Consider the following 144,179-nt stretch of genomic DNA (forward strand, 5'->3'; position numbering starts at 1 on the left):
GAGAGATCATCCCAAGCAAAACATGCATTACCGTTTTCTTAATTTGTTTTGTATGATTTAGATATGAGAGGAAAGAGGAGGGGGGATGGCTTCGAATAGAAAAAAAAAGGTTACTTGTACTTGAAAAAAAAAAGGTAGTGAAAAAAAGTTTTAATTAGTGGTTTTTTTATATCATATATGAAAGGTTCTGTTTTTCTCTAATATATATCTGATTCCTGGACAAGAAGAACATGGGGCTTTTCATATATGTGGCATATAATGGGAAAGCTTCTACAATTTTTTGAATGGTTTTTCTTTTGTTGTTGATAATTTCATAGTTTTTTATTTTTTATTTTTTTAATTTTTATAAATTTAGGAAAGTTACAACAATGGGAAGGGGTGATTCGAGTTTTGATTCTCCTTATTAAGAGAAGAACATGCAATGCAATTGAACTATAAGGCTCTTAGCACTTTTTTAAATGGTTAATAATCCATTTGGATGTGGAAAATGTTATGTCTCTCTCACCTGGCAAATATGGCTGAAAAATATTTTACTATGATATGTGAAGTTCATAGTAGAACCTATGGCATTCGCTCCATATCCAAGATAATTACTCTTTATTATAAGATCAAGAACCCAATTAGTTTTGATGTAGACAAAGATTGAATCTTAGCTTCTTATTCAACATCAATACAGTTTACTATTTGAGCTAAATAAAAATCACCTCCCTAGTACATTTTAAGGAGCACAAAGATGGTAAATGGACTTGCATTCTAATACTTCTTAATCTATATATACATTAACAAATCAAATTCAGTCTAAACCACTTGTGAATAAAGTGTGATTATCCATTTGTTTTATTGTCTAAGCTTGATAGTTTCACTCTAGCTAAAGACTATTTTTGTAACTAACATATTCCCAGTTCTCCAAACACGTACAGATACTATCAGCATCCTCTTGTTTAGTGCTTTGCGGGTTGGTAAAGCATCCCATTCTATTTTCTAGACCAATAACTTTAACCTAAATTTCATGCATCTTTATCTTCCTTAAATTTTCCTCTCGCTGGGAAAGTAGGGGACTAGTTTGCAGAAATCGGGTTCTTTGCTCTAAAAGGTAAGTTGATCTTACAGTGAAACCTTTTGCTTTTGTTAGGACATATGTGGTTCACTTGTTAAGAACATATGTCACTATTTTATGTAATTGGCTAATCCTTTGACAAGACACACTTTACTTATATTTGAGTAGATCTAGGATGTATTGAAATATTTCAAGAAACCATGTTTCAAGATCAAGTGTTGAAGCCTTCAAGTCTGTCCAAGAAAACAAACTGAAAGTGCAAAGTTACTAAAGCTCGACAGCTAGCATGTGTCGAGATTTAAAGAAACTGTTTTGCCCGTGGCTCGACAGTTGTCACGATAGATGCTCGACAGCTTCTATCTGTCGAGGTTTATAAAATCAGAATTTCTGATCTGATTTCTTGGGATCTGTGGATGTGTCTTTGGGTCTTCTTTTCTCCTAACCTTATACATATAAAAGGATTGTTTTAGGGCCGTCAAAGTGGTCACAAGTTGCACAAGCATTGAGTAAATTTTGTTCAAGCAAATTGTGACAAGAGACAAAGTTTTGCCCTAGTTCATCTCTTCTGAAGAAGTTGCTGTGTATGTGTACCTTTGGGTTTTGTGACCAAGCATCTTTTTGATTATCATCGTGGATGAACTGAAGCCGTCAAAGTGGTCACAAGTTGCATAAGCATTGAGCAAACTCTGTTCAAGCAAATTATGAGCGGAGACAAAGTTTTGCCCTAGTTCATCTCTTCTGAAGAAGTTGCTGTGTATGTGTAATTTTGGGTTTTGTGACCAAGCATCTTTTTGATCATCATCGTGGATGAACTGAAGAACTTTGTAGCCAACAAACTTTCTCTAGTTTGTGATTGAAGTTGCGTACTGGGATCCGTGCAATTGGTTAGTCGCGTACTTGAGAGCCGTGCATAAAAAGGTGAAACTGTCACTACAGAACATGTCCAATTAGTATTGGGGTAAGGGTTCAACTGTAGGTTGTTAAGGTACTTGAGATTCCTTTACTTGTAACTGCTTGTTGTGATAATAGTGGAGTTTCGGGAGTGGTGACTTGAAAATCACCTGGTGTGGTTTTTGCCGTCAGCTTTTCCCTATTCGTAAACAAATCACTATGTTATTTATTTTTCGCTGCATAATTAGTTTATTGGTAATTTGTTTGTGCTACCACGCCTTTACATATTAAATTGATCAATTAATAACTTGGCTAATTAATTAATTTAATCACAAGAGGTCAATACGTTTTTGGCCTATCAAGTGATATCAGAGTAGGCACACTCTGATTAGATTTAATCCTTGCTGTGTTGATCCATTGACCCCTGTTTGTCATGGATAGAGGACAGTCATTAATCATATCTTCTTTATTTGATAGTACTAACTATACATATTGGAAAATACACATGAGAGCTTTTTTGCAGTCTTTAGATGAAAATGTGTGGCAAGCTATAGAGATTGGCTGGACCAAGCCAAAGGAAGCACCAGCCGATAATTTAAAGTGAACATAAGTCTCTATTTATACCATAGGGCTATGTTTCATGAAAAGGCATGTATGGAGAGTTAGTTATTTTTTCAAGTAAACATAAGCCTCTATTCATACCCATAGAGTTATGTTTCATGAAAAGGTATGTATGGAGAATTAGTTATTTTTTCATAAAACAGTTAACAAAGATTGAAACCTCTTCAACCTTTCTGAATAGTCACCAGAAAATTTTGCAAAAATTCTAGAAAATTTCAAAAATTCAGATTTTTGAATTTTCACTTAGAAATTCTAGAACTTGAATTTTCATTTTATGAAACCATATTCTCCAAACTCAAACATCATTATTACACCCTATCCTTATATATACATATATACAACATATATATATATATATAGAATTTCAAAAATAGTTATACAAACAAATGAACGTAAATGTCTTATTAATACAAGTGTTTATTTTTCCATAAATTTACACCAACTTGTAGTAATATTTTTTTAATAATATATGTCAAACCAAATGACAAATTTCTTTAGAAACTTTTACTTGCAACATGACAAAAACTCTTACTATCTTTATTGTACTTGTAAATTGAGAAGAATGACCTGAAAAAAAATACTATCTGACATTAATAGTAGTAATTTATAATCCAACAACTCATTCTATATGAATCCAACAGTCCCTAATCAAACTATCTCTTTATAGTGACTTTCATCTCACACTGCCTTCCCTCTCTTTCATTCTCAACCATAATTAATTCTCTATTTCCCTTCCCCTTTTTTTCCTCTCAACCAGACCTGGTTCTCTCTCTCTCTCAAACTCAGATTCTAACTCTCTCTTTAAAGTTTAGATTTCATTTATGGGTTTGAATATTTGTTGCTAACAATTAGATACGAGATTGCAAGAGATTCAGAGAGAAGAATTGAAGAAATGAGGGAACAAAAAATCAATTTTTAAATCTAGATTTTTTCTTTTTTGAGAAACTTGTTATCTGGATTTGTGATTTGTTTTATACATATATATATTTTTGTTTGTCTAAGGTTCTCTAGGAAATTCAGCAATTCCAAATGTTTTCTTTTTTGGTTCCATGGGTCAGTTTGTAATTTTTTGGGGAGGGGGCAAGTGTATATATTTGGGGGTAAAATTGTAAAACTTTTGTGCACATATATATAATAGTAAAATTTTTTAAAAATTGGGAGGGCCATAGCCCCCAAGACCAATACATGGCTCCGTCCTTGACAAAGGGTAGTGCAATAGCCAAGAAGGTGGAGGATAAAACAAAGAAGACAACTATTGGGTTATAGATTGATCTTAGTTAATTAATCCAATCACCCAAGTTGATTAATTAGCCAAATTACATGCAAATCAGATTAAGATACAATCAAATCATCAAACCCAAAAGTGTAGTAGAAATTAAATTATATGATGATTTTATTATGATAGGATAAACCCTCACAAGCAAAACCCCACCAAGTGAATTTCAGGTCACCAATCTTGAAGAATCTACTAATCAAGAAAGAAACGGTTACACATATAAGGAATTTTACCCTACAGCCTATTCCAAAGTACCTACCTAGAGTAGAATTTACTGAGCTATACTAGTCTCAGCTCCAATACCCAATTGGACTTGATCTTATAGAAAACTTCTTTGTTTCACTAATTTCCCTATCTATGACTAACTCCACAACAATCTTTTTATTATGTTGTAGTTTTGTAGAGTTCTTCAATCTATGCTTGGATGAACTTGATGTAGCTTGGCACAAAACCCTAGGTGAACAAATGTCGCAACAACTCTTGTTATGTATGTGTCTCTTGTCTCTTTGATGACGGTTGTTAAATCTGTCTGTTAAGTGTTCTAGAACCCTAATAAACAAATCCCTAGAAAGCCTTGTCATCATGGGCAGAAAACTAAACTTGGAATTTAATTTACCTAAGGATCGATAGATCAAGAGGTGTCGAGAAGGTATTGAGATTCACTAAATCTCGATAGATCGACATGTATTAAGTAGGTGATGAGATGTACAGTTTCAACTTTTCTTGAGCAGTTTCTTGAGTATTCTTGTGTTTTCAATAACACCACTTGTTAATCACTTGTTGTACTTCTTGAACACACTCAAAACTATTACTCAATTACATATAAAGTGCATTTTGATTTTGAATATGCCAACACATAAAATATGACCCTTACAACAACAAAGAACAAGATTAAGGAGTGAGGACTTTACTAATTTGGGATTAAAGGAGGCCAAGTATTTTGTGGCAAAGGTGTTTATGTGGTGACAAATAAGGAGCAAGAGGGGGAGGGATGATTATCTTAGGGGTGAGCAGTTAGGGGAGAGATTTGAATATGAATGAGTAGCTAGCAAATAACTAGGCTGTATTTTTAACTAGATTTAGTACAAGTTCAAGACACATAAGAGCTCTAACCATATTTTGACTTGTAATTAAGCCATAGATACCAATAGAAAATAAATAGGCACTCACAACAAGTACATGTTCAAGCATCATTGAACAAGGGAATACTAGTATTGGTAATAGATTGAATAAAAGAATTTCATTTTTAGACAAAAAATCTTCAAATAAATGGAAGTGGGGGAAATTGATGTGATAACATAGAACAAAGTTTAATTTGAACTTTTTTTTTATTTTTTTATTTTTTTTATTTTTTTTATTGTAGTAGTAGTTCGAAAGATTTATTATTGATGAGCCATAGCAATTGTGCCTGTGGGTGAGTTGGGCCTGGGCGACCATGTCAGCCCACTTGATCAACCCCAAAACAAAGCCTGAGACCCATCGGACGAATTATACTTGGTGCGCGGGGAGACAGTTAGCCTTGGGCCTTATCACAATGGGCCTAGTCCTGAGTTTGGGATCGTAGCCAAGGGGACGCAACTTGAGGGACTCCCGAATGGTTAGTTAAACACTGACTAATAACGAAGGTAGTCAGGGTGAAACACGAACCAAGTGGGATAGGTAGCTGAGGACTAACAGTGTTATGGGGAACCACCCTGAACACAATTCGACATCTGGAACAAGTTCCAAGGGAATCCTCTAAAGTCGTGAGGATCCCTTAGGATTTAGAGGGATATAGAATATGTGTGTGAAGTGGGGAGATAATGATTAAGACCCCACTAATGAGAGGCTATAAGAAGGGAAGAAGGTGGAGGCAAAGGGCTGGAAAAATGGGGGAGTGAAGGAGCAATAGAGAAAAAACATAGGGAAACATTGGGATTTGAGAGGGACCAAGGGAAGTTTGAGGCCTCATCTATAGGATTAAGCCTTAACCCACGTATAAATAGATTGTGACCCAAATACTATCACTAACATCAGTATTCTGTTGCCATAATTGGCACCATCTATGGGATTTACTCTACTCGAGACTTGAACAAGCTTAGTACAGTACAACTATAGAAGGTTCACATGTTGAAGAGGTTTTGGGGGAGGAAATCAATCAAAGGACTTTTCAAGGGGTTATAAGAGGTAGGAAAGGCAGTGTAGAAGGGAATAGTAGCACATGCATGATGGGTAGGAGATGAGGCCAAACTCTGATGAGGGATCTTCCCATGGGGAACGAACTGTGTTATATATCCTTAAGCGGCCACATCGTAGTGATAGGCTGAAGGAGTTGGAGAATCTATGGAAGCAAGTTAATGATTTGAGATTGAGCTGAGATGACGAAACCGCAAAAGAGATTGGGAGATTCATCTGACGATCCTAACTATGTTGCTGATGGGTATTCTCGAGGTAGTGGCCTGCGTCGATTGAGAAACCGATCGTGTGAAACTGTGGGGCGTTATCACGAATCCCCCCATCATGAGAGGCACGGACACCGTAATGCCGCTCTAGATGTAATAAGCCGAGCATTGAGGAAAGCTGCCCAAACACTGTTCACCGATGAGATCAAGCACATGAAAATGTTGAGGTGCTTTGCACGACCTCCACTCACCATCTATAATGGTAAAACGACATTTAGAACATGTAAGTCATTATATACAGATGATGTTGCTCTATTCTCAGAATAACGAGTTGATGTGCAAAGTATTCTTATCTAGCTTGGGGCCGATAGCCATGAAGTGGTTCAACGATTTGAGGAAGGGGTCTATCTGAAATTTTAGGGAGTTGATGCAAGCGTTGGGGTCCGATTCATAACATGTAGCAAAGTTCCACAACCGATAGGTTCCTTGTTGTCCATGAGGATGAGAAGTGGCAAAACCCTCTGATCTTATACGAAAAGATATTGGAACTTTACAATGAGATAGGGGAGTGAGTAGGTGGTAACCAGCACTTTCCTAATGGGCCTCCCCGAAGAGTCGGCGTTGAGAGATTCTCTAACCATGCGGCCCCCGAAGACATGCATTAACTAATGAGAAAAATTAAGAAGCATAAGAGACTGGAAGATAAGTGACTGCAAGGTAAAGGTAAAGCCCCAACCTCATCGCAGTATCGTAAAGAATATCATCCTAAAAAATTCTAGCAGAGGACTAGGAGAAAGCCGAGAGCCCTTGGAGAGGGCTCAAAATTATGTGCCAAGGAGTTAATGCATCAAGAGCGAGCCTTACTTCCGATGGCCTGGAAAGATGGGTGAAGACCCAAAGAAGGAATTATAGCTTATACTGCACCTACCACAAAGAGAAGGGGCACAATACTGAGCAATGTTGTGAGTTGAAGGATCACCTGGAGAAGTTGGTGAAGGCTGGGCATCTTAAGGAGTTCTTAGTCAGGCAGGAAGCAGTGAATGTAGGTCAAGGTCGAGAAGCCGAAACGACTGAACTCTCCACCTCCTTTGGGAATTATAGAGGTTATTTATGCAACTTCTCAGGGCGTAAGCTTGAATAGCTAGAGGGGAGTACTTAGCATAGTATCCCCCTCTAAAGCAGATGCCACGAACTGGCCTGAGAACAGCCCTAGAGGATCTTCGCCTTAATCACTTTAGCGAAGTAGATTTGGAAGGAACGTCGTAGCTACACGATTATGCTTTAGTAGTGACTTCTCGAATTAAAGGTTTCTTAGTAAAGAGGTCATGGTAGATCAAGGATGGTGTTGAGATAATGTACCCCGATTTGTACAAGGGTTTGGGGTTGAAACCAGAGGATTTGAGTAAGTATGATACCCCACTCATAAGGTTCGATGGGAGAATTGTGATGCTCAAAGGGCAATAAAGTTGCCGGTGTGACTACGGGGAAAGAGGTACAAGTGAATTTTATCGTGGTTAATGCTTTCTCACCCTACACAGTGATCTTGGGGCGACCTTGGATCCATGCCATGGAGGCAGTTCCATCAACCTTACACTAGAAAATTAAATTTCCTACTAAAGACAGTGTCGTGGTGGTTCGGGCCGATCAGAAGATGGCCAGGCAATGCCTGGTGGCAGTAATTAACCATGAAATTAAACAGAAGGAACAAGTTGACTGTGAGCCTTTATAGTAATTAATGGAGCTTGAAGGCTCGGTAGGGGTTGACAGTGTCGAGGAGTTAATTCAAATAACAATCTTGCCATATCCTGACAAGTGGTTCCGAATCGAGAAAAGTTTGTCTACTGAAGATCGAGTAGAATTTTGTTAACGCTAGTTTAGAACATGGATGTGTTTGCCTGGAGTCCATACGGGGTACCCGGGGTTGACCCAAATTTTATTATGCTTGAGTTAAATGTAGATCCTTGAATCCTGCCAAAAAAAAAAAAAAAAGAAACTAAGGAGATTCGCGAAACCCACGTGGATGTAGTAAAGGAGGAGGTGGCGAAGTTAAAACACTCAAGGGCCATAAGGGAGGTATTTCCCCGAGTGGTTAGCTAATATGGTGGTGGTTAAGAAGAAGATTGGAAAATGGAGAATGTGTCGATTTCACTAATCTTAACCGAGTGTGCTTGAAGGACCCCTTTCCAATGCCTAAAATAGACCAATTGGTAGACGCCACAGTCTGACACCAACAGATGAGTTTTTTAGATGCATTTTAGGGTTATCATCAAATGGCTCTGGCTCTCGAGGATCAAGAAAAAACTTCCTTTATAACGCCCGAGGGGAATTATCATTACACAGTGATGCGTTTGGATAGAAGAATGCGAGGGCTACATATCAACGAATGGTTACACACATGTTCAAGGAGATGATTGGCAAAACAATGGAGGTTTATATTGATGACATGGTGGTGAAGATGAACGAAAAAAAGGGGGAGGGCATGCTCGCAACCTGAAGGGGTATTTGATATTTAAGGCAACACAAGTTATGCCATAATGCAGAAAAGTATGCCTTTGGAGTAGGATAGGGTAATTTCTTGGGATACATGATCACCACCCGCGGCATAGAGGTGGACCCCGACCAAATAATGGCCATCCAACAGCTACGCCTGTTTAACAATCCTAAGGAGGTCCAAAAGTTTACTGGCATGATTACTGCGCTGAATAGGTTCGAATCAAGATTAGCAGATAGATGCCAACCATTTATCAGTTGTTGAAGAAATAGAGGGGTTTTCGTTGGACAAAAGAGTGCGATTCGGCATTTAAAGACCTAAAATCCTATCTTGCCAGCCCACCTATTTTATCCCAACCAACCTAGAGGAGGATTTATGCATGTACTTGGCAGTGTCTGATCACATCGTTAATTCGACGTTGGTTAGGCAACAACAGGGGATCCAAGGCCTATGTACTATCTTAGCAAAACCTTAGTGGACGTGGGAACTCGATATTTGCCATTGGAGAAAATGGCCTGGCTCTAGTACAGCCACAAGGAAATTACCCTACTACTTTCAGGCTCACACCTTATGGGTATTAACCGAGTACCCTTTAGAGCCATTGTTGAGAAGATTGGATTTCACAGGAAGGATAAAAAGTAGGGGACGAGATTGGGATGTTTGACGCACACTATAAACAGAGGAATTCCATTAAGGGCAGGTGCTACAAACTCTATGGCTGAATTTACCCTTCCTTTCCTGGGCTCAGTGGAATAAGCCAGTTCAAGGTGGGTCAATGGAAGGTATTCGTGGATGGAGCCTCTAATGCTAAGGTGTTGGCGGTCGGAATAGTGTTGGTATCACCGAAGGAGTTAAGTTGGAAAGGTTGCTCAGGCTGGGCTTCCGAGCCTCAAACAACGAAGCAGAATATGAGGCCCTTATTGCGGGGCTCCGGTAGCGAAGGAGGTGGAGATGTTCTCAGATTCAAGACTGGTGGTAAGTCAAATCGAGGGGAGCTTTGAGATAAGGATTACCGATGTCACAATACTTAAGGATGTTCGAGAGTTTGCGAGCAGATCTCCAGAAAGTAGCATGGTTAAAGTGTTGAGAAGCCATAATAGCCATGCCAATTCTTTAGCCACACTGGTGTCTTCTTTAAAAAAAAAAAAAAAAAAAGTTTGAGAGAAACACAAGAAATCCTATGGTCATTCTCTAAAATTGCTATCTGTAGAACCCAACATCTTAGTTGTATCTTGAGGACAAATTTATGATAACCTTTTAGCAACAAAAGTGATAGGCCACAAACTGAATTGATCCCTTGTGATTAAATTAATTAATTACTTAGCCAAGTTATTAATTAATTAATTTAACATGCAAACGCGTGGTAGCACAAACAAATCATCAATAAACTAATTATGCAGTAGAAAATAAATAACACGGTGATTTGTTTACAAATGGAGAAAACCTGACGGCAAAAACTCCACCGGGTGATTTTCAAGTCACCACTCCCGAAACTCCACTATTATCACAACAAGTGGTTACAAGTAAATGAATCACAAGTACCTTACCAACCTACAGTTGAACCCTTACCCCAATACCCAATTTGACTTATTCTATAGTGACAGTTTCCCTCTTTTGATGCATGGCTCCCAAGTACGTGACTAACCAATGCGTGGATCCCAGTATGCAACTTCAATCACCAACTAGAAAGAGTTGTTGGCTGCAAGGTTCTTTAGTTCATCCACGATAAAGATCAAGAAGATACTTGGTCACAAAACCCAAAGGTGCACATACACAGCAACTTCTTCAGAAGAGATGAACTAGGGCAAAACTTTATGTAAAACAGAAATATTAGATTGCATACAAGTATAAGAAACATGTGTATAAAGATAGAAAAGAAACAACACATATAGAGGTAGGTGAAAGAAACATATATCCACATATAGAGAAAATAAGCACAATGTACGTAAAAACTAGTCACAAAACCCAATATACAAGAACAATGTATCTAATAAGGTAGAAAAGAAAAAGATCCATCATATCCTCACTACATCCCTCATATTAACACTCTTTCCCTAACAAAATGTCCTACACTAACTCTCCCCCTAAGAATGACTATTCTCAATATCCAAAACTACTTTCCCTTTTTGTCACGAGTGACAAAGGGTAAAAGTGTTAAGTAGACATCTCATCGGTAGAGTTAGCATCTCTATCATCATCCGTAGTGTCATCGTCATCACCATCATCGTCATCATCCTCAGCATCAGAATCAGAAGCCACTGGAGAAGGTGGTGGAGGAGAAGCCACAGGAGCAAAACCACCCATAGTCGCCTGTCGTCATGCAATACGACTGACATATTCACCTGATATAACTCAGTAGAGAGTGTATCAAGGCAAGCATCCATACGTTGCAGTTGTGCCATGATGTCTCCAAGTGATACATTGCCCATAGAGGTGGAGGAAGCGGATGTGGATGGAGCTGAACGAGATTGAGCCGAACGAGAGGGAGGAGTGGAATCTGGCTGTCACGACCTAAACTGCGCTGCTCTACGTTTTACGATAGCGGTATGGTACAAATGTGTGTGAAGTGGTCGGACACAAGAAAAGGGACAGAAAATTGGCGTAAGAACCTCGTGATAGTGGAAGGAAAGATAAGCTTATCACGGACGCCGAATCTAAATAAACATCTATGATAGAAAGAATGAAATGAGAAGGGAAGTCTATGGTAAGATGCTCAAGAAGAGATAACAAAAACTGAGCACGAGGCTCTGTTGTGGAGTTGTAGTGAGAGAGAGGATGGAGTACAAAGGTCATCACCATGTTCATGAAGCAAGGGTCTTTAGCAAAAGGCTTACATGATGTATACTAATGCTCACCCCAGTCAACAGGGCGCTCACAAAAAGCAGCCGTGAGCTCATCTTTGGACACAGTCCGCAGACGCTCACAGCTAGGATAGTCAGTATGCTCTATCCTAAAAACCCGAAGCACATCTGTAACAAGCTGCAGTGTGACAGGAATGCGCATACCTCAAACACGAGTGAAGAAAAAAGGTACTGAACAATTAATCCCATGCATGTTGGAGTAGAACTCCTAAATAAGCACGAAAGGACAAGTGACCGGGACATCACACAGTGACTCCCATCCCCGACTGTGAATGATAAAGGAAAGGTCAATGTCGGCGAAGTCCGCCAAAATGACTTGGCGTTCCGAATGAACACTTCATTGAGAGAAGTTCTCTAAGAAAGCCTTTCGAACATCCTCATCATGGAACCGAATGTTAAAAGGAGTAGGATCAGAAGATGAAGATGTCCTAGAATGCAGAGAGTTCTGGGACGGAGCAGACTTACGTTTAAGTGCCATAGACAAAACTAACGTAAATAGAGAGAGAGAGAGAGAGAGAGAGAGAGAGAGAGAGAGAGAAACACTTAGAAAAGTCCCAAGCAATTCAAATATATCAAATATATTGAAAAGAGAGTACGTATGCATGGAGAATGCATGAACATGTGACATGCAAAGTAAAAAGCATCATGGACTCAGCCCAATCTAATCCTACTAGCACACAAGCAAATTTCACACATCTAAATGCAGGAAAATACCATTATAATGCAAATGTGATGCAATATATGAGGTTTTAATCACATTTAAATGAAAACCCAGCCCAAAATTTTAGTAAACACTCATCAATTTTGAAAAACCCCAAAAATTTTCAAATACCCCAAAACCTAGGTTTCAAAACATGAAATGCATGAATAATAAGAGATTAGAAGCTTACCAAGTGTAGAAAAACTTGAAAAAGCTTGAAGAAACCTTAAGGAGCACGATTGGAGTGAGATGAGAGTGTTTGGGAGAGAAAAAGAGAGAGCTATCGAGAAGGAGATCGACAGAAATGAAAGGCGGATCGCACGAAGGGTTTATATAGAAACCTCAGTAAATCTCGACAGCTGAGGTGTCGAGAGGTGTTGAGCCATCTGTCGAGGTAGGTGTCGAGAAAAATGGCCTTCGACAGATGCAAGTGTTGAGGAGGTGTCGAGGAACAAAACATCAGACACAAGAAGTGAAGCACTATCGATCTACCAGGTGTCGAGAAGCTATCGAGGAGGCAAGAACTTTCTCGATCGATCCACCAAGTGTCGAGAAGGTCTCGAGATTGCGATAAGAAAAAGTTTGAGAAGCTCAACAGATAGCTAGGTATCGAAGAGGTTGATAGGCCACAAATTGAATTGACCCCTTATGATAGAAATTAATTATTAATTAACCAAGTTATTAATTAATCAATTTATCATGCAAACGCGTGGTAGTACAAACAAATCACCAAATAACTAAATATGTGGGGAAATTAAATAACACGGTGATTTGTTTACAAATGGGGAAAAATCTCGCGGCAAAAACCCCACCGGGTGATTTTAAGGTCACTACTCCTGAAATTTCACTATTATCAAATCAAGCGGTTACAAGTAAATGAATCTCAAGTACCTTACCAACCTACAGTTGAACCTTTACCTCAATACCCAATTGGACTTAATTTTGTAGTGACAGTTCCCACCTTTGATGCACAGCTCCTAAGTACGTGACTAACCAATGCGCGGATCCCAGTACGCAACTTTAAACACTAACTTAAAGGAGAGGTTGGCTGCAAAGTTCTTCAGTTCATCCTACACGATGAAGATGGAGAAGATGCTTGGTCACAAAACCCTTTGGTGCAAAATACACAGCAACTTCTTCAGAAGAGATGAACTAGGGCAAAAACTTTGTCTCTTGTCACAATTTGCTTGAACAGAGTTTGCTCAATGCTTGTGCAACTTGTGAAAACTTTGACGGCCCTAAAAAGAATCCTTTTATATGTTTAGGGTTAGGAGAAAAGAATGCCCAAAACTATATTCACAGATTCCAAGAAATTAAATCAGAAAATCTGATTTTATAATTCTCGACAGATAGCAGGTGCCGAGGAGCTATCAAGCAGGTGTCGAGATTTAATGAATTTGCACTTCAGCTTGTTTTTCTTGGACAGACTTGATGACTTCAACACTTGATCTTAAAACCTTGTTTCTTGAAGTATTTAAAACACCTAGAACTACCCAATTACAAGTAGAGTGCGTTTTGTCAAAGGATTAGCCAATTTACATAAATGAATGACATATGTTCTTAACAAGTGAAACACATATGTCCTAACAAAGGTGTCGAGACAGCTTTTCAAAACAGTTTTTCGAGAAGAGAAAAACACAGACATGAATGCAATCCAACATGCAACTTAACCAATGATCCAATCAACATATTAATCTCTCAAAAATATCTCTCAACAGAAATTTTAAGCACATGGATCCTCAAAAACACACACACACTAAACAAGTCTAACTAATTTTATATTTCAAAAATAAATCAAGACAGTTTAGTACGCATACATTAGCACATGTAAAAGCTTGTGATGGCCAAATCACATTGTACTTGCACATGTATCAAGAGTAGCAAAGAATATTGCGTGTTGTGTGTGAAAAAATCGCAAGATTGCATATGTGTATACATGTTATGACGATTTGAAATATGAGAAAATCACTTTAACTCACACACAATCATAACTGTTTGATGGAGACTATCACCTTCGAGGTACATCCTATAACTCCCACATCTCCTAGAATACACGCCTGCAATCATATTTAAAGCATTTTTGATCTTTTTGCTTTTTATTTTCTTTGCATATTTTCTTTTATTTAGTATATCATGCATAGGCATACAAGAAAGAGAAAAGAAATACCCAAGATGTTAAGCATTTGACACTGCACTTTTGCTATGCCGAAGCATACAGGTGTCTTTGACACTGCACTTTCGCTATGCCGAAGCATACAGGTGTCTTATTATGATTGGCGGGCAATAGTGGTGAGATGGTTATTTATGCCTTTCTCTTAGAATTTTCTAATCCTACCCATCAAAAAGAGTGATACGAATGTTAAGTTCAAGAGACAACTTAATCTTACTCATCACAAACAAAAGTCACAAAACTCACTTACTTAGTTGTGCATAAAGATGCTCATCTAAGCTACAAAAGATACAAAGTTTAGAAAACTTTGTTTCAATGGCCATCCAAGGTACACAAGTACCAAAGTACACAAAACACACATTGTTTTTGTATTTTTTTTTTATTTTTCAAATTTTTTTATTTCAAAAAAAAAAACTAAACTAAAAACAAACAAACAAAAACATGTTAAATAAAGCAAAGCATAAAACTAGATGCAAATGCATGAGGGAGAAGGACGAGAGAAGGAGATCAATCCATGGAGATGACACCAATGTTTTGACGAATGAACTCAAAACGTTTACTGTCAAGAGGTTTAGTAAACAAGTCAGCCTTTTGATTATCAGTATGGATAAACTCAAGAGTGAGAGTACCATCTTCGACAAGCTCCCTAATAAAGTGATGACGAATCTCTATGTGTTTGGTTCGAGAATGTTGAACCGGGTTCTTAAAAATATTGATGGCACTAGTATTGTCACAGTAAATAGTGAGATGCTCTTGACAAATACCATAATTATAAAGGAGTTTTTGCATCCAGAAGAGTTGGGTGCAACAGCTAATGGCAACAATGTACTCAGCTTCTGCAGTGAATAAAGATATGAAGTTCTGCTTTTTGCTCATCCAGGAGACAAGATTGTTACCCATATAAAAACAACCCCCCGAAGTACTCTTTCTATCATCAGCATTACCAACCCAATCAGCATCAGAGTACCCAGCTATGACATCATTTGTGTCTTTGCTATACCACACACCAAACTCAACAGTGGTTTTGACATACTTTATAATTCCTTTTAAAGCAATCATGTGTGATTCTTTAGGGTTAGCCTGATATCTGGCACACACTCCAATACTGTAACTAATGTCAAGTCTACTAGAAGTAAGGTAAAGAAGACTACTTATCATGCTTCTATAAAGAGAAGGATCAACACTCTCGCCTAACAAGTCCACAATGAGTTTAACATCTGGGTTCATAGGGGTTCTAATAGAACTAGCAGATTCCAAATTAAACTTTTTTCACAAGATTCTTAGCATATTTAAATTGAGATAGAAATATACCTGAATCTTGTTGACGAATCTTTAATCCAAGGAAGTGAGTCAGTTCTCCAATCATGCTCATCTCGAACTTGGCTTGCATGAGTTTTGAGAAGCCATGAGGAAGTTCATCTTTAGTCCACCCAAAGATGATATCATCAACATAGACTTAAGCAACTATCAACTCACCATCTTCCTTTTTAATGAAGAGAGTTTGATCAGCCTTTCCTCTTGTGAATCCATGTGACACCAGATATTGTGTGAGTCTATCATACCAAACTCTAGGGGCTTGCTTCAACCCATAAAGTGCCTTCTTGAGGTACAACACATGATCCAGAAAGTGTGGATCAATAAATCCTTTTGGATGAGCCACATAGATGTCCTCTTTAAGTAGCCTATTCAAAAAAGTAGTCTTCACATCCATCTGATAAAGTTTGAACTTCAGATGACATGCTAGGGCAAGGAGAATTCTGATCAACTCTATTCGGGCAACTAGGGCAAATGTTTTATCATAGTCTACTTCTTCCATTTGTGAGTATCCTTGAGCTACAAGCTGAGCCTTGTTGCAAATCACATTGCCCTCCTCATCAGTCTTGTTACAGAATATCCACTTTGTGCCAATGATGTGCTCACCCTCTAGTCTAGGTACTAAGGTCCAGACATCATTTTTCTGAAACTGAAGCAGTTCATCATGCATTGCTTCAACCTAACTTTCATCCTGAAGAGCTTCCTCAACTTTTGTGGGTTCAACTTGTGACATATAACAAGAATAAGACATAAAGTTAGCAACACATTTATCAACTATACGTTTCCTTAATGTGAGTTCATTCATGTTTCCCACAATAACTTCTGGAGGATGATTTAATTTAATCCTAAAGGAAGGTCATTTCTCTTTATGAGATTTAGAATCTGGTGAAGTGGGTATGTCTACAAATTTTTCCACAACTCTAGAAGTACCAAGAGTACTTGGAAATGCAGGTTCTTGTCCAACGATGTCTTGAACTTCCGTAGGCTCAGGAGGAAGAATTTCTTTGGGGAGTTCCTCAATGCCTTTCTCAGAACTAGAATCTGAAGACTCATCAATGACAACATTTACTGTCTCCAATACCTTTATAGTTCTTTTGTTGTATACCCGATAAGCCTTTCTTGTAGCAGAGTAACCCAAAAATATACCTTCATCGCTCTAAGAGTCAACTTTCCCACATTCTCTGTATCTTTGAGAATGAAACAAGTACTTCCAAAGATTTTGAAATACTTCACATTTGGCTTCCTTCATTTTCATAACTCATAGGGAGTCTTTTTGGTACTGGGTCTGAAGTACACCCTATTAATCGTATGACATGCAGTGTTTATGGCTTCTCTCCACAAGTTTCTAGCCACATATTTGTGATGCAACATGGCTCTGGCTATCTCTTGAATAACCCTATTCTTCCTTTCAACCACACCATTCTGCTGAGGTGTAATAGGAGCAAAGAATTCTTGAGATATACCTGATCTTGTGCAAAAGGACTCCATACATGAGTTCTCGAATTCTTTACCATGGTCACTTCGAATTTGGTCAATCTTTAGGCTCTTTTCATTCTACAGTGTTGTGCACAAAGCCTCAATGTGCTCAAGAGCATCAGACTTGGATCGTAGGAGAATGACTCAAGTATATCTAGTGAAGTCGTCTACCACAACCATGATGTATCTCTTACCACCAAGAGACTCGGTTCTGGTTGGACCCATAAGATCTAAATGTAGAAGCTCCAATAGCCTAAACGTAGCTAATGTCTGAGTACCTGGATGCTTAGCTTTTGTTTGTTTTCCAAGCTGACATGGTCCACATACCACGTTGCTCATCCTACTAAGTTTTGGTATCCCCAAAACTGATTCATGCTTAGATACAATAGAAAGATGCTTGTAACAAGCATGTCCCATTCGTTGATGCCATAGATCATCATTAGGCAAACGAATGCTATTGCATACAATATCAGCATCAGGAACCAATCCATAACAATTGTCTAAAGTTCGAACACTACTAATGAGCTTCTTTCCAGACTCGTCCATGACAAAACACTTTCTTTTTAAGAATAGTACCATGAAGTCTTGATCACATATCTAACTTATGCTTAACAGGTTCACCCTTAGACCTTCTACATAAAGAACATTTGCAATGTCAAGCAGTCTAGGTAGAGATATGATTCCTTTTCCTTTAATCTGTGACTTGCTCCCATCACCAAAAGTGACATTGCCACCTTTCTTTAACTCGAAAATCTTGAAGAGAGATCAGTCTTCAGTCATGTGTCTTGAGCAACCACTGTCAACGTACCACAAACATGTGTCCATCACTTTGAATGTAGACTTCATCATGAAACACACTTCGTGCTTAGATAATAAATCAATGGAAATGGTACTTTCTTTCAACTGCCTTCTATGAGCTAAGCCTTGAACTTTCACTCTTCTCAGACGAACTCCTTTGCACATTTTTATTCTGAGATAGTCTAGTTTCTTCTTAGCCAAACTGAGATCTTTTCCAATAGTCATCATAAGATAATTCAAATAACTTTTAGACTTGTATTTTCTGAGACACTCAAACAAATAGTGATTAGAAAAACAAGATGTATTTGAAAACAAAGATCTCTTTGAGCCGGTTACAGTCATGACAACAGGGGTCAATGGATCAACACAGCAAAGATAAACCTATTCAGAGTGTGCCTACTCTGATACCACTTGATAGGCACAAACTGAGTTAACCCCTTGTGATTAAGTTAATTAATTACTTACCCAAGTTATTAATTTATCAATTTAACATGCAAACGCGTGATAGTACAAACAAATCACTAATAAACTAATTATGTAGCGAAAAATAAATAACACAGTGATCTGTTTACGAATGGGAAAAACCTAACGGCAAAAACCCCACCGGGTGATTTTCAGGTCACCACTCCCGAAACTCCACTATTATTATAATAAGCGGTTACAAGTAAAGGAATCCCAAGTACCTTACCAACCTACAGTTGAACCCTTATTCCAATACCCAATTGGACTTATTCTGTAGTGACAGTTTCTCCCTTTTGATGCACGGCTCCTAAGTACGTGACTAACCAATCGGATCCCAGTACACGACTTCAATCACCAACTAGAACAAGTTGTTGGCTGCAAAGTTCTTCAGTTCATCCATGATGAAGATCAAGAAGATGCTTGGTCACAAAACCCAAAGGTACACATACACAGCAACTTCTTCAGAAGAGATGAACTAGGGCAAAACTTTGTCTCCGGTCACAATTTGCTTGAACAGAGTTTGCTCAATGCTTGTGCAACTTTTGAACACTATAACGGCCCTTAAAACAATCCTTTTATATGCCTAGGGTTAGAAGAAAAGAAGGCCCAAAGACACATTCATGAATCCCAAGATAGATCAGAATTTCTAATTTTAGTAAATTTCGACAGATAGAAGCTGTTAAGCAGGTGTCGAGCTTTAATGATTCAGCACTTCTTCAGCTTGTTTCTTGGACAGACTTGATGACTTCAACACTTGATCTTGAAACCTCGTTTCTTGAAGTATTAAAAACATCTAGAACTACACAATTACGAGTTAAGTGCATTTTCTCAAAGGATTAGCCAATTACATAAAAGAATGACGTATGTTCTTCAACAGGTAAACCACATATGTCCTAACAAAATGTGTGAGGGCAAATATTGTCTAAGGAAAACAATATAGTGCTCTAAGTTATCTATTTTATGTTTTTCTTTTGTACTAACGTTGTTCTTATATTATTACTTTGTGTAATATCCTCAACAATCTTAGACAATATTTGACTACAAGACAAGAAGTAAATGATGGTATAACTTTGAAGATGTTGAACTATGGTTTGGTGAAATTGGATCGTTTTGATATAGCCAATTTTACACAGTAGAAAGAGCAATTGGCTTGGATTTGAAGAGTTCTTCAAATGATGAATCAATCATAAAGAAGATTCAATGGAATAAGGCTTAAAGAAACAAGTTTCTTTGTTGGCAAGACAAGTTGATGATTCTTTCACATTATGAATGCATTAAAAGCCATGTTCATAGTTTGAACATTGAAAGTACGAATTTCTTGTTTATGGGCAATTTGAATTTGAATTTGATTGATGAGTTTCTTTGTTAGAATATTTGCATGTGTTGCGTATTTATTTGAATTGAGATATAAGAATGAAATTTTAACATGTTTAAATGTTATAAGGTGAAATAGAAAATCTAAAGGATGAGAATTTAAACTCTTAAATTGATAAAGTATATGAATATTTTCCTAAGTAATTTTTTAAACTATGTGAAGACATTGAGGAACATGTCAGAAGATCTCACTTTAGATCAATTCAGACCACATCATTGAATTGAAGAGGAAAGTCTAGTTAGAGGTGTATCTAACATCGATTCTAAAGTGAATGTGAACAATGTTAAAATTGGAAGTTCTAGTAAGAACAATAAACACTTGAATGTAAATAAGAGTGTGAATGGTTTTAGAAGAACAACTCTAAGAATCCTAACAATGACAAGTAGAATGTCATGTTTCCTTTGTGGAAAGAAAGACCATTACTTTTGAGAATATAAATTCTTAAAAAATAAGAAGGATGAAGATGGAAACGCTAATGAAGCAATTTTCATTAAGGACATTATTGCTATGGTGAGTGATGTATGTAATAAAGATCATTATATTTCATATGGCTGTAATTACAAATCATTTCGATAAGTGTTTTGATTTAGGTGCAATGTTGCATGTGTGCAACTACAAGGTACAATTCAAGACTTATAAAGAGTCTTCCATAGAACTAGAGGTGCTTGTGGACATCCACAGTAAGGCAAAAGTTCATGGAATGTGCATTGTTGAAGTGAAATTGAGTTTTGGCAAAAAGTTCTCTTGACTAATGCTATGTTTTTCACATACCTAATATCAAGAGAGGCCAATTTGTTATTTAAGAATGGTCTTGTTCAAGTATGGGACATTAGTAGGCAATTGATATGCTACTAATGATATATTCAAATTAAGTGCTGTTTATCAATATGTTTTGGTTGTGCTTATATTGTTGATTCTTTATTTGTGGCATGCTAGATTGAGACTTTTAAATTTCAAATTCTTAAAATTTGTGTCAAAGCATGATATAATTTATATAAGCATGATAATTTGAATTGAATGGTGTATTAACTAGAAATGATGAATATTTCTAAATGTATATTATTCTTTGTGAGGAACATGTCATAATACATCAAAATGCAATCCCTTATACACCTTAATAAAATGGTTTGGTCAAAAGAGAGCATTTTTTTTTATATGGTGAATATCATAAATTTGAGTGCAATCAGCTAAGTCCCTATCTGATCAATAGGAAGAAGCTTTGCTTTGTATATATTATGTGCATAGTTGAGTTTCATCTTAAATGTATTTCATATGTGTTATGAAATGAGCAGGTGACCAAATGCTTATCATTTTAAATTATAGGAGTGTTTAACCTTTTGTAAATGATAGACCAAAGAGGACTAATTAGTCAAAGAGCTATATAAAGTGTATATGTAGGTTTTAAGTAAATTCGAGGATATGTATTTTATTAGACTTAATGTCTAATATAAGATTGAAATCAAAGGATATTGAATTTATTGAGTTTAAATTCAAAAATGATTTCAAGAATACCCTGATGCCTACTTAAACATGAGAAATAGACTCTAATGTTGAATACGACATTAAGTGATATTAAAGATATAAATGTGATTCACTAAGTGAACAAAGGTGGAGTCAAAGTGTGAGAAATAAAAAGGATTTTAATCCGAATTTTTATTTCATTTGAAACTCCTGTTTACCTTGTTAAAGGTAATAAAAGTATAGTCCTAATTAAATACCCATAATATTCTTTGAGGGAAGTGATCCTAAAGTTTGAGAAAGTTTTGTGCTTCTAAAAGATGTAGCTTTCTATTGTAAAAGATATTAATGATGAGATAGATTCAATATTATTAAATAATAATTGGGTTTTAATGGATCTACCTCTAGTTTCTAAACCAATCGGTTATGATAAGTATTAGAATAAATTATAAAATCTTTTGGTCTAAGGTTAATAGTAAAAGGTTTGAAACAAAGGGAAAAAGATAGATTTTGATATCTATACATTAGTAATTATTTGTGTTATTAGTTTAATATCTTTAAAACCATTCATATAATTTTAAATAAATTCACTATATTCTATAATTACATTTTTGTTATATGTAATTACAGTGTGTGTATATATGTGAATTTTGAAATGGTTGAGAACCCAAACTATGGAGTTTAGAAACTCAAATTGTGGAATTATGATATCCAAGAAATATGGGAGTATAACCCTTAAACAAGTCATGGACTCATAAGAATGCTAATGTGCATCAAAGATGTGCTTGTTAAAGGTATTGAGAATTAACAGCGAGAGATGTTAAATTCATTGTGATTAAATTCTGCCATGTGTGGTAGATGTCTCAAGTTTAAACAAGCACATATTGTGATCCTATTTTGGAAGTAGCTCTTTGTGAAATAAAGAGAGTGCAAGTGAGTTCATTAACTGAATATTCAAGGATCAATAATGAAATATTGGATTGTGTTTCCATGCATCATATAGATGTGAAGTAACTTTGATTAAAAAAAAAAAGATCTTGGTAAGGAAGTTTGCTTGAACGACCTGTGGGTTTGTACTTCCTTAATTGATTAAGTGAAAGTATTTTATGAATGAGAATCAAGTAAAGAAATATAGTGGAGATGTGCACTATATTAATCTCATTTTGAGATTTATGTTATCTTATTTTGTTGAGATTAGTGATTTCTCATTCTATTGAAAATTGTGTTATCTCATTGTGTTGAGATTAGTGTTGAGAACTTGCTTCTTAGATTTTTAATATCTTTAAATGGGCAAAGACACTTTAATTCCAATAATAAATAAAGAAATTACTGGAAGGGTGGATGCACAGCTCAAGTTTGCTAGTGAATTAAGTACATGTTGCACATCATGTATGGAACTAAACTAGACATTGCCTTCACAGTATGTAGACTTTCAAAATTTCTAAAACTTAAGGTTGATCACTAGAAAGTACTTAATTGTGATGAATATCTTGTATATAGAATATTCAAGTTTAATTCTATTATTAATGTGAGTGATAATATCTATGTCTAGTTAGATAATCATTACATGTGGGGATGTTATGTGTAAGCATTAAAGAAATAAGGTGTATTTATTACTCTACTATAGAATTAAATTGAGAGCATTGATTATAATGGTAACAGGCAAGGAAAGTAAATGGCTAAGGTTTTGATAAAGTGTCATGGCCACGACCATAGTGAACCATTCCTTGTACTGTAATTGTGAAATCACAATGCATATGGTATACTTGAATTGTATACAATGTGAACTTAGACTTAAAAGTTTAGGACAAGAATACGTAAGGCAAGTCAAGTATGGTTGGACTAGTCCATTGTCTACGTAATTCTATATATAAAATAGGTCTTTTACTAAAGTGTGTCTCGAGACTTGGTAAGGATAACATTTATTGGAATGGGACTAAAACCCTTCTTTTAAGAGCACTAAATTTGTGTCTCATTCAGGATGGATTACTGCAGACTGTTACGACTAAATTGAGGATGAGTTTTAAACTCTTAATGAAATTCATAAATCAAAAATGCCTGTGTAAGTGTAACAGGGACATAAGAAGGAACTCCACCTTTATGAACATAGGAGTGGTGCCGCTTCTAGCAAGAGTACAAGGGTTTTCTCTTGTAAATGTTCACTAAACTAGGAAAAGTACAAGGCCATAATAGTGCTAACAACAGTGGATTTCTAAATGTGTTGTAGGTGTTCTCATGTGTGTGTTATTTCCGATTTTAACACATAAGAGTTTTGGTTTAAGCACCAAGCCACCATTAACTCGGTTGATTTCTTGAGCAATTACACTAAAGGGAGGTTTAAGTTGAAAGACACATTCCATTATGCATGATAGGATATCAATCAAGTGAGACATATATTATTACAATTTAGTGAGAGATTGTTGTATACAAGGATCAGTTGTAATAATGATATTTGAGTTTGAAGAATATTGTTTCATAAAGTGAAAATTCAAGTTCTGGAATTTTCTAAGTGAAAATTCAAAAATCTGAATTTTTTGAAATTTTCTAGAATTTTCTGCAGAATTTTCTGGTGACTATTCAGAAAGGTTGAAGAGGTTTCAATCTTTGTTAACCATTTTATGAAAAAATAACAACTCTCCATACTTGTCTTTTCATGAAACATAACCCTATGTATATGAATATAGGTGTATGTTCACTTGAAAAAAGAACTAACTCTCCATACATGTCTTTTCATGAAACATAACCTTATAGATATAAATAAAGGCTTATATTCACTTAAAAAAAAGTTTGAGAGAAACACAAGAAATATCCTGTAGCCACTCTCTAGAATTGTTATCTGTAGAACCCAACATTTTGGTTATATCCTGGGGACAAATTTGCAATAACCCTTTAGCAACAAAAGTGTAGGGGCAAATATTGCCTAAGGAAAACAATATAGTACCTCTAAGTTATCCATTTTTTGTTTGTCTTTTGTGTTAACCTTATTCTTCCATTATTACTTTGTGTAATATCCCCAACAATATATATATATATATATATATATACATGGTGCGTAATTCGGAATTGTATATACAAATGTGAGTTTATATTAAGCTTGTCCCCTCTAAGGTTCAAACCCTGGCTCCATCCTTACCTTTTGTTATACCTCCTTCAATCCTTACCAGTATACCACCCCATCTGCAATATCATAACCATCATTTTTTAGAGTCTCTGTGATGCCAAACCAATTTAACCAAAACAATGTACTGAAATAAGGTTCATAATTGATAATACCATCAATATTTAAGCAGGATTTGGTGAAATAATCTCTTTTTTGAAAATGCACCACCTACTCACGTCTTGATATAAAGCTTTTAAGGCAAAAAGGCAGACTTATTCTCTACCACACGATTGAGTTAGCAATTCTAACAGCGAAAAGTGTTTTTCTACGTGGGAAAAAAAGCGTTTTAAATGGGCACACTTACTATACCTTATTTTAAGATTGAATTGGATTTTCTAAATCTTAGTCTATTATTATGAAAACTAGCCGCAAATCCGCGCGTTGCGCGTGATAATTATTTTTATGGTGGTTTTATTGATTTTTTTTTTTTAACAATTTAAACTAATCTAATAATGAGTAATGTATTTTGTAATTATATTTGTATTTATTATAGGAACAATTATAAATGTAATATAGGAACAATCCAAAACACCAAAAAAAATGTAAACTAAAAAAAATTAATAAAACTTAACAATGATTATTTGAACCAATATTAGGATAAAATTTTGTTTTTGATAATCTATTAAGGTTATTTTCTTTGTAAAAATTATAATTTCGGCCACTCAAAACATATTATCAAAAAAACAATTATTAGCAAAACCTAAGAATTAAAATTCTATACATGCATTGTTATAAAATAATAATAATTAAAATAAAATTGCAAAAGTTAAAATCTGTCACCTATTCAATTATTTTCATTTGGCTAACCTTTACTTTTCTTTAAATGAATGGCATTATAGAGTACTTCTAATACAACTATTAAAAGTACTTTGTTCACCACAAAGGATTAGAAAATAAACAAAAATTAGTAAAGTCTTATAGTTTAACATCTAAACTGAGCACTATAAAAAAAATCATGATATGTAACAGAATAAATACCAAATTATCTAAATCATGCTATGTAATAGAATAATATTATATTTTTATATGTTATATTTAATTCTTTAGAATGTAATAGGATAACAAAAAAAAAAAAAAAAAACAACAACAACAACAACAACAATTTAAAAACAAAACTAAATTGCATTAACCCAAAATAGAGTTTTAAAGAATATAAAAAATTATCAACCTAAAGTAGAGATGCAAAAAAAAAAAAAAAAAAAAAAAAAAAAAAAAAAAAGAAATCCACCAAAAAATTTAGAGAGAGAGAGAGAGAGAGAGAGAGAGAGAGAGAGAGAGAGAGAGAGAATCATTTTTTTTTTTTTTTGTGAGGGAAAACTATGTATAGAATAGAAGAGATAGTGACAAATTTATAGTAAGAATGTGTGAATAAGAAAAGACAAAAATAAAGAAAGATGAAGGAAAGAGGAAGAATGATATTAATGTAGAGGTAGTGAGGAGATGAAAAGGTAAGGGAGGGAGAAAGATTGAAGAAGTAGTGGGAGATGAAATGCTAAGGGAGAGAGAAATGTTAGAAAAGTGTAAATATTAAAAAAAAAAAAAAAAAAAAAAACCTAAAGCTTGAAAGGCTTCAACGTTTTTTTTTTTTTTTTTTTCCCCCTCCTTTAAGTTGAAAATGCTCACACAAAACCCTAAAGCTGAACTGAAAAAGTTTTGAGTTGGGCTTGATAGTGAAATTAATAAATAAGAGATTGACTGGATTAATTATACAGATTTATTATAGGGTGATAGTGGAAGTAAATAAATAAGTAATGGGCTGAATTTATTATAGAGTGACAGTGGAAGTAAATAAATAAGTAGTGGGTTGCATTTATAGGGCTGAAAATTGTAAAAACCATTTTAAAATTGTAGGACAAATTATATTTAAAAAAAAAAAAAAAAATGATGTCGCAGCTGATGTGGCGCAACGTGAAAACAGCAGTATTAAACGCTACGCTTCAACTTTAGTAATATATAGATTGCAAAGAAAACTAATATAGGAGATGAAACCTACCTCATGTAACGGTTACACGTGAGGTTTATAAGCATGGATTGAGGTTTATAAGCATGGATTAATGTGTGTTAAATAAATTGTAGGAGATAGAAAAATATTTTAGTGAGTAGAAGCTTAAAGAAGAATATAGAGAATTACATGGTTTGGTCTTGACAACCCACGTCCACTAAAGAAACTCTTAAGAATTACATCTTTGATATATATATATATATATATATATATATATATGAATGAAGTTCAAATCATGTGTTACAATAAACCTAATATGGGTATTTATATAAGGCTAAATTCTAGACTAATTAATGCATTAATTACAGTCAATTGACAGCTTGTAGTTCAAGTACAATACTTTACTTGCACGCTAAATAGGATTGAGCTTGGGCCTTGACTATTGGGCTAGAATATTTCTAACGTCCCCCTCAAACTCAGAGCATAAACTCAAGGAGGAAGCTTGATAGAGCCTTGAATTTGGAATAAACTTGTAAAGATTAGGAACGGTTTGGATAAGCGATTTAGAGAATGACTTAGTTTAATGTGATAGGTAATGTGCAAGTGACATGTGGCATGGCAATGATGTCATGTTGTACTAAGAGTCTCCAAAAGAGAGCTTTACAAATATATACTTAGATTAAACTAAAGTATTATTTCTATCTTAAAATTAAAAATTAAAAAGAAGAAAGAAAAGAAAAGAAGGACCTATTGGAGGAAACTTGTGGGGCCCACCCTTATATGAGTGTGAGAATGCATACATCCGAAACACCTTATATCACCTCCTGTTGGAGAGTGTGAATATTTGTTTAGGGCTTAATATCCACAAATTATATAAATTATCTTGCAGAGAATCATCACAAAACAAAACTATATGAAGCCGAAATGACTAGAGATCGATATTGAGAACAACTTTATGGTGATATTGAGCATATATCTAGTTTAGGCAAGCATATTATAATCTTCTTTTCATTAAGCATATATGTGTTGTGCATGTTATATATATAAGGACAACAAATAGCATTTCTTGCTCATAAGCTAACAACTATTGGATACTCCAAAAGCATACAAAAGATGGAATTCAGATTTCCTAGTTATTCGAAGGCACTTAGGAGAAGTTTCTCATACTCTACGAAAGAGGTCCCTGACTCTCTTCCCTGAGTTTGTAGAAGTGATTGTCCCTTCTTGTAAGGCTTTGTGTTCCCTAAGGTAACACAGTTACCGGTAGGGCTAGTGGGGTTTTTTTCTGTGGGGTTTGGGAAACACTAGGACGAGGAATGGAGAGCCTTTCGAATCAATGGCGCAATTTGTCTCTTGATGAGAGGGAAGGAGGTAAATTGTCAATAAAGAAAAATAGAGCAAACTCTGAGTTTACCATTGCAGCAAAATTTCTAACGACTCGAGTTCTAAACACGGAGGCAATTGTTAGAACTTTCAGCCCCCTATGGCGATCCAGGAATGGATTTAAGGTTAGAGAGGCAGGGGAACATCTCAGGCTTTTTGTTTTCGATAATGCAGAAGAGGTTGACAGAATCATGGCTAGTGAACCCTGGAGTTTTGATAGGCATCTTGTCGTTCTCCACAGGTTAGAAAATGCAGTACCAGTTCAAGAGGTGGCGTTCAATACGGTGTCTCTTTGGGTCCAAGTTCACGATATCCCGGTTAGTTATTTGAACAGAGAGGTAGCGGAAGAGCTGTGTGATGTTATTGGAGTAGTAGACCGAAACTATAAGGATGAAGAAGTGGATGGGGGAAGCTTTATTAGAGTTCGTGTAAAGGTAGATATTACAGTGCCTCTATGCAGGGGTCGGGTGCTTTCTATTGAGGATGGGGAAGAGTGGTGGGTGTCATTCAGGTACGAGCGGCTGCCCAATATTTGCTACTGGTGTGGTTGCTTAAACCACTCAGACAGGGACTGTGATAAGTGGATTGACAGCGATGGAACCCTAGACAGCAGCAACAAGGAATATGGACCTTGGATTCGGGCTCTTACACCTCAGATAAGGCGCAAACCAGTGGTTGTGGTACCGGGTTTCTATGAAACTAGGAAAAAAGGTGAATCGAGGGGCTTCAGGCCGGAGGAAAAGAAAGCGGCGCCGTTGTCCAGGGAGGCTAGGGTTCCGGGTAGCCATGCAAACCAACGGGTGGGGAAAGAAACGGATGTGGCTGAAGCGCAATTTGTGGAAACTTTAAATGCTCTTGATGACATAAGGTTGAAACCGACAGAATTAAAGGGAGATATTGACGGAAATAAAGGAGATTTGATGGAGAAGCAAATTAGGGAGATTGATAAGGAATTAAATGATTTTGATATCTCAGGGATTAAAGTAAGGGAAGTGGCAGCCAATCACTCTGAGGCAGACGTGGGGACCTGTTTTAATGAAATAATTGTTGACTTAGCTGGTGAGACCGAATCAAGTCATGAGGCTGGTGGAGGTCACGTGGATCACTTAAATCCACAAAACTCAGGCACAAAAGAAAAACTTCAGCCCGATGCCAAGGATGCTTCAACTGGCCGTGCATGCAAGGGGGGCTCCCAAACAAGAACATGGACAAGGGTTGCAAGGGTGGCTCAAAGTGTTGAAGTATGCAATACAGGTGAGGTCGCTCTTTCCTCTAAACGGGGTATGATGGAGGTTGATAATGGTGAGATCACTAAGAAAAGAAAGTTGGTTGCTCAAACCAGTCAAAAAAATTTTACAATGGTGGAGGCTGCTGGGCAGCCCCGCCAAGGGCAATGAATCTCCTATGTTGGAACTGTCGGGGGCTTGGGAACCGACCGACAGAGCAAGAGCTTGGTGATTTGATCTGGGCACAAGATCCCTCAGTTGTGTTTTTAGCCGAAACATGGCTCGATAAAGCAAGGCTAGATGATATTCGAATTAAATTAAATTTTGGTGGTATGATTGAAGTTTGTCAAGAAACGAGAGGTGGGGGGATTGTCATATTTTGGAAGAAGGAGATTGATTTCTCTTTAGGTACTTTTTCTCCAAATCATATAGATGGTATTGTGAATAAAGGGAAGGAGGATGAGTGGAGGTTCACGGGTTTTTATGGAGAGTCTAAAACAGAAAATCACCATTTATCATGGTCCTGCCTACGAAGCTTAAAAAGGAGAAATTCTATTCCTTGGCTTTGTGCTGGGGATTTCAATGAGATAACAAGAAGTCATGAGAAAATCGGGGGCAGACAAAGACCTGCACGACAGATGGAAGATTTTAGAGATGTGTTGGATGAATGTGGATTTAGGGATCTTGGGTTTGTGGGTGGGAAATTTACTTGGTGTAATGGGCACCCTGATGGCTTCACAATATGGGAAAGGTTGGATAGAGCAGTAGCTACTATGGAGTGGTTAGAAAAATTTCCAGCAACCAAGGTGGTTCATTTAGAGTGTGGTTCGTCTGACCACAAGCCTATCCTCATTTGTCTAAATGGAATTCCTAAGATTAGGAATAAACCTTGGAGATTTGAGCACATGTGGCTAGAGGAAGAGGGGTGTAGGGATACAGTGGAGGCAGCTTGGCTTTTTGATGCTCCTGGTCAAGCCATGGCTCGAGTAGAAGGGAAGATTAGCCATTGCCAAGCAAAGCTAAAATGGTGGAGCCGAGTGGAGATTGGGAATATCACCCGGTTATTGAAGGAGAAAAAAGAATTATTACGAAAGGCGGATGAGGCGGCAATTGCGGGTAGGTCTATGGATCGGGTACTTAGGCTGAAAAAAGAAATAAATGATCTTTTATCAAAAGAAGAAAAAATGTGGAAACAGAGATCCCGGGCTTTGTGGCTACATGAGGGTGATAATAACACTCGCTATTTCCATAGTCGTGCTACTCACAGGTTCAGGAGAAACAGGATTGAGGCGTTGGAGAATTCTAGTGGAGAAAGGTGTGTGGATGAGAATGGTATAGCAAATATTCTGGTGGATTTTTATCAGAATCTTTTTTCTTCTTCCTCACCAAATCAGATTGAGGAAGCCCTATTAGCTACTCCTGTGGTGGTAACGGAGGAGATGAACCTTGAACTTGTGGCCCCTTTTGAGAGAGCCGAGGTGGATATGGCCTTAAAACAGATGGATCCTTTAAAAGCACCTGGACCAGACGGGATGCCTCCACTTTTTTTTCAACAATTTTGGTCGACAATTGGTGATGAAGTGGCAGAAGCGGTGCTCACTTGCCTCAACACAGCCTCTATACCATCATCTATAAACCGGACTTTTATCTCTCTCATTCCAAAGGTCAAATGTCCGGTAAGAGTTTCAGATTACCGCCCTATTGCTCTATGTAACATTCTCTATAAGCTTATTTCTAAGGTGCTTGCAAATAGACTCAAAAAAATTTTACCTTGTATTATTTCTGAATCTCAAAGTGCTTTTCAGTCTAGTAAAGCTATTACTGATAATATTCTAGTTGCCTTTGAGACTTTGCACCATATGAAGAATCAAAAATCCAAGAGGGGGGGTTTTATGGCTTTGAAGTTAGACATGAGTAAGGCGTACGATCGGGTGGAGTGGATTTATTTGGTGAAAATTTTGGAGAAGTTGGGTTTTTGTGAGAAGTGGGTGTCTCTTGTTTTGGAGTGTATTAGCACTGTGTCTTACTCAATATTGGTGAATGGAGAGCCGAGGGGAGATATTAGACCTTCAAGGGGTCTAAGGCAGGGAGACCCTTTGTCTCCATACCTTTTTTTGATTTGTTCAGAAGGATTGAATAGGATGCTTCAAAAGGCATCAGCTGATGATGGTATAAGGGGCTTTTCTTTATGTAGGAGGGGGCCAAAAATCTCACATTTATTTTTTGCAGATGATAGCTTATTGTTTTGCAGAGCCTCTTTGTCAGATTTACAGGTCATTCAAAATATTTTATCATTGTATGAGAAAGCTTCTGGGCAAAAGTTGAACCGGGAGAAGACAACCATTTTCTTCAGTAAAGCCGTAAAAGAAGACACCAAGACCCAAATCTCCAATTATTTAGCGGTACCTGAGATAAAAGAATATGAAAAGTATCTTGGCTTACCGGCTGTGGTGGGGAGGAAGAAGAAAGACAGTCTCAACTATATAAAAGAGAGAGTATGGAGCAAACTCCAAGGGTGGAAAGAGAAGCTCTTGTCCCAAGCAGGTAGAGAGATTTTGCTCAAAGCGGTAGTGCAAGCAATTCCCACTTTTGCGATGGGATGTTTCAAATTACCTGGGGGTCTTTGTGATGAAATTGAAGCTTTAATCCGAAAATTTTTTTGGGGACAAAAGGGGGAGCAAAGGAAAATTCACTGGAAAAAATGGGAGGTTTTATGTAAGCCTAAATCCGAAGGTGGGATGGGATTCAAAGACTTGAGAAAATTTAACGATGCAATGTTGGCAAAACAGGTTTGGAGACTACTAAAAGACCAAAACTCCCTCTTTTTTCGGGTGTTCAAAGCAAAATATTTTCCAAGGGGGTCGATCTTTGAAGCTAAAGTGGCAGGAGGGTCATTTGCTTGGCAGAGTATTCTCAAAGCTAGGAAGGTGATTTCGGGGGGTATGAGATGGAGGATAGGGGATGGAAAAAGCATAAATATCTACAACGACAACTGGCTACCTGGGATGGGCTCGGCCAAAGTAGTTTCTCCACTTGTGCCTACATTGGTTGGTACTCATGTTGCTGCTCTCATAAACCTGGACACAAGGACCTGGAATCAAAATATGATACGACAAAATTTTCTGAGTTTTGAGGCTGAACGCATACAAGCCATACCACTTTGTTGGACTGATCAGAAAGATTGTCTAATATGGCCGGCCTGTTGCAGTGGGGAATACTCAGTAAAAACGGGTTACAAGCTCCTGTGTGAAGAAGTTGACTCTAGTGCCGCGTCGAGCTCAGACGGTTCAGAGCAGTCTCTCTTTTGGAAACGTATTTGGAGATTGCGTGTTCCAAACAAAATAAAACTGTTCCTTTGGCGAGTATGTTCAAATGCTTTGCCAACAAAGGAAAATTTGAAAAGGAGGAAGATTCTTGATGATGCAAAATGCTGTGCTTGCCTCTCGGCCCAGGAGTCTACGTTTCACGCCATCTGGAGTTGCGAGATGTTACTTCAAATTTGGACCCCCTGTTTCGGCTGGGTCCGAACAGAGCATCCTCAAATTCAAGACATGCAGGAGCTTATTCATCTTGTTGGGCAGCGGAAGGAAAGTCTGGAGCTATTTGCAGTTGTGGCGTGGTATATTTGGAACCACAGAAATAGGTTGAGACTGAATGAGAAGGGCATGGCGATTGAAAGAATTTTCACAGCAGCCAAGGAGTACCTTTCGGACTTCCAGTTGAAACTTCCAAGGCCCGCAGTTAAACAATCCAAGGCGAGGATTAGGTGGAGGCCTCCGTTGGGTGAGTTATATAAGACAAACTATGATGGGGCGGTGTTCAGTGAGTCGGGCGAGGCTGGTATCGGAGTTGTAGTCCGGGATGTAAAAGGGGAGGTCATTGCAGCTCTTGCTGAAAAAATTTCCTATCCGGGGTCAGTGGTGCTGTTAGAAGCATTAGCTGCAAGAAGGGCTGTAAAATTTATTGTGGAGCTGGGCATCTTGTTGTCTGAATTTGAGGGGGACTCGGAGGTGGTGTACAAGGCATTGCGGACAAGGGATTGGAGCCAACCTTCCTTTGGTCAGATTATCAAAGACATTATGTCTATAGCGGGTTCGCTTAGAACCTTTTCTTTCTCTCATACTAGGCGGCAGGGTAACTGTGTTGCTCATGCTTTGGCTAAGAGAGCAATTGTTTCTTTTCCTTTAATTGTGTGGATGGAGCATGTTCCATCGGACATAGAACAACTTGTTATTTCAGATGCTGTAATTTCTTAATAATAGCTTTTGAAGTTGATTCTCAAAAAAAAAAAAAAGATTTCCTAGTTATTCATCTTTTCAGAAATTATGAACTACAGTCCCAACTATTTAATTTTCCCATAAGAAATTGTCCTTGGTTTATGCTGTGTTCCCTATCTACAACCATGCTTTCGCTTTTGTTCTTCATCTCTGCCTTTCTTATTCAACCTTCTTTGATCTCCATGATGGACCCTATCACCTTCTCTTTCCCCTCATTCAATTCCAAAAGCTGCAGCAATATGGGTTCAGTGACTGCAGGCGATGGATACTTGAGCATTACACCTGAGCTACAAAACGAGGTTGGCCGGGTTCCATATTCCCACCCCGTGCTTGCATGGCCAGCCAATATCTCAACCATTTTCACTGTTAGAATTTCTACCTTCCCGAATTCAACTGGTTCAGGAGATGGAATGGCGTTTATATTTGCACAAAATAATGATCCCTCGCCACCAAATAGCCAGGGCTTCTATCTTGGACTTCTTGATCGGTCAACCGAAGGTAAGTATATGGTAGAATAAAAAAACATATAGTTTACTATTTTAATGTTTGTGTTTGCATGAATTTGGAATAGAAAAATACATCAAACAAGCCTAGAATTGATAGAAAGACGCCTAAAATTGATAAAAAGAACATGACAACTAGGTAAATAGGTCATAAAAAAGGAAAATATTCTTACGCTTGTTATGTATTATACACTTACATATACAATATTCATTATTTCACATCCGTTGTTCATATTTTTTATATATTTTTATGCATGTTTACATGAAACATACAAAATAAGAGATGTGTACAAACGATATATACTAACAAATGTGCAATAATCAATGCAAATTGACATTCTCATACTAATTAGTTGCGAGATTTTTTTTAAGGATTTTTTAATTTTGGTACATTGTTTTTATTTCATTTAATGATAAAACTTAGTTGTATATATTAGGTCTTCCAATTAAATTCAAATTCATATTGCATTGAATTTAATCTCCTCTTTTTACAATTTTTTTTTTTTTTCTATGTGTAAAACTTGGCTGCATTGAAAATGAAACACAAATGGTAGTAGGGGACAAGTTTTAGCTCCAAAATCTACTACTATGGATGAAAAACAAAAACCAATTCTTGACTTCGTTATAGACCTGGAATTTAAGCATATACTAGCTCCCTAGAGACAACGAATTTGGAGGTTTATATCACAAGGAACTGAGCCAATTGATCAGTTTAATTTGTTAGGAAAATTCATTTGAAAACATATTTTAAAGTGTCAAATAAAATGGAAATGTAGGTGGTATTGTTCGGCAACTAGCTGTGGAGCTTGACACCTACAAGAACGAATTTGATCCAGACGAAAACCATATTGGCATTGACACAACAAGCATGACAAATCTAGTTGCAGCAAAGAGTCTTGACAACACTAACATTAAGTATTAACCTCAAAAGTGGACAAGATATCGAGGTCCAAATTGACTACGATGGTTGGAAAAATATGCTTCATATTTCACTGGGATATTCTGGGAATCCATTAGTGACTGTTCTCGAACAATCAATAATCATGTCTATCACAGTTCCAAACTCCGTTTTTGTGGGCTTTACGGCTTCAACAGGGCTCGTCTCAGAAAGCCATAAGGTCATTGATTGGGCATTCACATCAGTGCCATTGCCATTCCCACCAATAAAAGGTTTGAAAAAAAGGACAATATCAAGACCATAGTTATCATTGTAACAACGAATTTCATGGTTTTGTTGGTTATATTGATCAGTTGCATGTTTCTTCCATCTGTTTTAAGAAAACTAAGGATTAAAAATCAGAGAGATCTGGATATAGAAAGTCGATCTAGGAATGCAGCAAATGCCCCTAAGATGTTTACGTACAAGCAGCTTTCAAAAGCTACTCGCAACTTCAGCAAGGAAAACTTGTTGGGTAAGGGTGGATTCGGAAGTGTTTACAAAGGTATTATCTCGGTTCCTCCGAAAGTCATAGCTGTGAAGAAGATTTCAGCAACCTCAAAACAAAGCTTGTTCTACTTCTATTGCATTGTTTCTTGATTTTATGCTTTAATTTGTAAGTATTAGGATCCTCTCCTTTTGAAATAGATCAATTTCAGTCCATATTAAATATTATAAATTTAAAGATATATCTAGTATCACATAATTGAAATACATTATTGGATTTATAAAATAAAATATTAACTGTAAAATAGACAATCTCCAGAGGATTCTAACAAAATGCTACACCTTGAGTGGATCACATGTAATTTGAAACAATATTTAACTTGTAATATAGTTCCTATAATTTTTTGCAAATGATTCCTAATTTTTTTTTTTTTTTGTGCTTACATTTCTTTTTAAGAACTCTCTAAAACTATAGGCGAAAGAGAGTACATGGCAGAAATATGCACTATAGGACGCATGAGGCACACAAATATTGTGCAACTCCAAGGTTGGTGCCATCAGTGCCGGCTCAATGGTATAAGCCATTGATGCGGTCGCCTAAGGCCCAAAGTGAAAAAAAAAAAAAAAAAAAAATGCCCCCTAAATTTTAACCAATGGTATTAATTAAGCTGAAATATTAACAAATAAATAAAATAATATTTTCTCATCTAATGAAAAACAAATAAAAAATAGAAGAAATGCTATGTCCACAATATTTTTCACAACATTTTTACAAAAAATCCTAAATAGAAAATTGTTAAGGGTTGTTATTGACAACAAAAAAATAATTTTAGTGGTAGGTTCAAATAGAAAACAAAAGTAACTTAACACCTAAGATCTGTTATGAAAAACATTGTGAATGTAGCACTTCTAAAAAAAAAAAAACAATCCACACAAAATTCACAACATTTTCATAATAGTCGAGTTAGCAAACTTTTACTAGTTTTTAACTAAATTCACCATTAACATAATTCTTTTACTTACTACCATCAATCTGCTACATCAAATATAAAAAGTTTTGTCAAATTTTTGTGTTTTAAACTATAAAAAAAAAAAAAAAAAAAAAAAAAATCTACGAAATTTATGTTAATTAATAGTAATTTTCCATATGAAACAAGATAATTAATTTTTGCCTTAGACCCCCAAATGCATCAAGCCGCCCCTAGGTGCCATGAGGGAGAGAATCTGCTCCTAGTGTATGAATTTATGCCAAATGGTAGCCTAGACCATTTCAAAGGAAAGGAGTTTCTTGACTGGAGAACTAGGTACAAAATATTAACAGGGTTGGCCTTGGCATTACTGTACCTGCACGAAGAACGTGGTAACCCTGTGGTTCATCAAGACATTAAGCCTAACAATGTAATGTTAGATTCTGATTTTGATGCTCATCTTGGTGATTTTGGTCTTGCAAGAATGCTCCAAAATGATGCCTCAGTTACAACAACGCTAACTGGGACTCCAGGATATTTAGCACCAGAAATAGGTTTCATAGGAAAGGCTACACCAGAATCTGATGTGTATAGCTTTGGCATGGTAGTAATTGAAGTTGTGTGTGGGAAAAGAGCAAAGGGTATCATGGATAAACATAGCCTATTAGACCATGTATGGAATTTATATGGGGAAAATGTATTGCTCGAGTGTGTGGACCAAAAGCTTGAAGGCAAATTTGATGAGGAGCAAGTGAAGAGGACATTGATTGTTGGGCTTGCATGTTTGCACCCAGATTCAATGTTCAGGCCCAAGATGAGAAAAGTGGTGAATATTCTTATGAACCCAAACGAGCCCATAATGAACTTACCAGGAAATCGACCTAGTGGAGTATACTTATTGGTCTCTTCTAATTGTTCTACTTCTACTTCGACAACCACTAATTTTGGCTCTAACAGTGGCTCTGCATTGCTTCAATCATCTATGGCATCGGTAGATGAGATTGAGGTCCAATATGACTTGCTGTGACATAGACATAATGAGGTCCAATAATGGCTCTTTTAAAATTTACACATAATATTTTTGTTTCCGCATGATCGATTCTCCAGTTAAAGTATAGATCTGTACTTAATGTAAAATCTATGACTCTGTAATGCAAAGGTTCTTTAAGACGTCAAAAGGATACAAACGCATTTTAGTGTCTCAAAGCCAAAAAGAAATACATTTGAAAACAAAATCCAAGCATGCGTTTGCCGGGAGTCGAACCCGGGTCTATTGCTTGGAAGGCAATTATCCTAACCGTTGGACTACAAACGCTGCTGTTATGCTAGAGCATAATTGTTCTTATATAACTGAATTTACAGGAATTTATGAAAAACCGCATTTAAAGTGTTATTATAATATCATCTACTCTGTAAACAAGACCCAAATAAAACCATGTGAGCTCCAAATGGCCGAACCCAAACTGCAATTTTCTCCATTAGGATTCAATCCAAGCCTTTTGTGAAATCAGTAATGCAAGGAAAAGATCTTTTTCTAACTAGTTCAAATGAAATTTTGTTCCCCTCGCAAGAATAAAGGAAAACCCATAATAATAATAATAATAATAATAATTTTTTTTTTTTTGCATATATCACAAAATAACAAAAATATCCCCAAAGAAGTAGCATAATTGATTTATGAAAACTTGGCGAATCCCAATCTAGCCAACTAAGATCATGAGAGTGATTCTCACAGCGACTAAAAATAGTTGGAGTTGGAAAATTTTCATTTTTTAAATTCATGGCTAGATCACATTGTTAAGATTTCAAATCCCTTCTCACTTGTAAAAAATTATCTTATGAGATGGTCTTCTAAGATATATTTCTCACAAAATATGTTGCGAAAGAAATGTCTCATATGACCATCTTGCATACAACCACTTAAAATGGATAGCTACAACTCATAAAAACCAAGAGTATGAATGACTTATCATTTGGATATTCAACATGATGAACTCATTAGCACCATGTGAATATTGCAAATTTGACTGTCAATCACGAAAAATAGGAAGAAGGAGTTGAGGAACTGAGATAGAACTTATCCACTAGAAAAATATATCATCAAAAAAGAAAAAAAAAAAAATCCATGGTGACAGAGAAGGTTAGGGACCCTGGGGATTCCCATATAGTGATGCTGAGTGTTATAACGCGCACCAGGGTGAGAATGGGTCCAAAATGTTGGTTTTGACGTAGTAAATGTTGACCTAGAACTTCAAGCAACAACCATTTCCATATATACATGGCAAGTAATGTTACCACTTTAATGTCCTAAAAATATCCAACAAAATAATGAGCCTCATAATTTAGATTTTGGACTCTCTCTTTTGAATTCAGCTTAAAAGTGAAAATGGTAGGCATCGATCTTACTTGGGTAGGTGTGAGTTTTGAAATTGACTCTAAAAAACAAACCTAAAGTCCAATAAGGCCAACCATGAACCATCTAAAAATTGACACTTGGTCACCACAAGGACCCCAACAACCTGGAAAATTGTTGTTTATTCTCTACTTTCATTATTATAACAAGTCTTCACTTAACAAAATTTTTAAATTTTCTTTTGAACCACATGCACTGTTTCTACTCATGTTGAAAGATTCTTGTAATGTTCCCTTCGTATGTTGTGAATACTAGCAGCAAAAATAATCTAACCACTGACAGATAGAAGGTGTTACCTAAGTTAGAATGCAATCAAATGAAACTCAAATAATGGAAAATTTAGATCCAAAGTCGTATTGGTGATATGTGAATTGACATGGCTGGAATATTTTATAGATATCTTGAAGAACCCACAATTTTTTTTTTTTTTCATTTTCTAATATTGTATGATTAGTAAATGACCATAAAAATATTGTGATAATTACAGAACTGCCACATTTTCTTGTTCAAATCTTGTTTCTATTCCATCAAGTCTTTGTTTTTAAACCGGTGAAGAGTCATACCGCTCAACTAGCACTTTTTGATATTTTCAACATACGTAATTAGAATTGAAATCTTCTCTCTTCAACTATCAAATTATCAAAAATAATAATAACAATAATGTAAATAATACCATTATCATATTCTATGACTTTTTTAGTTATAGGGAGTACTTAATAAGCATGTGTAACTGTGTATGGATCCAAATTACAAGAAATGAAAACTTTTTTTTTCTTTTGAGAGAGAGGAGAATTTCAATCTATGGCATCTGCTCTTGATGATAGCTCTTTATCATCAGATCAATACACGAATCGGTTTTTGATATAAGCAGTGATTAAATCCTAGATCTCTTATTCAACCATTAAGGGCTTTATCAATTGAGTTAAATGAAACTATTAGAACCTAATTGATGGAAAACATAGAAAGTATTGAGTCACCAAGAAAGTGAAATAAAATAATTCCAGTCAAATATGGTAATGAACTCCAGATCCTTGTGCTGCCGCTACGGCCGGTCACCCATCATAAACATACACAATTAAAGTTATTAAACACATATCAATAATCTAATTCCTTTACTGTGTAAGTAACAACGTCACTTTCGCTAATTGAAAATGTTGGATTTGTCCGCACACGCAGAAAGATGATTTTACTCATAAAAATATTTCAAGATCAAGATGCATTAGAGACTTAATTTTTTGTAAACAATAGTATTTATTAAAGGCACCATTGATTTTTGTGTAAAATGTTTATTAATGTTTTTTTATTTCTAAGAAGCACGTAGATTCCGAAACTTTCAACGTGCCTATGTCCAACAAGTGTTTGTATTTAACACGTTGAGTAACCCATACACATTTTTTTTTTTGCTGAATAATAACTCATATACATATGTGATTATTCCTTTCACCTTATATTGTTATGTTAATCCTCTGTTCTATTTTGAGAAATTTAAAATTGAAATCCTTTTTTAATAGTCTTTTTTTGTTTTTTAAAACAAATAAATTTTTTAACATACCCTTCAATTTATTTAAAAAACCAAAATACCCCATTTTCACTAAAGTTTAAATTAAGGAGGGTAGTGTTGAAAACCTGTTCTATACACACACACGCACATATATATATATATATATATAACAATGATTAATTGATGTTCTATTAAAAAGTTTGATTTTTTTTATTATTAAACATGCCTAACAAAATGAGATGGAAGGAATATATATTTGAAGGAAAAAAAATTATAAAAAATTCCTTTATGTGTCTTGAACTTATACTAAACGCAGTTAAAAATACAGCCTAGCTATTTGCCAGCCACTCATTCATATTCAAATCTCTTCCCCTAACTTCTCACCCCGTCTCCTCCCCCTCTTGCTCCTTATTTGTCACCACATAAACACCTTTGCCACAAAATACCTGGCCTCCTTTAATCCCAAATTAGTAAAGTGCTCTCTTCCTTAATCTTGTTCTTTGTTGTTCTATGGGTCATATTTTATGTGTTGGCATATTCAAAATCAAAACACACTTTATATGTAATTGAGTAATAGTTTTTAGTGTGTTCAAGAAGTAAAACAAGTGATTAACAAGTGGTATTATTGAAAACACAAGAATACTCAAGAAACTGCTCAAGAAAAGTTAAAACTATAGATCTCAACACCTTCTCAATACCTGTCGATCTATCGAGATTTAATGGATCTCAATACCTTCTCGACACCTCTCGATCTATCAAACCTTAGGTAAATTAAATTCCAAGTTTAGTTTTCTGCCCATGATGGCAAGGCTTTCTAGGGATTCGTTTATTAGGGTTCCAAAACACTTAAAAGACAAATTTAACAACCGTCATCAAAGAGACAAAGAGACATATACATGATAGGAGTTGTTGGCACATTTGTGCGCCTAGAGTTTTGTGCCAAGCTACATCTAGTTCATCCAAGCGTAGATTGAAGAACTCTACAAAGCTACAACAATAAATAAAAAGATTGTTGTGGAATTAGTATAGATAGGGAGATTCGTGAAAAAGAGAAGTTTTCTATAAGATCAAGTCCAATTGTGTATTGGAGTTGAGACTAGTATAGCTCAATAAATTCTACAGTAGGTAGGTACTTCGAAATAGGCCTGTAGGGTAGGATTCCTTGTACGTGTAACTGTTTCTTTCTTGCTTAGTAGATTCTTCAAGAGTGGTAACTTAAAATTTACCCAGTGGGGTTTTGCTTGTGAGGGTTTATCCTATCGTAATCAAATCGTCATATAACTTAATTTCTGCTGCACTCTATTAGGTTTGATGATTTGATTGTGTCTTAATATGATTTGCATGTAATTTGGCTAATTAATCAACTTGGGTGATTGGATTAATTAATTGAGATCAATCTATAACCCAATAGTTGTCTTCTTTGTTTTATCTTCCACCTTCTTGGCTATTGCACTACGCTTCATTAGGGACGGAGCCATGTATTGGTCTTGGGGGGTTGAGGTCCTCCCAAATTTTTAAAAAATTTGACTATATATGCAAAAAGTTTTACAATTTTATCCCCAAAATATATACACTTGCCCCCCTCCCAAAAAAATTACAAACTGACCCATGGAACCAAAAATGAAAACATTTGGAATTTCCGAATTTCCCAGAGAAACCTTTAGACAACAACAAAATATATGAACAAAACAAATCACAAATCCAGATAACAAGTTTCTCAAAAAAGAAAAAATCCATATTTAAAAATTTGATTTTTTGTTCCCTCATTTCTTCAATTCTTCTCTCTGAATCTCTTGCAATCTCGTATCTAATTGTTAGCAACAAATATTCAAACTCATAAATAAAATCTGAACTTTAAAGAGAGAGTCAAAATTTGAGTTTGAGAGAGACAGAACCAGGTCTAGTTGAGAAAAACAAAAAAAAGAAAAAAAAGTGGGAAGAGAAAGAGAGAATTAGTTATGGTTGAGAATGAAAGAGAGAGAAGGTAGAGTAAGATGAAAGTCGCCATAAAGAGATAGTTTCGTTTGGGACCGTTGGATTCATACACAATGAGCTGTTGGATTATAATAATTACTATTATTAATGTTAGATAATATTTTTTCACGTCATTTCTTCTCAATTTACAAGTACAATAAAGATAGTAATTAAGAGTTTTTGTCATGTTACAAGTAAAAGTTGCTAAAGAAATTTGTCATTAGGTTTTGACATATATTATTAAAAAAAATATTACTGCAAGTTGGTGCAAATTTATGGAAAAATAAACACTTGTATTAATAAGACATTTACGCTGTTATATTATTTCATTTGTTCGTATAACTAGCTATTTTGAAATTCTGTGTGTGTGTGGAGTGCGTAATTCGGAATTGTATTTGCAAATATGAGATATTAATGTTAATGAACATGAGTTTATATTAAGCTTGCCCCCTAAGGTTCAAACCGTAGTTCCATCCCTGACTTTTGTTATACCTCCTTCAATCCTTACCACTATACCACCCCATCTGCGATATCATAACCATCATTTTTTAGAATCTCTGTGATGCACCAAACCAATTTAACCAAAACAATGTACTGAAATAAGGCTCATAATATGATAATACTATCAATATTTAAGCGAGATTTGGAGAAATAATCTCTTTTTTGAAAATGCATCACCTACTCACGTCTTGATTTAGAGCTTTTAAAGCGAAAAGGCAGACTTATTCTTTTCTTACCATACGATTGAGTTAGCAATTCTAACAGCCAAAAGTGTTTTTCTACGTGGGAAAAAAAGCGTTTTAAATGGGCACGCTTACTATACCTTATTTTAAGATTGAATTGGATTTTCTAAATCTTAGTTTATCATTATGAAAATTGCAAAGAAAACTGATAAAGGTGATGAAACCTCATGTAACGGTTACACACGAGGTTTATAAGCGCATGGATTAATGTGTGTTAAATAAATTGTAGGAGATAGAAAAATATTGTAGTGAGCAGAAGCATAAAGAAGGATACAAGAGAATCACATGGTTTGGTCTTGATGACCCACGTCCACCAAAGAAACCCTCAAGAATTACATTACATCTTTGATATATGAATGAAGTTCAAATCATGTGTTACAATAAAACTAATATGGGTATTTATATGAGGCTAAATTGTAGACTAATTAACCATGCATTAATTACATTCAATTGACAGCTTGTAGTTCAAGTTCAATACTTTGCTTGCATGCTAAATAGGATTGAGCTTGGGCCTTGACTATTGGGTTAGAATATCTCTAGCATCCCCCTCAAACTCAAAGCATAAACTCAAGGAGGAAACTTGATAGAGCCTTGAGTTTGGAATAAACTTGTAAGGATTAGGAACGGTTTGGATAAGCGATTTAGAGAATGACTTAGTTTAACGTGTTAGGTAGTGTGCAAGTGACATGTGGCATGATGATGATGATGTCATGTTGTATTAAGAGTCTCCAGAGGAGAGTTTCACATATATACATTTAGATTAGGTTAAAATATAATTTCTATCTTAATTTAAAATTTTAAAAAAATAAAAATAAAAAGGACCTATTGGAGAGTGTGAATATTTGTTTTGGGCTTAATTTCAAACAATGTCTTTTGTCGTGGAATTATTGGCAAGGTGGGTTCTTCTAGTCCAAAAGAGAAGTTGAGTTTGATGGTTGTGACAGATGAAAATTTGGCACAAGAGAAATGAAAATGAAAATTTATTTTATTTTTGGGTGCCAAGATGTATATCTCTGATATTATGTTAAATAAAATGTAGGAGATCAAAAAATATTATAGTGAACAGAAGCATAAAAAGAACATAAGAGAATTACATGATTCAGTTTTGACGACCTACATTTACGAAGGAAACCTTTAACCCCTTAAGGACTACATCTTAGATATATGAGTAAGGACAAATTATGTAATACAATGAACCTAATATGGATATTTGTAGAAAACTAAACCCTAGACTAACCATACCTAAAATACAGTTAATTGATTTGTAGTACAAGTACAATAGTTTGCTTCACACCAAATATGATTGGGATATTGGGCCTTGATTATTGGCCTTAAATATTTCTAAAAATACAAAAGACTTGTATTTATCCATTACATAAAATAATTTCTACTAATTTTAAGAGCATGATATCTTAGAGAAAGAAAGGAAATATTACTAACAACATAACATTCAACAAAACTTAATGCACAAATTATATAAATTATCTTGCAGTGGATCATTACAAAACAAAACTTTATGAAGCCGAAATGAGTAGAGATCGATATTGAGAACAACTTTATGGTGATATTGAGTATATATCTAGTTTAGGCAAGCATATTATATTCTTCTTTTCATTTAGCATATATGTGTTGTGCATGTTATATATATAAGGACAACAATTAATAGCATTTCTTGCTCATAAGCTAACAACTATTGGATACTCCAAAAGCATACAAAAGATGGAATTCAGATTTCCTAGTTATTCATCTTTTCAGAAATTATGAACCACATTCCCAACTATTTAATATGCCCATAAGAAATTGTCCTTGGTTTATGCTGTGTCCCTTATCTACAACTATGCTTTCGCTTTTGTTCTTCTCTACCTTTCTTATTCAACCTTCTTTGAGCTCCATGATGGACCCTATCACCTTCTCTTTCCCCTCATTCAATTCCAAAAGCTGCAGCAATGGATCGCTTATTTGCATGGGTTCAGTGACTGCAGGCGATGGATACTTGAGCATTACACCTGAGCTACAAAACCAGGTTGGCCGGGTTCTATATTCCCACCCCGTTCTTGCATGGCCAGCCAATATCTCAACCATTTTCACTGTTAGAATTTCTACCTTCCCGAATTCAACTGGTTCAGGAGATGGAATGGTGTTTATATTTGCACAAAATAATGATCCCTAGCCACCAAATAGCCAGGGCTTCTATCTTGGACTCCTTGATCGGTCAACCGAAGGTAAGTATATGGTAGAATAAAAAAACATATAGTTTACTATTTTAATGTATGTGTTTGCATTAATTTGGAATAGAAAAATACATCAAACAAGCCTAGAATTGATAGAAAGACGCCTAAAATTGATAAAAAGAACATGACAACTAGGTCATAAAAAAGGAAAATATTATTACGCTTGTTATGTATTATATACATACATATGCAATATTCATAATTTCACATCTGTTATTCATATTTTTTTATATATTTTTAAGCATGTTTACATGTAACATACAAAATAAAGGATGTGTACAAACAATACATACTCACAAATGTGCAATAATCAATGCCAATTGACATTCTCGTACTAATTAGTTGCGAGATTTTTTTTAAGGATTTTTTAATTTTGGTACATTTTTTTTATTTCATTTAATGATAAAACTTAGTTGTATAAATTAGGTCTTCCAATTAAATTCAAATTCATATTGCATTGCATTTAACTCCTTTTTTTACAATGTTTTTTTTATGTGTAAAACTTGGCTGCATTGAAAATGAAACACAAATAGTAGTAGGGGAAAAGTTTTAGCTCCAAAATCTACTACTATTGATGAAAACAAAAATCAATTCTTGACTTCATTATAGACCTGGAATTTAAGCATATACTAGCTCCCTGACAACGAATTTGGAGGTTTATATCACAAGGAACTGAGAGTGAGAATTGATCAGTTTAATTTGTTAGGAAAAATCATTTGAAAACATATTTTATAGTGTCAAATAAAATGGAAATGTAGGTGGTGTTGTTCGGCAACTAGCTGTGGAGCTTGACACCTACAAGAATGAATTTGATCCAGACGAAAACCATATTGGCATTGACACAACAAGCATGACAAATCCAGTTGCAGCAAAGAGTCTTGACAAGACTAACATTAACCTCAAAAGTGGACAAGATATCAAGGTCCAAATTGACTACGATGGTTGGAAAAATATGCTTTATATTTCACTAGGATATTCTGGGAATCCATTAGGGGTTGTTTGGTTGCAAATTTTTCATCACTCAATTTTCGTCACTCATCACTCATTACTCATTACTCATCACTCATCACTTAAAATACCTTACCCGTTTGGCACCATCACTTACTTGTCATCACTCAATATTTTTCACACTGTTTGTGGGCCCCATACCTGTCACTCGGTGCAGCTTTTTTTTTTTCCCAATACCCAAACTCACCGAACCCAGTGATTTTTTTTTTTCTTTTTTAAAAAGAAGCATGAACTGAAGACCGAACTAGTGAAAGAAGAAGGAAAAAAGAAGAAGAAGCAAGAATTGAAGATCGAACCTAGTGAAAGAAGAAGGAAGAACTGAAGATTGAACCCAACGAAAGAAGAAGAAAAAAAAAAGAAAAAAAAAAAGGAAGAACTGAAGACCGAACCTAGGAGAAGAAAGGAAAAAAAAAAGGGGTCAAAAGGTGCGGCTGTGGGTCCCTCCATGTGTGTTTAATTACAAAAATGCTATTGAGTTATGAGTTATGGAAACTGAAAACAGCTAAAATGTGTTTTCAGTTTCCATAACTCATAACTCAAAAATCAGAGAATTGAGTGATGGAAACAGAGTTATGGAAACAGAGTTATGGTGGTGCCAAACGGACTTCTAATTATAGGTCCCACCATTTTTGAGTTATGAGTTATGGAAACAAAGATATGAGTTATGGAAATTGATGAACCAAACAGCCTCTTAGTGATTGTTCTCGAACAATCAATAATCATGTCTAACACAGTTCCAAACTCCGTTTTTGTGGGCTTTACGGCTTCAACGAGGCTCGTCTCAGAAAGCCATAAGGTCATTGATTGGGCATTCACATCAGTGCCATTGCCATTCCTTCCCACCAATAAAGGGTTTGAAAAAAAGGACAATATCAAGACCATAGTGATCATTGTAACAACGAATTTCATGGTTTTGTTGGTTATATTGATCAGTTGCATGTTTCTTCCATCTGTTTTAAGAAAACTAAGGAATAAAAATCAGAGAGATCTGGATATAGAAAGTCGATCTAGGAATGCAACAAATGCCCCTAAGATGTTTACGTACAAGCAGCTTTCAAAAGCTGCTCGCAACTTCAGCAAGGAAAACTTGTTAGTTAAGGGTGGATTCGGAATTGTTTACAAAGGTATTATCTTGGTTCCTCCAAAAGTCATAGCTGTGAAGAAGATTTCAGCAACCTCAAAACAAGGTTTGTTCTACTTCTATTGCATTGTTTCTTGATTATATGCTTTTGTTAAGTATTAGGACCCTCTCCCTTTGAAATAGATCAATTTCAGTCCATATTAAATATTATAAATCTAAAGATATATCTAGTGTGCACATCCAGAACGGACTTAAAAGGCTAGCTCACTGTTGGGCTCACAATATATTTATAATGTGGGGTTTGGATTTCCTACTTTATGTGTTTCTAGTCTAGAGACCCAACGATATCTCTCAAACTTCTGTATTGTTTCCCTCTCACTCCTGTGACTCTTATTGCCCTCAACTCTTAACTTTCTTCAAAGCGCCCCCATCCAACCCTTTTCCCTTCCTCAGCTTCTCATATTTATAGCCCAAAATTAGTAGAGGGATTATGATGGCCTTCAAAGTTAGTGCAATAGGAGGTCTAATATTGTTAATCGTAAGTGGGTGTTTAGGTGGGAGTGGGGCGTGGTGAAAGTAGCATTGGAACTGGTTTCCCACTTCAAGAGAGATGTTCGGCAGCATAGTGTCGAATAACCAGGGTGTAATGTCTCTGAGCAATCATGTTTCCGCCCGAGATTTACTTTATCGAGTAATTCCTAGACGATGATCGACAATGTATATGTATTATAGTGACCCGCTCGACAGGTTTTGGGCCAAGCATAATGTCATGAGGCTTGGTTTCAGACAAGTAAATCGGGACCCATGGGCCACATTGTAAAGCGGGAATTCAAAGTGCAAGGCCCAAACGGCCCCGAGGGAATCTCGTGCCATACATCTAGTATCACATAATTTAAATACATTATTGGATTTATAAAATAAAATATTAACCATAAAATAGACAATCTCCAAAGGATTCTAACAAAATGCTACACCTTGAGTGGATCACATGTAATTTGAAACAATATTTAACTTGTAATATAGTTCCTATAATTTTTTGCAAATGAATTCCTAAATTTTTTTTTTGTGCTTACATTTTTTTTTTTAAACTCTCTAAAACTATAGGTGAAAGAGAGTTCATGGCAAAAATATGCACTATAGGACGCATGAGGCACAAAAATATTGTGCAACTCCAAAGTTGGTGCCATGAGGGAGAGAATCTGCTCCTAGTGTATGAATTTATGCCAAATGGTAGCCTAGACCGTTTCATAGGAAAGGAGCTTCTTGACTGGAGAACTAGGTACAAAATATTAACTGGGTTGGCCTCGGCATTACTGTACCTGGACGAAGAATGTGGTAACCCTGTGGTTCATCGAGACATTAAGCCTAACAATGTAATGTTAGATTCTGATTTTGATGCTCATCTTGGTGATTTTGGTCTCGCAAGAATGCTCCAAAATGATGCCTCAGTTACAACAACGCTAGCTGGGACTCCAAGATATTTAGCACCAGAAATAGGCTTCATAGGAAAGGCTACCCCAGAATCTGGCGTGTATAGCTTTGGCATGGTAGTAATTGAAGTTGTGTGTGGGAAAAGAGCAAAGGGTATCATGGATGAACATAGCCTACTAGACCATGTATGGAATTTATATGGGGAAAATGTATTGTTCGAGTGTGGACCAAAAGCGTGAAGGCAAATTTGATGAGGAGCAAGTGAAAAGGACATTGATTGTTGGGCTTGCATGTTTGCACCCAGATTCAATGTTCAGGCCCAAGATAAGTAAAGTGGTGAATATTCTTATGAATCCAAATGAGCCCATAATGAACTTACCAGGAAATCGACCTAGTAGAGTATACTTATTGGTCTCTTCTAATTGTTCTACTTCTACTTCCACAACCACTAATTTTGGCTCTAACAGTGGCTCTGCATTGCTTCAATCATCTATGGCATCGGTAGATGAGATTGAGGTCCAATATGACTTGCTGTGTCATAGACATAATGAGGTCCAATAATGGCTCTTTTACAATTTACACATAATATTTTTGCTTCCGCATGATCGATTCTCCAATGAAAGTATAGATCTGTACTTAATGTAAAATCTATGACTCTGTAATGCAAAGGTTCTTTAAGATGTACAAACGCATTTTAGTGTCTCAACGCCAAAAAGAAATACATTTGAAAACAAAATCAAAGCATGCGTTTGCCGGGAGTCAAACCCGGGTCTATTGCTTGGAAGGCAATTATCCTAACCGTTGGACTACAAACGCTGCTGTTATGTTAGAACATAATTGTTCTAATATAAACTGAATTTACAGGAATTTAAGAAAACCCGGATTTAAGGTGTTATTATCTACTCTGTAAACAAGACCAAAATAAAACCATGTGAGCTCCAAATGGCCGAACCCAAACTGCAATTTTCTCCATTAGGATTCAATCCAAGCCTTTTGTGAATCAGTAATGCAAGGAAAAGATCTTTTTCTAACTAGTTCAAATGAAATTTTGTTCCCCTCGCAAGAATAAAGGAAAACCCATAATAATAATAATAATAATAATAATAATAATTTTTTTTTTTTGGGCATATATCACAAAATAACAAAAATATCCCCAAAGAAGTAGCATAATTGATTTATGAAAACTTGGTGAATCCCAATCTAGCCAACTAAGATCATGAGAGTGATTCCCACAACGACTAAAAATAGTTGGAGTTGGAAAATTTTCATTTTTTAAGTTCGTGACTAGATCACATTGTTAAAATTTCAAATCCCTTCTCACTTGTAAAAAATTATCTTATGAGATGGTCTTCTAAGATATTTTTCTCACAAAATATGTTGCGAAAGAAATGTCTCATATGACCATCTTGCATATAACCACTTAAAATGGATAGCTACTACTCATAAAAGCCAAGAGTATGAATGACTTATCATTTGGATATTCAACATGATGAACTCATTAGCACCATGTGAATATTGCAAATTTGACTGTCAATCACGAAAAATAGGAAGAAGGAGTTGAGGAACTGAGATAGAACTTATCCACTAGAAAAATATATCATCAAAAAAGAAAAGAAAAGAAAAAATCCATGGTGACAGAGAAGGCTAGGGACCTTAGGGATTCCCATACGGTGATGCTGAGTGTTATCACGCGCACCAAGGTGAGAATGGGTCCAAAGAGTTGGTTTTGACGTAGTAAATGTTGACCTAGAACTTCAAGCAACAACTATTTTCATAGATACATGGCAAGTAATGTTACCACTTTAATGTCCTAATAATATCCAACAAAATAATGAGCCTCATAATTTAGATTTTGGACTCTCTCTTTTGAATTCAGCTTAAAAGTGAAAATGGTAGGCATCGATCTTACTTGGGTAGGTGTGAGTTTTGAAATTGACTCTAAAAAACAAACCTAAAGGCCAATAAGGCCAACCATGAACCATTTAAAAATTGACACTTGGTCACCACAAGGACCCTAACAACCTGGAAAATTGTTGTTTATTCTCTACTTTCATTATTATAACAAGTCTTCACTTAACACAATTTTTAAATCGTCTTTTGAACCACATGCCCTGTTTCTACTCATGTTGAAAGATTCTTGTAATGTTCCCTTCGTATGTTATGAATACTAGCAGCAAAAATAATCTAACCACTGACAGATAGAAGGTGTTACCTAAGTTAGAATGCAATCAAATGAAACTCAAATAATGGAAAATTTAGATCCAAAGTCGTATTGGTGATATGTGAATTGACATGGCTGGAATATTTTATAGATATCTTGAAGAACCCACAATTTTTTTTTTTTTTCATTTTCTAATATTGTATGATTAGTAAATGACCATAAAAATATTGTGATAATTACAGAACTGCCACATTTTCTTGTTCAAATCTTGTTTCTATTCCATCAAGTCTTTGTTTTTAAACCGGTGAAGAGTCATACCGCTCAACTAGCACTTTTTGATATTTTCAACATACGTAATTAGAATTGAAATCTTCTCTCTTCAACTATCAAATTATCAAAAATAATAATAACAATAATGTAAATAATACCATTATCATATTCTATGACTTTTTTAGTTATAGGGAGTACTTAATAAGCATGTGTAACTGTGTATGGATCCAAATTACAAGAAATGAAAACTTTTTTTTTCTTTTGAGAGAGAGGAGAATTTCAATCTATGGCTCTGCTCTTGATGATAGCTCTTTATCATCAGATCAATACACGAATCGGTTTTTGATATAAGCAGTGATTAAATCCTAGATCTCTTATTCACCATAAGGCTTTATCAATTGAGTTAAATGAAACTATTAGAACCTAATTGATGGAAAACATAGAAAGTATTGAGTCACTAAGAAAGTGAAATAAAATAATTCCAGTCAAATATGGTAATGAACTCCAGATCCTTGTGCTGCCGCTACGGCCGGTCACCCATCATAAACATACACAATTAAAGTTATTAAACACATATCAATAATCTAATTCCTTTACTGTGTAAGTAACAACGTCACTTTCGCTAATTGAAAATGTTGGATTTGTCCGCACACGCAGAAAGATGATTTTACTCATAAAAATATTTCAAGATCAAGATGCATTAGAGACTTAATTTTTTGTAAACAATAGTATTTATTAAAGGCACCATTGATTTTTGTGTAAAATGTTTATTAATGTTTTTTTATTTCTAAGAAGCACGTAGATTCCGAAACTTTCAACGTGTCTATGTCCAACAAGTGTTTGTATTTAACACGTTGAGTAACCCATACACATTTTTTTTTTGCTGAATAATAACTCATATACATATGTGATTATTCCTTTCACCTTATATTGTTATGTTAATCCTCTATTCTATTTTGAGAAATTTAAAATTGAAATCCTTTTTTAATAGTCTTTTTTTGTTTTTTAAAACAAATAAATTTCTTAACATACCCTTCAATTTATTTAAAAAACCAAAATACCCCATTTTCACTAAAGTTTAAATTAAGGAGGGTAGTGTTGAAAACCTGTTCTATACACACACACACACACACATATATATATATAACAATGCATTAATTGATGTTCTATTAAAAAGTTTGATTTTTTTTTATTAAACATGCCTAACAAAATGAGATGGAAGGAATATATATTTGAAGGAAAAAAAATTATAAAAAATTCCTTTGATTGTAGAATTTTCTTAAAGAATTTTGATTGTTGTTATCTATTTTAAAAACTTAAAATAAATATAGAATGTGCCTATAAATAATTAAATATATCTAAAAGATTATATATTAATTAATTATTGTATCCCCACCGTGTTGTGTCTTAATTTCTTAATAATTGCTGTGTTACCATGTCTCTATCACGCCGTGGCCATTTTAGTTTCCATATATGTCCATGCTTCTTAGATTTTTTGGGGTTTTGATGTTCCTTCAAATGTTAGTAAACACAAAACATTTTTGTATGTCAACACAGAAATTTACACTAAGTTGTTTGAAAATATTTGTTACGATTTTAAAAATTGTAAAAAAATTTATGAGAAAAAGTGTTGAATTCATGCCTGCCAGGTTTTACCCCATTTTAACCCTTCTGTATGTAACTACTGACACCTTCTTACATCATTGGTGGTCCTTACCTGTTCACTAAATTTCTCTATCGATCTAGCCACTTCTGCTAACCATCCTCACTATCTACTAGCTACCACTCGATCCTCCCTCTACTCGACCACCTTTGCCATTTTGCCCATCGCTGACAACCACTGGTTTTGCCCATCAATTTCTGATCACCATTTGTTGTCAAACCCATTGTCACTATTCATTAGCAACTAATATTGTCATTGTCACTAATCATTAACACTAGAAATTATTTTTTTGGGTCTCAAGCAAATAATAGAAAACATGTAATTTTTCTCGAAATCATTTACCACTAAATATATTCTTTTAGAAAAATATTTTATGTTCAAATATACCAAACCTCAAATATTTAAATACATATTATTATGTAAAATCAAGGGTCTAGAGTCTAGACAACCCGTGAACATACATAGTTGAAACAGTTTTCACTTTTCATAGTAGCAATACAATATTGTGGCGATTGAGTGGTATAAAAGCCTCTTTTAGCTACAGATGCATCCAATAAATTTTAAATCCATAATTTTATCCTTCGTCTCACTAAACTATTTTTTAAATAGTATAATAATTGGGGCAAAAGAAATTTGAATCATAAATGTCTCTTTTAAAAACATCAGGTATCAATTAATTGAACTATAAAACTCTTAACTACATCTCTATAAATTTGTACTAAAATTTTTTGATTTTGGCATAAGAAGCTATTTTACTTTGAATGTAATGCATAATTCATTGGCTAGCTTAGCATATCTAATACATGAAATTGCACAGTGAACAAAATATAGACTTATTGTTACCATTTAATTATAATTAATCTTTTTTTTTTTTACCTTGCAAAATGTGAAATCCAATTTTAAGAGGCTAGCAAAATCAACAAGAAATTGGGAAAGAAGTTTTTGGGTTGGCAATTATCATCGAAGTTGTCAATATAAAAATAATTGGTTACAAGTTGGACTAATTGGACCAAACCAATCTATGAACATGTGATACATTCATAAAGTGTTACATCTCTTGGTCTATATTTTTTATTCTTAATATGACATTTTTTTTTATATATCGATATTTAAGGGTACGAATTTAAATCTCAAATATCTCTATTAAAAACTTCAAAAAAATATTAATTAATTAAGTTATGAGACTCTTGGCTTAATATATCAATTTTTTTTAAGTCATATAATTCATGACTAAAGCTATGATTAGGTGAGGTAACATAATATCCTAATTTACATTCCACCAACCTATCTATTTTGTATATTTATAATAATTATAATATTATCATTAATTATCACTCAGATGCAACCTTCTTCTCAAAAAATAATAATAATAATAATAATTCAGATGCAGCCTATGAGCCAGCTGGAATCAAAATTGACTTCGCACCTTCACACTAGTCACTACCCAACTTGCAATTATCTGTGAACAAAAAAACAAAGAGAAAACAACAAATAGATAAACGAGTATAGCGTATGCATTATCTCAAAACTCGGATAATAGGTAATATTCTATCAAAATCCCACTCGATCTATCTACCAAGTCAAACTTTGCAAAATAACAAAAAACTACGTATGCTATTGTTTGATTAGTCAATTTCCAATAACCTAATTATCAGGAGATTATCTCTTTTCTTTTCTCTTTATTCTCAACCTCTAGAATCTAGATACCAACAATTTTGATAACCAGTAAGTAGATCCCACACTTTGAGTGTAAATAATATTTAAATAGCAATAATACCTAGCATATGTATTATATACCTTAGCTTCAACATGATTGGTTTGGTGAGGAATAAGTGGATTATTGTGCCTGTAAAATGCAGAACATAAGTGAATTATTTAAATAGCATAAGTGATTTATTTAAGTGAATTATGTGTTGTATATATCCCATAGACTCATAGTACTTCTAATCGTACAGACATACACAGAACATTTTACTAATAAGTGATCTAATAAGCGAAAGTTTGAACTGTCGGTGGCCCTTTTTGGTGTCTAGTGTGTAGGATTCGAATGGTACCTCCTATTCCCTCTATTTACCTAATAATAAAATAAAATGACCATTGAATATGTGTTTTCATCATCTTCTATTTGTTTTAGGAAATGGTTAGAAATCTACACTATGATGCAGTCTCTGCTGCTTGACCCAGCTAGCCCTCCCTTAGACCCTCATGCAGTTAGTGCATGGGGGAGGTATCACTTGGACTAACATATCTGGTGGTGTGTTTTCGTTGGAAGATGTGTATCCCATCGAGTCCCTAGTTCTTGTTTTAAATTCAACATTTCCTTTTGAGCACCTTCTTGTACTTGTATGCTCCATTTGGCACTTATGCTCGGATCTTGAGCTTAGAATCAACTTGTTTAACTCAATTGACTTTTTGATAGATCTCTAGTAGCTGTAGTTAGACTCCAAAAAATGAAGAAAAAATAATTTTAGATTGACAAATATTTTTGAACAATTCAAAAGTAAAAATATTTAGGTTAAATTATTATTTTGGTCCTCCAAGTAAAGTTTGATTTGATCATTCAACTATTACTGATGGCTGATGCTAATTTAATCCCTCAATTTTCAAAACTAAGTTTATATCATTCTTGTATCTTCTATCCACTTAAATATAAAATCCATGTTGTTTATGTTGACATTTTGATATATAATATTCTAAAATACTTTAACATCTTCCCTCGAGGTGAAGATGTAACAAAAACTTATGTTCGGAAAGAAAGTTTCAACACCCATCAAATGAATCGAGACTCACTGTGAAAAAAAAAAAAAAAAAAGAGAAGATCATCGTTGAAGAGAAAGAAGTGCATGATGCAATGGCGGCTAGCTCTAGAATATTTTTTTTTAGGGAGGTCAGTAATGGCAGAGCCAGCAATTTGTGAGTTGGGGGGAGGGGGGTAAGCAAGTAAAAAAATAAGATTATCATTTTTTTTTTTTGGTACATACAACTTTCACATTATATACAATACAACTATATTGTAAAATAGTCTAAAAAAATTATTAATAGTTTAAAGATCGTTAAGACAACAATCATTGGATACACAAACAATTAGGGTTAGGGTGTTCAAATTTTTATTGTAGGAGTCAAAACAATAAAAATTTTAAAAATTAAAAATTATATATAATTTTTTATATTTTGGGCCAAGTTAGGGGATTCATTTGAACCCCTAGGCTGGTCATGGGGCTACCCCCTGCATGATGCACATGAAAAATGTGAAAAGAGTTTTGACATGAGAGCGTATGTATAGGCTAATTTATATTATATGTACTGTGTAAAGACCAATTAAAGTCAAATAATAAGCAAGACACATAATCAAGATCAAACTAGTGTGTGACATCTCTAAAGTGACATTTAGCATGGGGTAATGTTTTAGTATTTCTAGGAATGTTGAAAAACTCTCATATTTTGTTGCAAACCATACAAGGGAATCATATGCTTGGAGTAGTATTGCATTTCACTCAATGCCATTTTTGTAGGAATGTGGATCCCCTTTAAAAAATGTGGGTATCCACACCTCCATACCTAAATAGAGTTACATTTTGTATAATTGAAAATTTTACCAATTTCCCCTACTCTTTAACCAATAGAAATAAAATAAAAATATTATTATAAATTGACAATTTAAATAATTTTTTTTTGAATTATAAATGTCATTTAAAAAATTGTTATACTGTAATTTTATTGAATTTTTCATGATTTATAGTTTATATTTTGTTTCTCATAATTTATTTGGAAGAAGATTAAAAAAAAAAACTTAATATTATATTTAGGAATCAAATGGTATTTTAGGAACATAAATAATTCTTCTAAGATTCTTAAAAATAAACCAAATATACGCATCTCATATTCTTAGGATTCTTATTAGATTCCAAATCAAACCAAATATATAATAGTTACTTTCCTAGAGATTAAAATTTTTAGTCATCACATTCCTAAGAATTTGGATGTCTGAGATTATATGAGTTCTCCAATACCAAACACCTACTAAAAGCATGTAGGAGTTGCGGAGGGTGTCTTCAAATTAGAGAGTGGTGTGTACAACACCATGGAAGCTTAAAATAGGGATTGTAGGGTGTGTTAGGGAATGTGCAATGTGCTAAATGGAAAATTTGAGAGAACCTTTATGCATATCTAAGGAGTATAGCAGTTATAGATGAGATCCCCATGAATCTAGACTTCAGGTGTGGGGTTTGATGTTGGCAGCAAAAGCAACAATATTGAAGATTAACAAGGTTTAAAGATTTTGGTTATGGTACCCATTAACATAGTAAGAAGAAAATATATTGATGTAAAAACAAAAGGAGCAAAAACAAGAGAATTAACATGCTTTCACCTGACGAATTTTTTTCCACATCAAAAGACTATAATCAACTATTTGTTTGGGAACATCTTATTATTTAGATTTTTGCAAAAAAAAAAATTTGTTGAAAATGTGTTAAAGTATACCTATACTTTGAAAAAGTAAAAAAATGAAGTTTTAAAAAGCTATACATAAAAGCTAAAAAGCAAAAAACTGGCTTATAAGCTAGTGTCACACACATACATCTATACTATATTGAACTATATACTGTGTTATAATAAACACAAGGCCAAAATGCAAAACTCACCCTCTAAGTTTCATCATTTTTCATTTCAGTCCTCTAAGTTTGTATTTTGTCATTTTAGTCTTTTAAGTTTCACTCATTCTCAATTAAGTCCTCCGTTAAAACTCTGTCAATTGCTGCCGTTAACTTATTTAATATTTATTTATTTATTTATTTTAATCTTAATTAAAAAGAACCAGAAAAATACCTCAAACAAGGTTGCTCCCCCACATCCGAAGAACTCAAAATTGAAACCCCACCCATGATGAAATCATCATTATGTTTACTCATAAAATAAAATGATGTATCTGTCATGAAAATTTAAAATAAATAAATTTTGGAAAAGAAAGAATTGACATTGCAAATCCCTGGAATCATTCGATGGCTTGTTTGGTGTGGAAGGTGTCATTCTTTCCTTTGATGCCTTGGCAGATGACGCGAGTGTTCTTGTCCACGAAAACTACCGGTGGAGGATGCATAGCCGCGGCGGCATATTGCTGAGTCTGAGTCCATGAAGAAGAAGAAGAAGCTCTAGAGATGAGCCAATCAGCTTGGCGACCCATCTAATTCCTTCTTTCACATTTTTTAAATAGCAAAGATTCCATTCGTGTCTACTGTCTGCCTTGCCTTCCTCTATTATTGCTAGCTCTCTTTCTTTCCCTAATACTTTGGCGGGTGGGGTTTCAATCTTGTGTTCTTCAGAAGTAGAGAGCGACGTTCTGGTGTTTTTTTTTTTTTTTTTTTTTTTTTTTTTTTTTTTTTAAATAAGTTAACGGCAGCAATTGACAGAGTCTTAACAGAGGACTTAATTGAGAATGAGTGAAACTTAAAAGACTGAAATGACAAAATGCAAACTTAGAGGACTGAAATGAAAAATGATGAAACTTAGAGGGTGAGTTTTGCATTTTGGCCTAAACACAATATAGGGTTTACATATGTACATTAAGAGTGTGTTTGACTTTTGCTTATTTTTGGTAGTTTATTTTATTTATTTTTTTTTTTTTTTGAGAAGGACTATTTTGGTAGTTTATTTGTATAGTGTTTATCAAATGATTTGGTTTTTGGTAACTTTTATGTTAAATGTGTTACAAATAAAAGTTAGATTATGTACATTAAATGTTAAAAATAAAAGTTAGATTATTTGCTAAAAAGCATAGAAAAAAGTAAAAAAGCAAAAGGCAAAACTTTTTTAAATAGATCCCAAGTGCACACTTAGATCATCCACAGCAGTGGAGCTAAAAATTTAGCAATTTAGCTCCACTAAAAGTTATTTTATCTATTTTATTTACACACATACTGTAGTAGTGGATCTATTTTAACTTTCAACACAATAAAAATAATATAAATATCACAATAAAATAATATATCTACTACAATAAAATAATCTATCTCACTACAATAAAAACACCACAAACCGATCCACCAACACGGCCAACCAAGAACAACTGCCCACAACCACCCAACAACAACCACTGCCAACCAGAATCAACCGCTCACAACCACCATCAACATAATTCCCAAGCCATCACCACCATCAAAAACCCAACCCACTCCACTGCCCATCAAAACCGATTGCAAAACACACCAAAATCCACCAAAACCCATTGTGAAACAAACTGAAACCCACTACAAAACCCAACCCAACCCAACCCACCGCCACTAACCACCACTGCCCACACCCACTGCCACAGCCACCGATACTCATTGCCAAACTCACCAATACCTAACCCACAAACCCAAAATCAAATCACAAACTCAAACCCACTTTGAAATCAAACACAAATCCAAACTAAAATCCCTTCTTTTCATGAAACCTAGAGAAACCCACAAAATCCAACCACAGCCACGAAATCCGCAACGCTCTTGAGTTCGATGAAGGCAGTGTCGATGGAGCTTGGATCGACGATGAAGCTTAGGTCGGCAATGGAGCTTGGATCGGCAGTGAGATGGAGCACTAGGCTTGTCGGCGTTGGGTGAGCGGTGAGATGGAGGATTGGGTGAGATGGGTCAACAGCGTGGGACGGCAACGTGGGCGATGATAATGAAGATCAGCGATGATGAAGATCCATAATAGATCGGCGAAACAAAGAGTAGATGAGGGAGTGAAAAAAAAATGAGAAGGAAAGAGGAAGAAAGAAGAGAAGCCGGAGAGAGAGAGAGAGAGAGAGCCAAGAATTTTTACATGGGGGGGCCGATTCGAACCATGAAGTTGAAATCGACGACGATGAGTATCATCGTTGTATGGATAGTCTATATTTTTAGGTTGATATGGACATTTTTGAGATAAGCTCGTCGGATTTCATCTTATTTGTTGATAGGGAATTCACATATTTGTTTACGTGATCTTGGATCACGATCTATCTTTCAGATTGAANCCTAATTTCTGAATTGCTAACATCTTTTTTCTTAAAGAATACATAAATTATTTTTCGTTTGCTCATAATTCTTTTAACTTTAAGAATATGACTCAAAAATTAACCTGAAAAGAAGTTTAAAAAATAAAATTTGAATTAGAAATTTTTACTTAGTTATATGGATGTTATTCATACTCAAGAAAAAAAAAATTTTCCACTATAATTTAAACATACAACTCATTTTTAATACGACTTTAATTAATAATAACTCCTCAAATAAAAACAAAAATTAAACACACAAGTATTCGTACACAACATAAACCAAACAATTTAACAACACCCACAGCCACATGATATCTAACTAATAAAAAATAGGTAATAAATTAAAACAATTTTACCTTAAAACTTTGTCTTACAAATTCAAAGATGGGTCACCGTGTGCAATGCCTACTTCCTCTCTGACTTCTCCAACTTTAGATCTTCCCTTCAAGACTCATCACAAACAATCTCCCCATGCTTCAATCATGTATTTCTCTAAAAATTTATGAAAATATAAAGAGCATGTGAATATTTAGGTGTAGATAGTTGAGAAAAAAAAAAAAGACTAAAAAGAGATGAATGTCTAATGCTTAAGAAAGAGAAGAAAACTCACCAGTTACCAAGTAGTTACCAAGTTTCAAAACTAAAACTGATGAAGAAAGAAAAAATTGGTCAGGATTTTTTTTTTTTTTTTCAACTGTGAGTACAAAGAATGGAGTTTTGGGGTTGTAGGTAGGCAAAGGTACCAGTGCAAATGAGTGGTATCAAAGAGACACAAAAAAGAATAAAGAAGACAAAAAAAAGAATAAGAAGTAAAGAAAGGATTCTGTGGGTCATGGGTGGATTTTTTGAGATGAAGAGAAAGTGAAGTTTTGTTTTTAGTGTTTGACTTGAGCAGGCCAACTTGTTTTATTTGGATAATAAGGTGATAAGGCTAAAACTAAAGCTGGCTTGGGAGAATATTTGAGCTAGGAGTTGGGCATTGGGGGGGGGGGGGGCGGCTGTCCAATATTAGGGGGGCCCAATTTTTTTTCTACCTACTTTAATGGATTTTTTTTTTTTTTGTAGGGGCCGGCCCCCCAAGCCACTATTGGCTCGCCTTGCTCCCAATAAATCACATGGACTTTATTCTTCTTCATTGCTTCTGTTGCAACGCATTGCCATTGCTGCTAGACACGCATGTCTCTCCTTCTTCCAAATATACCAATAGGTCCAACAATCTCACATCTTTTTTTCATTTTTTAAAGTTATTTCAAAGTTACTTTTTTTTTTCCTTTATCTAACATTCTCCTAATTTAATTTTGGTTAAATTAGTAACTTTATTTTATTGGACTTCTATTTAAACATATTGGAATAATATCATAATAATGTAATCAATGGTTTTTTTTAAGAATACTGGGCTACGTTGGTTTTGTAAATACTATAGATTACTGTAGTTTAGGTTAATATACTAAGTTTAGTTCGTTTGGAAATAATTTATTTAGATTTTGTTGAAAACCTTTTATTGATTATAGATAAAAAAGTAAAAATTAAATAAAATAAGTATGTGATTCACGTGAGACTCGCAAAATGGTAAGAAAAATAAACAATAAGCTTGCTTATAATGCCCCCCTCCAAAAAAAAAAAAAAAATGCTTATAAGTATCCCTAACAAACACTAAGAGCACTCACAGTAGTGGTGCTATATTGCTATATTTTAGCTCCTCAAACCCTAAAATCATACTCACAGCAGTAGAGCTAAATCTATAATTTTTAGCTTCATTGCTACAGTGCACATCTATGATAGATGTGCACTGTTCATGAGAGCTAAAAAAAAATTATTTTATTGAATTTCTCTCTCCTCTTCCATAAAATCTTCAATATCTTCTCTCTCTCTCTCTCTCTCTCTCTCTCTCTCTCTCTCTCTACGCCCCTGATTGGGGGGAGGGAGGTGGGGGGCACGTCACGGTAACCACATCACCAACGCCGCATGCAGCTACAGCTGCAGTTGCAGCCCCACATGACGACTCTCATTGTCGACAATCGAACATTATATGCTCCTAGTAAAATTCGAATCTAAGCTCCAGACTTGAAATCACATTTCAATTTAGTCCGATATTTACACATTTTACGATTGGGCTTGCTTTGAAATTTAATGGGCCTTCAAGGGCAAGCCATTATTGGACAGCACACTTTGTCTTTTTTTAAATATAAAAAGATAATATTTACAAGTCTCATTTATTATTATTCTTTATCATCAAATAAAAATTAGTTATCAATTTATTTTTGACATGGATCAGATTCAGTAATTTTATTTGAGGACAATCAATTTTATCAATTCTTTTTTTTAATAAATATAAATTTTATCAATTCAACAATTATAAATTTTTCTCTCATTTTATCTTGTTACCTATAATTTATGGGTTTTATTAATGGGTGCCTTAAGAGTAATTGTAAATAAATTATTTTAGAAAAAATTTGATACAACTTTCATAGGAAATATAAAAAAAATTTAAAAAAAATTAATTACTTTTTTCGTTTTTTAAAATATTTCCTATGGACTTTCAAGGTCATGGTATTGGACGGCACACTTTTTCTTTTTTAAAATATAAAAAGATAATCTCTACAAGTCTCATTTACTATTGTTCTTTATTATCAAATCAAATCATTTATCAATTTCTTTTTGATATGGATTAAATTCAGTTATCTTATTTGAGGGCAATAAATTTTATCAATTCAACCATCATAATTTTTTCTCTCATTTTATCTTGTTACCTATAACTTATGAGTTCTGTTAATGGGTGTTCTAAGGATAAATATTAATAAACCATTTTAGAAAAAAATTAACACTACTTTCATGGGAAATATAAAAAACTGTAAAAAATTTAACTATTTTTTTTCTTTTCACAAAAAATATTTTTTAAAATATTTCCTAAACCAATGTCTTTAAAGTATCCGTTAAATTTTTCTTATAATTTATAATCTACTAAATTAAAGACATTTCATTTTTGGTTGGTTGACTTCATAATATTTTTCCTTTTGAGACCTCACAATTTTACATGTTATTATTCTAATATTTATTTATTTTATTGAATTTAAAATTTCATTTGATACTTAAACCATCTATTAGAATCTTGACATATCACATTTCTTTTGATGATATATAATATATGTTTCCATATACAAACACAATCATTATAAATGCCTAATTGTAGAATATTTAGTTCTAGAGATTAAATTCTATAATGATGGGGTATAAAAACCTCTTCAATCCCAACATGTCACATCATCATATCACATATTAAAGATTAGGCACAATCACATGCAATCAATTTTAATACTCATATGAAAATCCAACTTAATTGGGAATTTATTCAGATATTATTAGGTGTGGTACAATAAATTGAGTTTTAAGTAAAAAAAAAAAAAAAAAAAAAACTAATGTGACAATTTCTTATTGGATTGTGCAAAACATAGGTTTTACACCCCTAAACTTATCAAATTCGGACTCTTAGTTCTATATACAAACACAATCATATTAAATGTCTATTATTAGTGGGTTTCAGTTAGCTTAATTCGTAAAACCTCTCGTTGATAATAGATCTGGGTTTAATTCCCGCCAAAAAACTAATTAATGTCTTGAACCAATGATAAAGAGCAATCATCATAGAGTGACACCATAAATTTGAAATTCTATTGTATTTATTAAAAAAAAAAGTCTATTAGTAACTATTTTCAACTTTCATATTTAGGAAAAAAAAAAAAAGATAAAAAAATTACATTATATTAAAACTTTCTTGTGCATCCATATATATTTAGGTCCTGTTTGGTAGACTATCTAAACAACATATTTTCAGTTTTTAAACAACAGTATACACATTTTTACACATTTTTTTCACTCATACGTACTTAAAAAAACTACAAACAACATTACTCAAATTCTTTTACCAAACAGGCTTTTAATCTTTTGACGCATTCTTACAATCTTCTAAAAAAAAAAACTTTTGAGGCATAACAATTTTACAATTTATTATTCTAATATATATGGTGCCATTAAGTGATTTCAAAAAATAATAAATAAAGATTAAAATTATTTATTTATGGGTAAAGGATGTAGATTTGTAAGATCCCTAACCATTACTCATAATTAAATACCTTCATAAAGATTTTGTATTTTTTTTTTTAATATACATTTTCCAAAGATTCCAAAGCCAATTCACCAAATACCCCCAATAAAAAAGGCCCACTCAAAAAAAAAAAAAAAAAAAAAAAAAAATATTTTGTTTTGTTTTTTTTTTTTTTTAATATACATTTTCCAAAGATTCCAAAGCCAATTCACCAAATACCCCCAATAAAAAAGGCCCACTCAAAAAAAAATTAAAAAAAAAAAAAAAAATCGATCTAGTACCGCGCCTACTGCCACATACATTATTAACACAAGTCATAGACTCATACACCCCATAGACACAACGCCTTTGTTTGTATCTCAAATGAAACAAAAAAGCAAACAAAAACATCAAACTCATCTCTCTCCTCTTCATCTGTATAGATAAATCAAATACAAAAACACACACACACACACAAAGACTCGGATTTGAGTCGGAAAGAATCACAGAGCTCAGAGCAGAGAGTACTCTCAGCGCACACACACACACAAAAAATGGGGAAAGGTGGCGCTCTGAGCGAAAGCGTCCTGAAGAAGATCGTCCTATCCTACACCTACGTAGGAATCTGGATCTTCCTGAGCTTCACCGTCATCGTGTACAACAAGTACATTCTCGACAAGAAGATGTACAACTGGCCATTTCCGATCTCTCTAACCATGATCCACATGGGTTTCTGTTCTTCCATCGCCTTCTGCCTTGTCCGAGTTTTCCGTCTCGTGGAACCAGTTTCCATGTCAAGAGATCTCTACCTTTCATCGGTGGTACCCATCGGAGCTCTCTATTCTCTCTCTCTTTGGCTTTCTAACTCGGCCTATATCTATCTCTCTGTCTCATTCATCCAAATGCTCAAGGCTTTGATGCCTGTAGCTGTGTATTCAATTGGAGTTTTGTTCAAAAAGGACCCTTTCAAATCTGATACAATGGCCAACATGCTCTCGATCTCTGTCGGTGTGGCCATCGCCGCCTACGGTGAAGCGAGGTTTGATTCATGGGGTGTTTTCCTTCAATTGGGTGCTGTTGCTTTTGAGGCCACAAGGCTTGTCATGATTCAGATCTTGCTCACCTCTAAAGGCATAACCTTAAATCCCATTACCTCGTTGTACTATGTTGCTCCTTGCTGTTTCGTTTTCTTGCTAGTTCCATGGATCTTCGTCGAATTGCCGGTTTTGAGAGAGTCTTCGAGTTTCCATTTTGATTTCGTGATCTTTGGGACTAATTCTCTCTGTGCTTTTGCTTTGAATCTTGCTGTGTTTTTGCTTGTGGGAAAGACTTCGGCTTTGACCATGAATGTGGCTGGTGTGGTGAAAGATTGGTTGTTGATTGCGTTTTCTTGGTCTGTTATTAAGGACACGGTCACACCCCTTAATTTGTTTGGGTACGCGCTTGCTTTCTTGGGTGTTGCGTACTATAACCATTCCAAATTGCAGGCCTTGAAGGCGAAAGAGACGCAGAAGAAGGCGGCACAGGCCGATGAAGAGGCCGGGAAGTTGTTGGAGGAGAGGGAAGGAGATGGAATGGGAAAGAAGAGTGAATCACAGGATTAGTTATTTATTTTTAGAGAAAGTGAAATGGGGGAAAAGAAAAGGAGTAATGAAAATAAGAAGAGAGAAGAAGATGAAGAAAGAGGCTAGGTGCCTTCGGATAGATCTGGGTTTGGTAATGTTGTCCTGTATTTGATTTGTCTGTTTATTTTTAGTAATGTTTAAGGATTTGAGATTCAATCTGTTGCTTATAAGGCCAATTCATGTATCTTAGATCAGTAGAGTAAGAATCTCAAATGCCCTTCTTTCTTCTTTTTTCTTACTTATGTTTGTTTAGGAGCTCGTTGTTCTTATGACATTTTCAGTATGCTTATTTATTCAAATTTGTTTCGTTTACTCGGTTGAATTGTTTTTTTTTTCTTTTTGATGGTATTATGATTTGGCATTGCCCACATTATAATTTGGCTCACATTTGGGATCTTCTTGCATCTTGGGGTTTATTTTTGTGACCTTTATCTTGAAGTCTTTGAAAGACAACACTTCTATCTGAAACAGGAAAGAATGATGTTGGATGAGGGAGGTGGAGATATATGCTTGTTGTAGCCAACAATAATAGTAAAATGTTAAATTCAAGTGCAAAGGTTGTTGGGTACCACAAACCAAATAATTAGCATTGCACACACACACTCCCTTACAACATCTAAGGTTTATGGAACTGAAACTTTGGTGTTTGTTGAACCTTTAGTTGGTGTTAAACCAAAAGATTGTGGATCTCGCATGTGATGCTTCATGTTGCTGTTTTTCAAGTTGAAGAATTCCAGCTGCTGGGTTTCCTTGACATGAGTTCAGATTCTGGTTAAGTCAACTACTTTCATGCATGCACTGTGCAGATCTACCATTAATTCAAATGAAAATTGCACAGTTTATATAATGACCACAAACCCTCAAAGATTTGTCTACATAGTGAGGTCATGCGTTCTTATCTGTTGAGAATATGTGAATTAATAGAATACTCGTCTCTTATTGGTGTGAATTTGAATACTATAAGAATTTATTGAACTTGATCAATCCTGCTAACTTCCCATATATGCAAGTCCTGGTTGACATGACTTACAATAAGGTTACGAAAACATCCTGCATTCAATGAATATTAGCACTGTTCTGTTGTTCTCTTATTGGTGTGAATTTGAAATTTTGAATACAATAAGAATTTGTTGAACTTGATCGATCCTGCTGAGTTCCCATATATGCAAGTCCTGGTTGGCATGACTTATAAGGCAACAAAAACATCCTGCATTCGATGAAGATTAGCTCTAAGCTGTTATCTATTTCACACATACCTAGGTTTCTAACAGCTGAGGGATAGGCCACTTTGCCATTCTAGGGCCTATCTTTGCCAACCTGATTATGCATAACATCAACATGGTTCTAACTCTGGCCTGTTTGATTTGGGGCCATGCTTATCTTCTATACCATATGGGTTGTGTGCTCTATCTTCTTAATTTCTATCTTGCCAAACACCATTTTTGATCCTTGAGGTGTGTCATTTTTCAATTTTGGTCCACTATGTTTTAAACCAGGGAATTGTCAATATCTTAATGATGTGAGAAAATTAGTGACGAGAGTAGTGTTGCACTCATGCGGTAATTTAGGTGATTGAACTTCAAGGAATCATCAAATTCAGTGATCGTGGTGTGGTTGCAAATGGATTAGAGAGTGCCTTACCTAACGTTCCTTCTGTGGCATTGGACAGCCATCTTTATCATGTTCCTCCGACAACTCAGTAAAGTGTTAAGGTCCCTAATTTCGCAATGAGTTGAGTGCCTGAGTAGTTTCATTTCCATGTTTCATCAGCATTGCCTCATACCCAACTATGAGTTGATTATGCGCGCCGTCATTTCTGCAAGCGAATCTTTGTCTCTTGGGTATCATAATTTTAAGGAAGCTGTAGATGTCGAGTCATGGAACCAAAGTGAGCTTTCGCTTAATAGTTTTCACAGGGCTTTTCTATTTCTAAAAATATAAAATAAAAAACAATAAACAATAAGTCAATAGTGAGTTTTTTTTTTTTTTTTACAATTTTTTCCACAGCTGTGGAGAGGTGGCATATTAAGATTTATGCTAGTTGTGTCATATTAACAGTTGTAAAAAAAGAGTGATTTTTTAAATTTTATGTTCCTAGCTTAAAAAAAATCTAAAGGCTAGAAGTTCAAGCTCACCATATGCAGTTGAATATGGCTACGAGTAAAAAATAGATGAAGTTTTACATAACTATAAATCTTGCTGTGACTTGCAAGTACAAATTTAATGTTGAATAGACAACGAATGATAGATAAACCTCGAATACTAGTTGATTATGAAGCATTGAAGCTCTCCTTTTTTCTTTTTTTTCTTTTTTTTCACTCAGTACATTCTAAGAACTAAATGGGGGTTAACGAAACTTTTATAGAGAAGACTTGGAAGAAAGAATCGAAAGCACTTCTGGGCTGGATACCAATTTTGGCAATGATTATTAGACTGTAAGCATCTTTCTTTCAAGTAAATAATTCTGGTGAATTCCGGAAAGAAATGTTCTTTGGAGCATGGATGTCATGAAGTAGTAGTTATGAATCATGACTATCAAAAAAAAAAACAAAAAAAACTAAAAAGAACAGAACAAGCATACACTTCATGGATGCGCAAGTAACACACGGCCACCTCATTATTAGGTCACAAGAACACCATGTTTGGTTCAAGGGAAGAGAGGTGGATGGGAAAGGGGGGGTGAAGGGCTGACAAAGGAAATGGAAGGATTTTGTTTCCCTCCAAATCCACTATTCACTTTCCTTCCAAATTGGAGAGTGAGAGAAATAGGAAGTTTAAATTTTATTTTTTTAATAGTAAATTTGAAATCATTTCCTTCAACTTTTTTCTCCTAACTGAACCACATGAAAAATGAAAATTTTCTTTGCTCTTCCATTTCCTCTCCCCCTCCATTTTGCCAAACATAGTGGAAGTGTCATCATCACCTTCCTAAACACCAGTAGAACAAAAAAAATTGATTGGATGCAATTTTTTGAGAAGGGAAAATTTGCAATTCATTCAAAGAAAAAATTACTAACTTTCACATGCTTCGTAGAGTGGCTACTAATATAGGCTCAATAGATTATAAACAAAAAAGGGTAACCTGAGAAGAGCAAGACTTTTTTGATAATGCAACTGATCTATATGGGGTCAAGAATTTGAACATTGGATATTTTTGTTAGAAATACTAAGAGTTGTCAATTGAGCTACAAGGCTCTTGGCAAATATGATTGAAGACTAAATCCCAATAAAAGTTCTAATTACAAAAAATAACAGGATTTAATTAAGCTTGTTTGCCAAAATCTAGAACTAACTTTAACAATGAAACTTATAATTCACAGCATGGGCTCAATTAATGTTTTTATTGAATGGTAAAATACATGACTCAACCTCAAATGAGATTTTAGTAATCCAACTATAAATACCATGCATTCTCACCCAAAAAAAAACTTTAAATACCATGTACCAGTTAACCGCACAAGCTTTAGGCCTAGGATTAGGAATGAAGGGCAACTAATGGGTATCCAAATGATGTGGCATCTCGACTCTCGAGCTCAGAAGCGCTCCTCATTTCGTCCTCAAAGGAGCTTGGGACCAAGATGAGAAGATGACTACGCTGAGTTGACCCACTAAACCAACCTAGGACACTATTTAAAGAAAGAATCCTAGAAACCTTGTGATTGGCTCATTGTTCCTGAGAATCACTTTCTCATTTGAATCATATGGGCATACAAATATGAAGGATATGGATATAAATTATATGGTATCAATTTATTTAGTTTTTTTAAGAAAACTTTTCACTATAGGTGTGCTAAAGTATATTTGTACTTCGAGAAAGTGAGAAGAAGTAAGAAAAATGTCAAGTTTTAAAAAGTTGTACATATAATGAATTTGACATTAGCTTTTAGCTTTTAGCTTTTAACTTTTATGTACAGCCTTTTTAAACCCTTTTTTTTTTTTTTTACTTTTCCCAATTTTTTTCAAGATACAAGTATATTTTAATATACTTTCAGTAAAAAAGTTAGATAAGATGTTCTGGACTAAAAGCTAAAAAAGTAAAAAACTGAATTTATGATATGTTAGGAACACATGTAGACCCCTACATAAGGTCAGATAAAAAGAGCTTAAAGCTCTATCTTTGTTTTATTGACTTAAGCATAAGAGGATCCCAGTAAAACAGAACCAGCGACAAGTGTTTGTAGGTGAAGATCTGCTCGTGTAATCAAAATCTGCATCAACAGGCAATATAAAATTCACTAATCACCATAACATGTTTAGCACCGACATATAATGTTCACATTAAAATGTCCAACTATCCTGACTTCTGAATGATCCGTTTGCCATCAATTTCAGCACAAACCGATCATGATTCCATCAATTTGAAATAGGACAACGCTGGCTGCATCAAGGTTTCGAATTAAAATATACATATTCTACTCACTTATTTTACACCATACTTGTGAAGGTATCCTCTTATCTAAACCAATAGAGAATGCTGGCCGACAAGCTTTTGGCAACATTCCAAATTTTGTCTATGCCTCGCAGGTCACAGCTAAGGACTAGTACATTGACATTTGACACCTCATGTCTAATTGGTGCTTATATACTAAAAAGTTGATTTTCAACCCATTAAAGTTTTAGATTTCAGGTCTGCTATTGACCAACAAGTTCACAGTTCAGAGACAAGTTTCACTCAGTGAAGCAGTTCACTACTACGGCTTCTTCATTCATAAGAAAAGTGCATACAGCTTTGTCAGTAAATTATGTCTTTGAAGTATGTCCAACCAAAAATGCAAAACAAATTTTCATCATGAAACTTCAAACAAGGCGCAGGATTAACAGTGATCTTCACTTCATTAACCAACTCATTTTAAAACATTTTTGGTATATGATCTTAAACACATGTTTTCAATTTTTAAACAATATTACACGTATTTTCGTACACTTTTATCCATATTTTCAAAAAAACTAAAAACTATTATTTAAACACATGTTCCAAACGGACCCATTATTTCAGGTTTATTGCTTTGGGACTTAAGCATGTTTATTGAACACTAGTGTTAGTGGCGCGTGCAAGGCACAAGCTTGCTTTATAGGGGGACTTCATTCTATCACCACTCAGCATTAAGTACAAGCAAATCATAGTTCCCAAAATCAGTCTAAGGGTATGTTTGAATAGTGTTGAAAAGCACTTTTCAATTGCATCTCACGTTTTTCAGAGAGTATTGTGCAGTGTTTATGGGACCTGCAAGTACTTTTTCAAGCAAAAACTTCTTCAAAATTGGGTCCCACGACACTATTCATACATTTAAAAATTATTTTACTACAGTATTTTCAATTTTCAATAATAAACGGTATCCAAACACACCCTAAGATTCACCAATATGCAAAAAATTTATATAGTTTTAGCACATGTAACATTACATGATCAAACCATTAGTTAACAAACTAAAGTTACAATTTTACATTCAAATTCATAATCTTGTTATGACCCTAGCGTTGGATAAATTATTTGAATTTAGTTAAGTGATAGAATAAATCTTCCTAGATAGATTAGTATTGTTATTTATTTATATTCAATTTAATTCCTATGTTTTAGGATAGGATTTGATGATGAGGTTATCTCATCTTTGGCTATTTATGTACATTGAATGCATTAATGAGAATTAATCAGAAAATTAATCAAAAATGTCTATTTCTTCTCTCAAGTTCAAGAGATTGGTCATCTCGAATTGACTACATTATCTTTCATTTCTCAGTTCACAACAAATCTTTACATTGAATAAGAAAAAAAAAAAAAAAAAAAATATTTTAGCTTTCAGAACATTAGATTTCATTAAAAATGATAGGGTGTCCACCTTTCATCCCTGATGCACAAACTATGTAAAAAGTGGTAGAGACCACAAAATTAGGTCTTCCTGCAACCAATGCAGCTTGTTTTATGGGAGCCTGCCCTAAATTAGCACTGAGAACATTGCCGAAGAATGCTTCTTGTACAAGTGACGGATCAATATCTGCTCCTAAGAGCAACTACTGGGGACCCCAAAACAAAAGTTCAAGAAAATGGCAAAATAAACTTTCCAATGACCGAGATTACCCATTCATGAAGCAGTAATAAAGGTTCTATGCCGACTTTCAATAGCTATAGATCCAAGCTTGGTGGCATATAAAGATAAAAGAGAACCCAAAAATCCACCTATATGTGTACATGCAGTACCAACAATGCAAAGATCTGCACAGAATAAATCAACAAGCATCTGCTTTCCAAACTTTCTGTTAAGTCCAATAGTTCAATCCATATTATCTCTTAAATAGAAGAGAATAAAGGATCTAATCACAGAGACATGAAGCACAAAGGCACCACTAACTACACACCTTTAAGTAACTTCAATATTATTGCAATCGCTTTACGATGTTGGTGTGCCTCAATTTACAGATACAACCAGAAATCTACAGTTCCTACATTATATAATAGAGGGCAAATACAAGATCTCTATGCTTAATTGAATCTGAAGATGCTATTCCAAACTTTCTGTTAAGTCCAATAGTTCAATCCATATTATCTCTTAAATAGAAGAGAATAAAGGATCTAATCACAGAGACATGAAGCACAAAGGCACCACTAACTACACACCTTTAAGTAACTTCAATATTATTGCAATCGCTTTACGATGTTGGTGTGCCTCAATTTACAGATACAACCAGAAATCTACAGTTCCTACATTATATAATAGAGGGCAAATACAAGATCTCTATGCTTAATTGAATCTGAAGATGCTACCACTGTTGCTAGTGACATGGATATATATGTAGACCATATCAACCAAATTAAGAGTAAGAAAGAACCATTGAGATATACACATACATCAATGAAAATAAAATATTGTTCCGTAAAGGAGAAAATGGCAGAAATAGACAAGAAAGATATGCCTAAAGTATACATTATGCAAGAAAAATTGAACAAGCAATCTTAGAAATCATTCTATAGCTATACATACGGATAGTATATAAAAAAAAAAAATATATATATATATATATATAAAACAAAAAAAAACACGATTCTTAAATATTTTAAAATCCAAATGGTACATTGGTACTTGCTTGCTTCTAGGGAATTTGAAATTACTCCAATTTGATCACATCCAAATGTTGAAGAAACTACAAGATAACAAACATTATGAGTGATTATTATTTATTGTTTATTTAAATGAATCACTTTTTTTTTTTTTTTTTGTGAAATAAAATTTAAATTGATATGAAAAGAAAATATTAAGGTTCTCATAAGAAATTATATATAAAAAGAAGTGCCAATCAGTTTGTGCACAAGCCCTGTAAAAATGCTCGTAATGTTTTCTGAGATCTAATCAACAACTTTTAGGTAAAAATGCTCATAACATTAACTCAATGACCATACTTTCCAACCCAATCACAAAGACATCTAACCAACACCTCTCACACCATAAGTCCCTCATTCAAGGCCATCCAATTACAGAACAAATTTGCTAACGCATAGGTGCAAACAGAATCTTAAAATCAAGATCAAATGTTGTACACTCACTCACAGAAGTCAAACAGGTTAACAAATCCAAGACAACAAGCACTATATTGGGCTTTGTGGAGCTTAGTTGTGTTTGATCCAGATTATAACCCGACCCGAAATAAAATTGTTATAGTTTTTTAATGGGAGATTAGGGTTTGGTGTGTTGTTTTTAGAGAGAAAATTGCACTGCTGCATCTTGTAATTTTTCCCTGTGAATAGTAAAATCCCTACAACTCCAACTTCATAGACATAGGCAAATTGCCGAACTACACAAATATTGTCTTATGTGATTCTTTAACGCATATTTTTCTTTATTTTTGCATCTCACATATCTGGGAATTTCATGTTTATTCCCTTCACACTGCTCCTAAAGCTTTTTATTTTATTAATAAATCAAAGTAATTCCTTGTTTTAATAACTTTCCCACACAAATATTATTTAAAAATAATAATAATAATACCAAACAAAGAGTCTTGGAAGTTGGAAAACTATGTTTTTTGGCTAATAACTGCAAATGATTAAAAAATAGGATATTTTCAAAAAATTATGATTATTTAAGATGTCTACAAGAATACATTCCAATGTCAAGGCAGGGTTTTACCAACAACCTTGGAATTTAGCACATCCTTAACATGCCAAATCTTTTTGAAGATTGTGGCTTGTCATTCCTAGCATTTGTATCAAGAGGAAAATAATCAAACCCAATCACGAATGACATCCATATTTTCAGCACATATGCTGTGATATTAGGGGCAGAAAATCCATTGTTTGCAATTTATTTGCACATTGCAACAATCATGCGATATGTTGCCATGTCCCCAAATCCTTTTTCCCTTTTCTTTTTCAATTTTCTTCCTTTTTATTTGGGGGTAAGATATCGATTCTATTGTTAAGTAGATAATTTTCAGATATCCTACAGAGTCAGCAATAATGGCGTGTGATAATTGGTAACAACATGAAAATCTGTCATTATGACATGTCTTGAGAAACCATTCATGTTGCTGCCACTTCTCACTCAATTCCTTCTTCTTCTTCTTCTTTTTTGGTGAATCTTAATGTATGCTTTAAAAAAAAAATTGAGTGTATGCACTATCCATGCTTTTAATAGTAAGATTTTGAGAGTTGAGAAATAGCCCTGTGCTCCTAAAGTTTTATTTTAAAAAAAATTGAAGTAATTTCTCAAAAAACTTGTCTTAGTAAATTCTCACACAAACATTAATAAAAAATAAAAAAAATACTGAACAAAGTCTTGGAACACTAGGATTTTTGGCTACTGTAAGAAAGGGCTGAAGCAAAGTGTATAGAATTTTTTAAAGAGATGTAACGGATTGGCTAAAACCTGATTCAAACAGCTTGGTCTCTATGGTAAGATTTGATGTAAAGAAAAAAAAAAAACTAATCCAAACACAGCACTGAAGTGATAAGAGGAAATGATGTAAAGAAACTAAAACATCAGATTTTCAACAATCAAACATGATTTATATTTGACTAAAACAAATTAGTTGACAGAAGACTGAGGAGAGGCACTATTTTCAACACTGAGTAGACCAATACAAAACTCCATCTGTCCATAATCACATCCCACTATGCAAAATCTCAAACAACAATCAAAATTCACCCCCCAAAAAATCTATATTACAACGAGGAACAAATCTAAATCAAAGGGAAAAAAAAAAAAGGTTTAAAGGAAAGAAAAGCAATCTAAATCAGCTAAAATTTTTTAAGGGATTACATAGAGAGAGAGAGAGATAGTACATGCTTTGTGTTGAGCCAAAACACTGAAAGGAAAGAAAAACAACCAAACCGGAGTTGAAATCTTGTAAGGTATGAAACAAATTAGGAAGAAAAAAAAAAATTAGAGGGAGAAGATTACCTGTTGTGCTGAGCCAAAATACCAATGAACCACAGAGAATCCTCTTTTATCATCTGCTCCCACTTTCACTCTCTCAATGTCGAAAAAAACCACAAACAACCCCATAACAAGTAGGTAGAAACCCATCTTGCACTCTCTGCTCCCATCATTTCAATCCTCTGCCTCACCAACTCACTGTCCTTTCTCTTGCTCTCCTAGACAGATCAGGAGAAGGTGCATGATTTCTTCTCTTCCTCTCAGTCCTTTTTCTCTCTCTCAAGTCTCAGCGCCTCCGGCCCTCTGCAGCTCAACCTGTCTGTAGCAGAAAACCCGCACAAGGCACAATGCAATAGATAATATATGTAGAAAGACAAAAATCCCCTGCTTAACTCTCAATCTCCACAACACAAAAAACTTTCAACCTGTCCATTAAGCTTTCCAAAGTTGTTTTATTACATCATAAACAAACGCCCAAACTCCTGCTTTTTGTATATAGTAAGATAAGATTAGCAAGTTTGATCTTATTTTGACAAAGCCATACAGATACCGAGGACTGTTTTACCAACACCAAACCTCCACACAGAGGATAAGTCACAGTGGAAGCATAGCTGGGTATAAAATGATGAATTTAGGCCAAATGCCCACCTTGAATTGCACACTATATATATTGAATCAGATATTCCTCTGAAAGATGATCTTTCAGCTACTATCTTGAAATATCAGGTTGAGTTAAACTTTGGGGTATATATCTGTCCAATTAAATGATTTGTTACAATTTCTAGCTGGATCAAACCTTGCACCAGTTTGGTGATTTACTAAATGATCATGACAAAATTTGAGCATGATCTATTGCTCTATAATTTTCAGAGAGTCAGGACAGCCCATCGGCCAACCCAACAATGGTTTCCATTTCAAAAGTTGATAATCATAATATTATAGGTAGTTTTCACCAGAAATCTCCACATGAGCACAACCCTTCCTTGAAATAGTGAAACCGGTTCCGGTCCCTAACCACTATTTCTCGATTATAAATCTTAGAGATAAATTTAGTAGCAGAATGACAATCACTACAGACTCGTAAATTCTTCACTATCCGAATAGGAGTTCCTGGTTGTGTGTTGAGAAGGGCAAATGCAATAGCCAGCTTTTCACTGTGCCTATTTAAAGCATCTTCCTTATCTTCTTCATCAATATCTTGTAATACCTCTGATGTAGTAGGAGCATATCCAGCCCTCTTCAACTCCCTCCCCATTTCATCCACCATCTCATAAATTTCCTTGGACTGACCATGTGATTTATCTCCAGCTACAAATTCATAAATTTTGTTATCTAGCTCAATCATAGTGCTCCCAGGGATCTTTTTCATCCCCCTCTTGTCCATTAACTCTCTAATTTTGGTTTTCTTCTCCCAATGGGACATTTTTGCATAAATGTTGGAAAGTAATACATAATTCGATTCATGCATAGGCTCATTTCTGATTAGCTGTTTAGTAATGCTCTCTCCAAGCTTAAGCTCACCATGAGCACGACAAGCACTTATCAAGGTTCGCAAAACTATTGGGTTTGGCTCAATGTGCATATTTTGAACAAACTCCAGTGCCTCTTTGACAAGTCCAGCCCTGCAAAACATATCCACCATACATCCATAGTGTTCAATCTTAGGTACAATTTTAAATCTTTTGATCATCAGGTCAAAATATTTTCTGCCATTTTCAACTAATCCAGAGTGACTACAAGCAGAAAGCAACCCAATAAAGGCCACATCATCAGGAGCCACCCCAGTTCCTATCATCTCTTCAAATAAGGAAACGGCTTCTAGACCACGACCATGCATCGCCAGACCAACAATCACAGAAGTCCAAGTAACAATTGTTCTCCCACTCATGTCTCTAAACAATTTCAGAGCTTTATCCACATCACCACACTTCGCAAACATATCAATGAGTGCATTACAAAGCTCCACATTCTTTTGAACCCCTTCTTTTTCAATATATGACTCCACCCACTTCCCAAGCTCAAATGCACCTAAATCTGTACACGCAGAGAGCACCAACACCATCGTGATCTCATCCGGACGAACTCCCACCATCTGCATTTTCCTAAACAAACCAATCGCATCTGAGGAACACCCCAATCGGACATACCCTCCAATCATCGCACTCCAAGAAACAGAGTCTAATTTTGGCATTTCATCAAACACCTTCCGAGCATAATTAATCCCACCATTGCAACAACAGTACATGTGAACCATAGTATTCTGAACATGAACATCAGCATCAAATCCAAATTTCACAACAGACCCATGAACTGATTTACCTAAATTCAAGCTCCCAAGGCCAGCACAGGCCTTAAGTACAAATGGGTACGTGAACTTGTTGGGCAAAACTCCATAACCAAGCATGACACGGTAAAAACACAAAGCTCTGTCCTGTGAATGAGTAGTATGAGCGTAAGCTCTAATGACGGTATTGAAGAGAAACGTATCGTAAAGCCGGGTATCAGAACGAGGTGAGAATATAAAGGATGAGGCATAGTCAATGTCTTCAAGATCAGAGGATGTGGAGGCGAACTTGGTGAGGACTAGAGGGTTGTTTTGGAGACCCAATTTGAGAATGTAGGTGTGGGTCTGGAAAAGCTTTGGGAGTGTGTCGCAGGAGTGAAGGAGGGCCAAGCAGCTCTGCTCTGCTTCTCTATTGCCTGTGGTGGTGGAGTTGGGTGGGTTATGGAGTGAAGTGGTGACTGTTGCTGTAGTGATTGTGCGGAACAGCTTTGGTGTTCTTGTGGCTGTGGATTGCATCTAGTCTTATGAATTAGGAATAGGATTAGATTGTTATTTGGGGAGGGCGGGAGAGGTGACCGTTTAACGGCTTTTGCACGCATGTTATGGTGCTGCTATCCTCCAAAATCCAAATATTAAGGTTATTGATTATTATTTTTATTTTCTTGAGAAGCAAAAAATGGTGTCTTTATAATCATATTACACCCTCGGATAGGGAGCCAGTGGCTTCGGTCAGAGAGTCCATAGTCGGTACCCGTTTTGTACCCTCTGTATGGGAGTTACGTCATATTTTTGTGAGTACACCTCACCACTAAGTTTACCCACCAACGAAAGCCTGCGGGCAACGAGACTCGAACCTTGGTGTGTTGCACGAAACGTTTGAACCTTACCCACTCAGCCAAGCCCTCATTGGCTTAAGGTTATTGATTATTGTTTGTTTGTTTTTGTTTTGCTTTAGTTGGTTTTGTTTTGTTTTTCCTTGTTTTTTTGCCTCAATCTCTTTTATCATTTTATATAAGTTTTGATAAATCATTTTCTTTTTCTATCTCTTATGGTTATAGAAAATCAAAGATCAATAAATATATTATCAATCAAATGTAAAGATTTTTTATGTAATGCTCACTCTATAAGTATAAGTTCTTGTGGGTTAGGGGGAGGGGTAAAGTTAAAGTTTTTAAGAGAGAATTTCATACGCATACATTTGAATTAGGCTGGAGTAGGATTTCTATCTCAAATAAAATAAAAGAAAAATCAAATTTTTGTAGTTTAAAATTATGCATAAAAAACAATATAATGAATCTAATAGTAAATAAAATCTGATTGACACGAAATTTAACATGCATGTTAAAAGCATAAAAAACAAGATTTCCAATTATTTTCAAAATATATAGTCAAGTTAATTTTTTGAGTAAAAGTTGTAATCATTGGCTATTACCAAATTTGTAGCCAAAATTTTTTATTAGAACTTTGAAAATGATTGGTCCCAAAGTGTGTAGTCCACTATACCAGAAGCAATAGATATTTACATAAATGAATATTTCAATTGTGTCTTTTATGATTAGTGAATCGGTGATACATTAGTTTGTAAATTCAAAGTAGATCTTATATACTCCTAGTCGTGGAGATCGTTATACTTAAACACAGTGTGTATGAGTCACACATTGCCATAAAATTACTATCATGTGGTGGTAATTGTTTTAGCATAATTATAATAAAATAAAATTGAGTAAATTGCAAATTACACTCCTAAAGTTTACAAATATTTAGATTTTATACTATTAAATTTTAGAATTTGGATTTTACTTCTGAAGTTTGGGGTGTTTAGATTTTACTCTAACATTTTATAATTTAAATTTTATTCCCTAAATTTTAGAGATGTGTGGACTTTACTCTCTAAATTTTGGGAGTGTTTGGATTTTTGAAAATTGGGAGTGTAAAATCCAAATGCACTTAAAATTTAAATGGGTAAAATATAAATTCTAAAATTTTAAGATGTAAAATCTAAACAAGTCAAATTTTAGGGGTATAATTTGCAATTTCTCCTAAAAATTCTATTTTGAAAACATATTTTTATAGGGTTTGTGTACAAATAGAAAATGTGTAAAAAGATTTAGCGTTAATGTATGATTTTCTATACATACACGTCAATACCTGTCATCGTCCTAATTTATTTTTCGACGTGGCTGGTATTATTTTGGGCACGTCACCAGCCAGCCATTACCTTTTCCACTTTGTTAGTTACAGAGTAGCGACAACAGCGTCGCTGCAATTTGATTTGATTCTGAGTTAGAAATTTTTGGAATTTTGGATCAAAGTGAAAAAAAATAATAAAAGATATGAGAATTCGAGCTTCTTCGATCGCTTCGTCGTTTTTCTCTACAACGCTTTCTCGTCGAACCTTCATTCGCTACCGCATCAATGTCCTTCGCTTCTACTCCCATACCCGTCCAGGTCTGTCTCGCTGTCTCTCTTACGTATCTAATGCATGAGAAATGAATTTCATTTTTAGCATTTTCATTTCATCACTTTTATTTATTTATTAGTTGAGGTAGTTAATTCTGTTTCATAAAGTAGAGAAGAGCAATTTCATGAAGAGAAAGAGAATGGAATTCTTCTATGTATGTAGTACTGGTGTTGAGTTTCTTCATCAGGCATAATTTGATGGATAAATTGGTATATGGTTTGGTAATGCTGATTAATTACACAAACTTGAGTGTTTCACTGCTCTCTCTCGGATTGTGGCTTGTTCTTGATGACTAATGTCTATAGTATTATCTATCCAGAAAATGAAAAAAAGAAAAGAGAAGAGAGAGAGAATAGTTTATGGTCATAGATGCCAAAATCTGAGTATTACTGGCAAGAATGAAAGAAAATTGCACATTGACTTATTAGAGGGTCAAATGAAAGGAATTGGTTATGTTAAAAGGCAACACTTAGGTATACTCAATTAGGTTCTTCAATTAAATTCAAACACCTGATTGTATTGACCAATAAAGCATAAGAAGTGTTATATTTTCTAAGGATAAATGAATTCAATGCAGCTAGGTTTTTGAATTTGATTGGAAAACCTAATGTATTACACTTAAGGTACTGTATCTAAGATTTACCCATGTTAATTTTTTTTTTTTTTTTTTGTTTAAAATAATAAAATTATAAAGGGTAAAATATCATTTTCGTCCCTAAACTATCACAAAAGTTCATTTTTCGTCCCTAAACTTTCAAAAGTTCTATTTTCATCCCTAAACTATCACAAAAGTTCGTTTTTCGTCCTTAAACTTTCAAATGTTCTATTTTCGTCCCTAAACTTTTCCAAACGTATTGATTTTCGTCCCTCCTACATCAGCACTCTGTCAAGCCACGTCAACACTCCGTCAGAACTTTTGAAAATTTAGGGACGAAAAACGAACTTTTGTGATAGTTTAGGGACGAAAATGATATTTTACCCAATTATAAAAAAGTTCTTGTAGATAGGCCGGAGTATTTTAAATTTCTCCTAATTAGTAATCGCCAAACACAATTACTATATATGACTTATCGATCTTAAAAGTGTACTTAGAATTAATTTTTTCATTGTGTAAATATACACATTAAGATTATGACATGAAAGTTTCTCCCTTCAGGGCCACTTACACAGTACAAGAATCTTGTTGAGCAAGGGAAGCTGCAACATGATCTTTACCAGGAAAGGGTCGCTTCAGAATTAGAGAAGTTACTTGGGAGGTTGGAGGAGTATGAGAAAGATATGGTGGAATATCATGTATGATATTTTCTGATATTATAATACATTGGATGATAGTCTCAGTTGTTGTTTTTCCAGAAATAATAGAATGTTTACACTGAGCTTTGAATGATTGTGCATCTTCTTTTTGAACTTTATAGGTAAACCTAGCTAACTGGGAAAAGAGTAGGGAGAATGAGCGGCGAAGGCTTTTGATGGAAGAAGCCAAGGTAAAGCAGCAGGGGGGCAAGGGGGGCATATGGACATCAGTAAACAAGCATCGAAGTGAACTTCTTCAAAGATGGACGTTCCGGTGAGGCACATTAGTCATTAAAATTCTTATCCAGACATGGCTTGGACTAATTACCACTTTGGTGATTGCTATTTCCCATGAGCTTCTCTCTCTCAGTTGAATCCCATGAACTTCTCGTTGGACCTAAATTGAACAGGCACATTAGAATGAATAACAATGAAATGCTTTGATCTAGAACTAGTAGTCGAACATTTTTGAGTAAATTAAAGTCACATCGTACAACTTTGTTCATCCCAAAATTGTTTAGGTTAGACGCTATTTTATTTTCTAATGGAGCTTCTACAAGGCCCATTAGATGAATCTATCTTTTGAACATAATGCAGTATAGGTGTACTTAACAAATTAGTTACTGAAATTAATAAGGGCTATCAACATTATTGACAAATCAGATGATATCAGAACATCGATGAGATCAGTTATTGAAATCTTAAATGAACTCATTGATGACTAGTGTTGCAAAGGCTGGAAGACTTGTATAAAAAAGAAACTGTGAAGTGGCCTGTCAATAAACTATATAGCCTTCTTAAGTCCCTCTAAATATATTCAAAAGATGGAAGCCCCCAAACATCATAATAATTTTTCTAACTGAGTATATTGAAAGGTCAAAGCAAAAGATGGAAAAAGAAAGAAAAAAAAATTTGTGGATTAAGTATTGCAGTTGGTTGCATGTGTGACTATGATGATAAATTTTATTTTCTTCAGTAGTATTAATATAAAAACTTTTGATGAGAGTAGTAGTGCCTAACAGGCATATTTGGTGTCATTTTTTTTAAAAATGCTATTTTTTTTTTTTTTTTTTTTTTTTTTTTTTTACAGTTGCAACAGTAGATTTTCAGATTGTTGCAATCTGATATTGATAGCTTTATGAAACAGCATTTTTCGATTGTTATCAAAGAAATTTGTAAATGTTGTCATATTCCTGTAGGATCATTCAAAGTTAACTAGTTAAGTTAGATACCTCTTATGAAACATGGCATAATTACTACAGCTACCAGAATCACACTACCACCCATCCCTCTATTGCCACAAACTGATTCCTGCTATCAGCTTTACCACAATACTACCATCTTTAAAACCACCTTCACCCCCTCTCCCCAATCATCAAAACTCCTATTTCACTATCCTGCATTCTCAATTTTCCCCCATAGTTGTATCCACCATTCTACAACCCATTTTGAACGATCCCTACCTGTCCACCACCATTACTATCTTGCTGCCAAGGTTGCCACTAGTGCTGCCACTCTTCCCCCTCAGGCAATCACCACTACTATTCCACAGGCTCTCATCACTTGCATTGCACCAACAAGCTTGTTTTTATCATCATTGCTGCTACTTCTTTACTGTCACCTTTTGACCTCTTCTTTATTTGACTCCAACCTCATACCATGCACATACAACATTCATCAAAGAAAGTTTTGAAATTTTTAAGTCCACAAGATTAAATGGCCATATATAAATCTATACGAAAAATCTTATTTTTATGGGCTAGGAAGTCAGTTTTTAGTCTTATTTTTATGGACTAGGAAGTCAGTTTTTTAAGTACCAGTAACTTTATAGGAATTTTCTGTTATGGGGTTGTTTGAATTTTTATTTAGATTTTGAGTTCATTAAATTTTATTGGGTAAATTACACCAACCTTCTTTGAGGTTGCACAAGATGACATTCCTCTCTCTGTATAAAGGAGACAAATAAGTCCATGCTCTCTTGAATCCTTGATGCAGAAACAAGTAGGGTAGAAATAGAAAATAATGGGAAATAGAGGAATGAGACACAAACCCAAGGCATTACCACCAAGCTATAGAGAAATCTCTAATTCATTAAATTTTCATTTGAATTGCTCTACCTGCCATGCTGCACATGATTGGGAAGTAGACCCTGTTGCCCAGTTACTGGACAATTTGTATGAGATAAAGTTCCAGCAAGGGGAGGAAGATAGATTGACATGGATCCCTTCACAGTAACAAGTATGAAGAATTATTACAATGTGTTAAGGGGCAAGACAGGGATTTTCTGTGGAAAAGCATTTGGAAATCATGTACCACTGAAGGTGGCTTTCTTTTCATGGTCTGTGGTTCTAGGGTGGATTCTGACAGCTGATGATATAAGTAAGCGGGGTGTAATTATTTTTGAGTGGTGCTTCATATATAAAACTCATGGAGAGAGTGTGAATAATCTATTTCTACACTGTGCCATGGCTAGGGAGTTGTGGTCTATGATCTTTTGCTTGTTTGGTGTTTCCTAGGTCATGCCTAATTCTGTGCAGGAGATGTTGTCTTGTTGGATCAGGAGGTTTGGTAGAAGTAATGGGGGGGTACTTGGAAAGTCGACCCTTTGTGACCCATGTGGTGTTTATGGTGAGAAAGGAATCCTTGTTCCTTTGATGGGCAGGAGTTGAGTGTGGTGAAGTTGAAATCTTTATTGTTGAAGTCTTTATATGAATAGAATTTGCTGTATCCCATGTCCTCTATCGTAGTACATTTTATTTCTTATTTTTAAAACTTTTTTTCACTGTTTGTAGCTATGCCCTATGTACACATCCCGTGTACCGGGTAGCGTAACTAGCATGTGTCTGTGTCCCCTTTTAATTTTGTAACTACTACCTTTTCTATTATTGTGAGAGAGAGAGAGAGAGAGAGTATATTCAGTCGGTTAAGTATAAAGAATAGAGTTAACCATAGCTAAGGAAAAAAAAAAAAATTTTTTGAGCAAATATATTTTTTGTTTTATTTTTTTTATTAGAGAAGTTATAGTGTGAGAGGGCATGAACTTATGTATCACCTTTATGCAAACGTCAAGGGGTGAGTCATTTCTTCCATATTTTGAGGAGGACTGTTATTTTGTGAATTTTAAGGAAAGTTCTTAAGGGAGGTTGGCTGTTGGTGTAATTTAAACCAATTTTATTTTACAGTTTATGCTGGCAAATGATGCAATTGGTGAGATCTGCTCACCTTCCTTTCATTGTTTTTTTGTTAAAAGAGGGTTGTTTTGGGGGGGGGGGGGGGGTAGTTGAGTGTGGTGAAGTTGAAATCTTTATTGTTGAAGTCTTTATATGAATAGAATTTGCTGTATCCCATGTCCTCTATCGTAGTACATTTTATTTCTTATTTTTAAAACTTTTTTTCACTGTTTGTAGCTATGCCCTATGTACACATCCCGTGTACCGGGTAGCGTAACTAGCATGTGTCTGTGTCCCCTTTTAATTTTGTAACTACTACCTTTTCTATTATTGTGAGAGAGAGAGAGAGAGAGAGTATATTCAGTCGGTTAAGTATAAAGAATAGAGTTAACCATAGCTAAGGAAAAAAAAAAAAATTTTTTGAGTAAATATATTTTTTGTTTTATTTTTTTTATTAGAGAAGTTATAGTGTGAGAGGGCATGAACTTATGTATCACCTTTATGCAAACGTCAAGGGGTGAGTCATTTCTTCCATATTTTGAGGAGGACTGTTATTTTGTGAATTTTAAGGAAAGTTCTTAAGGGAGGTTGGCTGTTGGTGTAATTTAAACCAATTTTATTTTACAGTTTATGCAGGCAAATGATGCAATTGGTGAGATCTGCTCACCTTCCTTTCATTGTTTTTTTGTTTAAAGAGGGTTGTTTTGGGGGGGGGTGTGTGGGTGGGTGATTTAATACCATTTGTATTGAAATTATGGTTTAAACTGGCATATGAAAATTTATTTAGCTATTTTTCTTTTTCAATAAATATATTTCTTTCTCTTCTCTATGCTTTCTCTATATGTGTGCACGCGCGTGTGTGTGTTTAAGGTAATTATCTTCATATTAATGGAGTTTCACTTGACTCAGGAAAAAAATTGAAAATGTCGAACCAGGAGTGGGGAAATGGGTTTCATACCTTAATCGAGAGAGAAAATTAGACTCATTCACCGGTCGCCGCCCAACTGCTCCTCTGGCTCCTAAAGGACTATATATATATGGCAATGTTGGAAGTGGTATTTTTCTAAATCTTATCATGTTTAACTCTAAAGAAAATATTTTCCAACAAAAAATGGTATTGATTTCTCATTTGACTGCATCATCCAACATTTCGTTTCTATCATTCAGAGAATAATAGATTTCAGTGCATACAGTCTCCTCCTTTATGATCATTTTTTAGCTTCTTAGTACATTTATCTTGTTTGAAATCTAGTTTACAATTGACTGAAGAAACTGTTGTGGACACTATAGGGAAGACAATGCTTATGGATATGTTTTATAGTGCCACTGAGGGAATTGTGAAAAATCGAAGAAGGCACCACTTTAACGAGGTGAGCTCTTGGTTGTGTTTTGACAACATTTGGTCATAGTTTTACGTTTCTTATTTTTCTGATTGCTTAGTATAAATGCACCCCGTAGACAATGGCAGAGGGAGGTGGTCAATGCCCCCTGGATTTTTAAATTCCCCCCTCCTATTTTTAAAAACAATTCTGTCACTCATTTAAAGGTATAATAGGCTATTTAGTCACCTTTTGATTTTCTTTTGTATTATATGTACATCACTAAAATAAGGTGCTTATAACATATGCCTCTGCAAATTGATTACTAAACCGCTGAAAAAAACCCTCTATTTTCAAAAGGCAAAAGCCTCCACTTTTGAAGATCATTAATTATGATGAAGGTAATTTAAAAGTGGATTATGCTTAGCAAATTCTTTAAGTTGGCTATATAATTAGTTTATAAAATTTAATATTCAGGATTCAAGGTATAAGTAAATTATGGGAAAACCATACCCCATTGATATGTACTTTAAGGGGGGAAAAAACTGTTTAAGATCCAAAAGTTACTCTCCAATCATTTATCCCAAATGTTGAAATTTAGATTCTGAACCCCTAGAAAGGCCCAAAGATTTGAACATAAGGAAATGGATATTGCCTCTTTATAATGAGATCTTAGATTGAGATGACATATTTTTAATGTCAAAACAAAAGTTCAAAATAAGATTGAAAAAGAAGAAGAATTGTTTGCGTATTATAACTGTGTGCATAGAAAAAGAGATTGCTAGGAAATTTAGTACAAGAACAGGATCAATTATATATTTCTTTAGTACCTTAAAGTAACAATAAAACATAACTTTGTTAAGTTAAAGCTATCTATGAGAGAACATATTTGTTTTGAGTCATAGAAAGAATAGATGTAAATTTTACTAAACGAAACAATGTTAAAAGATAGCTTGACACGCGCGTGCGCACACACAGACATATAGTTTTTTTACTTAGAATTTTCTGTTATCTTTAGCTTAGCCCCATTATGCGAATTTTTTTCTTTCACTCCCATTGCCAGTGGGTCTTGAACTCACCGCCTCACCTTCTATCCCATTATCCCATTATTAATGGAGGGAAGAAGTGTCTTTTGAGTTAAAGTACCACTTTCTATGTTGGCCTTTGGAAGATATGACGCCTATTTTGTTTGAATCTTGTAAACATGAACACACAGACTTATGTTTTATTGTTTTCATCCTCAGGCTATGCTTAAAATTAATGAACATATGCATAAGATATGGAAGAATCAGGTGGAGGAGAAGTCTTTGCAGTCTAGCTTTTCTGGTTGGATTATGAATCTTCCCTTTGATACAAAAGTTAAGGAGTGGTTGGCTGCAGAAGAAAGATACAAGCAAGAGGTACAGATGAAAAATATACTTCCTGCTGTAGCAGATGAATTTCTTGTTGATCAACAATTGGATCAAAGAGGAGCTAGCATTCTTTGCTTTGATGAGATCCAGGTATAACAAAATAAGCATTAAGAGAGTTTGTTCTTATGGATATTTTGGCATCACAACTCTCAGTTTCACCCTTCATTATTACTTTTATCTCTTGTAATAAAAAAGGCTAAATGAATGTGTTTGATTCTGAGAGATAAGTCACTGCAATCTTTACCTTAAATCTGAATTGTTTCTTGTACATTTGGTTTTATATGGTGAATGTGAGTGTGATCCATTGTTTGAATTGTGTATGAAAATGAGAAGTGAGCTTGACTTGGTTATAATTAAAAAATTGGAGGTCCAAACTATTGAGCTTGACTTGTGAAAATGATTCCCATGACATGAAGATAACCTTGATGGATGGATTACAATTTTTGAAATGACAACTTCCTAGAATGTAGGGAAAAAATTTGGAGTTGAACTTATTCATTGGCATGCTTGAAGAACTTAACCTAGTGAATGCCTTGACCAAAGCTCATGTGTTTGCATACTTATGTTACATGTTAATGCCAGTTGTTAATTGCATATTAACTAAATATTTGAACAGTCAATAAAGTAAACTTGTTTTTAAAGTATTAACTGTTAAGTGTATTTTTATATTTCTCTTTGGAGCTTTGGTTTTGAGATCCTCATGGATTAGACTTGTAATGCAAATTTAAACTGATTTTATTATCCTTTCCTCAGCTAAATGGATGCTATTGGGGCCTCATAACATGGTCAGTAGTGAGATAGGCAACTTTACTTGTACAAATTTCGATATAGAATTTTCATCTTTAACATTTGACAAGGGTCAACTAGTAGAGGTGGCAATTGTCTGCATTTTTTCCCTTAAGAAGTAGAGCGAAACCGTTATTTGAGAGAGGTCATAAAAAGCGAAGACGGAATTGGGTGTGATACAGCAAAAGGGATTCTTGTAGGAGAACCTGCGTGGGGGAAACTAAAAGGGGAAAAAAAGAAGATAAAACTTAGAAGTAAGCACCCAGGATTTCTTTGAATAAGCACCACGCTATTGGAAGAAAAATTCCAATCAAAATGTTATTAATAAAATGTACAAAGAGTTGGGGCCTCTTAAGTAGGGTTCCAGATATCATCAAATATGGAAAGGAAATAACTTGAAATCAATTAAATTAAATAAATCAATCAAATCAAATTAAATTAAATCTTAAAAATCAAATAAATCAATAGGAAACAGTCAATTGGGCCTGCTTGGTGATAGGCCTCCATCGTCCAGCCATTCTTTGGGTGGGCTGTTTCTGCATTGACATCCATAAACCTGTGTGATCCAGGCCTGCATCTAGTGTCTACACTAGGGTGGGGTGAGGTCGGTCTGTTTCTTGGAGAAAGCAAGGGGCAAATTGATAATCTTTTGTCATTTTATTTAGGCAGAAATTGTTACTCCTTGATCAGTATAAGTTATTTCCACATTACTGCTGATCACATATGTAGAAGATGATCTCTAAGAGAGAGTCAACAAAGGACCTATTATTGACTAGAATGAATTTTATTCTAATGGCTGAGAACTCCAAGAAATTTTTATATGATAGAATAGATGCTTTTTGAGTTATTCAATTACTAGTCATTACCTATTTCTTGTATGATTATCCTTTTTGAAAATTATTACCCATGTAACATGTGGAATTTTTAACTTTTAAATGGGAGGTAGAGTGGAGATAGGATTTAAATATTGACCACTTGCTTTGACACTATGATAAATTATCACTTGTCCAGAAGATGAAGCTAATAAGAAATGGTGAATTTAATCACTAAATTGATTTACTATTCCATTTTATTTATTGTAAGTTGGACATTGAACTAGTAAGGTTGCATCTTCATTAGGTTGAGTGCCAATGAGTTTTGACATAAATGGCATTTCCTCCTCACACAAGAATGGATGAAAAGTGAGATTCTGGGTTCAAAACCCACTGGGTGCAGGTGTAACTTACCAATAAAAAATCTTCATAAAGTTGAGTTGCATCTATTTTCAGCCACTATTTAAACTTTAGCATTTTGCTCTCATTTGCTCCAAGTTTCTTTCATAAATGGCAAGTACATGTTGCTAAATGAACTGGCTTATTGACTTCACAACTCAAATGTGACTTATATTTCTTGTTTCTGTTACAGACTGTTGATGTATTTGCTATTGTGGCCTTATCTGGAATTCTAAGCAGACTGTTGAGCACTGGAACTGTTCTTGTAGCCACAAGCAATCGAGCACCAAATGAGTTAAATCAGGTCTGATTCTAATTAAAATCATAAAAAAAAAAAATTTGAAGACATTTTTTTTTGTAATATGTCTTGGCATTTGTTGGTACTTACACAATTAGTATATTTTTCCTTTCTTTTTCAAAAAATTTCGCTGGAAGTGGTTATTACTAAGAAGTTTAATTAGTTCCAGCAATTTTGGTCATACAGGATGGCATGCAGCGGGAGATCTTCCTAAAATTTATTGCCAAGTTGAAGAACCATTGTGAGATTGTTCTGATCGGAAGTGAGATTGATTATCGCCGTCTTATAGCGCAAAGTTCAATAGATCAGGTGAGTGAGTTATCAGTTCTGATTACTCTCTCTCTCTCTCTCTCTCTCTCTCTTCCCAAGATTTCTTGTGATAATGCTGAAAGAAGCAAATCAACTAATGTTGCATTTGGATTTAGGATATATAATAGATATCAAATGAACAATTGCTAGCATAAATTCCTTGCTATGAATTAACAATACATTATGTTCAGTTTTGACCTTTGAGGATTTTGCTCTAACAAAAATTCTGCTGATGGTGTATGTATTTAAAATATTATCTTATATCTAATCATTTCAAATCCACAACTGTATTTGTAAATTTCAATTAATAAAAATAATTTTCTCTTTCATACTTTATTTATGTCATTTAAACTAAAAACTGAAATCCAAATCCTTCTCTTCATATATTTCCATCTAAATGAACCATAAGAGCAACTGAGAAGGAACGAAAGTGAAAACTTGCTCTCTCCTTCGAGGTACATATAAATATTTCATAATTTCATGTGTACATTTGATAAACTTGACAAAATTATTATCAACCAATGAATTCTAAAATTATTATCAAAGCCAACAGAGGTTGGCTTTGATGTTTCAATTATTAAATGAAGATGTGTTCTCAAAGTTATCCAAAACCAGGGTATCTCTCTCTCACTCTAACAGATTCCCCATAATTGGTTTTTAAATTAGTGATCTGGACTCTATAAGTTTATGAAGCACTTTTCTGATTACTCTTACCTGCTATTTAAATTATATTTCTGTTTGTAGGTAGCTTTATCATTAAGATGCCAAACTGTTGAACTATAGAGTGAGGGCAACCTCAATATGTGCAACTTGTCTTCCATTTTTGAAAATTTATTCTTTATGGATCAAATTCATATCTATTACATTCTATTTCATTTTTAAAAGTGTACTTGCTTAGTTATACTTGAGATAGATGATAGGTAGTTAATAGCTATTTTGCTTACTATAAAAAAATAAAATAAAATAAAATAAAATTTTAATTCAAGGTAGATTTTTAGGTCACGAGGTAAGAAATCTTACTTAACAGACAGATATTTGAAGTGGGTGTTTACTTTTACCATTTGAACCTAAAACCTACCTTCACCCTATCCTTGTACCACTTGAGTCAAGTCCCTGGGCAAGTGCATAATTGTTGTTAATCTTTGGGAAGTGTTTAGGGTTAAATTTGATTACCCTAACGCATCACATTATTTTTATAATTTTTTCTAATACATTTTTACTAATTTGTCCCTCACATATATTTTACTCATAACACTTCCTCCCAAGCTAGGAAATACATATCATATAATTTTTTTTGATAAGTAAATAGCAGAGATAATACATATTATATAATCCCAGTTTGTTACTTAGCAAATCAAACCTAGTCTTACACAAAGATAGTAACTATATCATTAGTTTGAGCTCCTATTTTATAGAAACATATGGGGTAGCAATAATGCCACTTTCCATTCTTTCTCAAACAAGATGGCAGTTTACCTCTAGATGCTTACTCGACACATGAAACACAAGATTTGGAGCAATATGGATCATTGCTTGGTTATTACAATACATGGTCATGCACATACCTTATTTCCTCAAAAAAGGTGTTTGATCCACATAGGCTCACATAATGTATTAGCCTTGGCTCCGTACTCAACTTCTGCACTAGATCAAGTGATCAAGTGTTCCCCTTGATAGGTGTAATATCCAGTTGATGATCTTCTGTCTAAGGGTGATCCTACCCATTCTAAATCTGTAAATACTTCTACTTTTAGGTGACCATTAGCTCTGTACAGAATTCCATGACTTGGATGTGCTTTAAGGTACTTAACAATTTGGAGAGTTGCCTCCTAACGTGGAAGGTGAGGAGTTTCCATATTCTGGCTCACAACACTCACTGCAAAAAATATATTTGGACATGTAATGATGCGATATTTTAATTTTCCAAACAAGTGACAATATCTCTCAGGGTTGGACAATAATTCTCATTGATCCACATATAGTTTGACATTAGGATTTATAGGAGTCTCTATAGGTTTGAACCTGACAAGCCTCTTTGGTATGGACACCACATCTGAGGGGATTATTTTATCTTTATCTTTATGTATTAGGATTAGTAGTTGAGTTCAGCTGGGATTAGTTTTCATGGATTTAATCTTTTTCTTTATCTCCTGGAAGCTCTATAAAAAGGCTCCAAATGATTTATTTGTTTTTTAGACTATTATTCATTGATAAAAGTTCCTTTGTGAAAGTGCTTTTCTTGCTTGGTTGTGAATCCAAGCAACCCTTAGGTGGGAAGCCTAAGGTTACATGGCTGTTCTAGGTGTTGAAGCCTAGGCTATCCTGCATCACTGTTTCTTCCATAAATATCTAACAAACACTTCCTTTGTGACAAACGAATTCCTCTTTTAGATCATACTACTTCAACACCTAAGAAATAACATATCTTTCTCAAATCCTTAGATTGAAACAAGCTTTGGAGGAATGACTTTAACTTATCAATTCCTTCCTTGTCATCACTAGTGATAATTATATCATCAACATAAACAATCAATAAGATTTTCCCTCGCTCAGTGTGTGTAAGAGAAAACAGAGTGATTAGACCAAAAACAGTGTAATCCAAACCTGATTATTGCACCACTGAATTTGCGAAACCATGCTATGTTAGGTTGCTTAAGGGCCTCACAAAGTCCACACACCTTACTAGACTCCCCCTTGAAACAAACCCAAGTGTTTGCTCTATTTAGACCTCCTATAAATAACCATGGGAAAGACATTTTTCATCCAATTGAAACCTTGGCCAACCGGGTTAACAACCAAGGATATTAAAATCCAAACATTGGAAATTTTAGCAATATGAGAAAAAGTCTTAAGAGTAATCTACACCAAGTCTGAGCACACCCCGTAGCAACCAAACAAGCTTTCAAATGCTCAATAGTTAGATCCATCAAGTACTTCATAGTATAGGCTTTTGGTAGACTTTATAGCGCACATATTCTTGTTTCTTTCCAATAGTTGAAATTTGACTTGCATAAACATTCAGGTTCATTACTTCTGGCCTTTAAATAGCATTGCTGCAAAGGAGTTTGAAAAGTTATGGTGTGAATTGACCAACCAATTGGGAGGAGAAATCACCACGGATAATGTCCCTGTGATGTTTGGCAGGTACTTATTAATGCAATGTTACTAATTTAATACATGTACTTTTTTCCAATTTAAAGACGTACATATTTTTTAGATCAGAACATTGGAAGTTCCTAAAAGCTGTGAGGGAGTAGCAAGGTTCACATTCGAGTATCTTTGTGGTCGGCCGGTATTATGCTTGCCTTTGTATGAGCTTAATTTTGAGTTTTATTTTTATCTATATGCTTTTTTTATTTATATGATATTTCTTTTTCTGCCCTCAAGTATTCAATGAAGCTCCGTATTCTTTTATCTTTATTTTTTGGATTAAGTAGTTATTCATCTAAACTTATTGTTCCACCTCTTGTGAACTAGATTGTTGTAAGGATATGCCTGCTTTAACCCATTAATGTGCATAAATGTAGTCACAACCCAAACCCAAATCATGGTCAAGGTGCATGATGGGATAGTAAGGCTATCAATCTGTTCATTTTGCTGCACTTCTTAACCTAAACAATTTACCCATTTTCCTCACTTTAAGGCGTACCATAAGGATATAATTAGCATTTTTATCATCTACCAAAAATAAATCATAATGTCAGAGCACTTAAATTACGTGGTCAAGATAACTTTCTCAATTAACATATAATCAAGAAATTTTCTAATGATGAAAATTCTTTTAGATAATAAATACCATCATAATCATCTAAAGTTCCAATGATTTTATTATAGCAATTCTCCAAGAAAAAAAAATAAATCTCAATAAATAGGTTTGACCTCCATGTTACTGCTTATCTCTCAAGTCTTTTCAGTCCTGTTATGATAAATACGATCTACCAGTTGTTATCGAGTCAGCTTGTAAGGTAGATTGTTTGTTGCTTTCTTGAATAAATATTGAAGTTAAAAAAAAAAAAAAAAAGGCAGTTGAAGTCCACCAATACTATGAGCCTCTAATTTAACTGGACCTCAAGGATCTGGAAAATTTTAAATCAAACTTTAATGAGATAACTCAGTAAGCAGAATTTGTGAATTCAATATCAAATGCATCTATTGATTGGGTTATATTGTGAAAGGAATGACTCAATATCATGTATTGGAATGGAAAAAGAGAATGGAAATAACATCTAACCAACAGTTCCAGTATTGTTTTTAGCTCTTGTTTTTTGTTCCCAGAAAACCATTTTTTGATTTTAGCTTATCAAATGTGTTTTTACAAAAAGAAAAAAACAATCTGCGATTTTTTGTTTGTTTGTTTGTTTTGATTTTCATAAACAAATCTTAAAAATAAAATTCAGAGAATGTATCCAAATTGGGCATGATGTCCCCACATTCTATCAACACCGTTAGATGGTTATAAAGACAAACTCTTTGACAATTACTGTTTATAAATTGGCTTCAGTTCTTTTGTTCTTTTTGTAAGTTGTTTTTTTTTTTTTCTTTGGGTGTGTGTCTGGGGGGAGGGGGGGATATCTGTGTTTTTCATTTGACCTCATTGTCAATTCTCTTCAGGTAGGTGCAGCAGATTATATTGCAGTTGCAGAAAATTATCATACTGTCTTCATATCTGACATTCCGATGATGAGTATGCGCATCCGTGACAAGGTACAGTTGCTACATATAGGATTACTTGTGCGTATCATAGGTTCACCTATGTTGTTTGAGCTTCAACCGAAGAGAGTTATTTAAAATTCTTTTTGACATAGCGCAAAAGGGAATGAAGTTGAACCAAATTTTTTGTGGAGAGCTAGGGTTTTGAAGAATTAGGGTTAGTGTTTGGTGATGGGAAAAGGGCTGGAGAATAGTAGGCAATATAGAGTTTCTAATGGTGAAAAGAAATAGTAAGATTTGTGGATGAAGTAAAGGGGAAACCTAGGGTTTGGGTTGCTGTTCCAAGGTTGTGGACAATTTCCCGAGATTAGTAATTTAGCTTTTGTGGATTATTTGTAGTATTTGATGGATAGGTGCTTTGGGGTTGTAAAGTTTTGGATTTTAGCATTTTAAAGATAAATCAATGTGTGATTGTAATCCTTTCAAAAAGTAAAAATAAAAATGTGTGATTGTAATGTTTCAAGTTGCTGGAAATTTAAGGATAGAGAAGAAAAAATGAAAAGGTTCTAGCATCACACCTCAAAGCAGGTTGCATCAAAGAAACCTTGAACAATACTACATAGCTTTAGAAAATTTAGAAAACATATTCTCTCCCTTATTGAATTGAAAGCATTGCTTCCATATAAAGAGATGGTTAATACCTAACCATAATAGAGCTTAAACTCCTTGGGCTTTGATAACTAAGCCCAAACTAACTGAATTCACAAATAAGCATTCTTGTTGGGACTAAAACTCACAAGGAAGAAAATAGATTTATGAATGGAATTAAATATGCAGTATTTACCGACAAAAGTATTTGGTTATAGGTAAAAATCAATATACTTCTAATGTTGAATCGGGATCAACCATGACAAAAATAAAGCATTGGGTTGGACTCTTCTTTGGTGTCAAGGTAATAGCTATGAATAGTCATCGACTCCTCCAATAAAGTAATCAAAATCCCCAAATAAGACCCAATAGACCAATAGTACAACCATGTCCAGAAATAAGAAAATTATAGAGTTGTCCCTGATACTTAAAAAATAATTAAAATGCAATTGTCTTCTAGTTGCCTTCCGTCACTTTTGTTATAGGCCTAGCACAGAAATCTGCATTTGTGTACTGAGTCAGGATAAGATGAAACTAAACAAAGAATGTGGGGATCAATACAATAACTACTTGCTATCATTTTAATCTTTCAGTTGTAGTTACCTAAGCATTTTATTAAAAAAAATTATATTAATGAACTGTCAAACAGGATTGGGAAAAGCATGTAAAGGGGAAGGGTAGAGGGAGAAAGCTTTTGACTAAATTGTCCCTGTTAAAATCAAAGCTTTGTGGCCATTATGAGTCACTATCCATTACATGTACAGTCACATGTGTATGGTGGAGTTGTTATATAAATGCTTTCTGCACATCCTTTTTCTTGTTTTAAGCAAAATTGTGTTTGCACTTCTCAGGCACGGCGGTTTATCACCCTTATCGATGAGTTGTACAATCATCACTGCCGCCTATGTTGTTTATCAGCCTCTTCAATTGACGAATTATTTCAAGGGACTGAAGAGGGTACACTTTTTGATTTGGAGAGGTAAGCATCTTACTTGAATGATGATCCTACATTGAATAATTATAGGTTCAAGAGATCTTAAGATTGAGAAGTTTTGATGTTCTAGGCCCGTACTTGAATCTGATGATCGCTCCTTTAGGTGTTTGTTCAGTTCAATTATTTTTCTAATACCTACTGCAAGTAGTTGAACAGTTAACTTTCTTGCTACAAATCAAATTTCTGTGACAGTGTAGTGAAAATTATACTTGAGTTGCAATCGTGGAGTCTTGTTAATAAATTGATTGCAGATTGTAGATTCCACATAGTATCCCATATCCACTAGAAAAGATTCTGTTTCTGAATGAGCCATTGCACACGAAAAGATCCTGATGCTTTTATATAGGTCCTTATTGAAAGTGCCACATGGCCAAGAGCCTTCTAGCTTAGTGTCATTACTTGGTCTCCTTCATAAGGAGAAAGAAGATTCAAAGCCCCCCCCCCCTCCCCCACTTGTAACAATGGATTTTTTTTTTAATTACAAAAAAAGTGTCAAAGCTTAAACAGTTGATTTTGCGTAATTATATTTTGTTCTTATGGTGGAGTTTTTATTTTGTCCTTTTTATTGGAGAGAGCAAGGGGGGCACGGTGGAATCTCTATTGAAAGCCTTTACATCAAACACCATCGAAATGACCTCTCTATATTGAGGCAAACTTGTGTTCACTAATAATTCTGTCTCCTTGCTCCTGGGCATGAGCATAAACTTTTTAGCCCATTAGGGTTGAATGCCATTGGATTATCTAGCAACTAATTCTGGCGGTTAGGGTTAGTTGTCTATAGGGTTTACTAGCTAGAAGTGAGTCCGAGGGGATCTTCTTTAGAAAGGTTCCCTACATTATATATATATTGTCTCCTTGATAACTGTATATTATTTAGTCCAAAATTATTCTGTTCCTGAAGATGACTTTGACATGATGCTCTGATAGTGGTGGCAATGCCGAATATAACCTTGTTCCTTTCCAAAGTACTTGAGGGGCATTTCTGATTTCTCCATTCAATTGGCATGATTTTAAGTCTTGTTGAACAGTTCAGTCAACCAAATTATCAACTGTTAGCACTAGAATTGAGTACTGTGTTTTTCTATTTCAGATGTTTTTCAGATGTTTTTCAAGTAGTTTTTGTCTTTGATCTCTTCTAGAATTGAGTACTGTGTCTTCCAAAAGTCCCTTGCATGTAAAAGTGATTTTTTATGAGTTGAAGTACTTTATGAACTTTATTTGAAAGAATTTTTTCTTTCAATATTTTAATGACAAACAAATGTGACAGCCTGAAAGTGAATTACAAGATACTGACTTATGATAGTACAGCCACAAAAGTCTTACCATATATACGACATGTACATGGAGGGACAGCTTAGGCAAGCAGCAAGGCCCTAGTTTGGCTAGAATTTTGACTTTATGCTGTGTCCGAATCCTTAAAAATCACCTCCTATTGTTTGAAACAACATCGCAGAAGTAGTTTCTATTTCGAAGTCCCATTGTACTTTAATGTTGAACACACACATTGTGTAACTTGAAAATTAGCTTCTAGCTGGGAGAAGAGAAGGTGTTGATAAACACGAGACCTATAGTCACTCAAAACAGCATATGTGGGAGTCATCCACTCATACTGTAACTAAAGCCCATGACATATGCTTCAGTTGGTGCTTTAAAGCCCAAGTAGGCTCATTGATATTATTTTACCCCTTTTAACTTGACAAATGAGTTTGTCATAATTGGTAATTAGATTGCCTGAGTAAAAACGTGTCTGTTAACTGACAATGTCTACTTTAATGCTTCCAGTTTCCAGTTTGAAACAGAGACAGAAGGTGCTAAACTACGGACAAATGTCTTAGCAGAAGGCAATGTTGGCTCAGGAGGTGCCCCAACGGGTATTATATCCATGCTATCGGGTCAAGAAGAGATGTTTGCTTTCCGCCGAGCAGTAAGTGCTGCCTGTTTGGTACAGTTTATTTTTTCAGCTTTTTCATAATGGGTTATTTGAAAAGTTGTTCCTAGAAAAAAAAGAAGAAAGAAAGTAGGATTTAAAAAAGCTATACATAGAAAAAAGTTAAGTTTCAAAACAGAATGCCCTGTCATAACTTATTGCTATGACCTTGGACCTTTTTAATGCACATTTAGAGTGCACTTGAGACAATGAGTTGTAGTTAGCTCAACTGATTAAACCTTTTGTTCTCAAATAAGAGATCTTTGGATCAACATACACTAAAAACTAATTGATTTCTGGGCCTAATGATAAAGAGCACTAATCATTATGGAGCGGACACCATAGGGTTCCTTGAGTAACATTATATTTCTCAACTCAACACTGAGAATGGAAACTATTACAGATGTTATGTTTAACAAATGAGCTGTCTATGTAGGTCTCCCGCTTGATTGAAATGCAGACGCCTTTATACTTGGAGGGAGTCCATATTCTTCATCCATATTTCCGGAGACAAAAACAAGAATTTCAAAATAATTGTGTAAGCACCTTACAATCTCATTCATCATCATGAGAAGTGATTATTTCAAGGAACAGGGACTTCCCTATTCTGTAATAATGAATTTAACAATGGAAAAGTATGTTGAAATATCAAATTAATAAAAATTGACATTTTATTCTTTACAACAATATCCCTAGTACAATCTGACATGATTCATAATGCCAAGCATTACAAAAAGAGCAATGCTATGTTCACAACGTATTCACAACAAATCTTGAGAATCTTGAAACATGTCTTATTGGTCTTGCAACTGGTGCTTGGATGCACCCCAATTAAATCCTACAATTATAACAATATGAGTATATCAGCATGATAATTCATGTCTTTTTGGGGGTTAGTAAAATGATAGTTCCTACAAATAAAAAATATAACACATAAGGTGATTACTGTGCATATTCAACGTTGATCCTCACACCATATCTTGGGATTGAGATGGCTGCAAAGGCTTTGAATGGCAAGGCCATTGTTGCTCTGCAGGGGTTGTATCGACAAAAATCAACAACCTCCACGACTATGGATTGATTCCTACACGGTCACCGTGGGCCACTGATGCATCGCATCCTGTATCTCCGACCACATGCTGCTCCATTGTCCCATATGCCATTGCTGACCGCAGCGAAATGTCCATCTGAAGGGAATTGATCCTGGTCGTCACCATAGCATTTCGTTGCTTCATAAACAAAGCAAATGAAATAAGATGGAGGAGGGGAAAGATAATAGAAGGGATCATCAGAGTGCAAGTTTAGGACCTTTAATCGGTCTAGAAAAATGGTTTGACAATCAAAGGGTGGAAAATTTTCTCATGCTCAATTTGTCCAACTCCATCATGTCAACATTGTGACTTCCATAATCATGGAGGATCCTTCTCAAAGACAAACACAGAAGGAACTTAAAAAAAATAAGACACTGTCAGAAAAAACTTTTTATGTAAAAAGATTTGTCATGTCTATTTTGATTAACTCCAAATTTGTTTTTTTTTTTTTTCATTGATAAGCGTAAATAAGGGATTTGATCAGAAATTAAACCCACAAGGAGGTAGATGCCACTACTTCATAAAAGGTCGCTAATACCTCTTAATTGCTTTTCACACTAAAGAACCTCTTTAAGAGTTCTTTCTATTAAAAGTAAGTATACAATGGAGATTGTTTATTTTTCTACTTACGTAAGTATGGAGGACCATAATACCTGGCCGTCCCAACATCGCCAAGAGCTCCTCCAAGAATATCAAAGCACGAGCAAAGCAGAAGCAGTGTTGTTAAGAATGACTGCATTTTGTTCTTCTATATTCAAAACCATGTGGAAGCACTTATATATATATATATATATGTGCCTTTAGAGCTTTTCGTTCCTGAGCATTTCTATGCTTGAAAGTTGCATCATTATTTATTCTGAGAAATTGGTGACAAAAATCATGAATTTCTTATCAACTTTATCTTATCAAATCTCTTTACCTAGCATTATTGTTGGTGCATTGTCATGATTATCTTCCTTGATACATGGAAGTCAAAGCGTGTATGTCTTGCCACTCACATGAGCGTATAAACTGGTTTACAGCTTTTGAAAGAGGTCAATTAGGAAAGGAAAAAAAACAGTTGATTTTTTTTTTTTTTTTTTACAATTTTTAATTTTTTTTTTCTTGTAAGTATTAAAACTTTTTTAAATTGATTCATTAACAAATGCTTTAAACGAACCTGTTAACCGGATCTTATATATATATATATATATTTTTTTTTTACAAATGAGAGTATTTAAGACGTTTTCAAGTATTCTATGGAGGTGGTCCCAAAATGTTGGTGAGAAGTTTCGAACCTAAAATTTCATGGATATCATAAAACCTTATGAACCATTAAACTAACCCCTTGAAATTAATAAAAAACTACTATATTTACAATGAAATGGAGAGGGTTTTCTAAAAATTAAAATAATTAAATTATATAATTGACAATATCATATCTCCCCTTGTTGATTTGCATGAAGTTAGATCCCTTAATTTAGGTTATTTGTAGGATGTAGTCATGATTATTTTAAAGAGTTTTTTTTAGGTAAACTTTTTTTTTTCCCTTGCGTAAGATCCATTTAGCTAGGTTACCTACAGTTATGATTATTTTACTATTTTTTTTTTTTTTTTAAAGAGTGATTGAATTATGGCTCAAATTCCATTGAAGGGACAAAATGGCATTAGATCAGTAGCGATTTTGTGTTTTACTCAAATTTTAAGGTTTCTTTTTGGCTTAAGACTAGCTTGATAAAACATTTTGATGGAGATACAATCACATGACTCACATGCAATAAGCTTGACATCTGTCATTGATTTCTTCCAGCAAGGAAACCATTACCGACCGTGATTTCATGCCACTGATTAGCACAACACTTTTTATATCTTAATTTCTTTAATTAACACAACAACACACACAGCAGTTGTAGAATATTTTAAAATTTTTTGCTACTTTAGGTTGTGTTTAGTTCCCGTAAAATATTTTTTAGAGAATAGCATATTTTTCAGAGAATAGCCTATTTTCTGGAAATGCTATTTTCGGAAAAGGAAAATATTTTCAAGTGTTTGATTGCATTATGAAAATTGTTGTAGAAAATATTTTCATGTGTTTGGTTCTATTATGAAAATGTTATTTTCCTACACATTTTCTCAATTATTTTCTCAGCATCCAAATAAATTTTATTACAAAAAATTTCAAAATCACAGCCAAATCCCAATCCACAGATCAAATCACAGCCAAATCCCAACACCACACACCACCAAACTCCAATTCAACCCACGGCAGCAAACTCTGACAATCAAAAGCCACAAAAGAAACAAAACCCAAGAAAAAAAAAATCATTAAATCCGGTCAGATCATTGCGGTGAGGCAACTGGGTTTGAAGGCGAAGGCATGTGAGGCAACTAGGTTCGATCGGCGCGGTGCGACTCGCTGGGTCTGAGTCGAAGGTCGAAGGCAATGGGTTCGTGGGTTCATGGTGATGGGTCTAGAAGTGCGATCGACGATCGACACGGCGCGGTGCTGCGATTGGCGATCGGGTTCGCCGGCGAAGTCTCTTCTTCCTCTCTCTTTGCGATTTGGGCTCTCTCTTCTTCCTCTCTCTCTCTCTCTTTTTCCGAAAATGCTTTGAAGTGAAAATAGGAACTGAAAACCATTTCCATGGTCAAAGGGAAAATAGGAAATAATTTTTCGGAAAATTTTATTTTCCGTAACTACCAAACACGTGGATCAGGTGGAAAATAATTTTCTGAAATTGTTTACCACCAAAACAAACGCAGCCTTAGACTCATGGTTGATCTCTAATGGACCGACTGCCAGAAACGTAGCATCTGGTTCAGCATGAGTTAGGGGTGACGGCTATCAAATTCGCCTTGCAGTTTGCACTCTACCCTGAAGAAATGGGTCTTTTATTAATTTTGTCTTTTCTTATATATAGGTAATGGACCTTCCTTGTCATTGATTCTAAATTCTAATAATTAAGAAATGCTTAGTGCTCAGGAAAGATCATTCCATTGGGAGTACTCATTTGTGAACTTGTACCAGTGCTTCTAGATATTTATTCTGTCACTATGTGATTAGATTGCTCAGAATATTTCAAAGAGATATAGTCACATGCTACATTGGTGTAATTGTCAGATTAATCGATTCCCACCCACTTATATGAGACTCGTATATGATCTACCACAAACGTCAATTTTACGCCCTCGAGATATATATATATATATATAAATTAAAATGCAATTATAATATTAAAATAGCATATTCTATGTATAAAATTGGCAATTATCTCATGAGTTACAAAAAAGTTATGTTATATGTAATTTTTTTTTTATAATATTATACCATCTAATAATTTTTTATTTAGTTAATATTTTAAAAATCTTAACTTTAAATTACATATTCGGTATGTTCGTAACACTTATTAAATTTCTAATTAATTAGATATTATGTAATGTTTGACCAATAAAATCATTTTTATGCACAATTTACAACATAAAAAAAGTATAAGAATTAAAAAATTTATAGATAAAATAGTTATTAGTATCTAATTGTCTTAAAATTGTGCAAGTATTGGATAGATTTTTCAAATTTTTTTCATTAAATTAGGTGATTTGTGGGGATTCAAATTATTCCAAGTCTTTATTAAAAAAAAAATCAAATAAATCAAATCGTTGAAAATCTGTATGTATAGAATTGGAATAGGGATTGTCTCTCAATTGTCTACACTATGGAGTATATGGACACCCCCAACAAACTTGTGTAGCATAGAGGAGAAATAGAACTCCTTTAAAAAGTAGTGAAGTACTCTACTTTACCTATTTCTTTTTGGGATATGCCCTAGAAACAATATACCTTCTAAACCTAATTCCATCAAAGTATACTCTCAAGGTACCTGTTGAAGTGTGGATTGAGCGAAAGCCTAAAATGAGAAACCTTCACATTTGGGGATGTTCAACATATGCGCTGAAATGAAAGACACATAGTGGGAGGATGATCAAGCCAATTTATACATCATAGTGGGAGGATGATTAAGGCAATTCATAGATTCATGTTTTTAATAGAAACTTATGAAGTCATCCCAAAAAGAACTAAATTTTTTCATTGGTCATACAAAATATATAGATGATGATCACTAGATCAAGGCCACGAAAAATTAATTGGATTCTATTTATTCCAATTATGTTTGGGAACTTGTAGAGGTGCCTACTGACATTAAATCTATTGGTTGTAAATTCTATTGGTTGAACATCATGACAGGTCCACTAAGAAAAGGGTATAAAAACAAAGGTGGAGTGTGAGGTGTTAGGACATATGTGATTCACTTGATAGGAACATATGTACTATTTTTTGTAATTAGCTAATCCTTTGAGAAAATGACTTTACTTGTATTTGGGTAGATCTAAGATGTGTTTAATACTTTAAGAAATTTTGTTTCAAGATCAAGTGTTGAAACCATGCAAATTTGTCCAAGATTCAAATCTGAAAAGTGTTTGCCATTAAACTCGACAGCTAGCCATTTGTTGAGGTTTAAAGAGCTGATCAGCCCTGTGGCTCGACAGTAGCTCAACAGCTAAGCATCTGTCAAGGTTTAAGAAAAACAGATTTTTAGTTCTGTTTTAACTCTAATCCGTGATTATGTGTTTGGGCTTTCTTTTCTCACAACCCAAGACATATAAAAGGATTATTTTAAGGGCCATCAAAGTGGACACAAGTTGCACAAGTGTTGAGCAAAGTTTGTTCAAGCAAATTGTGACTAGAGACAAAACTTGCCCTAGTTCATCATTTTTGTGAAGAAGTCGCTGTGTTTGTGCACATAGAGTTTTGTAACCAAGCATCTTCTAGATCTTCATCATCTGGACTGAATANTTAGGAGTGGTGACCTTAAAATCGCCCGGTGGAGTTTTTGCCGTGTTGGTTTTCCTATTCGTAAACAAATTACCATATCAATTTATTTTTCGCTGCATACTTAGTTTAATTGATGATTTGTTTGTGCTACCATGCGTTTGCATGTTAATTTAATTAATTAATTAAACTTGGCTAATTAATCACAAAGGGTCAATACATTTTTTGCCTATCATGAGAGTCGAGGGTTGGAAAACTGGGGAGAGAGAGAGAGAGAGAGAGAGAAATTGGTTGATGCTTGAGAATCATTATCCAGCTCGGGAGACCAAAAGGCCACCATGGCTACCTGAGATCCTCATCAAGTAATCATATTTCTGTACGAAATCAACCAATAGTCTACCCAAATCACCACCATCAAACCCAAAACTCTGTTGGGACCTCACATTGTGGGCTAAACCCAGAACATAATACAAATTAATTAGTTATTTAGGCCCAACAAGCCCAGGGTTGTTGGAATATCACCACCACAATTGCCATTAAAAAAAGGCAATCTTGACATCCATTTGCCATATCTTACAACCAAGATAAGTCAGCAATATATAAGAGAATTTTGATAGAATTAAACATGGCAACTAGCAAACAGTTTCCTCATAATTGATCACATCTTTCTGAGTAAACTTTTTCAGTCTTGCTTGAAGGTTTCAACCTTCCATCTATCACTCTTTTTTGCTTGTAAATCCATTTAGGGGGGGGGGGGGGGGGGGGGAGGGGAGGGGAGGGGGATATCCTGCATGTACATAGGTCCCTCCACTCATGAGGTTTGGTGGCTTCCTAAGTCTTCGTTACTGTTCTAACATGTCTAAGCATGTATCAGAGATGGGACCCACAACACTACCATTGAAACGATTTTCTAGTTACTATTGTGCCCGACGCCAAATTCTGTGTTTGGCAGGTGGATTCCCTAAAGGCACTACCTTTCATCCTTGGGGATAGTGGGGTTTGTTCGGATACGCCTACCGAGGATGCGTAAGTTTGTGTTGTAGCTCGGTGTTCATTAAGTTTGGGTCGAGCCCAAACTTAAATATGCTCAGCTTGGGCTTGGTATGGGCCAAACTTTTGCCCTCCTACATCAACCTTGAGGAAGACATATTTATGATGCATCCAAACAAATTTATTACAAAGAATCAAGAGTATATGGTAATGGTATGCAACCTATAAAAGTCCATCTATGTACTAAAGGAAGCATCTAGGTCTTGGAACATTATATTTGATCACGCAATCATATTGTTTGGTTTTAATCAAAATTCTGATGAAACCTTTGTATACAAGAGATGTCAAGATAAATTTTTGAGATTTTTAGTGTTGTATGTTGATTGCATTCTGCTCATTGGGAATGATATAGGGTTATTCTTGTGAGTGCTAACTAGTTTGGGGTCGATGGCACGATGGTTGACTTACACGGCTTTTTGTGCTTTGGTTTGGGTTCCACCCTTTAATATGGGCTTGGGAGTATGTCAACGCCTCAAGAGCAAGGGAGGAGAAAGGAGTCGCCATGTGCTTGTAGGTCCAATAAGAACAACTTTAAACTCATAGGCGAAGATCTAATTAAGCCAAATTGAGTCCAAAGTTAGGGTACGTTTAAGGTGTTGGACACCAAGAACTACCCAACCGTAGTTTCACTTGTTTATGATCACATCTAAATGGACTTTAGTAAGTACACACCAATAACATACATTCTCACCCTAAACGTAAATTCTAAAATATGGATGGAAGCCAACCAATGGGATGACAATAAAGTGCAAAAAATAAATAATTCAAACATTATGCCTAACTAAGCGTGTGCACAACCAAATATATCTAACCATGTGAACATCCAAACGTGAATATACAAACATGTGATTTTTAATTTAAGTTAATGATTAAATCTTATACAAGGAATATTTTTTAATTGGATGAAATGAGAGATATCAATATAGAGGTGATCTCACTATAGAACAGTAGTGCAACTACTCACAATAGATTTCCAACTTTATATCTTAGTGTTAAGACTCTTGAAACTCGAGAAGAAGTTGTTGCATGTGGTAGCTCCTTGCACATGTCATTCATACAAGCCATAGGTGTGAGAGAGGAATGTCATGGAATGTGCAAGGTTTCTCTACGCAGCAATAGGCTATGCAGCCTCATTTGGGTGCATGACTAGACAAGATGGCTTAGAGGTAATTTGATGATGGCTTTGCAAAGGTGTTTGTTACATTGCATGCCGTGCATGTGTTTCAAACATTTATTGCAATGAGGTGACACGTAGGAACCTTGCGTCAGCTTGGCCTTGCATTTCTTGGTGTGCGGTGGGTTGGCTGTGTGAGGGCAAGGAAGGGTTAGGCTGCTTGAGTGTGTGGCATATGAAGTTGGGTTGTGGCTTTGCGTGACCAATTGTGGTTAAGCCTACATATATACATGGGTGGAGATGTGCTATTAGGATTTGTGGGTTATGTTGGCCAGGCCAGACTTGGAGGTGGAATTGGCACGAAACAAGCCCTCCACATGGTGGTGCATGGACAAGGATTCGCGTTGGGCAATATATTTTAGGCTGCTAGGTCGCTCGGCAAGGCTTGAACATGTGCAATAAGCTGTGCACATATGTCCAATAGGTGGCAGCAACTTGGTGTAACAGTTACTAAACAATTCTTGCCGTGACAGACTTTGTGGAAATGCTGGCCAAGACAACATGTAAAGGCTCCAACTCAACAAGGCTGTTTGTCCTTTAGGCAGTTCCCATGTGACAGCAAGACAAGGAGCAATTACTTGATAGTTATTTCTTGCAAATTATAAACCTAAGTTTTGGGGGTGTCAACAACATATGTGGGTCTACATGTTAGGCAAAAACAAAGTGTGCATTGTGTGGGAAAACATTGTAACTCTGGCGTTTGAAGCCTTGGTTGCTATGTGTTTAGACTAACGTATATTTTGGTGGGGAAAAGCCTTAGTCTTTACTTTGTTCTTTGAGGCAAAGTAATAAAGGTTAGGAGTTTTCCCACAAGCTTTGTATTTCTTGTGCATGTTTGCATTGTGATGTGTTTATTGAATTCACACAAACTGTTTTGAGTGTTTACTGCGTGTGTGTTGGTTTAATGGCTGAGACTAAATGGATATTTTTTTTTTTGAGAAAAACTAGGTGGATAACTTAATGAATGAAAATGATTCTAGAGAAGGTTGCGTTTGTTCCTAGATTTACAGCTCTTCAAGAATTTATAACTCTTTATATAAGGATACAAGAATGTCTATATGTAGACGCCAAGTTTTCGGGCCATTTCGTCATTGCTCCGCTCATTTCTAGAAAAACTCAGTGTCTATGATTTCTACCCTCATGGGATTTTCATCTTATATGGAACCAATAAATTCAAATTATTTCAAATCATTGTAAACCTCTATGTATAGAGTTGTACAGACATCAAAGAAAATGCTAGCTAGAGAGTAGAGAATTATTAATAAAATAAAATAAAAAAATCTTTTTAGTGGGAAGATTCGAATTAGTGACAATATAAAAATTCCATCCAATGCCGCCTGATCCTATATATATTATCATAAATTTGCGCTCCATTTTTAAATTACAACATTATGTATACAATGCTGAAATTTTTTTTATACATGATCAAATTACAAGATTATATGCTATCAAAAAAAAAAAAAAATTACAAGATTATATATATAATGCTAAATAAAAAAATCAAGCAACGATCATCCTTCTCTAACATCCCAATTTACATTCCTTAAATACCCCTTTCAGAATTTCGAGCAGACTAACCCCCTGACTTGGGAAATTTTTTTTTCCCACGTATAATATTTTTTTAATTTTTTTTTTGAGCACCCTAAAATACAATTTTGATCCCCTAAAAGAAGCCCAACAACAAATTAATTCAACATCAACCTTTATCTTGGTCTTAAAAAAAAAAAAAAAAAAAAAAATTTTTTTTTTTTTTTTTTAATGATTGCATTGTTGTGTTGAATTCTTAATAGAGTAATGCAAAAGGTAAAACAAAAAATTTTCTTAATGAATTATAAAGACTAAAAAGTTGTTAAAGTTGAGTTGAATTGTTAAATAAAAGAATTGAAAAGAGTAAAGACAAAAACTAATAAACAATAAATTAAAGTGTTCTAAGCAATAATAATTAAAGTTCCACTTAACAATAATAATTTATATTAACAGCAATAATTAATAACTTTATCATAGTAAGAGACAATTGATGATTTTCAATATTTAATTTTAGCAACAATAATTAATATTTTCAAAGAAAATATTAATTATGTATTGCTATGACCTTGGACCTGTTTAATGCACATTTAGAGTGCATCTGAGATAGTGGGTTGTAGTTAGCTCAACTGATTAAGCCATTTATTCTTAAATAAGAGATATTTGGTTCAATTCTTGCATACAGTACTAAAAACCAATTAATGTCTGGACCTAATGATAAGAGCACCAATCATCATGGAGTGGACACCATAAGTTCCTTGAGTGATATTATAGTATTTCTCAACTCAAACACTGAGAATGGAAACTATTACAGATGTTATGTTTAACAAATGAGCTGTCTATGTAGGTTTCCCGCTTGATTGAAATGCAGACGCCTTTATACTTGGAGGGAGTCCATATTCTTCATCCATACTTCCGGAGACAACACCAAGAATTTCTAAATAATTGCCCAAGCACCTTACAATCTCATTCATCATCATAAGAAGTGATTATTTCATTCATCATCATGAGAAGTGATTATTTCAAGGAACAGGGACTTCCCTATTCTGTAATAATGAATTTAACAATGGAAAAGTATGTTGAAATATCAAATTAATAAAAATTGATATTTTATTCTTTACAACAATATCCCTAGTACAATTTGACATGATTCATAATACCAATCATTACAGGAAGAGTAATACTACGTTCACAATGTTTTTATAACAAATTCTGAGAATCTTAAAACATGTTTTATTGGATCTTGCAACTGGTACTTGGATGCACCCCAATTAAATCCTACAATTATAACAATATGAGTATATCAGCACGATAATTCGTGTACGGTAAGTCTGTCTTTTTGGGGTTAGTAAAATGATAGTTCCTACAAATAAAAAAATATAACACATAAGGCGATTACCGTGCATATTCAATGTTGATATTGACACCATATCTTGGGATTAAGATGGCTGCAACGGCTTTGAATGGCAAGGCCATTGTTGCACTGCAGGGTTGTATTGACAAAAATCAACTACCTCCACGACTATGGATTGATTCCTACATGGTCGCCTTGGGCCACTGATGCATCAAATCCCGTATCTCCGATCACATGCTGCTCCATTGTCCCATATGCCATCGCTGACTGCAGCGAAATGTCCATCCGAAGGGAATTGATCCTGGTCATCACCATAGCATTTCATTGCTTCATAAACAAAGCAAATGAAATGAGATGGAGGAGAGGAAAGACAATAGAAGGGATCATCAGAGTGCACGTATAGGACCTTTAATCGGTCTAGAAAAATGGTTTGACAATTGAAGGGTGGAAAATTTTCTCTTGCTCAATTTGTCCAAATCCATCATGTCAACATTGTGACTTCCATACTCATGGAGGATCCTGTAAGGTTGAAATTTATCAACCATCTTGTTGGTTTTATTCCGTGCCAATTAGCTTGTAATTTAGCACTTAGTAACCCTGTATTTAGGTGGGATTCATGTAAGGGTAGTGTGTGAAGAGAGTGTGAAGAATTGCTCATCCTTGTGCAAAGAAGCAGAGACTCGCGACTGACTCGCGGCTTACAAGCCGCCAAATGGTGTGCACGTGAGAAGCATGCGGGAAGCTGAAGGGTCACGCTAGCTATCGCACTACAGGACAAAAGTCCCAGGCTGGCCAGGCCGTTACCTCGCTACTTGAACTTGCGACTTGGACAAGCCGCGAGGTCAAGCCGCCAACTTACCTTATTTGTCAAAAACTGACTCTTCATATTCCAAACACACACCACTATATATAGACCCTTATACCCATGAAATCAAGAAAGCTTCCAGAGAGAATTTTTGTGAGAAAAACCCTAGAGAAAAACAAGATTGCCTCATCCGCAATCTTCACTAAGAGACTCTACAAATTCTTCTACTCTCTTCCTCTCCATTGATACATCCTTGAGAAGTCATTGACCAAATACTTTTCTCATCACACCCACGTCTGTGAGAAGGTACATTTGGTGCTAAGGGAAGCAGTTTGGAAGGGACCAATGACTACTGGTTGATACTATGGTTTAGTAGCGAAATCCAGTAAGCTAAATAAGAAATAGGTTCGACGCAACCTCATTAGAGTAAGAAGTTTGGAGGGCTTAGGTATACTAGGTAGATTAGGCTTGGAGGGTCTTCTGCTGTTCATGTATCCCAACTACATTCTTTAGTGGATTATTTACCACTTGGAGGGCGGCGGAGAAGTTTTGCGCTGAGGGCTTCGGTTTCCTCTTCGATAACACATCGTGTGTTGTCCGTGTATTTGCATCTTCCTTCCCTTTATCTTTGCCTTTTATTTTCTGCTATAGATGTGATTATAATTGGCTTAGATTGTTTATCAATTATGTGTTTGGCTTATGTTCATGTTCCGCACATTAATTGTTTGATAATAAGCTTGAATTGATATATTGTAATTTGTGGTCTAAACGTTCAAGGGCGTTTTATACACATTTTGAACATTCAGATCATTTTCAAAGACAAACACAGAAGGACCGGGTAGAATTCGTGCAGGGCCACTTACCCAGGAGCCAGAACATGGAAGCAAACGAGATAGCGAAGTAGGCATTGTTAGAAGCAGGATCGACAATCACAAACTTGAAGATGGAAGTCTAGAAGCATCCCAACATTGAAGAGTTCCACACCTTCGCAATTCAAAGCGAAGATAGCTTGATGACCCCAATCCTATCTTTCCTTTAAGATGGACGACTTCCACTGGACATTAAGGAGGCCAGGAAAGTCAGGAAGAAAGAAACCAAGTTCACGATCTTGAACGACGCCCTGTGCAAAAGAGGGTTCTCTATGCCCTACCTAAAGTGTGTGTCGAGGAAAGTTAAGCTAAGTACATCCTAGAGGAGATCCACGAAGGGCTATGCGGAGACCACGCTGGCCAAAGATCTCGAGTAAGTAAGATCGTTAGAACAGGTTACTTCTGACCTACTATGCAAAAAGACGCAAAGGAGTTCGTTGAACAATGCGACAAGTGTCAAAGGTTTGGAAATGTTAAACGCATCCTAGCAGAGAGGTTAACACCCATAACTTCCCCGTGGCCATTCGCCCAATAAGGGATTAACATCGTGGACCCATTACCCCAAGGTAAGAGACAGGTAAAATTCTTACTAGTCGCAATTGACTACTTTACAAAATGAGTTGAAGTAGAAGCACTGCCAACTATCACGGAGACAAAGATCTAGAACTTCGTATGGAAGAAAATAATTTGCAGATTCGGGATATCACAGACGATCAAATCAGACAACGGACGACAGTTCGACAACTAAGACTTTAGAGGCTTTTTGCTCAAGATTGGGAATCAAGAACCAATTCTCGTCTCCGGGACATCCGCAAGCCAATGGACAGATGGAAGTGATGAATTGAACACTGCTAAAGATCATCAAAGTACAGCTGGAAAAGGTGAAGGGCGCATGGCTGAAGGAATTGCTTCATGTCTTGTAGGCATATAGGACTATAGCAAGAACCTCGACAGGAGAAACGCCCTCCAGGCTCACCTATGGCACCGAGGTAGTAATTCCAGTCGAAGTAGGAATCGCCAGCATGAGAAGAGAAGCTTTTAGTGAAGACAACAATGCCAATCAATTAAGAGTCAACCTAGATTGCCTGGACAAAGTAAGAGATAGAGCATTCTAGAAAATGACGAAATACTAGTAAAAGATGGCCGAATACTACAATAAAAGAGTGAAGCTCAGAAGACTTAACATAGGAGACCTCGTACTGTGTAAAGTCACGCCAGCTACTAAGAATCCAACCTAAGGGAAGCTTGGACCAACTTGGGAAGGGCCCTACAAGATCATCCATTACTCAAGGTAAGGTAGCTATCACCAGGAGACTATGGACGGGAGAAGCTACCCCAACCATGGAATATCGAGCATTTGAAGAAATATCATCAATAGATGTAAAGTACAATTGCATTCACATTTTAAAGCAATAAAGGCACTATTCAACCAATATTCCAACGTATTGTATGCAAGCCTAGAACACTTAAAAAATGCTAAGTGATAAGATTCCGGTAGAATGGATGTAAATTGTTGACGAAGCCTAAGTGATAAGATTCCTTAACCGGATGTAAATCACTCAAAAGAAAAAGGCTAAGTGATAAGATTCTGCTAGACGGATGTAAATCACTGACAAAGCCTAAGTGATAAGATTTCTTAATTAGATGTAAATCACTCAAAAGAAAAAAAAAAAAAAAAAAAAAAGGCTAAGTGGTAAAAATCTGCTAAACGGATGTAAATCACTAATGAAGCCTAAGTGATTAGATTCCTTAACTAGATGTAAATAACCCAAAATAAAAAAGCCAAGTGATAAGATTCCGCTAGACAGATGTAAATTATTGACGAAGCCTAAGTGAAAAAAATCCTTAGCCGGATGTAAGTCACCTAAAAATGGCTAAGTGATGATATTCCGCTAGACGGATGTAAATCACTGATGAAGTCTAAGTGACAAAATTCCTTAGCTAAATGTAAGTCATCTAAAAACGACTAAGTGATAAAATTCCCTAAGACGGATATTAGTCATTGACGAAGCCTAAGTGGCAAAATTCTCCAACAGGATGTAAGTCACCTAAAAATAACTAAGTGACAAAGTACCTATAGACAAGGGTAAGTAGACAAGGATTCTGGCAAAGATACAAGTCACATGCAAATTAAGGACATCAAACATGACAACCAGAAAATGAACAAAAGAAGAACCATGAAAGGTATGAAAATAAGCAATAGCATAAACATATCTTGTCCATAAGTAGAAATTAAAGCCCAAAAAACCCTAGGCAAAAAGAATTGTTTTGGAATTGGAATGAAAAGCCCAAAAACATGCTGGGCACCCAAAAAAAAAAATGCATATGTATATTGGATAGGTTCTGTATCAAGCAACAGCCTCGTCACCACCAGTAGGAGTGGTCTCTAGAGCATTCCCCTCAGGAGTAGAAGCTGCGGACTGAGAAGCCTTGTCCATTTCCATCTCCTTGTCCACCTCCTCTAGGTCCAGACTCCCCAAGTCCACGCCAGTAGGGTGTTTGATGATGTACTGCGGAAGGAGCTTGAAGCCCTTGTAGTACCAACTGAAAAGAACAGTGTTATACTCACCAGTTTGTTGAAAGGCTTCAACGGCTTAGCAACAATGGTCTTGACCTTCTGGTTTGCAACTTGGAGTTGCTCGTCCTTCTCTATGGTCAGTTGCTTCTCCATCCTCAAGTCGTCAGCTAAAGCCTTAGCCTTTTCCTTAGCAGTATTAGCCTCATCCATGGCAGAAATAAGCTCCTTCCTCAACTTAGAGTTCTCCGTCTCCAAAGCCTCCACCTTGGACCCTATTGACGCAGCCTTTGCCTCATGGCTCAGGATCTCCGACGTGATGTGGATCGTTTCCCCCAGCACCTGAAAAGAAGATCATACAAAACATCAAACCTTCAAATCCATACGCAAAATCAGAAAAGAAAAAACAAGTGATACAAGTACATTACCTGGATGAGTTTGTGGATNTTCAGAGCGGCTAGCATTATCCCAGACACTTGACGTGTGCGAGTTGGCTTTCTCCTTGCCCTTGTTTGCCACCCGCTGCTTCTTCAGACAAGGAATGATCTCTTCCACAGAGGTAGCAGGAGACGCGACCTTCATGGCCTCAGGGACGAAAGCAACGGGGGTGACGGGAGTCCTCTTCTCAACGACCCATACCACCCTCTTCCCGAGGTTCGAGAAAGGCTCGTTCTTCTTGGCCCTCATCTTGGCGTACATTTCTTGATTGAACTTTGTTGTCATCTCTGTAAAAGAGAAACACTTGAAAAAAAAAGGGGAAGGAATTTTTCTCTGGAAGAACCAAACACTTACTCTTTTCTTCAATCTTAATAGCACGCAGAATGAAGGAGAAAGGCTCTGGACCAAGGCAGTGACAAGCTAACTTGTACTTGCTCTTCAGCTTTGGACACTTCTTAATTGCACAGACGTTACAAATAGGAGGTTAGTAACAAATTAAGGAGAAAGAAGAAAAGAAAGGATTGCAGGAAGACAGCACACCTAGACTTGGGGCTCTCCAATGACGAAGCAACCTCGGAACTTCGCCCCAAAGTTCATCAGAAGGAGTCTCACATCCGTCCCCAAACATGAAAAAGAACCTCAATTTCCAGTATCAAAAGGACGAAGGTAGATCAGTAATGATCCTCGCCTTCCTGACCCAGGGCACAAGTTCGTAGTACCCGTACTTCTTTAACTTCTTTAAATGGTACAAGTGTATGAATTCATCCACCCAATCATGTCGCCTTCAGTGACGACCATCCATATCTCCATATAACTAATCACGATTCTCCATGAATTCGGTATAAGTTGCCTAGAAGCGATGTTGAAATGGTTCAAGAGCTCCATAATAAAGGGGTGGACAGGAAACCTAGGCCGATACTGGAAAGCAGCTTCATAAAAACATACTTCCCCAAGCGAGAAATGACAATTCCTTTCCTCTTCATAGGGAAGACGAATTCTAACCCTCTCAAAAAATTGAAACCTATCTCTAAACCTGGAGGGGTTTTCAAAGTCTAGAGCACACGCCTCCCAAGGGCATGAAAAGCCCTAACTTCGCTTCAGCCAAAAGCAGTGGTATCCACCTCCGCCTCAGCAGGGTTATTGCTAGACGAAAACCCAATTTCTAGTTCACTAGACCTCACCTCAGACATGATTCCCTAGCTACCTACTAACTCCTCAAACCAATCTACAGATTAACACAACAAAGGAAACAGATCAATCAATACCAAACTCAAACCATGACCCCCAACCGTAAACCATTTGATTGAAGGACGATGAGTACGGAAAGAACCTAAAGACGCCCCTAATCATGCAAAAAGAAAAGAGACAAAGGGACAAAGTTGCCTAATTTCAGAATTTCCAAGCATGGAAATAAAAGAAAAGAAAGAATAGATTTCTAAACAAAGTAATAAGAAAGGGCAAAAGAATGGCACTATAGAAAGAGAAAAAGGAAAGGGAAAGAAAATCATACCTCAAAAACTCCAGAGGCTCAGAAATTCAAGCTAAAAAAAATGGGGGAAACACCAAAGGTTGAGAAGCTTAGAAAAAGATGCTAAAATGGCAAGATGTGAGAAAGTGGAGAAGAAAGCAAAGAGTTTTAAAACAAGCCTAGGAAATTGAAAACCAGCGGAAAACCAAAAGCCCCTCGAACCAAATAAAGGCATCCACCAGTTAGAATGTGCCACGTGGCCACGACACATATAGCGTCGCCACTATGCATTAAATGCGACCAAAACGGAATCCCAAGGGTCACATCTGAACAAAAAAAAAAAAAAAAAAACCTTCCATCTTCCTGTGGTCGTCATTATACCTAAGGATGACCACGAAATTAGAGGGGGGGGGGGGGCACCTAATAGGCCCAATAAATACCATTGTCCAGACAAGCCCATCAAGTACCATCGTCCACCTGAACCTCAAGGTACTTAATGTTCCTCTTTATGGCGCTTCTACCATCGTCCATGCTGGGTTCGAGTGGACGATGGTAGAAGCGCCATAAAGAGGAACATTCAATACCTTAGACGATTACAAATCAGCCAAGAAGACCCTTGGAAACCCATCAAAGCCTACATTGAATGAGCTCAGAAGCATTACAAAAGAGGCACTTATGCCACCATAAATAGGGTACAACGGCTAGAAGAAAATGGTATGTATATAAGACACACTTCAAAACTAAACAAGGTACATACACACACGCCGAAACACTTTATTCTCTCTAACTCTTATAATCCCTCTCTACCAATTCTATTTACTAACTTTACCATCGGAGACTTTATGGCTGGCACCACATCGGTGACCACTCAGAAAGGATCCCATTCTTGATCTTGCAGGTACAGAGACGAATCCCATGCTGACCCATCTGGATGAACCAACTTGACTAATGATCTTGGCATCATCATCTTTAATTAACACAACTACACACTTAGCAGTTGTAGAATATTTTATAAAAATTTTGCTACTTTAGACTTATGGTTGATCTCTAATGGACCGACTGCCAGAAACGTGGCATTAGGTTCAGCATGAGTTAGGGATGATGGCTATCAAATTCGCCTTGCACTCTATTCTGAAGAAATGGGTCTTTTATTAATTTTGTCTTTTCTTATATATAGGTAATGGACCTTCCTTGTCATTGATTCCAAATTCTAATAATTAAGAAATGCTTAGTGCTCAGGAAAGATCATTACATTGGGAGTACTCATTTGTGAACTTGTACCAGTGCTTCTAGATATTTATTCTGTCACTATGTGATAAGATTACTCAGAATATTTCAACGAGATATAGTCACATGCTACAAGTATTGGTGTAATTGTCAGATTAATCGATTCCTACCCACTTGCGAGACTCGTATATGATCTACCACAAAGGTCAATTTTTACGCCCTCGATATATATATATATATATATATATATAATTAAAATGCAATTATAATATTAAAATAGCATATTCTATGTATAAAATTGGCAATTATCTCATGAGTTACAAAAAAGTAATGTTATACGTAATTTTTTATTATAATATTATAACACCTAAAATATTTTTATTTGGTTAAGATTTTGAAAATCTTAACTTTAAATTACGTATTCGGTATGTTTGTATCACGTGTATTAAATTTCTAATTAATTAGATATTATGTAATGTTCAACCAATAAAATCATATTTATGCACAATTTATAATATAAAATATGTATAAGAATTAAAATTTTATAGATAAAATAGTTATTAGTATCTAATTGTCTTAAAATTTTGCAAGTATTGGATAGATTTTTCAAAATTTTTTCATTAAATTAGGTGATTGTTGGGATTCAAATTATTCAAAGTCTTTATTAAAAAAATAAAATAAATAATCAAATCAAATCATTGAAAATCCGTATGTATAGAATTGGAATAGGGATTGTCTCTCAATTGTCTACACTATGGAGTATGGACACCCCCAACAAACTTGTGTCGCTTAGAGGAGAAGTAGGACTCTTTTAAAAAATAGTGCATTACTCTACCTATTTCTTTTTGGGATATGCCCTAGAAACAATATACCTTCTGAACCCATCAAAGTATACTCTCAAGGTACCTGTTGAAGTGTGGATTGGGCGAAAGCCTAAAATGAGAAACCCTCACATTTGGAGATGTTCAACACATGTGCCGAAAGGAAAGACACTTAGTGGGAGGATGATCAAGCCAATTTATACATCATAGTGGAAGGGTGATCAAGACAATTTATAGATTCATGTTTTTAAGAGAAACTTATTAAGTGTCATCCCCAAAAAGAACAAAAATTTTTCATTGGCATACAAAGTATATAGATGATGATCACTAGATCAAGGCTATGAAAAGTTAATTGGATTCTATTTATTCCAATTATGTTTGGGAACTTGTAGAGGTGCCTATTGACATTAAATCTATTGGTTGTAAATGGATTTACAAGCAGAAGAGAGTGATAGATGGGAAGGTTGAAACCATTTAAGCAAGACCGAAAGGGTTTACTCAGAAAGAAGTGATCAACTATGAGGAAATTGTTTGCTAGTAGCCATGTTTAAGTCTATCTAAATTCTCTTATATATTGCTGACTTATCTTGGTTGTAAGATATGGCAAGTGGATGTCAAGACTACCTTTATTAATGGCAATTGTGGCGATGATATTCCAATAGCACTGGGCTTGTTGGGCCTGTATTAGTAATTAATTTATATTATGTTTTGGGTTTAGCCCATAATGGGAGGTCTCAAGAGAGTTGTGGGCTTGGTGGTGATTTGGGTTGACTACTAGTTGATTTCATACAAAAATATGACTGCCCGATGAGGATCTTAGGCAGCCAAAGTGGCCTTTTGGTCTCCCGCTGGATAACGATTCTCAAGCATCAACTACTCTCTCTCTCTCTCTCTCTCTCTCTACCAATTTTCCAACCCCCGACCCTTACTTCCCGCCTTTGGTTTATACAATTTTCTTAGTAGACCTGTCATGATAGGGGAATATCCTGCATGTACGTGGGTCCCTTCACTCGTGAGGTTTGGGTGGCTTTCTAAGTCTTGGTTACTATTCTAGCGTATCTAATCATGTATCAGAGATGGGACCCATAACCCTACCATTGAAATGATTTTCTTAATTGAATGAAATGAGAGATATTATTATAGGATCTCACTAGAACAGTAAAGTACCTACTCACAATAGATTTCCTCCTTTATATCTTAGTATTAAGACTCTTGAAACTCGAGAAGGTTTTTTTTTTTTTTTGCTGAATAAAACTCGAGAAGAAATTGTTGCATGTGGTAGCACCTTGCACATGTCATTCATACAAGCCATGGGTGTGAGAGAGGATTGTCATGGACTGTGCAAGGTTTCTCTACGCAGCAATAGGCTATGCAGCCTCATTTGGGTGCATGACCACACAAGTTGGTTTAGAGGTAGTTTGATGATGGCTTTGCAAAGGTGTTTGTTACATTGCATTCCGTGCATTTCAAACATTTATTGCAGTGAGGTGACACATATAGGAACCTTGCGTCAGCTTGGCCATGCATTTCTTGTTGTGCAGTGGGTTGGCTGTGTGAGTGCAAGGAAGGGTTAAGCTGCTTGAGGGTGTAGCATATGAAATTGGGTTGTGGCTTTGCGTGAACGATTGTGGTTAAGCCTACATATATGGCTGGAGATGTGCTATTAGGATTTGTGGGTTATGTTGGACAGATTTGGAGGTGGCATTGGCACGAACCAAGCCCTCCACACGGTGGTGCACGGACAAGGATGCACGTAGGGCAATATATTTTGGGCTGCTAGATTGCTCGATCGGCAAGGCTTGTGGTGGATAAAAACATGTGCAACATGCTGTGCACATGTGTCCAATAGGTGGCAGCAACTTGGTGTGACAGTTACTAAACAATTCTTGCCGTGACAGACTTGTGGAAATGCTGGCCAAGACAACATGTAAAGGCTCCAACTCAACAAGGCTGTTTGTCCTTTAGGGAGTTCCCATGTGACAGCAAGACAAGGGGCAAGAGTTATTTCTTGCAAAATTATAAACCTAAGTTTTTGGGGATGTCAACAAGATATGTGGGTCTAATGTTAGGCAAAAACAAAGTGTGCATTGTGTGGGAAAACATTGTAACTCTGTGGGGTTTAAAGCCTTGGTGGCTATGTGTTTAGACTAACGTAGATTTTGGTGGGGAAAAGCCTTGGTCTTACTTTGTTCTTTGAGGCAAAGTAACTAAAGGTTAGGAGTTTTCCCACAAGCTTTGTGTTTCTTGTGCATGTTTGCATTGTGATGTGTTTATTGGATTCACACAAACTGTTTTGAGTGTCTACTTCGTGTGTGTTGGTTTAATGGCTGAGACTAAGTGGATTTTTTTTTTGGAGAAAAACTAAGTGGATAACTTAATGAATCAAAAATGATTCTATAGAAGGTTGCGTTTGTTCCTAGATTTACAACTCTTCAAGAATGTATAACTCTTCATATAAAAATACAAGAATGTCTATATGTAGACGCCAAGTTTTCGGGCCCATTTCGTCATTGCTCCGCTCATTTCTAGAAAAACTCAGTGCCTATGATTTCTATCCTCATGGGATTTTCATCTTATCTGGAGTCAATAAATTCAAATTATTTCAAATCATTGTAAACCTCTATGTATAGAGTTGTATGGACATCAATGAAAATACTAGAGAGTAGAGAATTATTAATAAAAAATATCTTTTTAGTGGGAAGATTCGAATTTTTTTTTTTTTTTTTAAAGAGAGTTTCAATCTATAACATCCGCTCCTGATGAGCGTTTTTTATCATCAAACCAAGATACCAATTAGTTTTTGGTGTAGGCGGGGATTGAACTCCAGATCTCTTATACAACTGTCAAAGACTTTACCAGTTGAGCTAACTGGAACCCACGATTTTTTTTTTTTTTTTCGAGAGAGTTATTTATTTATTTTTTAAAAAGAAAATTATATGGACAATAAATTGTAGACACATAAAACAATGAAATGTGAGGTAGTGAAAATGAAGTGTGAGATAATGGGGAATGAAGAGAATTTTTTTTTTTAATGATTGCATTGTTGTGTTGAATTCTTAATAGAGTAATGCAAAAAGTAAAACAAAAAATTTTCTTGATGAATTACAAAGGCTAAAAAGTTGTTAAAGTTGAGTGGAATTATTAAATAAAAAAAATTTGAAAAAAGTAAAGGCAAAAACTAATAAACAATAAATTAAAGTGTTCTAAGCAATAATAATTAAAGTTCACTTAACAATAATAATTTATATTAACAACAATAATTAATAACTTTATCATAGTAAGATTAATTTTAGCAACAATAATTAGTATATTTTTACAAATTATATGCCCCATAAACTTATAGTTTATCCTTTATTCTCTTGCTAGTATACTATGTATAAATTTCTAATAAGGAAATTGGAAGTATTGCAAGATTCATCTTTTAAGAGAACTTATGTTAATTTGAAAAATTTTCTTTGAGAAAAAAAACTCTTCTTAGCATCCTAATTAATGATCAAGATGAAATAAGACTTAGTGTCCGTTTGGATCACGTCTGTGTTTCTGCGTTCTTACCCTTTATTTTTAACCAACACCTCTTGCACTGTTCATAGGACATGAACAATGCATTAAGGCAAATCTATAGTGTTTTTAGCAGTGAACAGTAACATATAAATTATTTTTTTATTATTTTCAATAATAAGTTTTAAGTTTTTAACAAAATAACTGATATCCAAACAAATACGTAAAATGTAATTTACAAATAGGCCATCTCAGTATTTGCTCAACTCACTAATACATTACACAGTCTGAGTATTTATATACACGTATTGGGAATCAATAAAATATCTTAAGGAAAATATATAGATGTACAGCATGGCAAGAATCTGTTGCAACTGAATCCAATGGCTATAACTTATAACAGATATTTGGAGCTGATGAAGGAGGCCAGGGAAGAGTCTGAAGACTAAAATGTTGTCGTTGGCTTTAAGTGAACACACGTAAGGCTTTAGAACTAAGACTGTCATACGTGTTTTCCTTTGAGACAAAACACACAGCTTAACAATATGTTCATTCTAAATTTCTAATACTCTATCCAGAACGTAAAGCAGTTTCTGTACATCAATTATTATATCCTGCATGTAATACAGAACAATTTAGATAAAATAGAATATAAGTAACGAGAAGAAGTTATAGGAGAAGACGAACAGAAAGATGATGAGGTACAACATATGCTTACTGTATATATTCGACGTTAATTTTTGCTGTGGGGGAGTTTGAGATGGCTGCAAAAGCATTAGTCGACATGAGAAGGGTGGAAGGGCACGGCGATCGTGGGCAGTAATCCACCACCTTAACATCAATGGTGCCGTCCTTACATGGTTTGTTATTTCCACTTAAGCACCTCAGCCTATAACGCCTCCCGCAGGCAGCACCATTATCCCACAATCCCTCACTCACGGCCACAAAAAGATTTCCTGGAGGGAACTGATCTTGTCGGTTTCCATTGCAACGTGTGGCTGCATTAAGAGATTCTAATTAATTAATGAGCATTTTAATTGGCTTATCAAAACCTAACTAGGCATTACATACATGCTTATACTATATTATACTATTTTTGACCTAAAGGAAAAGCAAAAAGGATTGCCTATTCAATATGCTTGCGAGTTGTCAATAGGAATAATTTTAAAGTTATGGAATCTGCTGTCTTATTACTACGCTTGAGATAAGAACCTAGTAATTCAGTGACATTATTTACTCTTCTTTATTGTGATATCCTTAGTATTTTAATAAAGGGAGTTAATTTCGTACTAGAAGTTGTACTGGTTTGGACAACAGAATAATATATTTCGGTACCAGTGTATTACTTTGGGTTTACTACTATTTATTATATTTATAAATATATATATATATATAATAAAAATAAAAGTTTACCATAAAACATTACCTCAATTCAGAACAAATTATTCATGGTCTTAGTCTTTAGCATCAACTAAAAGAAAAAAAAACACACACACACACACACAAAATATAAAAAATAGAAAGCTTAATTGTTTATTGCATACTAAGGATCTGTTTGGAATCTGTTTATTTTGCTGAAACTGAAAACTTTTTGTGAAAGTACTGTAGATAAAAGTAAAAATTAGCTGAAATAGTATAGTGGGACCCATGAATAGTATCAAAAAGTGAAGTGGACCAATGAATAGTAGTAAAAATAAGCTAAATAGTAAAATAAGTTGGCAAAAATAATTTTTGCCAAACACACACTAAGAAACAAATAATACAAGTAAGTTACCATTCTGCCCTTACAAAAATTTGAAAATTACAAAACTAAAAAAATAAAAATCTTTTTTTCTGTATCAGTCGTTACGGCCTAGTACATGACCAGTATTTAAACCGATACAAAATATCTACGTTTCAATACCCGTGCACGTATCGGAACGGTATATACCAGCTATATCAGGTAGTATGGTGCGGTATCGACCATCTTGGTTTTAACTATTGAATAATAATAATAATAATAATAATAATTTATGTATCAAAAGGTGCATGGTATACTCACGTATATATGGAGGACCATAAGAAGCAGCTGTGCATATGTCCCCAAGAACTAGGCCTATTAAGCTTAACACTACAATTGCCAAGATCACTAAGAACCTCATTTCATATATATATAATTAAGAAAGGAAAACACGAAATAAATTTTGCTTTACAATACATTTGTTTCGTGTCAAATTTATATAGTTGGGAGCCAAGCTTATTGGAGTTCCCGTGAAGAAAAAAAAGGTTCCCGAATCTTTTACTCCATTAATTAAATGTCTAAAGTTGCTTCTAGTTCTAGATAAGCATTGATAAGGTCACGGGGTTCATACAAGCTTTGCTAAAACGTGTGGATTCTATCCGACTTTTACAAATTAAATCACAAAAAAAGTAATGAATGAGAGACATAAAACCACTTTTTTGATAGACACGCAAGAAAACTTTGAGATTCGAAATTCGAATGCATTATACCATTTAATTTCTAGGATTTTTTTTTTTTTAAAGCGATATACTTAATAGCTTTATTATACATGTCACGTGTATAAGCATTTGCCGTTCCCGTAAGGCTCTATTCTTATCAAATGCCTTTAAAAGATGCCTCCATGCCCTGCATATATTATATATTCTAGTCTCAGTTGTGGAGTTTTATATGAAAAATTTGTCAGATAGGTAGGAATATTAGGATAAAAACTAATGCGCACACTGTTGCACTATAAATCGTGACTTCAAATTATGAGTTCAGAGCAAAATTATGTGTGTATACTTTGTATTCAATAGTTTATTTAAAATAAACACCAGTTTATATATTATTTATTGATTGTTATCCTTTCCTTAGGTGATAACATTGCCGCAAAATGTTAAATGATTGATCACGAGTTGGATATGATTATTTAGCTTTTCGAAGCCACGGGTTTCCCATGTAATTTTCTTTTTCCTTTGTTTTTCCTCTCAATAAGCTCAGCTTAATTGTTCCACCAAATGTGCCACTCGAGTCAATGGGTTCCCTTATAATTAACTACTAGCCACAGTTACAAGATCCCAAGTATGCCATTAGTCTAAATTGTTGGAGCCTTCGGCCTCTGTTACGAATTAATTAGGAGATCGGTTTGCGATAATTTTTGGGGCTTTGTAGATATATAGTAGTAAGTGATAAAAAAGCTCATGATAGTCATCTTCAGATCTGAAGTAGCCACTAATTAATGGCGTCAAAGATATCTCTTGGTGATTGTAGAGCAGTTTCATGATTTCATCTTCCGAACCTAATTTTAAAGTGCAATTATGAGTGGGCCTGTCACTTAATGCTAATGGTCCTCTAAAGTTGTATATCGACATTGCTTAATTTGGGCCTATAAAGGCTGTAAGTGAAAGATATACTAGCCCAGTCAGATATCTCTTTGATTGTCTCCGTCAGGCTGTAAGTGTAAGATATATTTATTTTTTTGATAATTTGATTTTTTTTTTATTTTTTTTAGAAGAGATAATTTGATTGTTAGAGATTTGAATTATGGATGTCTTCCTAGAAAATAGTAGGAAAGAGATACTAACTAGTTGGGCTATTATACTTTTATAAATGTCATATTAGGGCTTACTCCATATTTTTTTTTTTTAATTTTTGTTAATAGATACAATAGAATTTAAAATTATGAGTCCGCATAATGATTTTGTTTTTTATCATTTTGCCAAGTCACTAATTGGTTTTTTGTGTAGGTGATATTTGAACCCTTCTCTTATTTGATAACAAAATACTTTACTAGTTGAGCAGCTTGAGCTAATATGAATCTATCTTACACCACTTTGATGTAAGGGTAATTTCGATCTCTATATTTTATTTATTTATTTAAGATTAGATAAGATAAGAGAAATGTATATTGGCTAGTGATTCTGAGATTCCCAATTCTTGACTAGAGGGGACGTAAGAGGCCTCTGCCCTTCCATCCCTGATATGCTACATTAAAAAACAATAAATAAATAAAAAAATGCTTATCATAAAATTCTACCATAACTTTATATATTGTAAATAGTTTTTTTTTTTAAATTTTAAATATCTAATAAAAATGATCAATCTGAATATAAAAACTTTATTTAAGAGAAAAAGAAGAATGGAAGGATTAAGTGAATCTCAAACAGGATCGCTTGATAAATTTATTATTAGCAATATAAAAAATATAACAACAAATACAAAATGAACAAGAAATTCATAAGAAATTTTTTTTTAAGATAATAAAATGATACCACTTAAAGATAACAATGAAAATTATCATAATGATTTTCAAACATGTAAAATAACAATTCTTGATTATATAAAATATACTACTACTTCTATCCCATTTGTTAGGCACTTTGAGAAAAATTCATATTTTTAAGTGTTAGGTCCATATTTTTTAGCGTTGGCAAACCATAACAAATGTGTCAAATTGGGAGTCAAATGATGAGTTTTGATGTATCCTCAAAAGGCAATTGAGTATTTAGTTGAAGACACAAAGACTACTTAAGAAAATGTGAGGTTTTTGTTTACTTGACTCCACCTTAATTCTTCTCATCTCCCCCTCAACTTTTGCTCAAATCCTCTCAATTTATTGAGACACAGAACTCAACAAAAAATCAACAACGTAAAAAAACTCATAACTTGTTCATTTCAAACCCAATTTGAGATTCATTTGTTGCATTATTTAGAGGACATTATAAGCAATCACTACAAAGGCTTTATAGAGAAGGGGAAAAAGCCATTTGTGCGGCTAGGATTTGTGTGATCAAGTGTCCCTCATTTTCACCATACCGAAGACTTTCAAAGAGATTTAACCATCACTTAGTGAAGAAACTGAAGTCATAACAACTATCACAAACTTGCTGCTATGAAGCAAACTCTTAAGAAGTTCTTAGAGTCGATCAGAGGTTTTAGTCTTGATCATGAGTGTGTCATCAGTGGAGGCAATTTATGAGGCGTAAATACCATTTTTGTCCTTATATTTTCGGCCTATTTCCATTTTAGTCCATACATTTTTTCTTTTCTTATTTTGGTCCCAAAAATGAAAAATCATTCTCATTTTAGTCCCTACCGTCATCTTACTAAAGAAAATTACACTCAATGAATAATTGGCACATCAAATGCTAATGTGACTAATAAAATAATAATAATAATAATAATAATAATAATAATAAATGTCACATCAAAATCCACATCATCTTCTAATTAAAAAAATTATTTTATAATTTTAACCAAAAATAAAATAACAGACTTAAAAACTAAAAAACACATAAATTCAAATATGAGTTCATCTTGAACATGAATACACATGAGCATACAAACCCAGAATTTTGATAGTTACAAGTTCTTATAATGGGAGAAAGAGGTTGATTTGAATTTTAAGTCTATGTTGAATATACCAAAAAGTGTTAAAGCAATTGAATTATAAAACTCTTGGAAAATAGTAGATAATTATATAACTCTGATGAGGCTTTTTTTTTTTTTAAAAAAAAAAAAAATCTTTTTATAAATAATTTTTTTTAAAAAAAGGCCTATATATGGTTTTGTTTATTTTTAAGTAAGAAAAGTTTATTTTAATTAATTAATTTTAGATTTTCCTTTGAATTAATTTTAAATATGTTTTCAAACATTATATTGTTGTTATTTAATTTTAAAATAAACATAAATTATGTCCAAAAATATATAAAATATACTGTAAAATAAATATTAATTAAAATTTCGCATCTCTGAATAGCCTTTTCAGTACCAGTGCAACATAGATATTTTCCATGGCCATCTCTTTCTTGATCGGCTATATTTATGAATTCTTTGTCCTCACCTACCTTACCTTTGACAATTACTTGGCCATTTCTCTGTATTTTTCCTTTACTCGGCGCCGTGTTATTTTAAATTGAAGGCAGTGGGACCTTAAGAGTTACGACTTTGCGCAGAGGAAGAACTTACAAGTTGCAACCACGAATATATAGAAGAGTAACCAATTCTTTACGCAATTGAAATTTGGAACACCAACCCTATTGATCTTATTGACGAATTTGTTTTCTTGTTTGACACTATCGCCACCAACCAACCACCAAGTCACCAAAATAGACAGGAGATTATGACAAATAAATCTCATTGTCCATTGGGCAAGCTTAGGGTGCAATGGATAACCTCCATAATTTCACGCCAATAATGCTTAGAATTCCGTTTAGTAATCGTAAAAAGATTTTTATGTTTATAGACTTAGTCGTAGAACCCATTTATCATTCATGATTATCACCCATCTATCTCTCTTTTTTCAAGAAGGCCACAGTGTGACTATTGTCAAGCATCCAAAATGATTTTGTTATAAAAAGCTGAGAAGAAGGCAGGACCATCCAGTTCCAACCCCATACTCCAAAGAGCCTCTGTGCACACTCATGATGCTTATAGAAAGGCCATCCATTCTCTTGCTCTTAGCTTTTCTTTTAGTGCAGCCATGCATACTTCAGTTGTCACAGTCTTCCAACAACTTTACCGATCAGTCAGCTCTCATTGCCTTCAAATCTAGTATCAGTTTTGGTCCAAACGATACTGTATTCGCAGCTAGTAACTGGTCCATCACAACAAACTTCTGTGACTGGTTTGGGGTCTCTTGCAGCCGACGCAGACAAAGAGTCACAGCCTTGAACCTTTCCTACGTGGGTCTCCAAGGCACCATTACACCTCATATTGCCAACCTCTCCTTCCTAGTCTCACTTGATCTCACTAACAACAGCTTCTATGGTGTTCTACCACATGGGATAAGTCATCTACACCGCTTGAGGGAACTTCGTTTGTCATACAACCTATTGGAAGGTAGTATCCCTCCAACTATACATAATTGCCACAAGCTTGAATATTTATTTCTTATAGAAAACAATTTCAGCGGTGTCATACCAAAAGATTTGGGCATGTTACCAAAGCTTCGTGAATTACATCTTAGTGATAATCGTCTTACGGGTACAATTCCATCGTCTCTCAGCAATATTTCATCACTAGAGATGTTGAATTTGCAGTACAATAGCCTCACTGGTCCATTTCCTCTCATTATTTTTAACTTCTCTTTTCTAACGGTTCTTGCTACCACAGAAAATCACTTCTCAGGAACCCTTCCAATGGATCTTTGCACCCATTGTCCTAATCTTAAAGGACTATATATTTCCCGCAACGAATTCAGCGGTAAGCTCCCCTCACAGTTTAATAACTGCAGAGAGCTTTCAATCTTATCTCTGTCAGACAATAAGTTTGATGGAAGTATTACAGAAGGTTTTGGGAGTTTAGAAAAGCTTGAAGTGCTGCTTCTTGGAAGTAATGACTTAAATGGAAATATACCTCCTATCATAAGCAACTTGTCAATGTTGCAAATGTTTTCCATTGAAAAAAACCACATCAGTGGAAGCATCCCAAGTGATACATGGAGTCTCCAAAATCTGATTAGATTGAATTTTGCTGATAATAATCTCACAGGGACAATACCCCAAAATATTTTCAATGTTACATCTCTAAAATATCTCTTGTTGACCATAAATTCCTTCTCTGGAAATCTTCCATTAAATACTAGGACCTCTTGCACTAATCTTGAAACTTTGTTTCTTAATAGTAACAAAATTAGTGGTCCTCTCCCATCATATATTTCAAATTGTTCCAACCTCATTGACATAGATTTTACTACAAACTTTCTCTCTGGACCTATACCCAGAAGTCTTGGAAATTTAAAATATCTCAAAACACTATATATCAGTGAGAATCAGCTAATAGAGAAGCATGGAGATCAAGAACATAGTTTCCTTTCATCTTTGACTAATTGCAGATTTTTGGAGCAGCTATATATAGCTATCAATCCCTTGAATGTTACAATTCCAGATGTCATTGGAAATTTTTCAGTTTCACTTACAACTATTGTTGCATCTCAAAGCCAAATAAAGGGTCAAATTCCAATAGGAATTGGTTCCTTGAAAAACTTGAACTTTCTTGATTTGAGCTATAACAATTTGTCTGGAAATATACCGTCAACATTAGGGGAATTGGAGGGGTTGCAAAGATTGTATCTTAGAGACAACAATATTGGTGGAAACATTCCACAAGAGCTTTGTCAGCTGAGGAAGTTGGGAGATTTACTTCTCTCAAATAACAAAATTTCTGGATCCATCCCAGATTGCATTGGAAACCTCAGTCTTTTGCAGAAATTGAACCTAAGTCATAATAGATTAACATCATCAATCCCATTGAATGTGTGGAGCCTTGAGAATTTATTGTTCTTAGATTTATCATCAAATTCCCTCGCCAAATCTTTGTCTCCAAATATAAAAAAATTGGCTGCTATTGTATTTGTGGACTTGTCTTGTAACCAAATTATTGGAAATATTCCGAGTGTCATTGGTTCATTTGAAAGCCTAAGTTATCTAAACATGTCAAAGAACAAATTCCAAGGAAACATTCCACAATCTTTTGGACACTTGAAAGGATTGGATCAGCTGGACCTCTCAAACAATTATCTATTCGGTACAATTCCTAAATCTATTGAGGAACTTCGATATCTCAAGTTTTTGAATCTTTCCTTCAATAATTTATCAGGAGAGATTCCATTTGGTGGACCTTTTGCAAACTTCACAGCAGAATCATTTTTAGGTAATGTAGCACTTTGTGGGAATTCAACTTTTGGAGTTCCACCTTGCACAAGTCTAAGTTCTCAAGGATCAAGGGTGAAACAACTTTTGCTCAAATATATTATTCCTGCCATTGGATCAATAATAATCTTTGTAGCATTGGTCATTGTGCTAAGAAGGCATCCACAATCTAACATGGAGATTCCAGGTTTACCTATCACATTGTTTCAATTGAATCACAGAATGATATCTTATCAAGAGATTTATCGTGGGACAAACAACTTTTCTGAAAGCAACTTGCTTGGAACAGGAGGTTTTGGTTCTGTGTACAAAGGAATACTATCTGATGGGATCACTGTTGCTATCAAAGTTCTAAACCCACAATTAGTGGGTGCTTTCAAAAGTTTTGATGTTGAATGCAAGGTGTTAAGGGCAGTCCGACACAGGAATCTAGTTAAAATTATTAGTACATGCTCCAACCCCGAGTTTAGAGCTTTAGTGCTACAGTACATGCCAAATGGTAGCCTTGAAAAGTGGTTATACTCTCACAACTACCACTTGACTCTTGTACAGAGAGTAAGCATTATGGTTGATATTGCATTAGCATTGGATTATCTGCACAATGGACAATCGGAATCCGTGGTGCATTGTGATTTGAAGCCAAGTAATATCCTTTTAGACGAGGAATTGGTTGCACATGTTGGTGACTTTGGCATTGCAAAGATTTTAGTTGAAAACAAGGATGCAACCCAAACCAAAACAATTGGAACAATTGGCTACATCGCACCAGGTATACGTGAATTCATCTATATTTGTTTCATTAATAGGTTAATTTCGTGAATAACATTAATAATGGCTAATTTTTTGAATGATTAGTGTACTCATTAGTTTAGTTTTATAGCTGCATTTTATTCATATGAATATACACTATGTTCAATTCATTTAAACTGGCGTTTGTTTGGTTCAATTAATAACTAATTAATTGTCTGTTTGTTTCTCTTATGTGCTCGCTAGGAATAATTATTCTACAAAATTATTATTATTTTTCTTTAAAAAAAAATTATATCAACTTTCAAGGCCGCTTATTTTATGAGTCATGCTCAATTCATATTTGAATTAATTCAATTAGATCGATTAGTTGCAGTTTCAATATTCATCTTGTTAGCATAACTATATGGTATTATGCCTAAAGGAGTCAATCTCGTACTAGAGACTATTTTAGTTTAGCCAAGAGAAAGAAATATTTTAGTGCCGATTGATACTGGTGTCCCGTTTTGAGATTACTGCTATTTATATATTTCAATAGATACATACATACATACATACATATGTGTGTGTGTATTTATTTATGTAAGAACAAATTTACTAATTTTTATGTTTATCAACAAAAAATTTAAAATCCACATATTTTATAAGCCCAAATATTAGTCTAAGTACATTAACCACTATATTAACTTAAATTATGTGTTTTTTTATATAAAAAATTCTAAATTTTATTGTTTTAAAAAATATATATATATATATTTTACTGACTGAAATGCCTGAGATATTCCTGGTATAGGCCGATACAATGCAGTTTTCTTTTTGATACATTTTTGAGAAGTATTAAAATTGGTTTAATAGCAAATATAGTATATTTCTGCGATACGGCCGGTACCAATATGATATTGACTTCCCTGCTTATGCCCACTTATGGGGAAATTAGTTAAAAAAACATAGAGCTTATAAAATGTTTCAATTTGTCAATTAAATTCACAAACTTATGAAACATTTCAATTTTAAGTTTTGTCCGTCTTCGATATTTTGAACAATAACAAAGCATAGAAAAACAAGAAACTATTCATAAAACTTATTTCTTACCTAGTGTGGGGGTCTTGGGATGCAAAGCCCACTTAGAATGGTGGGCTCAAATTCATTAAGCCCAATACAATTAATTTGTTAAAGGGTGGGTTTGCAAAGTCAACTTTAGTGCTTCATTGTGATCCAAATACAAAATCATTGGAGTTAAGGCTTGTAAAGTAATAAAGAGAAGAACGAAATATGGATAAAACACTTCCTCAGGTCTGGCTGAGGAGGCAAGGTTCATAAGGATTTGCTTAAAGGTTTGATACAAGATGATCCATTTTCACTCCACCTCCTTTTTCTTTTTAGAGGCATTCATTTCCTTTCTATAGTCCTTAGGATTACATCCTAGCCTTCCACTTGTACAACCAGGGTCCTTCCTTTGGATGCTTGTCCCATCAGAGCTGTGCTAGAGGTGGGTAAACTGTGCTACAAGTTGTGAGGCCACTGTTCAAGAGTCACTCATTCATTAATGCGACCACCTGAGTTGGTGCAGTGCATCAAATGCGGAGGTGATGACAACTTTATTTAGATATTTTCTTTCTTCTTTGTTCACTTGTCCCTCCCTCCTCCCTTGGTTTCTTGTCTCGTAGCATCATCGGCTTGCTTAGGAATTCCCGAGGGGTGCTTGCTCTTTGGGATCCTCGGGAGGTTGGCTTCTTTATCTTTCCTTCTCGGGCTCAAGAACATGGGTTGGGCCAGGATTTGACGTGCATGTAGCACTTTTTTCCTTCTTGAGCCAAGCCCACAATTCCTATTTCATACTCAGTTCCTTCCCTCCCACACCTAGGTAGCCAACTTCAATTTTATGGTATAGAAGATCCATTTTCACTTTCTCACTCCAAAAAAAAAAATTCTCACTCTAAATGGAGCTTTCACTCTTTACTCTCTTTGCTCAATGGTTTCCAATTTAATTTATAAACAAAATTAATTAGGTGAAACATAGAGTTTAATCAAAGATCCTTACTTTTATTTGCTACGTTACTACCAAATATAATAGAAATGAATAAAGGAGATGGACAAAGGTTTCAAATTAAAACAATTGCATAAATTTAGGACTTTAGGCATTTTTCAACCAGGGAAAAGCTTAGAAACAATGTTTTGTATGTTGTTCCTTAAGTTATCCTCTTAACTTTCAGCCACTTGTCTAATTAAATATTTCAATAAACAGTGTTAATTAAGTGAGAATGAGAATCTAAAAACTTCTCGGTTGTCAATCAAAAAACTTTTCCATTGTCCTTTTTATCTTCCCTGTCCCACGATAACACATTAGATACATCTTCAAATCTCTCAAATTCAATTTGGAACTTTTCCATTTGGAGATGGTTTCGTATTCAAGGCTTTTTTATTTCAAAATCCCCTCCTTCGCCCTACCCAAAAAAAAAAAAAAAAAATTGCTTTTGTTGTGTGTTAAACCTGATAATCATTTCCATAACAAAGGTAAATATAAGGGCATAATAGTAAATGAACACAACAAAAGTTGTAATTGCAAGCATGGAGGGTATTGATCCAACAACAAAGGAGACTTGTCAAAATGTCATTCTATGGTAGATTTTTCAAAATATATATTTATTAAAATTGATATAGTATTAATAAACTTACATTAGGTGTGATTTAAACTCAATCTATAATAAAAGGATATTTTTGAAAAGTGTTTTTTTTTACAAGCATGTGGATCACTAACTTCATGACTTCTTGACATATGTGAGTGTGGCAGAGTATGGTTCTGAAGGGAGAGTGTCCACCAAAGGCGACATCTATAGCTATGGGATAATATTGTTGGAGATGATAGCAAGAAAGAAACCCATTGATGAAATGTTTATTGGAGAACTAGGTATGAGACAATGGATTGCATCACATCTTGACAGAATGGAAGTCGTCGACCACAATTTACTTAGGAGAGAAGATGGACGAGATGTGACAGTCACACAAACTATTATTTCATCTATCTTAGAATTAGGCTTGAAGTGCTCTGAAGAATTGCCAAATGCAAGACCCGACATCAAAGACGTGGTAGCCAAGGTTAACAAAATAAAATTGGCACTTCTTGGAGATAGAAATATGGGTGTCTAATATTTGTGTTATTGCTCAAGTTCTGTAGGTGCACACTTGCAGCTACATTGTTAAAACTTGCTATCTTGTCTGTCTTCTCTCTCTCTCCCTCTCTCAGTTCTATGACCCTGGTTTAGTATGTCCTATTGTTCATGTTGATTTTAATTAATATGTCGATAGCCAACATGCAATCCATTCTTATAATCTTTTCCCATAGAGAAACAGTATTGGGTTGTAAAAGGATAATTTTTCCTTTAGTTGTCTTTTTTAATGAATTGTACTATTTTAAAAATTATTTGATAAAGTATTTTAAACTTATTTTACAAAATAACAATTTTTCTTAACTTGTTTTATAGAGTTGAACACTTCATATGCTAACATGGATAATGAATTCAAGCACTCGTCTTCTTTCTCAAAGATGATTTTTTTTTTTTCTTTTTAAATAATCCTTTCTCAAAGATGATTACACTTGGGTCACATGTTATCAGTATATTGACTTAGCAGGATGCATGTGACGCACTAAAAACCTATTTTACAAAAATAGTTTTACAACTTTAATATTTTCACAAATACTTTTTGAAGAGGTGAAAATCTCCATGATATAGGCCTGACGGGCCATCCTCCGTGGGCCGATAGTGGACAGGCCAAATATCTACAGTCAGTTATGAACGGGTCCAGATTGAACGGTTGAAATGGCGACGAGTCCGAATTGCCATACAACCAAAAGAAAACCCTAGTCGCAAGATACTTGTGGCACATGTGGAAGAATCCCAAGATCAAAGGAATTCTAGCACAAAGAGGATTCTAGAGGATACGTACATCAATATGAATCTTCCCACAAGGAAATATCTTGTCCATCACGTTTAGGATTCTGCGAGAAGAGTCCTATAAGGAAAAGACTTCCGCGCCAAAGAGGAGGGCTCCACTCTCTACTACTATAAAAGCCCCAATACTCTCATAGACCAAGATATACATAATTTACACTCTCTAGCACTCTAGAGTTGTGAGAATATTTCTGACTTAGCCTTCGGAGGGTATTTGGCCGGCACCACACCGGTGCTCTCTGTTAGGTTTTTCTTCTTTGTATCGTGCAGGTTCACGTTCGAGCACGTAGGTATCGTGTGGCTCACTGGTGAATTTCTCGGCATCATCAGTTGGCATTGTCTGTGGGGTAAAAACTTAGTTGAGATTCATAAGCCATACTATCGCTTCCCGAACTAAAGGGTTGCATGGTACTCACTCGCTCGATGGCAACCACTAACGACGTTCAAGGAGAGGAACCACCCACGACTGCCCTCGAGAGACAAGTTCAAACTCTCACTGCCGCCGTGGAACATCTCACCAAACAAAACCACGACTTGGAAGAACAGCTGCACCAAAAGAATGCAACACCGAATTACCAACAAGAAGATCAAGAAGGGACCAGCGCTGCAAGAAAAAACCAGGAGAAACCTGAAGGCAGCCACACCCTAAGCAGACCGGAGAGGCAGAACTTGAGCATGCCATCCCTCATGGATGCGACTCCACCACATATTGTCACAAAGATGTAGGCGATGAAGGAACAAATGGAGGTTATGATGAACGCACTCAAGGGGTGAGTTTCCAGTAACCTTGACGATTTAGTCAACCGCATCGACTCGCCTTTCACTGCGACCGTGAACTCCTTCCCCCTACCCCATAAATTTCGTATGCCGCATATAGACAGCTATGACGGCGTGAAGGATCCTCTGGACCATCTAGAAACTTTCAAGACCCTAATGCACCTTCAGGGGGTAACAAACGAGATCATGTGCAGGGCCTTCCCCACAACACTCAAAGGCCCCGCAAGGGTATGGTTCAGCCAACTGACGCCAAACTCCATCAGCACCTTCAAGGAGCTGAGCGCTTAGTTCACTACACACTTCATTGGAGGACACAGGTATAAGAAGTTCACAGCCTACCTGATGAGTATTAAGCAACAGGAGGACGAGACGCTAAGCGCCTACATAACGTGCTTTAATAAGGAAGCACTCTCAATAAACAAAGCTAACGACAAAATACTAGTAGCAGCTTTCACGAACGGGTTGCGTAAAGGCAAATTTCTATTCTCTTTATATAAGAATGACCCTAAGACCATGTCAGAAGTACTCTACAGGGCAACCAAATACATGAACGCGGAAGACGCGTTGCAGGCCCAAGAGGAAAAACCCAGGAAAAGGGAGCGGCAGGAAGAAGCACGACAGGACCAAGGGTCGAAGAGGCCAAGAATGGGAGACCGAAGGGATGAGCGCTGCTCTAAGCCACCAGGGGGGAGGTTCACGAGCTTCACCCTGTTGACTGCCCCAATAGAACAAGTCCTAATGCAAATCAAGGACGGGGGCTCTAACCTTCCCCGGGAAACTGAAAGGAGATCCCAGCAAAAGATCAAGAGACAAATATTGCCGTTTCCACCGCGATCACGGTCACGACACAACAGATTGCTATGACTTAAAGCAACAGATAGAGGCCCTCATCAGACAAGGGAAATTACAAAAGTTCATCAGAAAAGAGAGGATGGACCCGCCACCTCAAGAGCAGCAGCCCCGAAGGGATAATGAGCGTCCTAGATCCCTATTCGGAGACATAAGAATGATTGTAGGGGGAACATCGACAGCCAGGACATCCAAGAAGGCGGGCTCAGTATCAAAGATAGCGCGGAGAGATAGCCCAATTGTCAGATTTTCAAAGGAAGATGCACGACGTCTTCACCATCCGCATGACAACGTGTTGGTTGTCACCCTACGAGTAGGAGAGTATAACTTGCACCGAGTGTTGGTCGACAATGGTAGCTCGGTGGACATCCTATATTACCTTGTGTTCCAGCAAATGATGATTGATAGGGAACGACTGATACCAACGAATGCGCCGCTGGTGGGATTTGGAGGAACGAGAGTATTCCTATTGGGTGCGGTCACACTTTTGGTGACAGTATGCGATTATCCTTAACAGATCACTCGGGATGTGACATTCCTCATAGTAAACTGCTCATCAACGTACAACGCTATCCTTGGACGACTTACCCTTAACGCCTAGAAGGCAGCAACCTCAACATACCACATAATGATTAAGTTCCCCACGGAGTACGGGGTCGGGGAGTTACGAGGAAATCAGGTGGTTGCCCGCGAGTGCTATATAGCCATGCTGGAGATGGATGACCACTAGCAAACCATGTGCATAGAAAAGCAGCGGGTCGCAGCAGAACCAGTAGAGGAACTAGAAGAAGTAACTCTAGACGAGTCAAGGCCCGAACGGATGACTAGAATGGGGACATTGGCCAGCCAACCCACACGGCAGGCCCTCACAGCATTCCTCAGGAATAATCAGGATGTTTTCGCCTGGAGCCACGAGGACATGCCCGGTATTAATCGCTCAGTCATAGTTCACAAGTTGAATATGAACCCCATGTTTTCGCCCGTAAGACAGAAAAAGTGAGTATTCGCTCAAGAACAGGACAAAGCAATAGTTGAGAAGGTCAGGAAACTACTCGAGGTAGACTTCATACGGGAAGTATATTACCCCGACTGGTTAGCTAACGTGGTGATGGTCAAAAAAGCCAACGGGAAGTGGTGAATGTATGTCGACTTCACGGACCTCAACAAGGCATGCCTAAAGGACAGTTACCCATTACCTCAGATTGATACACTAGTAGACTCAACGGTAAGACACCAACTCTTGAGCTTTATGGATGCCTTCTCCGACTACAATCAAATCAAGATGGACGAGGCTGATCAAGAGAAAACCTCCTTTGTCACAAGTCAAGGGCTTTTTTGCTACAAGGTGATGCCGTTTGGGCTCAAGAACGCGGGAGCAACATACTAGCGACTAATGAACAAAATATTCGCACACCAGATTGGGAGGAACGTACAAGTGTATGTTGACGACATGCTTGTAAAGAGCCTTCTCGAACATGACCACCTGAAAGACTTATAGGAGACCTTCGACACGCTCCGGTCGTATAATATGAAGTTAAATTCGAACAAGTGCGTATTCGGGGTAACAACGAGGAAGTTCTTGGGGTTTATGGTTTCCCATAAAGGTATAGAAGTTAATCCGGAGAAGGTTCGGGCCATCATGGAGTTAAAATCGCCAAAAACAGTCAAGGATGTGCAAAGATTGAACAGTAAAATTGCGGCCCTAAATAGGTTCGTCTCAAAGACGACGGAAAAATGTCTTTCATTTTTCTGTACATTGAGAAAGTCGTTCGTATGGATGGACGAATGCCAGTAAGCATTTGAGGACTTGAAGAAGTACCTAGCATCCCCACTGTTGCTCAGCCCATCAAAGCCTGGGGAAGTACTCTACCTCTATTTGGCAGTTTCACAAGTGGCAATCAGCGTAGCCCTAATTAGGGAAGAGGATGGATCACAGAAACCCGTCTACTTTATAAGTAGGGCATTCCGAGAAGCAGAAGAGAGGTATCCTCAAATGGAGAAGTTGGTCATCGTGCTAGTAACTGCGGCAAGAAAGCTCAAGCCATACTTCCAAGCGCACACAATAATAGTCTTGACGGACCAACCCCTAAGGAGAGCCATGAGTAGCCCGGAGACGGCTGGACGCATGGCATTATGGACAGTGGAACTGAGTGAATTTGATATACAGTACCGGCCGTGAAATGCGATAAAGGGGCAAGTCGTTGCTGACTTCATTGCAGAATCTTCTAGATCGGAAGGCGTGGGGGCAGAAATAAGCGCACAGTGGAGCATCCACACGGACGGATCCTCTAACAGGCACACAGGAGGTACTGGTGTGGTAATCCAGACCCCTGAAGGAGATAAAATAGAGTGCATGATCTGGCTGAACTTCACTACAACCAACAACGAGGCCGAGTATGAAGCACTGGTAGCAGGGCTAGACCTTGCTAAGGCAGCAGGCACTGAGAACATGATCGTACACTGCGACTCCCAGGTGGTGATAAGTCAAATCAATGGCGGCTACAAATGCAAAAATGAGAGAATGAAGCGGTACCTGGAGGAGGTGAAGGGCTGCATCAGCAACATCGAAGTCAAATTCCTCCAAATCCTAAAGGAGGAGAACGAATGTGCCGACTGTCTAGCAAAAGCAACGTCAGCAGAATTTATGCTTGTCCCCGAACAGGTATTGTCGTTTGTTCAAACCTCCTCACTCATTGATAACGAGACAAATATGCAGCAAGTGAGCACAGAAGGCAATTGGACTACTCTTTTAGTATCCTATTTGAGGACAGAAGCATTACCAGATGAAAAGGATGCCGCTAGGAAGGTGAAGGTCCAAGTATCACGATTTGTACTAATAAAGGACATGTTATACAAGAGAGGATTGTCACGCCCATACCTGAGGTGTTTATGCCAAAAGGAAGTGGACTACGTAATGAGGGAAGTCCACGAGGGTATCTGCGGAAACCATTCGGGGGCACGTTCACTGGCGCACAAGTTGATCTGAGCAGGCTATTTTTGGCCCACAATACTGAAGGACGCCCAAGCCTATGTCAAGACTACGACAAATGCCAAAGGTTCAGCAGTTTCATTAGGCAACCATTCGAAGAGTTAACCCCCATGACAGCTCCTTGGCCTTTCGCTCAATGGGGACTTGACATCATGGGCCATTTCCCTACCGGAGTCTGACAGTTAAAGTTTCTTGTTGTCAGCATCGACTATTTCACCAAGCGGGTGGAAGCAGAAGTGCTAGTCACTATCACGGAGAGAAACATTCGGAGTTTTGTTTGGAGGAATATCATCTGCAGGTACGAGATTCCCAGAGTACTTGTCTATGATAACAGAAAGCAATTTGACAACAGCGCCTTTCGGGACTTTTGTTCGGAGTTAGGCATTAAGAACCACTACTCTTCACCAGCACATCCACAGGCCAACGGGCAAGTTGAGGTCACGAACTGTTCCTTGCTTAAAATCATCAAGACCCGGCTCGAGGGGGCAAAGGGTATTTGGCCAAACGAGCTTCCAAGCGTTTTATGGGCATACCGAACCACCACAAGAACTCCTACCGGAGAAACACCGTTCCGACTTGCATATGGAAGTGATGCGGTCATCCCAGCAGAAGTGGGACTCACGAGCTACAGGGTGGACAGCTACGACGAAGACAAAAATGAAGAAGCCATGCGCTTTCAGCTCGACCTAATAGACGAAGTTCGGACTGCAGCAGAATAAAGACTGGCGCAGTACCAGAATCTCATGGCTAAACGCTACTGTTAGGTTCTAAAGATTTAGGAATTTATGTATTTAGAACTCTAATGTGTAATGTTGGCAAACCATGATCAAAACAATATGTTTAAGTCTTGTTTAGGCTTGCTCATAGTTGGGTCTTTCATGTAAAGTTGGAATCGAAAGGCTGCAGATGCATTGGTGCATTTCGGCCTGGCTCGATCGATAGAAAGAAAGACTCGATCAATCGAATCTCGAGCAAAATATTTTTCTGCAGAATATTCCAGCTCAGCCCTAACTCATTAAACGTTTTGGGTTTTCTGTTTTTACCCTAGGTATATAAAGAAAAACCCTAGCCACGTTTTCAGGGTCGTTCCTGTTGTATTGTTACTCATACTTTTCTGTTTTGTGTAAATCTCTTGTGAGATCTAGAGTAGTTTTCCTTTACACAAAGCTTAGGATTTTCTAGGTAGAGATTACTTCAAAACCTTGATGATCAACTCAATTGCTGCCATTGGAGCTTAAACAATAACAAGCGTGGGTGCTTGTATCTTGTGGAGAATCCAAGAAAGAAGGAGTCCGTGGATTTGGAGCTTGCACGTGGTCGTGTCAGTAAGTTCTACTGGTAGGTAGCATTAGGAAGTCAAGCGGGGAGTTTGTAAGTCCTTTTGTATGAACGTCAATTCTTTTATAGTGGATTCAGGTTTACCTTGAGGATAGCTAGGTTAAATCCTCCCTAGGTTTTTTACCGGTTTGGTTTTCCTAGGTGATCATATCTTGTGTTATTTCTATTCCGCTGCTTTATACTTTTGATATGATTGTATGTTTGTGATAACCTAGAATTGCATAATTTGACTAAGTAACAACTTGGCTAATTAACTAGGTTAATCTGGTTGGTTTAAGGGGTCTAAAACCATTCAGCTACAACTCCAATGTCAGGCACAGAGAGCTTCAGGTGGGAGACCTTGTACTTCGGAAGGTGATGGGCACTACTAAAGACCGATCGCAAGGAAATCTCGGTCCCAACTGGGAAGGACCTTACAGGATCGCATCATGGCAGAGGAAGGGAACCCACTACCTCGAGACCCTGGACGGACAAAAGCTACAGCACCCATGGAACGTGGAGCACCTACGAAAGTACTACTAGTAGAAGTAATATGAAGGACAACGGCATTTTCCAATTTAACAGTTTATTTAATTTTTTCTACAAGTTATTAGTTTTTTACTTCAAACAATTTTTATTTACTACAACATGTTTTAAGCCCAAGGGAACAAGTACTGTTCTACAAACACTATTTTTTAATTAATCAGAGTACTATTCAGACACAACGATGCTTTTCTACCATATTTACAAAGTCCATAGATTGGACGGATCATCCTAAGAGGATGAGAATTTACCAAGTCCACAGATTGGATGAATCATCCCAAGAGGGTGAGAACTTATAAGTCCACAAAGTGGACGGATCCTACAGAGTCCACAAAGTGGATGGATCCTACAAAGTCCACAAAGTGGACTACAGAGTCCATCAAGTGGACGGTTATTACTAAGTCCAAAAATGGACGGGTATTATGTCCACAACATGGACGGAGTCTTTATATAAGGATTAAAATTCCTAGACCACAACATGGACGAATTCTAAGTACAAAATAGTAATGTCCCTAACATGGACGGATACAAGATAAAGTCCCCTTGACGGACTGATTACACCACAAGATAATGAATGAGCAAAATCATAATAAAAGGACAGTATCTGTCTAAGTCCGTCCAGGTGGATGACATCATTCGAAAAGCAAACTACAAAGTAAAGTGAACGGATGAATTCCACTCAACAGAATATGTCAAATGACTCAATGAAATAGATAAAGCAAAGTTAAATGGAGTAGATACCCAAAAATAAGAATGTTTACAAAAATGAAAACATGACGGAGTCATAAATTGTTCTCCAAATATCCTTACATAAGTATGAGAAATAAATATAAATAAACCTAGTCTACGACGGGGGCTTCCTTTTCCTCATTGCAACGGGACTGACCATCTTTGGGATCACTTTCAACTGCAACCTGGTCGAGAGGGGCGTCAGTAGGAGCTTTCTCACCAAAGAGCTCGTCCGTATCTTCAGATTGGGTAGGCAGGACGGACGTTTGCTCCGCAGCATTGATGTTGACAGATAACAAGTCCAACTGGGGATGTAAAGCCTTCACCTGACAGATGGCCTCATCAAAGCCGTCGCCAAAAGAAACTCCAAGCTCATTCAAAAGGGCGTCGAAGTCTCGATACTCAAGTATAGCAGTCTCCTTGGCCTGACGGATCTCTTTGTCTTTATCTTCAATAACTTTTTTCAGCTCCTCCGTCAATTTGTGGAGTTGGCTACTGGCCTCATCGGCCATCTTGAGCTTCTTATCTTGGACCACCTTCCAAGCCTAAAGCTCGGCCAGCTCATCCTCCGTCAGCTTTGCCTTCTCCCGTATGCGACCCAAGGTCGTCTCATTGTTTAAGCACTGTCCAAACAAACCCTTCACCATAACCATGGCCTGAACAATGGAAATAAATTAATCTCAAGCAAAGGCATATAAACGGACGGATGAAAAATATACGAACAAAATTACCTAGGCAATGCTGAACAACCCTGTCTCACTCATTGCCTCCGTCAAGTGATTACCCAGGTCCTCGTAGTCCTCGGAGGTCATAATGGACAAGAGTTGTTCCAAGGCATATTTGGGGTCGTCTCGAATAAGGGTGGGTGGCTTCTTCAGGCTTGAAGACGGACCCGTCATGAGGCCCTTATCGGCTCCATGTTTTGCGGGGGTGACGGTCTTCGTACCCCCTGCCATAAGTCCCACGACAGGGTCTAGAGGGATCTTGGGCTTCTTCGAAGGATGGTCTCCTTTGACAAGCTGCTTCCTCTTTGCTGACGGATTGTTTGCACCCGTCTCTTTGGGATCAGCGTCACCGGTCCCCCCTGTTCTTAGCAGCATTGGCCCTTATGATTGACCTTCTTTTTGCATCGTCCATTTCTGCAAAGACGAACAGCCAAAGTTAATTTCTTTAACATAATATCAATGGATCAAACACATTTGGAACGACGGACTTACGTTGACAGATCCTTGTTTCGTATTTGATTGCTGGTTTTGACAGTTCAGGGCCGTCATAGTACTAATGGATTGTGTTGAGGTTGACCAACTTAGCCCAAGTCCTTTCCTCTGGGGTACTTTTGTTAAAAATCTTTTCTAGAAAACTGTACTCCTCAAGGGTAACTTGTGGACGCCGTCGTACTGCAAAGAAGAGGACGGTTAAAACATATTAAACTGAACGAATGAGGAAGGCTTTACACATTGGGATGGGTACATACCAGCCTGAGGCAATATGCCCCAAGTAGCGTCAACGGGCATGTGTTCCGTGTCCCCTGGACGACACATCCACTCGTCACCCTTTAAGAAAAAATAACTACTCTTCCAGTCTTTGTTGGAGTCTGGGGTTTCATATATTACCTTTAACAACGGACTCCTAGCTACAAAACTGTATATACCCTTAGATTTGTCAATTTCATCTGGATGGTAGCAGTGAAGGAATTCTCGCACCGTCAACCTCCTAACTCCGTCCGACCACGCACCGTACAGGATCTCCATTGCTATAAAGACCCTCTAGGCGTTGAGGGATATTTGGTTGGCGGATAGACCCAGATACTTAAGTAGCTCGCGATGAAGGGATCTCAGTGGAAATCTAAGTCCTGCCTTCAACATTTGCTCGTACACTCCAAGGCCTTGTACTCCTTCATAATAGCATTTCTTTGATTTATAGGGCAAACAGATGGGAATGTTATCTGTGATCTGATAGTTATCTCTAAGTGTTTTGAATTGAGTCTCCTTGATAGTGGATGTAAAATCATTCACCGTCCACTCTGGAAGCATGATGAACTCCCTTGGTCCATCAGCTCCTATGACGGGTCCAATTTGTTCCTTGCCATCAGAACCTTCCACTGGTTCATCCAACTCCGTATCCTCATTTGTTGAGGACGGAGAAGAGGTGGACGTACTCCTCTCTTCGCTTGGACTCTCTTGGTCTTTGTGACCTGACGGGTATACCTCTTCATAATCTGCCCCGTCACGGACAACTGACTGATTATTTGACACACTAGACATTGCCTACAAGTGACGACAAAACCTAAGACTCTGTCGGGGCTAAGAATGGATAACAGAAGTAAAGTTTTGAGCTACAAAAGTAATATGATGGTAGAAAAATATGAAAGAGGGTACTTACCAATTAGTACGTGAACGGAGGAAAGTTGATGATAACGGACACTGTAATTGAACGGTGTATTCTGACAAGGATGACGGATTGCGCTCTGACAAGTGAGTTTCTGTTGAAAGTGGGAAAATGAAAGGTGAAGGTTTGATATTTATAGAGGAAGTGCGCGAAAGACGAAGAGGCGCCTCGATTCAAGACAACATTTAATGGAAAAACGACATGTGGCATCAATTCAGCCATACATTTACCGAGTACGGAACCGTTGACCCACGAGCCTCTGGACTGTCATCCCATGGTCACAAATTGTCACCTCATGAGTCCTAAAAGAGTGACGGACCCATGGGGTGAGGGGGCAACTGAAGAGGTGAAAATCTCCATGATATGGGCCTGACGGGCCATCCTCCATAGGTCGATAGTGGATGGGCCGAATATCTACAGTCCGTTATGAATGGGTCTAGATTGAATGGATGACATGGCGACGAATCCGAATTGCCATACAACAAAAAGAAAACCCTAGTCGCAAGATACTTGCGGCACACGTTGAAGAATCCCAAGATCAAAGGAATTCTAGCACAAAGAGGATTCTAGAGGATACGTACATCAATATGAATCTTCCCACAAGGAAATATCTTGTCCATCACATTTAGGATTCTGCGAGAAGATTCCTATAAGGAAAAGACTTCCGCGCCAAGGAGGAGGGCTCCACCCTCTACTACTATAAAAGCCCCAATACTCTCATAGACTAAGGTATGCATAATTTACACTCTCTAGCACTCTAGAGTTGTGAGAATATTTCTGATTTAGCCTTTAGAGGGTATTTGGCCGACACCACACCGGTGCTCGCTGTTAGGTTTTTCTTCTTTGTATCATGCAGGTTCACGTTCGAGGGCATAGATATCGTATGGCTCACTAGTGAATTTCTCGGCATCATCACTTTTTAAAATGTATTATTTAACAAAATGGATGTACATGGTTACTTAGACCAAATTAGTTAAAAGTATCCCAAGTTTTTAGTTTTTGAATTTAATAAATAGGGCTTTTAATTTTTGTATATAAAGATGATTCAGTTTGACATTCTAAACCATTGGAGTATAAATTAATGTATCTGAGATTGTATGAATATGAGAAATATACT

The 144,179-nt window shown here is 35.6% G+C and overlaps 5 protein-coding genes, 2 non-coding genes and 2 pseudogenes across 9 annotated transcripts; 6 read left to right on the top strand and 3 right to left on the bottom strand.

Annotated features, from left to right (window-relative positions):
* Positions 1–33,444: 33,444 nt before the first annotated feature.
* Positions 33,445–37,201, top strand: LOC112009798 (L-type lectin-domain containing receptor kinase IX.1-like; annotated as a pseudogene).
* A 216-nt stretch (positions 37,202–37,417) lies between these two features.
* TRNAG-UCC (transfer RNA glycine (anticodon UCC)) lies at positions 37,418–37,489 on the bottom strand. Its single transcript has one exon. It is a non-coding gene; the product is annotated as a tRNA-Gly (tRNA).
* Positions 37,490–44,632: 7,143 nt separating this feature from the next.
* Positions 44,633–49,117, top strand: LOC112005184 (L-type lectin-domain containing receptor kinase IX.1-like; annotated as a pseudogene).
* A 183-nt stretch (positions 49,118–49,300) lies between these two features.
* On the bottom strand, positions 49,301–49,372 carry TRNAG-UCC (transfer RNA glycine (anticodon UCC)). Its single transcript has one exon. It is a non-coding gene; the product is annotated as a tRNA-Gly (tRNA).
* A 14,715-nt stretch (positions 49,373–64,087) lies between these two features.
* On the top strand, positions 64,088–65,683 carry LOC112005110 (probable sugar phosphate/phosphate translocator At4g32390). Its single transcript, XM_024037359.2, has one exon. The coding sequence runs from the start codon at positions 64,301–64,303 to the stop codon at positions 65,348–65,350; it is 1,050 nt and encodes a 349-aa protein (XP_023893127.2). The 5' UTR covers positions 64,088–64,300; the 3' UTR covers positions 65,351–65,683.
* Positions 65,684–74,347: 8,664 nt separating this feature from the next.
* Positions 74,348–77,628, bottom strand: LOC112005209 (pentatricopeptide repeat-containing protein At4g21065). Its single transcript, XM_024037464.2, has 2 exons — positions 74,764–77,628; positions 74,348–74,668 (listed from the first exon to the last, which is right to left on the bottom strand). Exon 1 carries the CDS (start codon positions 77,537–77,539, stop codon positions 75,689–75,691), a length of 1,851 nt encoding a protein of 616 aa, XP_023893232.1. The 5' UTR covers positions 77,540–77,628; the 3' UTR covers positions 74,348–74,668; positions 74,764–75,688.
* Positions 77,629–79,212: 1,584 nt separating this feature from the next.
* Positions 79,213–108,217, top strand: LOC112005188 (uncharacterized). Of its 2 annotated transcripts, none has more exons than XM_065759820.1 (14): positions 79,213–79,471; positions 80,641–80,777; positions 80,900–81,051; positions 84,857–85,002; positions 85,238–85,317; positions 86,511–86,768; positions 88,869–88,979; positions 89,160–89,282; positions 92,305–92,426; positions 92,505–92,574; positions 93,894–93,986; positions 95,432–95,559; positions 97,357–97,498; positions 107,995–108,217. In XM_065759820.1, the coding sequence occupies exons 1-14, from the start codon at positions 79,357–79,359 to the stop codon at positions 108,127–108,129; spliced, it is 1,812 nt and encodes a 603-aa protein (XP_065615892.1). In that variant the 5' UTR covers positions 79,213–79,356; the 3' UTR covers positions 108,130–108,217. The 2 variants fall into 2 exon arrangements, with proteins under 2 accessions (XP_065615892.1, XP_065615891.1); XM_065759819.1 differs by lacking the exon at positions 107,995–108,217 and adding an exon at positions 97,938–98,188 and having other exon boundaries at positions 79,216–79,471.
* Positions 108,218–126,339: 18,122 nt separating this feature from the next.
* Positions 126,340–132,941, top strand: LOC112005185 (receptor kinase-like protein Xa21). Of its 2 annotated transcripts, XM_065759821.1 has the most exons (3): positions 126,340–128,960; positions 129,063–129,542; positions 132,312–132,941. In XM_065759821.1, the coding sequence occupies exons 1-3, from the start codon at positions 126,545–126,547 to the stop codon at positions 132,665–132,667; spliced, it is 3,252 nt and encodes a 1,083-aa protein (XP_065615893.1). In that variant the 5' UTR covers positions 126,340–126,544; the 3' UTR covers positions 132,668–132,941. The 2 variants fall into 2 exon arrangements, with proteins under 2 accessions (XP_065615893.1, XP_023893205.2); XM_024037437.2 differs by having other exon boundaries at positions 126,341–129,542.
* A 952-nt stretch (positions 132,942–133,893) lies between these two features.
* LOC111986047 (uncharacterized) lies at positions 133,894–135,610 on the top strand. The gene is made up of 3 exons (XM_065759813.1): positions 133,894–134,192; positions 134,565–134,939; positions 134,998–135,610. Exons 1-3 carry the CDS (start codon positions 133,894–133,896, stop codon positions 135,608–135,610), a joined length of 1,287 nt encoding a protein of 428 aa, XP_065615885.1.
* The last annotated feature ends 8,569 nt before the right edge of the window (positions 135,611–144,179 follow it).

The sequence above is a fragment of the Quercus suber genome, unplaced genomic scaffold, assembly GCF_002906115.3.
Source record: "Quercus suber isolate HL8 unplaced genomic scaffold, Cork oak 2.0 scaffold_343, whole genome shotgun sequence".
In the NCBI taxonomy this organism is placed as follows: Eukaryota; Viridiplantae; Streptophyta; class Magnoliopsida; order Fagales; family Fagaceae; genus Quercus; species Quercus suber.

Excerpts from the sequence above, each read along its gene's own strand:
- LOC112005209 (XM_024037464.2), bottom strand. The coding sequence starts at position 77,539 with ATGCAATCCACAGCCACAAGAACACCAAAGCTGTTCCGCACAATCACT.
- LOC111986047 (XM_065759813.1), top strand. The coding sequence starts at position 133,894 with ATGGCAACCACTAACGACGTTCAAGGAGAGGAACCACCCACGACTGCC. Across the intron at positions 134,193-134,564 it reads CCACATATTGTCACAAAGAT|GTATAAGAAGTTCACAGCCT; the intron begins GTAGGCGATGAA and ends TGGAGGACACAG. Across the intron at positions 134,940-134,997 it reads TCTAAGCCACCAGGGGGGAG|GACGGGGGCTCTAACCTTCC; the intron begins GTTCACGAGCTT and ends ATGCAAATCAAG.
- LOC112005110 (XM_024037359.2), top strand. The coding sequence starts at position 64,301 with ATGGGGAAAGGTGGCGCTCTGAGCGAAAGCGTCCTGAAGAAGATCGTC.
- LOC112005185 (XM_024037437.2), top strand. The coding sequence starts at position 126,545 with ATGATGCTTATAGAAAGGCCATCCATTCTCTTGCTCTTAGCTTTTCTT. Across the intron at positions 129,543-132,311 it reads AATTGGCTACATCGCACCAG|AGTATGGTTCTGAAGGGAGA; the intron begins GTATACGTGAAT and ends TGAGTGTGGCAG.
- LOC112005188 (XM_065759820.1), top strand. The coding sequence starts at position 79,357 with ATGAGAATTCGAGCTTCTTCGATCGCTTCGTCGTTTTTCTCTACAACG. Across the intron at positions 88,980-89,159 it reads CACCAAATGAGTTAAATCAG|GATGGCATGCAGCGGGAGAT; the intron begins GTCTGATTCTAA and ends TTGGTCATACAG. Across the intron at positions 97,499-107,994 it reads TGTTTGCTTTCCGCCGAGCA|GTTTCCCGCTTGATTGAAAT; the intron begins GTAAGTGCTGCC and ends CTGTCTATGTAG.